General features: G+C 37.9%; 5 protein-coding genes across 16 annotated transcripts in view; 2 read left to right on the forward strand and 3 right to left on the reverse strand.

Moving 5' to 3' along the window:
• Window positions 1-1,603, forward strand: part of LOC148303529 (charged multivesicular body protein 7-like) — an 18,274-nt gene extending 16,671 nt beyond the window's left edge. The window contains exon 9 of the transcript XR_015838473.1: window positions 183-1,603. The gene's annotated coding sequence lies outside the window, so the exon portion shown is untranslated. The remainder of the gene's footprint in view (window positions 1-182) is intronic.
• Window positions 1,604-10,576: 8,973 nt separating this feature from the next.
• Window positions 10,577-99,400, reverse strand: hts (adducin 1-like protein hts). 12 transcript variants are annotated; one of them, XM_088269796.1, is made up of 22 exons: window positions 99,137-99,400; window positions 82,769-82,810; window positions 61,152-61,276; window positions 60,072-60,254; window positions 59,376-59,508; window positions 56,699-56,866; window positions 55,024-55,248; window positions 54,250-54,401; window positions 53,115-53,255; window positions 51,285-51,379; window positions 49,331-49,454; window positions 36,699-36,722; window positions 30,612-30,728; window positions 29,793-29,879; window positions 28,703-28,901; window positions 27,865-27,948; window positions 27,104-27,175; window positions 25,829-25,885; window positions 23,135-23,323; window positions 14,087-14,154; window positions 12,706-12,842; window positions 10,577-10,715 (listed from the first exon to the last, which is right to left on the reverse strand). In XM_088269796.1, exons 3-21 carry the CDS (start codon window positions 61,257-61,259, stop codon window positions 12,708-12,710), a joined length of 2,361 nt encoding a protein of 786 aa, XP_088125922.1. In that variant the 5' UTR covers window positions 61,260-61,276; window positions 82,769-82,810; window positions 99,137-99,400; the 3' UTR covers window positions 10,577-10,715; window positions 12,706-12,707. The 12 variants fall into 12 exon arrangements, with proteins under 12 accessions (XP_088125922.1, XP_088125923.1, XP_088125924.1 ...); XM_088269797.1 differs by lacking the exon at window positions 82,769-82,810; XM_088269798.1 differs by lacking the exon at window positions 36,699-36,722.
• LOC148303531 (uncharacterized) lies at window positions 16,836-21,631 on the reverse strand. The gene has a single exon (XM_088269795.1). The coding sequence runs from the start codon at window positions 21,510-21,512 to the stop codon at window positions 16,965-16,967; it is 4,548 nt and encodes a 1,515-aa protein (XP_088125921.1). The 5' UTR covers window positions 21,513-21,631; the 3' UTR covers window positions 16,836-16,964.
• Window positions 99,401-101,471: 2,071 nt separating the features above from the next.
• On the forward strand, window positions 101,472-109,275 carry LOC148303532 (uncharacterized). Its single transcript, XM_088269787.1, has 2 exons — window positions 101,472-104,918; window positions 109,172-109,275. Exons 1-2 carry the CDS (start codon window positions 101,585-101,587, stop codon window positions 109,246-109,248), a joined length of 3,411 nt encoding a protein of 1,136 aa, XP_088125913.1. The 5' UTR covers window positions 101,472-101,584; the 3' UTR covers window positions 109,249-109,275.
• A 6,081-nt stretch (window positions 109,276-115,356) lies between these two features.
• On the reverse strand, window positions 115,357-121,364 carry LOC148303533 (uncharacterized). The gene is made up of 3 exons (XM_088269793.1): window positions 121,160-121,364; window positions 117,988-118,141; window positions 115,357-116,076 (listed from the first exon to the last, which is right to left on the reverse strand). The coding sequence occupies exons 1-3, from the start codon at window positions 121,248-121,250 to the stop codon at window positions 115,890-115,892; spliced, it is 432 nt and encodes a 143-aa protein (XP_088125919.1). The 5' UTR covers window positions 121,251-121,364; the 3' UTR covers window positions 115,357-115,889.
• Between the last annotated feature and the right edge of the window lie 3,218 nt (window positions 121,365-124,582).

Below are 124,582 nucleotides of genomic sequence, written 5' to 3' on the forward strand. Positions count from 1 at the left end.
TTACTACATCCCAGCAAAAGCGGCATATTTTTAACTTAATATTTACCCGCTACAGGGCAGAAAGTCTTGTGTTTGCATTTTGAAGAAAAGGTATTGTTCAATAATTTTTTTTTAAATAAACTTAATATTTTTCAAATGGAGAAAAAACCTTCAGGTTTTACCTAAAAAGATCTGCTGCACAGTAAAAAGTTCAATAAGTGGCTTGATATTTATTTTTAATACATTGTTTTATATTTTTAAACTTTAAAAACGTTCTCCTGAAAAATCAAGTTTTTTTATTTATGACGTTCTTGAAAGGGGTGAGCGATATTATAAAAAATGGTCATAATTTTTATACTACAGCAAGACTTCTATAATCCGAATGCCGAATATTTACCCTCTGTTCGGACTAGTGGAGCGTTCGGATTACAGTACAGAGCATCTGTAAGGTATTTTTATCAAATATGACAACTATATTGTGAAATTTTAAATGTATTTATTAAACTTTTAACCTTCCCCTCCCGGTGATATGTATTTACTACAACTCCACTTTAAAAATGAGAATATCAATATAAAATATTATTACGGGGCTCGGGTATAGGTAATAATAACTCGTAGTTAGGATGCAATCGGTTTATTCAACAGGTCGCCATGACAGTACAATAACAAGTGTGTGCAGGAGATGCTGCATTCGTCTTATGGTTTCTAGTTGAATACCACTTTAATTTATCAGAAGGGAAGCAAGATGAAAGCGGATTACTTTTAACACAAATTTATTCAGTTCTATCGAATTACAATCAAGAAAATACTTAAGAATAATCGCGTGATTCTAATATGAGAACAGTTGAAGTACGTGTCGATCTGAGGACGGGCGGCGACGAAGTGTAACGGGCTCGCTTCCGTTCGTTGCGGGCCTCGTGTAGGGAGCTCGCTATTTCACTCGATTTGAGTTGCCATAGTCGATGTGTGGGTTGCCACAGTCTCATAAGGGATATAACGTAAACATTCCCCGCGTACGTTGCGCCCCTAGCGGGCGCACAGGGTCATAGTTCATGTTGCTAGAATTATTGCGCAATTTCAGTATTCCTCCGTAATATAATCATGTACTACATGAAAGTATTATAATATAAAGTAATTCATTTGCAGCGACGGAAATAAATACTTTGTGAAAAAATCGGGGATAGAATCACCAATACACAAATGTTTCTCAGTGTGTGCTGTGCTTTGTGTATAGGCACGTTTACTGCGCCAGTAGTGCGCAGATCGTCTTGAGCGGCGGTCGTGTCGCTACGCCAGCTATTGCGGCTACTAGCGAATAATTTTTTCTCATTTTCAGATAGATACTTACCAGAGCTAACATTACAAAATTGTTACATTTAAACTTTGACTATGGTCAATAAAAGCAAAATTTAAAAATATTCACATTTTTCCCGTTTTTAAACCGCATTTTCATATGGTGTACAAAATACATATCACGCGGAAGTTTTTAGCACCGTAAGGGAAGGGTTAATGATATCCTTCTAGTGGCATCTGTGGGCAAAAGCCTAAAGTTATATCGCCCTGATTGTTTATATGTATGTATATATTTTGTGTATAATATTGAAATAAAAAAAAACATATTTTTTATTTATTTGTCTTTTAAACTGTTACCGTTCTGGAGGTCCCGGGTTCGATTCCCAAGGGGGGTAAAATAAATATAAGTGATTTTTTTCACTGTCATATTTATTCAATATTACCCTGGACTGGTACCTGAAGCGGAGGGCTGATCACCTTTCCTTCATGTGTAAACGATCAAGATCAACACTGCGTTTATATGACGCAGTGCCCTATGCACCATTGGGGTGCGGATAAGGGTTTTATTATTATTATTATTTAAACTGTTATCTATCATCTTCTAAAATGATAGATGTGCCTAGAAAGACTTGACACAACCAAATTAGTCAAAACCCAGAATCTGGTCAGGTCAAAAGCCTTCGTAATAGTATGACTACTATTGGTGTAGTCTACAATACCAGGCATGTCTAAATCGCGGCCTGCGAGAATTTTTTTTCCGCCTGCGGGATATTTTTTATTTATTTTAATTTTTCATTGAAATTATTTTTTTTTACGGGAACTACTTGACTATTTGATATCTTACTAGCTTAATATTGCCCTGAAAACATCCCAAAGGATTTTAAACTTGGAAGTATAATATATTGACTTGGTAAAATTGACTAACTGCATTGGTGTTTATTTTGTTGCCAAGCAAAAGTGACTTAAATGGCCCCCCTGGACATTTTACGTTTTGTTAGTTAGTCACTTTCTCCTGTACGACTGCGATATGATATTCTTCTACAAAATGATCAAGTTGGATCTACTGTACCTCATGTGACTGTCTTTGATAGTAAATTATTCACTTAAAGTTGTATAAAAATTAAAATCATTTTTTAGTTTTTTGATGCGGCCCGCCGGCGTGCCCAAAATACCTTATGCGGTGCCTTTTGCGTTTGTCACTTCTGGTCTATACTGTAGTGGAAGTTATGAGTGTATGTTGTGACGATCGTAAGCCCAGACTTCCATATTCTTCTTCATATCGCTCACTCCTTTCAAGAACGTCATAAATCAAAAATCGACAATTTTCACTTGTGTATGTTTTCGGAATGCCCAGAACATGTACTACATCCCAGCAAAAGCGGCATATTTTTAACTTAATATTTACCCGCTACAGGGCAGAAAGTGTTGTTTTTGCATTTCGAAGAAAAGGTATTGTTTAATTTTTTTTTTTTAAATATACTAAATATTTTTCAAATGGAGAAAAAAACCTTCAGGTTTTACCCAAAAATATTTGTTGCACAGTAAAATGTTCAATAAGTGGCTTGATATTTATTTTTAAAACATTGTATTATATATATATTTTTTTTTTTATTTTATTATTAGATTAAAACCAATATTTTTAGCTTTTCCACTTTTTTATTTGACCAGCGACCGGGTTTCGTCGTTACCGACATCATCAGACTGGTCACCAGTCTGATGATGTCGGTAACGACGAAACCCGGTCGCTGGTCAAATAAAAAAGTGGAAAAGCTAAAAATATTGGTTTTAATCTAATAATAAATTAAAAATGCAATTCCATCACGAAGTGTCAGTGGATAATATAAATCTATTGTATTATATTTTTAAACTTTAAAAACATTCTCCTGAAAAATTTAGTTTTTTGATTTATGACGTTCTTGAAAGGAGTGAGCGATGTATGCTTCAATATTTAAAAATAAAAAACATGTATAATATGGTAGGTACAGAGGATAGAAGTGAAACACAGATGTACAGCGTAAAGATTGTATTAAAATAAATACAAAGTAAAATTTGTCATACTTAAAAACATCTCGCAATTGATTAAAAATAATTAAATAATTTTATATAAACATAGTAAAATGGAGAGCACCTTATCTTATAAAATTTTTGATCAAAAACGGCAACACGCAAAACGACCTAGAATCCAAATAGAAGTGCATAGAAGTTTAAAAAATTTATCCGTGGAAATTTAAAACATTAAAAAAATCTATGCAAACATTGTCTGGGCACTATCCGAAGTATATCGTGCGTAGGGCACTAAATACGGCAAATATCTAGTTGATATTCTTTCATTTTTTATTTAAATTTAACTTGGTAGACGGCACTGTTAGTTAGTCAGTAGTTAGTCCGCCTCCGTAGTGTAATGGTCAGCACGCCCGGCTACCGTTCTGGAGGTCCCGGGTTCGATTCCCAGGGGGGGGGTTAAATAAATATAAGTGATTTTTTCACTCTGATATTTATTCAATATTACCCCGGACTGGTGCCCGAAGCGGAGGGCTGATCACCTTTCCTCTGTGTGTTAACGATCAAGATAACACACTGCGTTTATATAATGCAGTGCCCTATGCACCGTTGAGGTGCGGATAAGGGTTTGAATGAAGAAATGAAAAATTTTGGCACGTGTTTCGTCACACCCAGCGTCGTTTTTTACGATATTTCCGTGCTAAACGCGTGGAAACATGTGTTTCGGTAGATTTGAGAAATCCATTCTCTCTGTGGCTAGTTGTTTATTTATATATATCGTATGTAGGTTGAAAAATGTCAAGGAATATCTTCTTCTTCTTCATCTTGTAGGCCTCGTGGCCTGCTTTCAAGAGGGATCAGCCTCCTGCGATGTCGATTCCCAGCTGTCGACCCATCTCCTCGGGCGGTCTGCCCGGGAGTCGTCTGCCATGGGGTTGGCCGTACGGTGCGATGAGGGAATATACGATTCAAAATATTTTTCACATCAGAATGCGAGATCGAAAATCAGACACGCTAGTCACTCAACACATAGATGAAGACGTCGACGGGGCGACCCAGACGAGGGAACGCCAATTTGAATATCCCAGTCATTTTGCGAGATTGCCCGGAAAGAATGCGTACTAGATTATGAAGAAAAAGAATGAAAAAAGCACAAAATACATTTATGTATGTATATAATTTTTTTTCTCTTTTCAATACCCATTATACAAAAGGCCTCACTAACGATTAAAAGCGTTAAATTCTATTAAAAAAATACACTGCGTCAACAACATATGTACGTCAAGGCGAATAACAAAGTTTCTCATTTAAAAAAATATGATAGCAGAACGGTGGCGAACGTCGTCATGACGCAGGCGCGATTTCACCATCCCGACATTGGCACCGACGCACGAAAAATATGAAAAAAAACAGCTGGATTGGCATTTTCGGGCGTCGTCTCTTTTGACCATGATGACCCCTCAAATTTGAGCGTGTAACCTCTCAAATTAAAGCACTGCTGGACTTTAAATGTGATAACCCGTCAAATTTGAGTCTATAACCTCTCAAATTTAGGAGACACATGATTTTGAGCATTATAACCTGTGAAATTTGAGTTTGTAACCTCTCAAATTAAAGCACCGCTCGATTTTAAATGTGATAACCCGTCAAATTTGAGTGCATAACCTCTCAAATTCAAGACACATGATTTTGAGCATTATGACCTCTAAATTTAAGCACCGCTCGATTTTAAATGTGTTTTAAACCTTCAAATTTGAATGCATACCCTCTCAAATATAAACACTGCTCGATATTGAGTATTATATATAACCCCTCAAATTCAGCGCCGCTCAATTTAGAGCATGATAACCTCTCAAATTTAAACACCCCTCAAATTTGAGCATAATAACCCCTCAAATTTCAGCACGCCTTTAAATTTGAGCGCGTAACCTCTCGAGTTGAAGCACCCCTCTGATTTGAGCACGGTAATCACAGTATACGCAGACAGTCCTACGCTTCAAGTGCCTGTTCAGGGTGATATTATATAAAAATTAGTATCGATCTCGACCTCCTTGGGAATCAAACCCAGGACCTCTAGAACGATAGCTAGACACGCTAACCATCGCACTTTAGAGGTGGAGGTTAATGTGGACTATTTCAAATAAGCGTCATTTCCAAAATTAATTTGTCAACAAATATGTTTGTTTTGTTTTTTTAATAATAATAATAAAACCCTTATCCGCACCCCAATGGTGCATAGGGCACTGCGTCATACAAACGCAGTGTTATCTTGATCGTTTACACATGAAGGAAAGGTGATCAGCCCTCCGCTTCAGGTACCAGTCCAGGGTAATATTGAATAAATATGACAGTGAAAAAATCACTTATATTTATTTTACCCCCCTTGGGAATCGAACCCGGGTCCTCCAGGACGGTAGCCGAGCGTGCTGACCATTACACTACGGAGATGGACAAGATGTTTTTTTAATAAACCATATTTTTAACTGCCGGTGCCGTTCCATGCCATCGCTCCCGCGGCCGCCAAGGCGCGCCGGCGGCGGGCGTGAGCGCCAATGTCGCGAAGTGGAAACCCTGCCAATTCTTAAACCTACGAATAAGCTAACTTCTAAGAATGTATAACGTTTATAAAGTATGGCAAAATGGTTGGTACATAAAAATAAAATAAAAAAAAGTTGTATGGCTTTGAAAATGTCGAGATAAAAACAAAAATGCGCTATGAATATTTGAAAACGATGCACAGACGACGTACGGGCGTGACTCACGCGTGAAAAGGTCGTTTTTCATCGCTAACACTGTGAAAAAATCGTCAGAGATGCTTGTCGGAGATCGCAGGTTCGATTCCCAGTGAGGTCAAGTCCCATATAATATAATTTTTAGACGGATATTTATTTAAACTTCGTGTAAAGAGAGAAATATGTACATTGACGGGCTTTTTGCTAAAAAGCAATATCTTCCGACCAACCAAAAACAGACTAGTGATATTGGTCAAAACGTATGATACCATATATCGACGGGCCCTATGTAAAGTGCTCTAACTACATTTTTGTCACTTTTGAGATATTTGGTGTATGTTATCAACTGACCGTTATGTACAATATATAAACATAAAAAAAAAAATATATATATATATATATATATATATATATATATATATATATATATATATATATATATATATATATATAAATAATAAAGCCCTTATCCGCACCCAATGGTGCATAGGGCACTGCGTCATATAAACGCAGTGTTATCTTGATCGTTTACACATGAAGGAAAGGCGATCAGCCTTCCGCTTCAGGTACTAGTCCAGGGTAATATTGAATAAATATTACAGTGAAAAAATCACTTATATTTATTTTACCCCCCTTGGGAATGGAACCCGGGACCTCCAGAACGGTAGCCGAGCGTGCTGACCATTACACTACGGAGGCGGACAAATATATATATATATATAATAAATTAGGCCTAGTTTTCAGGCGTATAAGACACTATATACATGGAATTTTCAAAATGAACTGAACTCCTAAAACACTAACTACTTCATTTTGACAAAGCATAAAGTTTTAATACATTATTTTTCCGTATTATTTTTTGACATCTCATCAAAGATGAAGAAGAATATGGAAGTCTGGGCATTTACGGGACTGACGTTGAAGTGATCACTTTACACACGTGTAACATTCGCCAATCCTACCCATTATTGACAACCACACTACTCAAATTCTTGCAAGTTCTATATATATGTGAACCAATTTAGAAACCTTGTTCTTGAATCACTAGAACTTCACTAGAGACATCTATTGGTGAGATGGAAAGAAGCTTTTTATTGAGCGGGAACTCTTTTATTAGTATGTGAGGTCCGAATCCTGGATTATAATCACACACATGAGAAACGCCAGAAAATACCATTTTAAAATATCGTTTTTTTGAGTGAATAACACTAGTTTAGAATTTCAGATAAAACCTTTAATTAATAAAAAAGAATACTTTGAAAAAATGTTCCAAGCTCTCTCCCGTAAAGTAACAGATTTGCAGATAGAGTACTTTACATAGGGACCGTCGATATAGCTGTTTGCAATCAGAGGGTAGATAGTACTTGAAAATTAAAAAAAAAAAAAACATAAATTACAAATTGCTGATAGTAAGGAAGGCAAAGGAAAAAGGGAGTTTATTGCATAAGGGCTCATGGTTGTCGACTCACGCGTTCTATCCTCTCTATTCACCCCGATTCGGCTGTCCAAACTCAAAACACAGTAAGGGACATTTTTTTTGTAGTATGTTTTTTTTGCATTTTGGACTAAGTAGAATCTACTTAGTCTAAAAATGCAAAAAATGGCCCTTACTGTGTTTTGAGTTTGGACAGCCGGATTGGCTAGCAAGTACTGTTAAAATCGTCTGTGCATTATTTTCAATAATTTTCATATATTTGTATATTTTTAAATGACATTTTTCTGTGGTCTTATTAAATTGGACAAAAGTCATCAATTGACGTTACCAAAAGTCATCAATTGAAGTACCTCTAAATTTTGAGCATGATGACCCCTCAAATTTAAGCTAGATAATCTCTCGAATTTAAGCACCCCTCAATTTTGAGCGTGATGACCCCTCAAATGTAAGCACCCCCTCTAATTTGAGCACGATGTACTCTCAAATCGGACTGGGTGCTTGGAGCGCCGGCCCAATCATATTTTCAATAATTAACGTATTTTAAATGCAAAACTCCGGCGAAAACTATTCAAAACTACGGAGCGGAGACTGTCCTGCCTGCGTCTATGCGATGCAGTGCCCTACGCACCCCTGGGGGCGGCCGAAAGTTTCAAGGGGAAGAAATGTAACTCAAATGCTAGATCGAAATTCAATGGTTCTGAAAAAGGTGTATATAGATGATCGAATTTTACATAACTTTAAAAAGACATATATTAAAATGATTCTCTAACAAATAATTTTAACATATAACATATTTAGAATTAAAAATAAAATAATTAAAAAAAGGTGTTTTTTTTTTTGCTCCTGACATTTTTATAAAATATTTTTTTTATATTAAAAATTATCTTACGATGTTTTTAACTGGCGAAATCGGGTCGTGCACACTGAACTCCCCATTCGCACGGCAGACGCATTCCGCGCGATATCGTTTTAAAAACAGTACTACTATTACCATCACGCGGTTTCACGCGGGGGCAGGCAGAGTGAATGGAACGCCACACTCTTCCACCCTCGCTTCCTTCACATCTGTACATCTTGACATACACGCGTGTATAATTAAATCTGTGGACGTGAATGAGCCTAGGAGTGTGGCGTTCTGACCTCTCTGCCTACCCCTGAAACAGATCGACGATAGTAGCAGTTGAATGATGAAAGGTAACAGTAATGGTTCAAAAAGAGAGTTCATTGTGTTGAATTTTAAAAATCTTATATGTATGGAGAAATAAAGATAGTCTATAATTAGTCATAAAAAAACTATGTGTATATATCGCTCACTCCTTTCAAGAACGTCATAAATCAAAAATCGTAAATTTTCAGTTGTGCATGTTTTCCGAATGCCCAGAAAATGTACTATATCCCGGCAAAAGCGGCATATTTTTAACTTAATATTTACCCGCTACAGGGCAGAAAGTGTTGCTTTTGCATTTTGAAGAAAAGGTATTGTTTAATTATTTTTTTAAATATACTAAATATTTTTCAAATGGAGAAAAAACCTTCAGGTTTTACTAAAAAGATCTGTGGCACAGTAAAATGTTCAATAAGTGGCTTGATATTTATTTTTAATACATTGTGTTATATTTTTAAACTTTAAAAACGTTCTCCTGAAAAATCAAGTTTTTTGATTTATGACGTTCTTGAATATATATATATATAACGGAGACGCTAAAAAGGCTATGTACGTTACATACTATACGGGCGTGTTGGGAAATGCGACGTTTTGCGGGTACGCAACAAAAGCAATGTAACATCCGTAATGACGTTGTATTTAGTCATCGAACAGGCGTTCTTACGAAGCGTTTGTACAAAATACAAGCGGACCGTCGCGTCGTATGATTCCGCCAGCAGTTTATACTAAAATCAGCACACCGTGACATCGAGGGTTGAGTGTTAACCTTCAATCGGACCCCTCTTATATATCATAATATGAACCGCATTGGGGATTGAACCCAGGGCCTTCGGCGTGGTAGCCATTCGAATCAATTCATTGCCAATCGCAAATAATCAAAACGCGTACAATTATTTAAAGAAAAAGGTTTCTTCTTCTTCTTCTTTTGTTGATTGGTTCTGGATTTGAACACAGGGTGAAGCGGCGCTGATGCGGCGATACGGTGCAAAAGACACTCAACGGACGCGGCAACATTGAGCGAACGAGGTGTTTTTTAAAATTATCGCGTGCGTTTCAAATTCGAACGTGCGTTATATTTTACGTAAATACGAGGGCAGTGGTTTTTCGGAAGATTTTCGTCAATTACTCTTCAACGAGAAAATTCTCTTATATATTTTTTTTAAATCGTTTAAAATTATATACAGCGTTAATTTTTTTTTATATCTGTCGAATTTTTTTGATTATTATTTCAAAATGAATCGTATTAAAAAAGGTGATTTTAAGTCCAACAGATGGCGCTGCCATATAGGGCGGAGCCCAGGGAGAGAAAGTTTGTGAATGCGTCATTTTTTGATGATTCGCGGAATTTTACATGGCGCATAGAGTGATCGCTCAAACCAGCCGATGGCGGATTACCAACGTCCAAACTTAAAGCACCGAGAATGCGATTATTGAATGTAGAAACAGACAAATTGGTTGATTTTATACTGCGCATGGAGCGATCGCTCAAACCGGCCTATGGCAGATCACTAAAACTTTTATTTCTCAACAGACTTGAATACAAAATAGTACCGAGAATGTAATCTTCATACATTAATTCAATTCAGAAATGGGCTAACTGGTGAATTTTATGTAACACGTGGAGTGATCGCTCAAATCGGCCGATGGCAGATCACAAAATCCTCTATTTCCCGACAGACTTGGATAAAACTACGATGTCACTATACTGCATTGTATTGATCCAAAGTGACAACGGCCAGACTGGTGAATTTCACGCAACGCGCGGAGCGATCGCCCAAACCGGCCGGCTGCAGATCGCAAACAGACTCGAATGCGGAACCGAGAAACACCGATGCGCTCGTCAAATCTCGTCATCCTTAAAATCACCTTTGATAAGTCTCCGGATGGTTTGGGCGAGCCCCCACCCGCGTGCGGACACGCGTCTATATGGGTATAGGTGTATATAGTAACGTTATGTATATTATATTATATTATATATATAAATTTCTATCAATAATTATTTTTTTTTTGAAATTTATCATTAAGTTCCATGCGATGTTGTTGTAACGTGGACTCTCCCCCCTCCGGAAGTCCGCTTCTTGCGGCCGGAGGCGTCGCCAGCTGCGTGAATCTGTAAGAAGAAGAAGATAATGATGGTACTGGTGTCTCAACATAGACGAAGAAGATTGTGGTGTAGACCAAGTCTGTGTGTCTACGGGGCTTGCGTGAGTCTGTAAGAAGAAGAAGAAGATAATGATGGTACTGGTGTCTCAACATAGACGAAGAAGATTGTGGTGTAGACCAAGTCTGTGTGTCTACGGGGCTTGCGTGAGTCTGTAAGAAGAAGAAGAAGATAATGATGGTACTGGTGTCTCAACATAGACGAAGAAGACTGTGGTGTAGACCAAGTCTGTGTGTCTACGGGGCTTGCGTGAGTCTGTAAGAAGAAGAAGAAGATAATGATGGTACTGGTGTCTCAACATAGACGAAGAAGACTGTGGTGTAGACCAAGTCTGTCTACGGGGCTTGCGTGAGTCTGTAAGAAGGAAATAATGATTGCATTGTATTGATGTCTCAACATAGACGAAGAAGACTATGTATGCAAGTCTGGGTATCTACGGAGCTTACGACCCGTCCATAGGCTGGTATGAGTGATCGATTCATTCCTAAAATAATAATAATGACAGTATTGATGTCTCAACATAGACGAAGAAGACTATGGTGTAGACCAAGTCTGTGTGTCTACGGGGCTTGCGAGAATCTGTAAGAAGGAAATAATGAACGCATTGTATTGAATCTGTACAAAGAAGATAATGACAGTATTAATGTCTCAACATAGACGAAGAAGACTATGTATGCAAGTCTGGGTATCTACGGGGCTTACGACCCGTCCATAGGCTGGTATGAGTGATCGATTCATTCCTAAAATAATAATAATGACAGTATTCGTGTCTCAACATAGACGAGGAAGACTGTGGTGTAGACCAAATCTGTGTGTCTACGGGGTTTGCGTGAGTCTGTAAGAAGAAAAAGAAGATAATGATAGTATTGGTGTCTCAACATAGACGAAGAAGACTATGGTGTAGACCAAGTCTGTGTGTCTACGGGGCTTGCGTGAGTCTGTAAGAAGAAGAAGAAGATAATGATGGTATTGGTGTCTCAACATAGACGAAGAAGACTATGGTGTAGACCAAGTCTGTCTACGGGGCTTGCGTGAGTCTGTAAGAAGGAAATAATGATCGCATTGTATTGATGTCTCAACATAGACGAAGAAGACTATGGTGTAGACCAAGTCTGTGTGTCTACGGGGCTTGCGTGAGTCTGTAAGAAGAAGAAGAAGATAATGATGGTATTGGTGTCTCAACATAGACGAAGAAGACTATGGTGTAGACCAAGTCTGTCTACGGGGCTTGCGTGAGTCTGTAAGAAGGAAATAATGATCGCATTGTATTGATGTCTCAACATAGACGAAGAAGACTATGTATGCAATTCTGGGTATCTACGGAGCTTACGACCCGTCCATAGGCTGGTATGAGTGATCGATTCATTCCTAAAATAATAATAATGACAGTATTGATGTCTCAACATAGACGAAGAAGACTATGGTGTAGACCAAGTCTGTGTATCTACGGGGCTTGCGGGCATCTGTAAGAAGAAGGAAATAATAATAGTAGTATAGATATCTCAACATAGACGAAGAAGACTAAGGTGTAGAATAAGACTGTGTGTTTACAGGGCTCGAGTTATCGCTTCATAAATAAAATTAAAGTGGTAGTATTGATATCTCAACATAGACGAAGAAGACTATGGAGTAGACTAAGTCTATGTGTCTACAACAAAGCTTGCGTGAATCTGTAAGAAGAAGAAGAAGATAATGATAGTATTGATGTCTCAACATAGACGAAGAAGACTTTGGTGTAGACCAAGTCTGTGTATTTACGGGGCTTGCGTGAATCTGTACAAAGAAGAAGATAATGACAGTATTAATGTCTCAACATAGACGAAGAAGACTGTGTATGCAAGTCTGGGTATCTACGGGGCTTGCGTGAATATGCATATGCGAATATGACCGGGAGTTTTAGGGGGGGGGGGGTCTAGAATAAACAGATCCGGTCGGTTACCTCTACGCCGACTCGGGCACGGTCGACCGCTTCTTGTCTTTCTTCTTCTTCAGGAAGGACGGCGTCCGCAGGCCCTTCTTCTTCTTCTTGTCCTTCTTGGGGGACTCTTCCAGCGACATGTCCTTGGACGGGGAGCCCTGCGCCAATCAAAAGACGTCGTTCATTCCATTGTTCATCATCAGGACGGCCGTCCAGGCTCAGAACACAGTAGGGGACATTTTTTTGTAGTACGATTTTTTCGCATTTTTGCAAATAGATTCTACTTGGTCCAAAAATGTCCCTTACTGTGTTTTTGAGTTTGGACAGCCGTAGTAGCAGAGTGAACGCTGTTGAAATGCGATCCCTCAGACGAATGTGTGGAAAATCATTGTATGACAGAATTAAAAACGAAGATATCGCTCACTCCTTTCAAGAACGTCATAAATCAAAAATTGTCAATTTTCAGTTGTGCATGTTTTCGGAATGCCCAGAAAATGTACTATATCCCAGCAAAGGCGGCATATTTTTAACTTAATATTTACCCGCTACAGGGCAGAAAGTGTTGTTTTTGCATTTTTAAGAAAAGGTATTGTTTAATTATTTTTTTTAAATAAACTAAATATTTTTCAAATGGAGAAAAAATCTTCAGATTTTACCTAAAAAGATCTGTTGCACAGTAAAAAGTTCAATAAGTGGCTTGATAGTTATTTTTATTACATTGTATTATATTCTTCAACTTTAAAAACGTTCTCCTGAAAAATCAAGTATTTTGATTTATGACGTTCTTGAAAGGAGTGAGCGATATATACGCTTCTCCCAGCGATGCTCGCATCTCTTCAACCCGTCCTAATAGTAGTTGGCGTCTTTCCCTGCAAAATGGTCATTTTCGAAGGTGATGGTCTCCTTATTCGATGAAAACCTCTGTCCTCCGAGCGTAATTTTTAGCTTAGAGAACAAAGAAAAGTCGTTCGGGGCTAGAAGGGTGAGCAAGGAGGGTGGTCAAGTAGTTCAAACCGTAATTCGTGAATTTTTGCCATGGCAAGCAAGAGAGGTCGGAAACTTTTCAGACTGCCATTTTTTTATACATTTAAATTGAAATACTATCAAGTATTTTCACAGTATTGTCCGCCTCCGTAGTGTAATGGTCAGCACGCTCGGCTACCGTTCTGGAGGTCCCGGGTTCGATTCCCAAGGGGGGTAAAATAAATATAAGTGATTTTTTCACTGTAATATTTATTCAATATTACCATGGTCTGGTACCTAAAGCGGAGGGCTGATCACCTTTCCTTCACGTGTAAACGATCAAGATAACACTGCGTTTATATGACGCAGTGCCCTATGCACCATTGGGGTGCGGATAAGGGTTTTATTATTTTATTATTATTATTTTCACATAACATACCTCTTTACTGCTATGTGAGAATGTACTGGCGTGGGCGTCAGAGTGATCTCCGTTTAAAGTATTTTCACCTGAAAAAAAACGTATATAATATAAAAATTAAATATAAAAACTATGGCGATGGGTACTACAAATTGTATGACATTTTAAAAGAAATATTCAAAACGGTACATAGATTCATATGAAAATTATATTAAAATTAAAAATTATATTATATATATATATATGGAGTTAGCGTACCTTTTAGCCTCGTTGTTAGTACCAAGTTCCTGGAGGTGGCCCACCTGAGAGCTGGCGCATGCGTGCAAAGCAAACACTAACACGTGACACGAGCATGCCGTGCGCCAAGCACGCGTGCCAGCGTGAGCACTCACGCTGGCACGCTGCGGCAATGTTACAGGCTATGTTTGGGGTGTGAAATGCGTTGTGGGTTTGTGTAACAGTCCATGTTTGGAGCGTGGAATGCGTTGTGGCCTAGTTACAGTCTATGTTGAGGTGTGAAATGTGTGTGGCTTTGTTACAGTCCATGTTTGGAGTGTGGAATGCCTTGTGGCCTAGTTACAGTCTATGTTGAGGTGTGAAATGTGTTGTGGGTTTGTGTAACAGTCCATGTTTGAGGTGTGTAATGTGTGTGGCTTTATTACAGTCCATGTATGCAATGTAGTATTTACAGTGCAAAAAACAAATTTGTTTTTATATAATCTATCTATTTTAATGTCCAATATTTAGTCATAGTCAATTTGAAAGTGCAATATTCAGTCATAGTAAATTTGAAAGTCCACAAAGTCAATTTGAAAGTCCAATATTCTATCATAGTCAATTTGAAAGTCTAATATTCAGTCATTGTCAATTTGAAAGTCCAATATTTAGTCATAGTCAGTTTGAAAGTCCAATATTCAATCATAGTCCATTTGAAAATCCAATATTTAGTCATAGTCAATTTGAAAGTCTAATATTAAGTCATCATATATTTGAAAGTCCAGTATTTAGACATTGTCAATTTGAAAGTCCAGTATTTAGATACGGTCCATGTTTTAAGAGTACATTAATTTGTTACAGTCCGTGTGTAAGGTGTATATTAGTCTTGTTAGATGTGTTAACAAAAATCAAACATAAAGAAAAAAAAACTTTCACCAGCCATCACCTTATCAAGAGTATACAAGCAAAGTGCTATAAGTCAAATAGTTTTACATTTAATTTTATTTTTCATATATATATATATTTCTGTATATTTCAGAATCAACAAACAAATAGCTAAAAATGTCTTGAAATACTTTTGTCACACCTTACTTTTTCTTTAACCAAATGGTGCATAGGGCACTGCAACGGCGCAACGCGGCGCCAACTTGATCATGCGACGATCGCACGATGAAGGCGAGATGAAAATTTGCTTGTATAAACTCGATATTTAAATTTCAGCACAAAAAAAACACAAAAAATTATTTAAAAATTGAGGCATTTTATTTTTACACATGCTTAATATAATAGTTTGAAAAACAAATTAAAAATGACAGACAAATAAATTAAATAAAAAAAAAACTACAAAAGCAATGCGTCCCTAGCACGGCTGTCCAAACTTAAAAACACAGTAAGGGACATTTTACAGCAATTTGAGTGTGTCCAAATACTTGTTCACAAAATCTGGATTATCTCCAATTACAGGGGTTATCTTCATATTATTTTTTGACATCTCATCAAAGATGAAGAAGAATATGAAAGTCTGGGCATTTACGGGGCTGACGACCGTCATAGGCTGGTTTAAGCGATAAAAAAAAGCTTCTTTACATCTCACCAATAGATGTCTCTAGTGAAGTTCTATTACCCTGGCCTGGTACCTGAAGCGGAGGGCTGATCACCTTTTCTTCGTGTGTAAATTATCAAGATAACACTGCGGTTATATGAAGCAGTGCCCTATGCACTATTGGGTGCGGATAAGGGTTTTATATTATTATTATTATAGTCCATCTGCAGACAACACTTGCGGACGCATTGCTTTTGCGTCGTACAAAAAAACATGTCATATATACACATTCTCAAGGCCACTACTAATGCCCCCTGAAACCGAGAATCGCAAACCTACCAAACAAAGTTCAAATTACTTTGAATTTTTTTTTTTAATAATTGAGGAAAAAGTCTGCCTCTGTAGTGTAATAGCCAGCACGCTCAACTACCGTAACAGAGGTCCCGGTTAGATTCCCAGGCGGGGGGGTCAAATAAATACAAGTGATTTTTTCACTCTAATATTTATTCAATATTACCCTGGACTGGTACATGAAGCAGAGAGCTGATCGCTTTTAATTCGCGTGTCAACGTTCAAGATGACACTGCGTTTATATGATGCAGTACCCTATGCACTATCGGGTGCAGATAATGGTATGATCCATAGTAAATATTGAATTATTAAATAATTTACTACGGATCATCCCATCAACTCATTATATAACTCTTTCTTCTTCAAACCCTTATCCGCACCTCAATGGTGCATAGGGCACTGCATCGTATAAACGCAGTGTTATCTTACTCGTCGACACGTGAAGGAAAGCTGATCAGCCCTCCCTCCAGGGTAATATTGATTAAATATTGGAGTGAAAAAAATCATTAGTATTTATTTGACCCCCCCGCCTGGGAATCGAACCTGGGACCTCCAGCACGGTTAGCAAGCCTGCTGACTATTACACTTACTGCTGACTATTACCTAGACGGACAAAATCATAATTTTAACCTCCTATAACGTTCCCTCCAATAACGGTGACGTAAATTTAAAATGCAGCAAAACGAAACGTCACATAATACATCGAGAGTTTACGATACTGGATCAGGAGGCTTTCTAAAAAAACGGATAAAAAACTGACCCAGAACACGGGAAATTTCAAATTACATTTCAAAAATTTTCAACGTCCGATTCCCTGAATGCAAAGCTGCGCGACAGGCGAAAACTGCGCGCGTTTTGAAACACGCACGTGTCTTCGTAAGGCGGCCAGGTGAAGTTTTTAACGCGTCGTTGTTTACCGGTCTTGTAAATGAGAGACCGGCATTCCGTGTCGCTTTCCCCGACATCGGTGCAAGACGCGTTCTTCGTAGAATAATACGTGTCGCTTTCCGACAAATTAAGATCGTGCGGGCTTACGAAAGAATCGTTGGGATCTTTGCGTGACTTTGCGAAATCGTCAGGAAACAAGTTCGATGACGCGTTTTGATGGAGGACCGTGGAAGAGATATCTTGGATCATCATTGACGAGTCTGTATCCTTGTAAAAGAATCCCTTTCTATCGCAGATGGACTTTCTGCACCTGGGCGCAAAGAATCGCGACGGCTTGCTAGACGCGTCGTAATCTCCCGTCAGGAAGCTCGGGGTCTTTTCGCCGTCGCTGAAGACCGAAGGCCTGCGGTGACGGGTCCTGTCGGGTGACGAGTCCCGGCACATCTCGTCAAACGTCAGCCAATACTTGACGCCGCCGTTGTGACGGTCCAGCGTCATGGAGCTGACCGACAAATTCGGATCGAAAACATCGGCACTTGATTCCCGTCGTTTTTCCACCGAGCGCCGTAGTTTTCCCAATGAGGAACTTTCATCGTAAATATTACGAACGTCTTCGTTAAGGTTTGAATCGAATTCGATGAACGCGTCGTTGAAATTGTTCCTCTCCGCATAGGACAATGATGGCGGTTCCGACAAAGAGACATTGTTTAGTTTAAAATCTCCGTCGGTCATGTCATCATCGTTACACGATGAAACCGCATCAAGAATATCATCGGAAAAACGATATTTTAAAGTGGATGATTTTGATTCATCGGATGACAAGCGAGTTTCATCAGAATTTCGTTTTTTCATCGTTCTCTTCCCCTTTCCCTTCCCTTTCCACTTCGTACAGCCTGGAACATCTTCATCAAATCTCTCATTCGAAGCGCAAGATTTGCGATCGCTTTCCGCCGCGAATTTTTTATCGTTCAATTTCAAAGTACACCTTTTATTCTTATCTACAGTTCCGGCCGCATCTTCAAAGGCGCCAGTATCCTTAAAACTACAATCATTTCCTATCTGTACCTCGCAAATATCACCATCTAACTCGCGAGTTTCATCTCTCTCTGATCCTTCCGTTATACGAGTGACATCGTCAGTGCGAGGCGGCTCGGAATAAGAATCGGCAATTCGACTCATGGACTCCTGAACTCGGGCCGTTTCGCCGACCAAATCGCAATTTTTCTCTATCAAGGCTTGCGATTTCGCGACAAGATCGACGGTGCTGTCCACGAAGCTCGCCAGCTGGTCCACAAACATGCCGGAATCGTAATGACAACTATCAAAGTGCGGATCAGAGATCGGATCTTGGTTTGGTTGATTTAAATCATGGTTAAGGTCATCGGTTCTTGCTACCATGCCGGCAGTTTCACAGACAAAGTCGCAAATCTCGGAGACCATGCGCCCCGACCGGACGACAAGGTCGCTCGAGTCTTCCACGAGTTCGGTGACGCGGCTGGCGAGGTCGATCCTCTCAGACTCTTCGAAATTGTCGACGACGAAGCGCGACAAATTCTCAATGACTTCCGACATCAGCTCGAGGCATTCGAATTCCACTGTGGTGTCAAACGAATCCAGGATCCTCAGGGCCTCCGAAACCCCCGAGAGCTTGGTTATAGCTGCGGACTTGTCGCTGATGCTGTGGCCGAATACGCTATCCACGATCCGGTTCGCGAGGTTCCCGTCGCTCTTTGCGCCAGAATCTTCAGATCTGGTGGCAAGCTTGTCGCTCACCATGCTCAGCAGCTCGCTACGTAGCTCTTGCGGCAGAAGACACGTGCTACCTCTGGAGGCGGCGGCGTCCACGCTGATTTGGAACGTCCTAAAGGCCCGAGCGAGTATATCGTTGGTGATGTTGATGGCCACGTTACCCGCCGTCACATCGAAGACCTTCATTTCAGTTTTTGAACCGATTTGATTGCATTCGCCTTCGTCCAATACATTTTCAATGTCCAATTTTAGTTCTTGGTGAGCAAGACCTGTCTGGGCATAACAGTCATGGTCTTTATCCCTTTCGTCTTCTTCAGATCCGATACCTACTTTGGCACTGTCTCCTTTGCAACTTTCATCTTTTGCGGCATCGTCCTGGCAACTTGCGCCCAGTTTTTCATAATTTTTGTGAGCGCTGTCCGCCTCAGCCTCAAACTGTTCTTCACCATCATCGTTGCCTTTGTCACCAATATTTCGAATGCCAAATTCAGCCTCATCCCTTACTTTTTCAACATTTCCACTGTAAATTTCAGCATCATCCTTGATTTCAATCACAAATTCATTATCATGCTTTACAGCATCACCATTTCCAGTACCGAATTCGGCACCATCCCTGACTTTATCAACATTTCCAGTACCAAATTCTGCATCATCCCTGTCTTTATAAACATTTCCAGTACCAAATTCTGCATCATCCCTGTCTTTATAAACATTTCCAGTACCAAATTCGGCATCATCCCTGACTTTATCAACATTTCCAGTACCAAATTCGGCATCATCCCTGTCTTTATCAACATTTCCAGTACCAAATTCGGCATCATTCCTGACATTATCAACATTTCCAGTACCAAATTCTGCATCATCCCTGACTTTATCAACATTTCCAGTACCAAATTCTGCTTCATCCCCGACTTTATCAACATTTCCAGTACCAAATTCTGCTTCATCCCCGACTTTATCAACATTTCCAGTACCAAATTCGGCATCATCCCTGGCTTTGTAAACATTTCCAGTACCAAATTCTGCATCATCCCTGTCTTTGTAAACATTTCCAGTACCAAATTCTGCATCATCCCTGTCTTTGTAAACATTTCCAGTACCAAATCCTGCATCATCCTTGACAGCATCAAAATTTCCAATGTCAAACGTGTCTTTATCAACACTTCCATTCACAGCATCACATTCTACATCCGTAGCATTACCAATTTCAGCATCACCTTTGACCTCACCAACACAACCAATACTGCCAGCCTTAACATCATCTCCCAGTTCGCCGACACTCGCAAAGGCAGTGACTTCAACTTGAACATTGTCATATTCGATGCCACCACTTTTGTCAGTCTTCCCCGATCTGTCGGCGCTGCCATTAAGCCTGGAAGAGCACCCGGAGAGATTGGACTCCTCGCCCAGGTTGGACTTGCTCTCCTCCGGGATGGTGTCCAGCGACCCCCGCTTGGAGGGCGGCCTCCTCTTGGCGGGGGAGAGGTGCGCCTCCGCGTCCGGCCCGCTCGCGCCCCCGTCCGCGTACAGCGACATGGGCAGGGAGTAGCTCCAGATGTCCTTGCGCACCAGGTCACGCACGGGGCTGTCGTAGTCCGAGCCGGACGAGTGCTCCGAGTCAATCTCGTCGCTGAAGTTCAGGTACTCGCCGTCGAGTGACATCGCCATCGAATCGCCGTCCGAGCAGCTGTCGTCGAAGTCGAAACACTCCACCGTCTGATTGTCGTAGTCGTAAACCACGACTCTGTCATCGTAAGGGCTCTGTACACTATTGCTGGATAAAAATGTCGCGTCTTTTGATGATGCGTCCAAGAAATGGGGATTTTTTGATGGTTCGTCCAAGAAATGGGGATTTTTTGATGGTTCGTCCAAGAAATGGGGATTTTTTGATGGTTCATCCAAGAAATGACCGTCGTCCGATTCCACATGATCAACTGCGGCGACTTCCGCCTCCGGCAAAGTGGAACGTTCCACTTCGAGATCGTTATCCCCAAGCTTGAACGTAACGTCGAAATTGAATATTTCTTTGATGGCGCATTTCGCGGGCGTGTTGGGCGCAGAGCCGAACTGCGAGGACTTTTCCGTATCGCACGGGGAATACGTCCCGGTCGAGCAGCCGAGTCTAAAGGGGTTCTCGTTGAATGGTCCGTCGAGACTAGAGGCCTTTCCGAGGAACGCAGAGTCGAATCGGAACCGATTGCTGTTCAGGCTGGCCGACCTGCGGAGGGTGAATGCGTAAGGGTTGCGTTTCGGAATGTGAAAATGCAGCGGTTGCGAGTAGCTCAGGAACGCGTTCAAAAACCCGGCGTGCGAATTGCTGCGATAGCATTCAAACAGGCTAGAAGACCTCTTACCATCGCGAGATTTTACTACGTTATAACTATCTTGTCTTAAATTCGAGTCTAGCGTACAAAATTCGCCGGGAAACGGGTTGTTTATGTCGACGTGGGATCGCGTCGTCAGAAATCCCGGGACGCTGAGAGTCCTGCCCACCTTACGGGCTTTCGGCAGCGTGCGGTGCGTAACGGACGAGGCCAAACTCTCAATGGCAATCTCGGCATCCACCTCACCAAAACGCGTGTTAAATTCCTCATACCGCCGCGAGTACAGGTCCACCTTACAACGCGGGTCATTTGCGACTGTTCCGGAGTGTTTTGGGTCAATTTTCGCACCGTATTCGTAGTTGACAGATATACACATGGGGGAATCTTGGTTTCGGACCTCGGCGGGGGTCGGTACGGTGACTTGTTCAGCGTGCGCTTGAGTAAATGTTAGTGGTTTGTTAGCGCCGGCCACCCGGTTAGGATTTTCTGCAAGGACACACACACACAGGACTAGAGCGACAGTAAGGAAGAAATGTGAATGAAAAGCGTGAATGGGTGCGGTCAGGCAGCGATGAAGTGGCGAATAGCGATGAAATATTCACAGATCAGTGATTCACGGGGTTAATGCACAGTAAAAGCTCATTAAAACAAAAACAAAATAACAGCTTAAATTTTGTCATAATTGGACGATAATTCTCATTTTTTAAACCATTTTTTAATATTCATTCTGTCAAAACACTTGTATATTCAATACTTTCCTCATCATTCACTGTTCACTCTGTGTAATAATGTGTTTTAAGTGAATCTCCTTATCATTCATCGCTCACTCTGTGTAATAATGTGTTTTAAGTGAATCTCCTTATCATTCATCGTTCACTCTGTGTAATAGTGTGTTTTAAGTGAATCTCCTCATCATTCATCATTCATCCTTCACTCTGTGTAATAATGTCTTTTAAGTGGTATTTAGATCAATTTTTTAAAATTATTATGAACTTTTACTGTACCATTTGATATGTGGAGAATAGAGAAACATACACATGGAACTGTCTAGGCGATAATTACATCAAAGTACAATGAGTTTGGGCGACGTACGGGGCAGTACAGGTGAAATGACAGATCATAAGGACAGACGCAATAGAATATCTGACGATACGGACAGTCCACGATAGGTACAGACGGAGCGATATACAATATACAATACGAGCAGAGACACACGAGAGTCCACGGAGAGCTATCTGCGAGGGTTTGACGTTATGTAAACAGGTATTTTGGACAGTTGGAGCGATGTCAACATTCCAGTCGAAGCAAGCAGTCTAAGTAGGTGATTTTGAAGACCAATTGAAGCAATTCTTCGGGGTGAGTCGGAGCAATGGTGTTGGACATTTGGAGCGATGGCAGCATGCCAGTTGAAGCAAGGAATCTTAAGCTAATTTTGAAGACTGATGAAGCAATTCTTCATGGTCGAACAATGACGTCACATTTTAATGGACAGTTGGAGCGATGGCAACATGCCAGTCAAAGCAAGGAATATTAAGCTAATTTTGAAGGCTGATGAAGCTGTTTTCGGAGAGGTGTGTCACATTTTTGGACGAATGGAGCGATGGCAACATGCCAGTCCAAGCAAGCAATCTTATTCAAGCTAATTTTGTAAACTGATGAAGCGATTCTTCAGGGTAAATTGGAACAATGACGTCATATCTTTTTGGACAGTTGGAGCAATGGCAACATGCCATTCGAAGCAAGCAATCTTACTCAAGCTGGTTTCGTAGACTGATGAAGTCATTCTTCGAGGCGGGTTGGACATTTGGAGAGACGCCAGTTGAAGCAAGGAATCTTAGGCTAATTTTGAAGACCGATGAAGCAATTCTGTTGGAGCAATGGCGAGTCAATAGACGGTACAAGCAACTGGCCTTTGAGACAGACGGAAGCAAGAGACGGGGAAAGCGATTCGACAAGGACAATCGGAGCCGGGTACGGCGACAGACGGCCAATCAGCACCTTTGACGAAGACGTGCTGCTGGCGCGGCACCGTGTACTGCCGCACGACCAGCGTGGAGTCGGCGTACACGCCCGGCGCGGGCGCCGAGCGCTCCGACAGTGTCACGCCCTCCACGCGGCTGTCAAACACCTCATCGTCGTCCGAGAAGGGCACCGCGTACGTGGCGACTCGCGAGCCCGCGTTCACCACTGGCGGTCAGGGTTAAAGGATCAGAGAGCTAGATCTTCTGGGAGCTAGATCTTCCGGGAGCTAGATCTTCCGAGAGCTAGATCTTCCGGGAGCTAGATCTTCCAAGAACTAGATCTTCTGAGAGCTAGATCTTCCGAGTATTTCGGGAGATGAATGAAATTTGAGACTTTCATACTAATTCCATCGTATTGTACTAGTTTTCTTTCACATCAGTTTATGTTCCCATATTACATGTCGCTCACTCCTTTCAACAACGTCATAAATCAAAAAACTTGATTTATCAGGAGATCGTTTTTAAGGTTTAAGAATATAATAAAATGTATTAAAAATAAATATCAAGCCACTTATTGAACTTTTTACTGCGCAACATATCTTTTGGTAAAACCTGAATGTTTTTTCTCCATTAGAAAAATGTTTAGTATATTTAAAAAATTAATTAAACAATACCTTTTCTTCAAAATGCAAAAACAACACTTTCTGCCCTGTAGCGGGTAAATATTCAGTTAAAAATATGCCGCTTTTGCCGGGATATAGTGCATTTTCTGGGCATTCCGAAAACATGCACAACTGAAAATTGACGATTTTTGATACATGACGTTGTTGAAAGGAGTGAGCGATATACTGTTATTAATATTCCCAAACTACGCTCCAAGAAAATTTTAGAATACAAGATGGAAGAACAAAGAGGAATTTTAATATAGGATAATGAATCGTGCAATTTCCTGCATTTAAATATATGCAAATGCAATAGAATTTCCATTAATTTCATAAATTCAACTGTATGGATGTGCAATAGATTATGCACATGGTATTCAGCTGTATGCGTGTGCAATAGAATATCTGGCATTCAACTGCATACGTGTGCAATAAAATATCTGGCATTCAACTGCATACGTGTGCAATAGAATATCTGGAAATCAGCTGTTTGCATGTGCAATACAGTATCTGGTATTTATTCAGCTGTATGCATGTGCAATAGAGTTTGTAGCATACTATTTGCGTGTGCAATAGAATATCCGGCATTCAACTGCATACGTGTGCAATAAAATATCTGGCATTCAACTGCATACGTGTGCAAAAGAATATCTGGAAATCAGCTGTTTGCATGTGCAATACAGTATCTGGTATTTATTCAGCTGTATGCATGTGCAATAGAGTTTGTAGCATACTATTTGTGTGTGCAATAGAATATCTGGCATTCAACTGTATGTGTGTGCAATAGAATACCCGGCATTCAACTGTATATATGTGCAACCAAATTACCGGTATTTGGCTGTACGCTTATACACTAGAATTTCCGGCATTCAACTGTATGCGTGTGCAATAAATTTCTGGCATTCAACTGTATATATGTGCAACCAAATTACCGGCATTTCACTGTAAACTTGTGCAATGGAATTTCCGGCATTTTAATGTATGTATGTGCAATAGAAGTGACAGATTTCATGCTTTGGGTTTTACGACTCTTATAGTATTAAAATTCCTTATTTATATTAATGATGCTGTTTTCATCACGCCCATTGGAGGTAAAAGTCAGTGACTAACAATCGCTATGGTGCCTTTTCTCAGCATATAGCTAAGGGACCTCTAAATTTATAAACATATATATGTACATCTACCATACATGGTCTTGCCGCACTGAGAGATGGCATCCCGACTGCATCCAGTCTACTCTCATCCTTCCCAAACCATCCCAAGCCGCCTTCCTTAGTTTGCTGGATAGTGCTCATCTCAGCCTTGCACCCTTTCCTTATATCACCATTGGAACATCTACCATACATGGTCTTGCCGCACTGAGAGATGGCATCCCGACTGCATCCAGTCTACTCTCATCCTTCCCAAACCATCCCAAGCCGCCTTCCTTAGTTTGCTGGATAGTGCTCATCTCAGCCTTGCACCCTTTCCTTATATCACCATTGGAACATCTACCGTACATGGTCTTGCCGCACTGAGAGATGGCATCCCGACTGCATCCAGTCTACTCTCATCCTTCCCAAACCATCCCAAGCCGCCTTCCTTAGTTTGCTGGATAGTGCTCATCTCAGCCTTGCACCCTTTCCTTATATCACCATTGGAACATCTACCATACATGGTCTTGCCGCACTGAGAGATGGCATCCCGACTGCATCCAGTCTACTCTCATCCTTCTTTTGCCAACTCCATTATTACATTAACACACTATCTGCGGGAAGGGTAATTTTACCCTTTCACTCGACTCGTCGTAAATTGCTTGTATGTTATTTTTACGCATGACTTTTACGGCATCTTTTGATCCCATATCCACGTATACAGTATGGTTGAATGTTATCACTTCTTTCCAGAGATGTTTATCCCTATTATGAGCGCGAATCCGGCCGCAGATAGTGTGCCAAGGGCCACGAGAAAAAAGACAGTTATAGCAACGTTGGTGAACTATTGACTTTTACCTCCAAGGGGTGACTCAATAGAGTTTAAAAAAAAAGTAAAAAAAGTATTTAAAAAATGGAATAATAAAGTCGGAATACCTCTGAAGGAATGCTCTTCGGCCATGGCGCGCTCCATGTTCATCAAGTCGGTATTGGCTAGAGTGGGCATTACCGAAAAAGTAAAAAAATAAAAACAAAACAAATCAAAAACCACACCAAAATGCAGTAAAAATAAAAAAATAAAAAATAAAGACATCTTTGACGGCGTACAAAAGGATGGCCAATATTTATTTTAGCTTCTTGTACGTAATATGCGTACATTGGCGGGCTCATTGCTAAGAAGCAATAGCTTCCAACCGAAAAATGTTGATATCCTTATGTCTGCCGTTAAAGATGCGATAAAAGAAAACAGAATGCTATCAAAATTACGTCATTCTCATGCATTTTAATACATATGTATATATGTATATATCGCTCACTCCTTTCAACAACGTCATATATAAAAAAAACCTTGATTTTTCAGGAGATCGTTTTTAAAGTATAAAAATATAATAGAATGTGTTAAAAATAAATATCAAGCCACTTATTCAACTTTTTACTGTGCAACAGATCTTTTTAGGTGAAACCTGAAGGTTTTTTCTCCATTTGAAAAATATTTTTAAGTCCGCCTCCGTAGTGTAATGGTCAGCACGCTCGGCTACCGTTCTGGAGGTCCCGGGTTCGAATCCCAGAGGGAGGTCTAATAAATATAAGTGATTTTTTCATTTTAATATTTATTCAACATTTCCCTGGACTAGTACCCAAAGCGGAGGGCTGATCACCTTTCTTTCGTGTGTTAACGATCAAGATAACACTGCGTTTATATGATGCAGTGCCCTATGCACCATTGGGGTGCGGATAAGGGTTCGAACAAAAAAAAAATATTTAGTATACTCAAAAAAATAATTAAACAATACCTTTTCTTCAAAATGTAAAAACAGCACTTTCTGCCCTGTAGCGGGTAAATATTAAGTTAAAAATATGCCGCTTTTGCTGGGATATAGTACATTTTCTGGGCATTCCGAAAACATGCACAACTGAAAATTGACGATTTTTGATGTATGACATTATTGAAAGGAGTGAGCGATATATATATATACATGTATATACACATATATACATTCGAAATACTAATATTTTTACTTTGTAACATATTTTGCCCTCAGAGTCTAAGACGGGGTGCGATAACGCCTTACAAAAAGAAAAGAAAATCCAGGCACAATCTACAGTTACGGCACACTATCAGTGGTCGTCTTCTAACGCTATGGAATGCAGGCAACAAAGAGGAAAAGAGACATCTATCTTTGAAGGAAAGAGACATCCAAGATGGCCTACCGTCACTCAGCACGACTTCCGGTTGGCTCGGCTTCGGAGCGTGTTTCGTCTCTATTCTCAGGACTCGGGCTTCTGAAAATAAAATTTAAATAAGTTCGTTACAGGGAGACTGCGCCGCTTGGACAGTTCGGCACACGGGTTGTGCCGCACGTGTCGCTCACTCCTTTCAAGAACGTCATATATCAAAAATTGTCAATTTTCAGTAGTGCATGTTTTCGGAATGCCAAGAAAATGTACTATATCCCAGCAAAAGCGGCATATTTTTAACTTAATATTTACCCGCTACAGGGCAGAAAGTGTTGTTTTTTGCATTTCGAAGAAAAGGTATCGTTTAATTATTTTTTTAAATATACTAAATATTTTTCAAATGGAGAATAAACCTTCAGGTTTTACCTAAAAAGATCTGTTGCACAGTAAAAAGTTCAATAAGTGACTTGATATTTATTTTTAATACATTGCATTAAATTTTTAAACTTTAAAAAAACATTCTCCGGAAAAATCGAGTTTTTTGATTTATGACGTTCTTGAAAGGAGTGAGCGATGTATATATTTGATTTTTTTTTTTAATTCATACTAATTCTGTTTCCCCTAAAGGATAGGCAGAGATATTATAACGCCATACGGCACGACATTAGTGTCGACTCAGCCTACAGACATATCCTTCTAGATAAATGGGTGGTATCAAAAATACCATTCTTTCTAGCTTTTAAAAGGGAGTCTTCTTCAGGACGGCGGGATGTGCTACTAAGCGGGATATTCACCTGTGCGTGATTCGTCCTCTGCCTCGGACGGGGACATGATCTGCGCCCCGCTGAGGGCCTCCGACTCCGAATAGTCTGTGTCATCTGAAAATAAAAAGTATTGAAGTGAAACTTCTCAGGCAGCGATTCGATAATCGATAATAAGACGAAAGCTTGAAATTTTCGATTAACAGGCACATTTCGTTACGCGAGAGAGAACAAAGATATAACGTAGAGGGAAGGAGAAAGAGAGACATATACACGATACAAGGCGATAGAATAACATAGTATCGCCCGTGTGTGGAATTTTGGTCTTACACACCTCTAAAAAAACAAGGGTTAAATAAAAGCTTTGTCAAACCAACCATAGATGACTCGAGTGAACTCGCACACAAATTTATGATATATATGTAGCAGTTTCAAAAATTTTAGTAGCGTGTGTGTCGACCATATGTAGAATGGTGAATATTGCACATGTGTAAAGTGATTACTTGATCCAGCGTTTGACGAGTCATAGGTCCCGTAGACTTCCATATTCTTTCATTAATTGATTCGACAGTCACTTTGTGGTAAAATCTATCCATTTTTAATTAATGTTTTACTTAGTAAATACAACTAGTTCTTAAAATCCACTGTGACACGTGTTTCGATGCATTCCGCATCATTTTCAAACACTGATTTTAAGAAATAATGGTATTTACTAAGTAAAACATCAATTAAAAATTCCATATTCTTCTTCATCTATATCGAGATGTCAAAATGTGAAAAGGTGATCGCCTAAACGAGCCCTCTAAACACCAGTCAGATTTCTGGATTCTCCTTCACCCATGTCGATGGTGATGAGTGGCCGAATACTCACATTCGCCGCGCGCCTTCCGCTCCACGGTGCGCTTGTACTCGTCGATCTCCGTGTCGGTGACGGCGTCGAAGGGGTTGGTCGCGTACGGCGCCTTGTACACGGCCGCGTTGTGCTGGTGCCCGCGCTGGATGATGCCCTTGCTGGCCGCGCCCATCAGCACCACGTGGTCGCCCGTGCGCGTGGCCGACGCGTCCTGCACCTGCACACGTAAGCACACAAATCACACTCGTGCGCGCGCAAGCGCACAAACCATTACATCCCTGCGCGAGCAGGACGCAAACCATCACACACCCGCGTTTACCCTCACATATGTGCACGAATCTTCACACACCCGCGAAAACCATCACACGTCTGCAAGCGCAAGCGCACAAACCATCACACATCTGCACACGCAAGCGCACAAACCATAACACAACTGCACACGCAAGCGCACAAACCATCACACACCTGCACAAACCATAGGACACACGTGCAAACCATCACACACCCGCGTAAACCTTCACACACCCGCTGCGATAACAGGCTAACCTAGCACACACCTTTAGCGGTAAAGAGAACTATGCAAAAATTAAAGTAGTACAACCTACTTCCATTATCCATAAAGTCATTGAATATCACAAGAAGGCGGACAGAGTGCTTCTTGACAGCTGCGCAAACCATCACACACCCGTTACTACCGTCACACTCTTCTGTCCTAGCGTACACTCCTCGCTTCCTTCACATCCATACATCTAGTCATACGTGCCCTCTGACAACGCAGACTTTTGACACCACCAGATTTTAGCTTCTGATTGATACGATCGTGCCGAGTCTTTGTTGCGGTGGTTTGAGGACGGTTCCTCGTTCTGTTCTCCTGCTCACATTCGCCACATGTAGTCTCTTAGACATTCTCTCGCCATCCATTCGCTCCGCATGTCCTTACCACCTTAAAGACCTCTTATTAATCTTGCTTTCTTTGTTGAAAAATGTTTGGGGCCTCATTGGCTCATCGGATCAACGTACAGGGATGAAATTTAGTATCTGAATAGGCCACATTTCCGCCTTGCGGGGGGCGCTAGATGAGCGGTGCTGCATCAGCCGTAGGTCTCACCTTGCTAGCCTCGTCCCAGGTGATTCCTTCCAGGATGTGGGATTGCGGTCCGGCGCTGAGCTTGTCCGCTCTTCTGTAGTCCTTGATCTGGTGAACAAATCATGTTCTTTAACAAATCAATTTTTTTTAAATGCAGCTCTAATAAACGATTCCCCCAGCGCATAGTCAGCGGTCTATGAATACGTCTTTGAATAAGAACAAGCGGGGAAGAAATGACCAATTAAAAAAAAATTACAATTCGGCAATTTTGTCAATTACGCCAATTATGTCAAATATGCCAAATAATCTAATTTTGAAAATTATATAGATTTTAACAACGATGCCAATAATGTTAATTTTGTCAATTATGCCAATTTTGACAATTACGCCAATTTCGACAAATAAGCTAATTATGCCATTTTCCACATTTATGCCAATTTTGTCAATTTTAACTTTTTTGACAATTATGCCTATATTGTAAAATTTGTCAATTATGACATTTTTGAGAAATATGCCAATTTTGTAAATTTGATCAATTTTGAAGTCAAGCATCATGCCCGCTTAGGGAAAAATTAGCCGCTTAGGCTCACAGAAATAGTATGAAGTATTTTTGTAAATAATAAAAAAAAAATCTGTTTTAAAAAATAAAAAATAATAACAGTATATAAAATAGTGAACTTTGGTATTTATATTGACACGCCGGGAGTCGAACCCATGGTCTTAGCCAAGAGCGAGGCCCCTGTTCAACACAGGACACAAGAAGGCTAGTAGTAAAGTATTTGGTCCGCGCTCGGTCGGGGCGGGTGCGCCCGAGGCGGGCCGAGAAGGGTCGCGACTCACCTGCTGCTGCAGCTGCTTGAACTCCTTGGGGTTGGTGTTCTTGGGCACGAACTGCAGCGCGCTCTCGATCTTCACGGGCGTGCCGGTGAGGTGCGCCGGCGAGCCGTCCGACACCCACTAGCGCAACACATCACACCGTCAGCACAGCACAGCACAACTCTCTCTCTCCCATGTCCGGAGGCGGACGCTCCCGGTACCGGATCGATCGCGTGAATTGTTTGAGGTATCGAGCAATATTTGTGATTTGTTCAAATAATCACACGATTTGTTCAATGCACATGATTTGTTCAATTAATCACATGTTTAGTTCAATTAGTCCCATGATTTGTTCGATTAATTATGCGATTTGTTCAATTAATTAACTGATTTGTTCAATTAACCACGTGACTTGTTTCATTTATTGCATGTCTTGTTCAATCGATTACATAATTTATTGAATTAATTACATTTTTTAAAATTATTTACGTGAATTGTTCAATAAATCACACGATTTGTTTAATTCATCGTATGATTTGTTTGTATGATTAATTTATTACATGATTTGTTCAATAAATAACATTATTTGTTGAATTAATCGTGATTTCAATTAATTATTACATTTGTTTAATTAACTGTGTGATTTGCTCAATTATTCACAATTTGTTCAGATATTATGATTTGTTCTATTCTTTACTTGATTTGTTCAGTTATTCACACGATTTGTTCAGTTATCCACACGATTTGTTCAATTAATCACATGATTTGTTCAATTAATCACATGGTTTGTTCAATTAATCACACGATTTGTTCAATTAATCACATGATTTGTTCAGTTAATCACACGATTTGTTCAATTAATCACATGATTTGTTCATTTAATCACACGATTTGTTCAATTAATCACATGATTTGTCCAATAGATTCCGCAATTCATCCACGACCGGGAGCGCCCGTCTCTTTTGGCGTTGCCATCGCCAGGAAAGTGACCCTCATGTATCCTATTCCCCTCGTCCACCCTCAAACAGTTACTCTATTCCAAATTTGAGGCCCCGATTCCAAATTTGAGCGCCCAATCCCAAATTTTAGGGCCCAATCCAAAATTTGAGGGCCCAATTCCAAATTTCTTGGATCAATTCCAATTTGAGGTCCCAATCCCAAATTTTAGGGCCCAATTCCAAATTTGAGGGATTAATTCCATATTCGAGGACTCAATCCCAAATTTGAGGGATCACTTCCAAATTTGAGGGCTCAATTCCAGATTTGAGGTCTCAAATAAGAAAAATACTTTTTTTGTCGATTCAAAGAGAAAATTTTTAAAATTTGATAATACTTGGTGTGCTTGGAATACCAGAATGAAATTGAGTGTCGTTTTTTGTGTTCTATATGGTAAAGTAGGAACAACTTGACCATTTTTTTACGAGTACAACTCGTATAATTGTATTACTTGTATAACTCGTATATATTTAAAACAAATCCAAAATAAAATTTAAATCCATATTTTTAACAAAGCAAGATCATATCAACCTTATGTATGCTTCAGGATTCTCCACAGCCCTACACAGTGGTGCACAAGGCACTGAGACAAATGAGATAAATCAAGATAAATTAGTATTGAATCCGTTGTATTTAAAATTAAAAACTTATCAGGGTCTTTTTAAATAATGAATCCGAATCCGGTATATTCTAAATGACGCTTTCTGATATCCTTAAAATGTGAATCGAATCCGATGTATTTTTAATTAAAATCCAATCAAGGATTTTTAATATCAAGGTTTAAATCCGGTATACTTTAAATGGCTTTGACCGCCTCCGTGGTGTAATGGTCAGCGTGTTTAGCTACCGTGCTGGAAGTCCCGGGTTCGATTCCCAGGGGGGGGTAAAAATAAATATTAGTGATTTTACACTGTAATATTTATTAAATATTACCCTTGATTGGTTCCTGAAGCGCAAGAGTGATCACCTTGCCTTTGTGTAAGTAATGATCAAGATAACACTGCGTCAATTTGATGCAGTGCCCTATGCACCATTGGGTGCTGATAAAGGTTATAAGTAAGTGAATACTTTAAATGGACGTATTTTACGTATCACCCTGGACTGGTACAAGAAGCGCAGGGCTGATCACCTTGCCTTCATGCAATAAACAATCAAGATAACACTACGTCGCTACGATGCAGTGCCCTATGCACCATTGGGTGCGGATAAGGGTTAAAAGAAAGGATACTTTAAATGATAATCAAACAAGATAACCCATTTTTATCCATAATTCAAATTATCTCTTGATTTGAGTGACCGCTGTCCAAAATTATGTGATTTACCAACAAAAGTCACAGTGCCTTATGCACCACTGAGTGCAGATGAGAGAGGTGTGGAGAAAATTTTAAAATTAAAAATGATTTGAGGAAGAAGCCAGGGATGAATAGGAAACATTGTGCCAGAAAATAAAATAAAATAAAATAAAATACCATGTGCTACAGTAAGAAAAATAAAATAAAAAATAATGATACACGGAAAACAGGGAAATTTCAGTCTTATCGATAAATACGGAAGAGATAGAATGCCACGGTCGTTATATTTAGATTTTTCATATATAATATCACACTAATAAATGTTGATAACTTGAAATTTAACAAAGCGTTAAGAGATAATTTGACGAAAGCTTAAGAGACTTTAAAAAAATGATAAAATAGATTTTTAACAAGTGCTTAAGAGATTTATCAACTCATGCTTGAGAAGTTTTTTAACAAAGGTTTAAGAGATAATTTGACAAAGGCTTAAGAGACTTTAAAAAGAGGATAAAATAGGTTTTTAACAAGTGCTTAAGAGATTTATCAACTCATGCTTGAGGAGTTTTTTTAACAGAGGTTTAAGAGATTTTTAACAAAGGATTAAATAGATTTTTAACAAGTGCTTAAGAGATTTTTTAACTAATGTTTGAGAGAATTTTTAACTAATGATTAAGAGATTTTTTAACAAAGGATTAATTAGATTTTTAACAAATGATTAAGAGATTTTTAACAAAGGATTAAATAGATTTTTAACAAATGCTATAGAGATATTTTAACAAATTATAAAATATATTTTTTAACAAACGGTTAAGAGATTTTTTAACAAATGCGTAAGTGGTTTAATATGCTTTTAATTGAATTATTTTCATGTTTCATGTCATTACATAGAAATATATAATAATTTATGTGTAATACATAAAAAAATAAATGTTTTTATTTCAAGTTTTCATTATACATATTAGTTAAATTTTCATTTATTTATATGGATTTTTTCAACAAATAAAAAAACATTGTTAAAAAATAGCAACAAAATGGTGCAAACATGCAGGAAAGGCGAAATTGCAGGAATTAAAGGTAGGAAATATCTCTTTATCATCTCAACAAAGATGAAGAAGAATATGGAAGTCCGAGTGTGTGCAGGGTTTATATAAAAGTCTGTCCAAGGCTAGTATAAAGTGATCACATTACACGCAATAAAAATAAGAGACAGCTCCTTCCCCCTCTCTCCATCCTTCAACGTCCCAAGGACAACTCCAATTTACAAGTAGTTTTACATACATTGTTTTAAAATGATGCCAAACGCATCGAAACACGTGTTACAATAGATTTTAAGAAATAATTGCATTTAATAAGTAAAATTTTAATAAAAAAAAGTCAATTTGTGTTAAATTGTTTAAAAAAAATTATGTTAATAAAATTCCAAGCACACATATATTTTTGACTATATTTATAAACCCATCGCCGAATTCTTAATTTCTTCTCAACCCGTATAAGCAGTCGTAGCATCATAAAAAACATATCGTAGAATAATGTAAAATTTTATACAAAATGTTAAATTTTAAACATAACATAAAATTTTATATAAAATGATAAATTTTATACAAAATGTAAAATTTTATACAAAATATTAAATTTTATACAAAATGTCAAATTTCATACATAGCCTATAACTTAACAATTCATATAAAAAAAAACACTTTTCCAAATATTTTAACCCTTATCTGCACCCAATTGTGCATAGGGCAGGGCGTCGTTTAGTGAACGACATTCTTTCTCATCCCAGCACTATTTCTTGTTAAATACTTACCATTTTATATATATTTCACATGGTATTTTAAAAGACATGTGATTTTTTAACAGTTGATATAAAAACTTATACAATATATTAAATATGTTAAATTTTTCGTTTTTTTTGGATTGGAATAGGAAAGGAAAAGGAGTGTGACAGGACGGCACCATTTTGTTGAATACTTTTTGGTTTGTTGTATAAAAAAATCTATACATATGTATAACACACTTACTAGTAATATAAGAAATGTTAAAAAAAAAAGTTAAAAACACAAGAAAATGATAAGAGGCGTTGTTTAAATCCACAAAAGCGACTGGCGTATGTTGTTCGTTTTTATATTATGTAAAATGTAAAATATATATATATATTTATTTTTTAAAATATATATAAATTTATATCAGTGTTAAATTTCATACAATGTATAAATTGTATTTTCAAAATGACCCGATAACTTTGCTCTAAAAAACGTATTGAATAAAATATAATAGAAAGTTGATTAGATAAGTATGAAAAAAATATTTTTCAGTCAAGGGTTATAGTCAAAACGTAAAAATAAGAAAAAAGATGAAATAATATGTAGCTAAGAAAAGTAAAAATTAGAAAGTGTATAATTTAAGAATGTGGTATAGCAAAAATGAAAAAAAAATTAAAGAGAGTGGTCGTATGGTCATCAAAATTTAGATAAAGTGAGTTTTTTTTAAAAAATAAATGTACCCTCATTCGAAAATGATAATGAGAAAGAGTACTTTAATCAAAAAGTGATAATGGGAAAGTGTGACATTGAATTAAAGTGTATTGTCATCAAAAAGTGATAATGAGAAAGTGTATTGTAATCAAAAAGTGATAATGGGAAAGTGTGACATTGAATAAAAGTGTATTGTCATCAAAAAGTGATAATGAGAAAGTGTATTGTAATCAAAAAGTGATAATGAGAAAGTGTGACATTGAATAAAAGTGTATCGTCATCAAAAAGTAATAATGAGAAAGTGTAACATGGAAGAAAAGTGTATTGTCATCATAAAGTGATAGTGACATTGAAGTAAAGTGTACTGTCATCAAAAAGTAAAAATGAGAAAGTGTGACATTGATGAAAGTGTAGTCATATAAAAGTTATAAGAGAGTGTAACATTGAAGGAAAGTGTATCATCCAAAGGTGATAACAAGAAAGTGTAACATTGAAGACAAGTGCACTGTCATCAAAAAGTGATGATGAGAAAGTATGACATTGAAGTGAAACTAACATAACAAACGAGAAAGTGTAACATTGAAGGAAAGTGTATCGTCATCAAAATGTGATAATTATAGAGTAAAATGTTGAAAAAAAGTGTACCGTCGTTAAAAAGTGATAATGAGAATGTGTAACATAAAAGAAAAGTGTATTCTTATCAAAAAGTGATAATACTATAGAGTAAAACATTGAAGAAAAGTGTACCGTCGTTAAAAAGTGATAATGAGAATGTGTAACATAAAAGAAAAGTGTATTCTTATCAAAAAGTGATAATACTATAGAGTAAAACATTGAAAAAAAGTGTACCGTCGTTAAAAAGTGATAATGAGAATGTGTAACATAAAAGAAAAGTGTATTCTTATCAAAAAGTGATAATACTATAGAGTAAAACATTGAAGAAAAGTGTACCGTCGTTAAAAAGTGATAATGAGAATGTGTAACATAAAAGAAAAGTGTATTCTTATCAAAAAGTGATAATACTATAGAGTAAAACATTGAAGAAAAGTGTACCGTCGTTAAAAAGTGATAATGAGAATGTGTAACATAAAAGAAAAGTGTAATGTCATCAAAAAGTGATAATGAGAAAGTGTGAAAAGAGTGTGTATATTGTCATTAAAAAGTGACAAGGAGAGTGTAAAACTTGTTTCGATACTAGCAGATAGCGAGGGGTGGGGAGAGAAATTATAGAAAGAGAAAAATAGCCTGTTACGAGAGCGAGGAAAAGAGAGAGATGACATAAAGAGGACAGCAAAAGAAGAAAAAGGGGAGGTGGAATTAGAGAATTATTATTTGCAGGCGTTAATTACCTCTTCGGCGTTCGCACCAACCCACTGAAAAAAGGGAAAAGAAACAAAAATGTAGCCACACTCTTAGTATTGTCATCAAACACGGCATGCTGTGAAAACGGACCTTTTTACAAATTGTCGTTGGTGACGAATCGTGCCAGCTGTGAGTGTCGCGCTTGGGTTCGATTCCCGGCTGGGTCACCATACGGAGCACTTCAACTATTCAACTACAGTCAAATCTCGGTATTACGAAAAACGCAACCAGTACCTACCGTACCTTACTAAGTCTTCTTCTTCTCCAATCCCTTATCCGCAACCCAATGGTGCATAGGGCACTGCATCATATAAACGCAGTTTTACATTGATCGTTAACGCATGAAGGAAAGGTGATCAGCCCTCCGCCTCGGGTAATATTGTATAGATATTAGAGTGAAAAAATCACTAACATTTATTTGACCCCCCCCTCGGAATCGAACCCGGGACCTCCAGAACGGTAGCCGAGCGTGCTGACCATTACACTACGGAGGCGGACTTTACTAAGTAGTACCAGCCTACCTTACTCACTTACTGTCCGCCTCCGTGGTGTAATGGTTAACGTGTCTAGCTACCATTCCAGAGGTCCCGGGTTCGATTCCCAGGGGGGGTGAAAATAAATGTTGGCAATCATTACACTCTAATATTTATTTAATAATACCACGGACTGGTCAGTGAAGCGCAGGAGTGATCACCTCGCCTTCGTGTAAGTAACAATCAACATAGCACTGTGTCAATACGATGCAGTGCCCTATGCACCATCGGGTGCGGATAAGGGTTAGAAGAAGACCTTATCACCTACCTTTACTGCCTATTCTAATAAATTCTCTGTGAACGCCACTGAACTAATGTTACTATAAACTGGCATCTGAAGCGTAAAGCCGGTCACACAAAAAAAAGGGAAAGAAATTTATAATGTATCCGTAAGGAATGCGGGTATGTTGCTGACACAGTGGCGACGTAGCGTAATGGTTAGCACGCTCGGCTACCGTTCTAGAGGTCCCGGGTTCGATTCCCAGAGGGGGGGTCAAATAAATACAAGTGATTTTTCACTGTAATATTTATTCAATATTACCCTGGACTGGTACCTGAAGCGGAGGGCTGATCGCCTTTCCTTCGCTTCATTACGACCAAGAAAACACTGTGTTTATATGACGCAGTGCCCTATGCACCACTGGGGTGCGGATAAGGTTGAGAAGAAGAATTTTTGAGTAGACCCAGCCGGGAATTGTGCCAAGAATTTTGCACACAAAGATACGAGGAACGATTTATCACAACTGCACAGCGGTCAATGTTGATTCAGGAAAATTAAATTAAAAAAACACAAAAGAAAAAAACTGAAAAATAACACAAAATTAAAAATATGTTTTAATGTACAACGTTTTGAGTGTGTCCAAATACTTGTTCACAAAATCTGGATTATCTCCAATTGCAGGAGTTATTTTCATATTATTTTTTACATCTCATCAAAGATGAAGAAGAATGTGGCGACCGTCATAGTGATTCAAGAACAAGGTTTCTAAATTGGTTCATATATATGGAACTTCCAAGAATTTGGAATAATGGGTAGAATTGGTGAATGTCACACGTGTGTAAAGCGATCACTTAAACCAGCCTATGACGGTCGTCAGTCCCGTAAATGCCCAGACTTCCATATTCTTCTTCGTCTTTGATGAGATGTTAAAAATAATATGTCATTATCGATGAGAAATGCGGATTTTTATATTATCCAAAGCGCAACAGCCGTCACCAGTCGAAAATAAGACAGTCTTAATGAGGAGTACCACAAACCAAAAAGTATAAAAATTCGAAAAGTCCAAACGGAAAAGTCACACACAAATCCATCTTATGTCGGCCGAAGACCTAACGATCTGCTCGGATCCGATCTAAATGTGCACACCAATGATCCAGAGGAAGATCTAGCACTTTCGAGTGTCTGTGCTTTTATTTGATCCTACATAACTAAACGTTCGTCCACGGGGCGACGCCCTTATGGGAAAAAGTGAAGTGACTTACTTCTCAGCACCGCCAGGTTCTGTTGACGGAATAGTGATTTAATTATTGTAACTGCAGGCAGTTGGTAGAATTCCATATTGAATGGTCGGGTAATATATCCAAAATTAAAAACTAACTAACTAACTAACCATCACGCAGCTTCCCCGCAGGGGTAGGCAGAGAGAATAGAGCGCCACACCACTCTGTCTTTGCAAACATTCTTTGCCTCTTCCACGTTCATGCATCTCTTCATACATACCCGCCGATTGTTGCGAATCCTAACCCGACCAGTTTCGAGTATCTGGCATACCTGATCGTGCCATGTTTTTCTCGGTCTTCCTCTGCTCTTTTTTCCACTTAAATTCGCCTCGTAAATTTGTTTTACCGTTCTTTCCTCACTCATTCGTTCCACATGTCCAAACCATCTCAACACGCCTTTCTTAATTTTATCGATAGTGCTTATCTCAGCTTTGCATTCCTTCCTTATTTCACTATTTGCGCACCTATCATACATCGTTTTGTCGCACATTCTTCCGAGAGATGGCATTTCGACTGCATTCAGTCTGCTTTCATCCTTCTTTTGCCAACTCCATGTTTCACTTCCATACATTAGAGTCGGAACCGGGACTCCGTTGTGCACTGCCAGTTTAGCTTCCGGTGACAGGTTTTTATTTGCTATAACTGATTTCAGTGCACCATTCACTTTGTTCCCAGCATTCACTCGCCTTTCTATGTCTTTCTATGTCCTTTCTATATCATACATCGTTTTGTCGCACATTCTTCTGAGAGATGGCATTCCGAGAACCAAATAAACATGGTTTTATTTTGGATATATTCCCCAACATAACTGATTTATTGTTGAATGTCTCTCACATTCACTCCTAATGAACCATCTCAAGCGCCATGTAACCAGTTACTACTTCTAAAAAACGCTTCTGATAATTTTCACGTATTTAATTGCATAGCCCGCCTGACAAATGTTTAGTTACCGTAGAACGGGGCCACTTGAACTTTGATGCGTTACGATTTAGATCTGCATTTGTCCGCCTCCACAGCGCGGTGGTTGGCGCGCTAGGCTACCGTGCTGTGGAGGTCCCGGGTTCGATTCCCGAGAGGGTCAAAATAAATATTAGTGATTTTTCAGTGTAATATTTATTTAATATGACCCTGGACCGGTACCCGAAGCGGAGGGCTGATCACCTTTCCTTTGTGTGTCAACGATCGAGATAACACTGTGTTTATATAATGCAGTGCCCTATGCACCATTGGGGTTTAAATTTCAAATGGAGAAAAAACATTCAGGTTTTACCTAAAAAGATCTGTTGCACAGTAAAAAGTTCAATAAGTGGCTTGATATTTATTTTAATACATTTTATTATATTCTTAAACTTTAAAAACGATCTCCTGAAAAATCAAGTTTTTTGATATATGACGTTGTTGAAAAGAGTGAGCGATATGAGTTCACAACAGTCATCTACGTTGGATTGAGAAAACCTTTTATTTAGCAGAGACGCTTTCATTTTAAAAGATAACTTCCAAAGTGTTCCCAGAACTCAGATTTGTGAACAAGTATTTGGACACACTAAAAAAGGTTGTGAGTGAAAAAAAGTATATTTTTAATAATAAATAAATAATAAAACCCTTATCCGCACCCAATGGTGCATAGGGCACTGCATATATAAAGAATACATATAGAATTTTTTTAAATTTCTTTCAACTCTTTTTATTAAAGCCCTTATCTGCATCCCATGGTGCATAGGGCACTGCGTCATATAAACGCAGTGTTATCTCGATCGTTTTACACATGAAGGAAAGGCGATCAGCCGTCCGCTTCAGGTACCAGTCCAGGGTAATATTGAATAAATATTACAGTGAAAAAATCACTTATATTTATTTTACCCCCCTTGGGAATCGAACCCGGGACCTCTAGAACGGCAGCCGAGCGTGCTGACCATTACACTACGGAGGCGGACGAAATATAGATGAAGAAGAGTATGTAAATGTGGGTATTTACAGGGCTAATGACCTGTCATAGGCTGGTTGACTCTCTTGATCGCAACATAGACGAAGATGAATATGGACGTCTGGCCATCTACAGATGTATACATAAACTTCACAAAGGTCTCTGCTAAATTTAAAGAAAACTTACTCAAACTCAACAATAGATGGTGTTCTTGTTCTTCCGAAATTTCGCATTTTCTAAAATTCGTATTTTCCGACAAGTCTCAATATATAGGAGTTCCAAAAATTTGAGTAGTGTGGTTGTCAATAATGGGCAGGATTGGTGAACGTTACACGCGTATAAAGCGAACACATAACCGAGCCTTTCATATTATTCTTCATCTATGTTGAGAGGTGAAAAAAAATATGAAAAAAATATGGCTATGGCGATTTTTCTGGATGGACTTTTCGAATTAGGTGCCACGGTTAAAATATATGTATATATACATATAAAGGAATTAGTTTTTAAGAAGAAGTAGAAATAATTAAAACAGTTCAAGGCGTTATTTAATTTTATTATCGTATATTAAAAGCAAATTTTATCTTAATATGTATGTAAAATAATAAAAAAAAAACAGCTTAAAAAAATGTTAAAATCGTATATATATATAACTCTTCCCTTACGATGTTAAAAATTTCCGCAGACTCCGGTGATATGTATTTAGTACACCATATGATAAGTCATTTAAAAACGGGAAAAATGTGAATATTCCCTAAATGTAGCTCATCTGACCATAGTCAAAGTCGATATGTATCAATTTTGTAACGCTAGCTCTGGTAATTACCTAAGAAATAAATAAAAAATACATCGCAAGTATCCAAGTATCGTAGCGACACGACCATCCCGTACGACGTCTTGCGAGCAACTAAAACGAGATCGTCCGAAATATTATATAAAACTGAGTGCGCGTGTACGCAAAGTGCGGCACACTCTGAGAAACGTCTGTGTATTGGTGATTACATAAAAAATAAAAATAAAATACAACGCAAGTATCCGCCACTGCTAGCGTAGCGATACGACCATCCCGTACGACGTCTTGCGAGCAACTAAAACGAGATCGTCCGAAATATTATATAAAACTGAGTGCGCGTGTACGCAAAGTGCGGCACACTCTGAGAAACGTCTGCGTATTGGTGATTACATAAAAAATAAAAATAAATACATCGCAAGTATCCGCCACTGCTAGCGTAGCGATACGACCATCCCGTACGACGTCTTGCGAGCAACTAAAACGAGATTGTCCGAAATATTATATAAAGCCGCGTGCGCGTGTACGCAAAGTGCGGCACACTCTGAGAAACGTCTGTGTATTGGTGATTCTATCCTCGATTTTTTCACATTGATTTACTTCCGTCGCTGCAAATGAATAACGTTATATTATAATACTTTCATGTAATAATAATAATAATAAAACCCTTATCCGCACCCCAATGGTGCATAGGGCACTGCTTCATGTGAACACAATGTTATCTCGATCGTTTACACACGAAGGAAAGGTGATCAGCCCTCCGCTTCAGGTACCAGTCCAGGGTGATATTCAATAAATATTACAGTGAAAAAATCACTTATATTTATTCGACCCCCCTGGGAATCGAACCCGGGACCTCCAGAACGGTAGCCGAGCGTGCTGACCATTACACTACGGAGGCAGACGAAAATGTAATACATGATTATATTACGGAGGAATACACAAATTTTGAGCCCGTATCTATTATATTTTATATTGATATTCTCATTTTTAAAGTGGAGTTGTAGTAAATACATATCACCGGGAGGGGAAGGTGAAATATATATATCTAGGGATATTTTCGAAACCGCTACTTTGGAATGTACAGTATTATTCAATGTGCTATTTCCGTGCAAGATTCACGCTTTAAAGGCGTAAATTCAGAGCGCCAGCGCGTAAACTTTCGTCTGCGGTTGGCAAATTTCTCGATTCGATTCTGCCGCCAACACCCTCAAATACAAGAGGCAATACTGAAAGCTTCGATCGGATTTTTAAAAAACTATTTTAAAATTCATATTGAAAATATCACGTAAATAATTTTTATAATATTTTTTAATAAAAAAAGTAACTTATCCATACATTTCAAATAACACTCAAATAACAAAATGAATAAAAGATTTTCTTTAAATTGAATTATCTAAGCATAAGTTCACGCGATTACACAATGGGGGACTCCCCTCTTAAACTATGTAGCAGAAATTATTGATAACTCTATATATATATAATTTTCCCTCTATATGAGTGTGTATATCGCTCACTCCTTTCAAGAACGTCATAAATCAAAAAACTTGATTTTTCAGGAGAACGTTTTTAAAGTTTAAAAATATAATACAATGTATTAAAAATAAATATGAAGCCACTTATTGAACTTTTTATTGTGCAACAGATCTTTTTAGGTAAAACCTGAAGGTTTTTTCTCCATATGAAAAATATTTAGTTTATTAAAAAAATTAATTAAACAATACATTTTCTTCAAAATGCAAAAACAACACTTTCTGCCCTGTAGCGGGTAAATATTAAGTTAAAAATATGCCGCTTTTGCTGGGATATAGTACATTTTCTGGGCATTCCGAAAACATGCACAACTGAAAATTGACAATTTTTGATTTATGACGTTCTTGAAAGGAGTGAGCGATATGTGTATATGTATATACGTTTAAACGTATATATGTATGTATGTATATATATTTATGTGTTGAGTATATGTGTGTGTATATGGGTAAATGGATATACCTATAAATGTGTATATGAACATGCATACGTTTATATGTATCTTTCAAACCCTTATCCACACCCCAATGGTGCATAGGGCACTGCATTATAAAAACACAGTGTTGTCTTGATCGTTGACATACAAAGGAAAGGTGATCAGCCCTCCGCTTCGGGTGCCAGTCCGGGGTGATATTGAATAAATATTAGAGTGAAAAAATCACTTATATTTATTTGACCCCCCCCCTGGGAATCGAACCCGGGACCTCCAGAACGGTAGCTGAGCGTGCTGACCATTACACTACGGAGGCGGAGACATATATTAATATTAATATGTTTTTGTGTATATATATTTATGTATTCAGTATATTTGAGTGTGTATGTATATTTGTGTACATGTGTGTATATGTGTATATATGTTTATATGTATATATGTTTGTGTATATGTACATACGTATATGTATATACGTATATATGTAGATACGTATGTATGTATATACGTTTATATGTGTATACGTATCAGTGGCGATACTTCCATAGAAGCCCATAAGCCTGGCTTGCCCAATAACTCCGAATAAAAATTACCAAATCTGCATCAAATGATTAAAAATACATGATTAGTGTATGATTGTTTTTAAATTATCGTTCGTAGTACTGGAATCATCTAACCGTGAATAGCTAAGATAACAATGCATTGTTTTTCTTTATAATGTTTTTTTGGGGGCTTACTGTACTGAGATAGATTGAGAAATGCCAAGATCAGGGAAATATGCGAGATGGAAGATGTGGTTAGGTGGGGAAGGCAACGAAGGAGACAATGGTATGAGGAGAGCGTGTGAGGAGAATGGAACCATCCAGACTCCCCCACATTGCACTGCACGGCCAACCCAAGGTAGACCACCAAAGAGATGGGTCGATAGCTGGGAATCGACGTCGCAGGAGGCTAATCCCTCTTAAAAACAGGCCGTAAGGCCTACAATAAGAAGAAGAAGAAGAAGAAGACTACTGGGAATGGTAAGAAGTGAAGAAATTATAGGTACGTCTTGTATTCACGAAATTGAAAAATAAGGGCTTGCCTTACTGGTAAACCCTAGGCACGCCACTGATACGTATATATGTGTACATGTATTTATATATGTATATATGTGGTTTTGCCCCAAGCTATAAAAATAATATAATTTTAAATAGCACATTTAAAAAAAGGCCTTTCCTACGCTCCGGGAATATCCGGAGTAACTACACGCTCCAGGCAAAACTAGCCCGGAACAGTCCGGAAGAGACGGAGCAAAGATCTCTCGAATGCCGGAGTGGATGATTGCGCCAACCAATCAAAACCGTTTGAAATTTTTTTAATAAAAGTAAAAAAAAATTGAAAGTAAATTTTCGTCAAAGTTTGCGGCGGATCTTCGTAAAAAAAAAAAAACAGCAAACGCGATATCCCTTCGTAACAAAATATATTATTAAAAAAACAATAATATTCAAAATATATATATATATATATGTACTAATTATATAAAAGCATTATTTGAGCTAGTCAGTGTATAACAAAAGCGTCGAAAAAGATTAGCGAAAATTTCCATCAACAAATTGATTTCAAATATATTATATTTTAAACTCTACTTATGACAACAATGGCATTCCATCCTCTCTCTATACTTAGACGTATTATTTGTTATCGAAGACGAAATAAAAGGTTAGTGGTTAGGTTAGTCGTCGTCTTGGGTCGGATGTCATGTACGGGTTCGTAACGAGGTCGATTGTAGTTTACGGGTCTGTTACGTAAGGTCGGTCGTAATATACGGGTGTATAACAAGGTCGGCTGTAACGTCCAGAGATATATATATATATTTTAATAAAAAACCCTTATCCGCACCCCAATGGTGCATAGGGCACTGCTTCGTATGAACACAGTGTTATCTTGATCGTTTACACACGAAGGAAAGGTGATCAGCCCTCCGCTTCGGGTACCAGTCCAGGGTAATATTGAATAAATATGACAGTGAAAAAATCACTTATATTTATTTCACCCCCCTGGGAATCGAACCCGGGACCTCCAGAACGGTAGCCGAGCGTGCTGACCATTACACTACAGAGGCGGACAAATATATATATATATATATATATATATATGTATGTATATATGTATATATATATATATATATATATATATATATATATATATATATATATATATATATATATATATATATATATATATATATAGAACAAGGTTAGCTATAATTTACAAGTGTATTACATAAAGTAAATTGTAATTTACGGGTGTCTCGCTTGAGGTAATCTGTAACATACGGGTGTATTACATAAGGACAGGTGTAATGTGCGGGTATAAACACGGTTAGGTATAATTTATGAGTGTGTTACATAAAGTAAATTGTCATTTACGGGTGTCCCGCTTGAGGTAATCTGTAACATACGGGTATATTATATAAGGACAGATGTAAAGTACGGGTGTATAACAGTCAGGTATAATTTACGAGTGTATTACATAAGGTAAAATGTAATTTGAGGATATACCGTATAGGGAAAGCTGTAACATACGGGTATATTACAAAAGGACATATTTAATGTACGGGTGTATAACACAGTCAAGTATAATTCTCGAGTGTTTTGCATAAGGTAAAATGTAATTTACGGATATATTGCATAAGTAAAGCTGTAACTTACGGGTATATTACATAAGGACATGTGTAATGTACGCGTGTAAAACACGGTAAGATATAATTTACGAGTGTATTACATAAGGTAAAATGTAATTTACAGACGAATTGCAAAAAATAATCTGTAACATACGGGTATACATATTACATAAGGACATGTGTAATGTACGGGTGTATAACACAGTCAAGTATAATTTACGAGTGTATTACATAAGGTAAAATGTAATTTACGGATATACCGCATAAGGAAAGCTGTAACACACATAAAAATATGTGTAATATACGGGTGCATTACACGGTCAAGTATAATTTACGAGCGTATTGCATAAAGTAAATATATTACGGATGCACCGCATAAGGTAAGCCGTAAGATACAGGTATATAACATATGGTCAGGTGTTATGTACGGGTGTATAACTTACATAAAAGTGTGATATCGAATCGATTCATGGAAAGTTATGGAAAAAAATATGTATATAAAAAACAGCTAAAAAAATTGATAAAATATGTATATAGAAAAAAACAGCTTAAAAAATTGATATCCTTAATATTTATGTTTGAAATATTTAATATAGTCAGAAAGGTTAATAAATATAATAAAACCCTTACCGCACCCCAATGGTGCATAGGGCACTGCTTCATATAAACGCAGTGTTATCTCGATCGATTACACATGAAGGAAAGGTGATCAGCCCTCCGCTTCAGGTACCAGTCCAGTGTAATATTGAATAAATATTAGAGTGAAAAAATCACTTATATTTATTAAACCCCCCTGGGAATCGAACCCGGGACCTCCAGAACGGTAGGCGAGCATGCTGACCATTACACTACGGAGGCGGACAGACAGAAAGGTTAGGTAAGTTTATGTTATTTTCTACCATGTGCGTAGTAAAAGGTTAGTTTTCTAAATTCCTGTTTATTCAAGGCTCCCATCCTTAACCGTTTTTTTTTCTACCGAGTGTGTAATGTCATGGCTGCAACAGACGGCGCCGCAATGCATACGGCGGGTGTACATTTCTTCTGCACCGTCTCTGGTCCAACACGTACGAATTTTGGGATGACGAGGACCACTAATTGGTCAATATTACACCGCTCTTTCACATATCGCTCACTCCTTTCGACAATTGTCAATTCTCAGCAGTGCATGTTTTCGAAATGCCCAGAAAATGTACTATATCCCAGCAAAAGCGGCATATTTTTAACTTAATATTTACCCGCTACAGGGCAGAAAGTGTTGTTTTTGCATTTTGAAGAAAAGGTATTGTTTAATTATTTTTTTAAATAAACTTAATATTTTTTAAACGGAGAAAAAACCTTCAGGTTTTACCTAAAATGATATGTTGCACAGTAAAAAGTTCTATAAGTGGCTTCATATTTAATTTTAATAATAATAATAATAATAATAATAAAACCCTTATCCGCACCCCAATGGTGCATAGGGCACTGCGTCATGTAAACGCAGTGTTATCTTGATCGTTTACACACGAAGGCAAGGTGATCAGCTCTCCGCTTCCGATACCAGTCCAGGGCAATATTGAATAAATATTACAGTGAAAAAATCACTCATATTTATTTTACCCCCCCTGGGAATCGAACCCGGGACCTCCAGAACGGTAGCCGAGCGTGCTGACCATTACACTACGGAGGCGGAGGCTAAATTTTAATACATTTCATTATATTTTTAAACATTAAAAACAATCTCCTGAAATATCAAGTTTTTTGATATTTGACGTTGTTGAAAGGAGTGGGCGATTTATGACGTGAACGTCAGCACGAAATCACCCGGCGTGTTATAATTCATATGACTAGAGACAATACAGGAAAAAATTACGGCCGACGTATGCATTCCGGGTCAGATGCTCAGCTGGAGTGTCCCTTAGGGACAAGATAAAGAGTTGACGGATTCGTGGAAGCCTGGCTGTAACAGGCATCAATAGTAAGGTAGGGGAAAGGCAGTTGGAGGTGGTATGGGCACATAGGGAGCAGAGAACCCGATCATATTGTGAACCAGGCGATCGCCATAGAAAGGCATCTAGAGGAAGACCAGAGAATTCAAGGATGCTGCAGAGAGATAACATGATCCCAAGGCATGGCCTAGGTGACGTTGTCCAGGACAGAAGGACCTACAGCCCGAGGACGACGAGAGCTGATCCCAACAGTCTGCAAGGACCACAATCCGGGATATAGCTAGGAAGATGTGCATCCCGGGTCCGTCTGTAGCGGCCATTAGGTTAGTTTGATTCTCATTTATCTACAACGTTTTGAGTGTGTCCAAATACTTGTTCACAAAATCTGGATAATCTCCAATTACAGGAGTTATTTTCATATTATTTTTTGACATCTCATCAAAGATGTAGAAGAATGTGGAAGTCTGGGCATTTACGGGGCTGACGACCTCACATACTAATACAAGAGTTTAGGGACCTCACATACTAATATAAGAGATTCTGCTCAATAAAAAGCTTATTTTCATCTCACAATAGATGTCTCTAGTGAAGTTCTAGTGATTCAGGAATAATGTTTCAAAATTGGTTCTTATAAACAGAACTTCCGAGAATTTGAGTATTTCTCGTGGTTGTCAATAATGGGTAGAATTGGTGAATGTTACACATGTGTAAAGCGATCACTTAAACCAGCCTATGACGGTCGTCAGCACCGTAAATGCCCAGACTTCCACATTCTTCTTCATCTGTGATGAAATGTCAAAAAAATAATACTTGTTTACCTACGCTACCTTCCTTAATACGTACTGTTAGGTTAGAATGATTCATCATCATTCAATCATTTGAATGATGGAAGTTCAGCTTCTGAAACTAGTAGTCTTTAATAAAGCTGAAGTGGTATAAAGACAATTGTTTCCATTAATCATTGTAACGTGTCTTACCACAAAGTTAATGCCGAAACAATTAGTAAAATATCTGTTCGGTTAGGTTAGGTCAAAGGTACAATTTGAACCGTGGGGTTAGGTTAGGTTAGGTCAAAGTTACAAATTGAACCGTGGGGTTAGGTTAGTTTGATTCTTATTTATCCACGCTGCCTTCCTTAATACATACTGTTAGGTTAGGTCAGGTCGAAGGTACATTTGAACTGTGCGGTTAGGTTAGGTCAGGTCAAAGGTACAATTTGAACGTTAGGTTAGGTTGTCATGTCTGTATACGTCGGGTCGTGTTGGGGTCGGGTCGTGTCGGGGTGGGGCCGCTCACTCGGCCTCCAGCTTGAGGTATTCTACCTTGGTGATGCGCTTGGGGTCGGCGGTGCCCGTCTCCAGCACCTCCACCTTCTGGTACACGTTGGGCGAGTTGAGCCAGCGCGTGCGGTCGCCCGACTTGCGTCCGTCCAGCTTCTTCCAGATCCTGCGGTAACAGTGGATTATAGGATAATAATCAAATAATAAAACCCTTATCCGCACCCCAATGATGCATAGGGCTATGGGTTTTAGTTGAACACCTATTTAAATTAACAGAAGGGAAGCAAGATGAAAGCGGATTAATTTTAACACAGATTTATTCAGTTCTAGAAAATGACAGTCAAGAAATATTTAATATAATCGCGTGATTCTAATGTAAGCGCGGCTGGAGAAGGGCGTGTCGATCACTGGACGAGCGGCAACGGAATGTGACGCCCTGGTTTTTGTTCGGACCGGGCTCGGCTTCGTTCTGCATTTCTTGCGTGCGTGTTCGATTATGTTCGTTCGTTCGATTATGTTGTGTGTCGCCACAGGGCACTGTGTCATATAAACGCATCTTGATCGTTTACACATGAAGGAAAGGTGATCAGCCCTCCGCTTCAGGTACCAGTCCATGGTAGTATTGAATAAATATTACAGTGAATAAATCACTTATATTTATTTTACCCCCCTTGGGAATCGAACCCGGGACCTCCACAACGGTAGCCGAGCGTGCTGACCATTACACTACGGAGGCGGACAAGCACATTCACATTATAGGATAAATACATTCAAAAGGTAGACAGAACGAGGACGGCCGAACCCACCAAGCCATCTCGCGTGCCTTGTCGGTGGAGTTCTTTTTTACATACATATTTTAATGTTTTTTAACGATCTTAGCACACTATATCGCTCACTCCTTTCAAGAACGTCATAAATCAAAAATTGTCGTTTTTCAGCTGTGCAAGTTTTCGGAATGCCCAGAAAATGTACTATATCCCAGCAAAAGCGGCATATTTTTAACTTAATATTTACCCGCTACAGGGCAGAAAGTGTTGTTTTTGCATTTTGAAGAAAAGGTATTGTTTAATATATTTTTTAAAATAAACTAAATATTTTTCAAATGGAGACAAAACCTTCAGGTTTTACCTAAAAAGATCTGTGGCACAGTAAACAGTTCAATAAGTGGCTTGATATTTATTTGTAATACATTGTGTTATATTTTTAAACTTTAAAAACGTTCTCCTGAAAAATCAAGTTTTTTGATTTATGACGTTCTTGAAAGGAGTGAGCGATATACGGGAAGGGTAATTTTACCGTTTCACTCGACTCGTCGTAAATTGCGTGTAAGTTATTTTTACGCATGACTTTTGCGGCATCTTTTGATCTCATATCCACGTATACAGTATGGTTAAATGTTATCACTTCTTTTCAGAGATGTTTATCCCTATTATGAGCGCGAATCCGTCCGCAGATAGTGTGTTAACCTAATATACACACAAAAAAAGAGAGAAAAACTAAGAATATTAACATTTTACAATTTTCATTAACTGCCTCGACTAGATTACCGGCTCATGCTTGAACTGCCTCGACTAGTTTACCGGCTCATGTTTGAACTGCCTCGACTAGATTACCGGCTCATGTTTGAACTGCCTCGACTAGATTACCGGCTCATGTTTGAACTGCCTCGACTAGATTACCGGCTCATGTTTGAACTGCCTCGACTAGTTTACCGGCTCATGTTTGAACTGCCTCGACTAGATTACCGGCTCATGTTTGAACTGCCTCGACTAGATTACCAGTTCATGTTTGAACTGCCTCGACTAGATTACCGGCTCATGTTTGAACTGCCTCGACTAGTTTGCCGGCTCGTGTCAGGACCACCTCGACTAGATTACCGGCTCATGTTTGAACTGCCTCGACTAGTTTACCGACTCGTGTTTGAACTGCCTCGACTAGATTACCGGCTCATGTTTGAACTGCCTCGACTAGTTTACCGGCACATGTTGATACTGACCCTTGCTTGTAGAGCTCTTCTTCCTCCAGGAGGTATCCGAGCGCGGACACCGCTGGCGGCACTTCTATATCGTTCCTTGGCTTCGGTACCTCTCCCTGAAATCCCAATCACACACATAAAATAACTTGCAAAAGCGGACAAGTCCATGGCTACATAACTGCGTCATAAAACATGTCATAGTATTATTTGGGAAAAATGGGAAAAGGTAATATTTTAACACGGATCGAGTGGGGTTTTGTTGGAGAGAGCCTTTATCTTTTTCACAGGCTTTGGGCTTTTTTATATAGTGCATTGTTCTATACAGGATGAAAGCAGAGTGAATGCTGTTGAAATGCGCTCCCTCAGACGAATGTGTGGAAAATCATTGTATGACAGAATTAAAAACGATGATATAAGAAAGGAATGTAAGGCTGAACGAGGAATAATTGAAAAGATTAGAAAGAGCTCTTTGCGGTGGTATGGACATGTGGAGCGAATGGATAGCGAGAGAATGACTAAGAAAATATATGTGGCGAATGTGAGAGGGAAAACAGAACGTGGACGACCGAAAAAGACTTGGCACGATCAGATCAATCAGAACCTAAAATCTGGCGGTGTCAAAAGTCTGCGTAATCGGAGGGCATGTATGACTAGATGTATGGATGTGAAGGAGTGTATGTCAGGACAGAAGAGTGTGGCGTTCCATCCTCTCTGCCTACCCCTGCGGGGAAACGGCGTGATGGTAGTAGTAGTAGTAGTAGTTGTTCTTAAAAACAGGCCACAAGGCCTACAAGATGAAGAAGAAGATTGTTCCGCCGCGTGTATGCCGCATATACTGGTGTACCGCGGTGATTAGTTGGTGTGCCGCAGAAAAAACGCCTAGTTTTGTAAAAATAAGACAACTGCTCCAAATTTTTATTGCCTGCGCTCAGTTAAGTGGGCTCACATCTGGCATTAAACATAATATGTTAAATATATTACCATAATATGGTAAATATGCACCTCTGAAATTTCTTAATTTGGTAATTAACCTATTAACCGCGTTAATTTTGTTCCTGAGAGACGCCCGTGCGCGGCGGTATTTTGCCATTTTTTAAATGATTACTTTTATCATGTATTTAGTTAAGAAACCATTTATTTTCCTAAACAAAAACGTTCAGTGGGATTCACTGTGCCTTTTTGGTACTCTATAATACACGTGTGTCACATTATTCTTGAAATATATCGTAATATAAACAAATAAGATCGTAACATAAATAAATCAAAGCACGCATCGTGTGTCACTCTTACCCGCTGGCGATGCGTAGCGTCGAGAGTGAGACAGATATAGGGCATGATTATGGCGCGGACTAATTACCGACCGCGAGAAAAATCGGGGATCTGTTCTTTTATTTATCCTTGTGATGTTACAAATTATTAGTCAGATATTTCAACAGATGTCATAAGGCCGAGGATTGACGTATTATTTTATCCAAAGTTCCACACCATGAAAAAATCCCTCCAAGTTGAACTGAGGTTGGAAACTTGGAGCAAAGTAAAAACACATACGCTTATGTCAGCCGCGTATGGGGCATGTTTTGTTAAAACACATACGGTTATGCGAGCCGCGTGGATCCGGTTAATAACCTTTCCTTTACCGAGATATTCATTATACAAACAGCCGCAAAATTGTATTAATTTAATACATGTGTTGGTAAAAAGCTAACTATAAGCTAAGTTAACTATAAACTCATTTATCTTAAAACTACTGTTTTTAACTTGCGGCTATTTGCCTTTGCACATTAGTGCATTCAGTCTTCTCTCATCCTCTTTTTGCCACCTCCATGCTTCAAAATAATACAGATGCGTTACCTTAACGAGAGGCTGCCTGTAGATGTAGCCGGTGCGGAAGCCGGCGTTGTCCAGCATCCTCATGAGGGCTTCAAACTCCTCGCCGCCGACCCTCCACTTGGGCCCCGCGTCCTTGGGCGGCTTCCTGGCCTCGTCGTAGATCTGAAACCGAGTCGTCTCTCAACGCTTTGCCCGTCGTGAGGGCACAGTGCTAGTTCATAGGGAACTCTCTAAAGAGGTGGTATCATACATGATAAAACTAGCCAAGGACATTGCTGCCATACGCCAAGCTAGGACACAACATGCCCGACCCTCTTCTAGTGGAACGGGAGGCCTGTTGAGGACAGCCAGCAGACTCTGAGCGGCTTCTCCTGAGCAGTTCTACGTGGTTTTCTCCCAGCAATGAGCAAATACTGACAAGTTCCCGATTGGCCCACACTAGATTATCCCTCCTGTTCCCAACACAGATTCAAATAAAAACATATTTAATTAGCTAGAAGAAACAAAAATCCACTTAATGATCTATAAAAACCTTGTACATAATTTTTTAAATTTCAAACCCTTATCCGCACACCAATGGTGCATAGGGCACTGCATCGTATAAACGCAGGGTTATCTTGATCGTTAACGCAAGAAGGAAAGGTGATCGGCCCTCCGCTTCGGGCACCAGTCCAGGGTAATATTGAATATATATTGGAAGGAAAAAATCCCTTGCATTTATTTGACCCCCCCCACCCGCCTGGGAATCGAACCCGGGACCTCTGTTACGGTAGTTGAGCGTGCTGTCCATTACACTACGGAGGCAGACTTTTTCCTCAATTATTGAAAAAAATTCAATGTAATTTGAACATTGATGGGTAGGTTTGTGATTCTCCGTGTCAGGGGGCATTAGTAGTGGCCTTGAGAATGTGTATATATGTCATTATTTGACCCGTCCTGGGAATCGAACCTGCGACCTCTAGAACGGTAGCCGAGCGTGCTTACCATTACACTACGGAGGCGGACATGGAAGATTGTCCACCTTGTACACAATAAGCTAGGTAAATAAAAATGCAGTTCCCATCTAAAGAATTCTATCAGGACACCCAATTTTCGCTATCGCGTCGCTTCAGGACTACGCCGCAGGGTGAGTGGGGTACGAGCGATGACGGCGTACCTGCTTGCGCGTCTCCTCGTCGAGCGTGAGCAGGCGCTCCTCGGGCACGTGCGCCACGCGCGCGTGCGCCTCGCACGCGGCGGCCAGGCAGCGCGCGTGCAGCCACGCCTCCTCGGCCGTCGCCCCGCAGCAGAGAGCGCCGCCGCCGTTACCTGCCGAGACATAAGAAGGACCATTAGAGTGTAGACATTAAAAGGACCACTAAAGTGTGGTCTTAAAAAGGACCACTAAAGTGTGGTCTTAAAAAGGACCACTGGAATATGGCCTTAAAAAGGACCACTAGAGTGTGGACTTAAAAAGGACCATTAAAGTGGGGAAAAAACGGGTGTCGTAAGATGCGCCCCCGACACGGGAATAGCTGGTGAGGACAGATTTAAAATAATCTGGAATCGTAATTATATTTGATGAAAAATAAAGTGAATGACTGAGAGCTAAAACACAGGGATGGCGGTGGAGATCAGTCCACTGTATGAAGTGATCACTGAATGCAGTGATAAGTCCTGTGTATGCCCAAATAACGGATCAGTACACTAGGATGACGGTGGAGTTTGCACAGTTAGACAAGCCCCAAGAAGGGCCGGATGAGGAGGTAGTGCTCTCCCAAGCAGGGGCGGATGAGGAGGTATTGCTCCCCCAAGCAGGGGCGGATGAGGAGGTAGTGCTCCCCCAAGCAGGGGCGGATGAGGAGGTAGTGCTCTCCCAACCAGGGCCGGATGAGGCAGTGCTCTGCCAAGCAGGTGCGGATGAGTAAGTGAGTTAGTGTCCGGGGCCCACCTTGCAGCAGCAGCAGCTTGGAGCTGGGCCCGAGCGCGCGCGCCACGCGGTCGCGCTCCAGCGGGCCCACCAGGCAGGGCACCTCGCCCAGCACGGCCGCCTCGCGGCACAGCGGCACCAGCCCGCCGCGCAGCGCGGCCACGGCCAGCACGGCGGGCGCGCGCGTGTGCACGATGCAGCGCACGTCCGGCCGCGCCGCGTGCACCCACGAGTTCACCATGAAGCCTGCAACGCGCACAAACGCTCATTTTCAAATATTTGATGGGTAATATATCCAAAATTAAACAAGGTTATTGGATTGAATTCTACATTTAATTATGTATATGTTAATACGTGACGCGTTTCGTCTTTTTAAGACATTATCAAACACGCATATTTTTATTATTATTTACTGAATATGGAATTCTACCAACTGTCTGCAGTTACAATAAATATTTTTTTTATATAATGAGGTCAAGGGATCTTGCGTCCCTTATGTCACTGCGACCATATTAGGTCTATTGTGACCTCCCTCTGTATCATAGCTCACTCTTAAGACCTCATAGATCAGGGGTCAGAGATCGCCGACAGGCAACTGTGTACTCCGACAGGGGTCGCGAGGGGACTGAATAAACATTTTATGCTTCTCAACAGATGGTCCTGCCATCTGTCAGTTTTGTTCTTGCACCCATGAAGCCTGCAACACGCTAGCTGTCATAATGGACAACCGTGTGAATGAACAAAGAACGGCATCCCTCATACTAATGAGGGAACCATTTTACTATCAGGAAGAGACTTATTATTTATTAGTTACGTTTATAAATTTTATGCTTCTAAACAGATGGTGCTGCCATCTGTCAGTCCACACATGTCGCAGTGTCACAACAAGATACAAGTAACCATTGTGCCGCTTCTCAACAGGGACGGGCGAGAATAGAATGCCACACCAATCTGTCCGCAGGCGTACAAAAACACCAATCCGAAATGTGTCAACCTTACCAGGAGTACAAGAATTGATGTCCGACTGTCTCTGTAACCATCACGCCGCTTCCCCGCAGGGGTAGGTAGAGAGAATAGAACGCCACACCACTCTGTCTTTGCAAACATTCTTCGCCTCATCCACGTTCATGCATCTCCTCATACATACCCGCCGATTGTTACGACTCCTAACCTGACCACTTTCAAGTATTTGGCATACCTGATCGTCCCATGTTTTTCTCGGTCTTCCTCTGCTCCTTTTCCCAATTACATTCGCCTCATAAATTTGTTTAACCGTTCTTTCCTCACTCGTTCGTTCTACATGTCCAAACCATCTCAACACACCTTTCTTAATTGTATCGATAATGCTTATCTCAGCTTTGCATTCCTTCCTTATTTCACTATTCGTACATCTATCATACATCGTTTTGTCGCACATTCTTCTGAGAGATGGCATTTCGACTGCATTCAGTCTACTTTCATCCTTCGTTTGCCAACTCCATGTTTCACTTCCATACATTAGAGCTGGAACCGGGACTCCGTTGTGCACTGCCAGTTTAGCTTCCGCTGATAGGTTTTTATTTGCTATAACTGATTTCAGTGGACCATTCACTTTGTTCCCAGAGTATGTATAATTTTTCTTTTAATTAGATCCGGAGGGATTCCAGGGTGTTCCGGAACGGGTCTCATCTCTCGATGCAAGGCAAGAGGGGCTTACTGTCCACGTTGATGGGGAAGTTGGTGGTGCCGCTGTCGATGACGGCGCCCTGCATGTCCACCTTGACGAGGGAGGAGGCGGTGACCTCGTGGCACAGCAGGCCCCTCGGGGCGGTCAGGAACACCTCCTCGTCAGCGTTCAGCCGCGCCGTCACCTGGTTATCGTTGCCTGGAAACCAATGACCAATTAGGGGCGCGAATTAGACACATCGCTCACTCCTTTCAACAGCGTCATAAATAAAAAATCGTCAATTTTCAGCTGTGCATGTTTTCCGAATGCCCTGAAAATGTACTATATCCCAGCAAAAGCGGCATATTTTTAGCTTAATATTTACCCGCTACAGGGCAGAAAGTGTAGTTTTTGCATTTTGAAGAAAAGGTATTGTTTGATTATTTTTTTTAAATATTCTAAATATTTTTCAAATGGAGAAAAAACCTTCAGGTTTTACCTAAAAAGGTCTGTTGCACAGAAAAAAGTTCAATAAGTGGCTTGATATTTAATTTCAATAATAATAATAATAATAAAACCCTTATCCGCACCCCAATGGTGCATAGGGCACTGCGTCATATAAACGCAGTGTTATCTTGATCGTTTACTCATGAAGGAAAGGTGATCAGCCCTCCGCTTCAGGTACCAGTCCAGGGTAATAATATTGAATAAATATTACAGTGAAAAATATTTATTTTACCCCCCTTGGGAATCGAACCCGGGACCTCCAGAACGGTAGCCGAGCGTGCTGACCATTACACTACGGAGGCGGACAACAACAAAATACAACTTAGTAGAATAAAAAAATCAGTGTTTAATTCAACATTTAATACATAAATTGCAATTATTTATTCATTTAAACTTTTAATTCTTTTTATCACATAGATAAAATATTTAAAAGGCGATTTTATGATTGAAAATGTCCGCTGGGTCCATAAAAGTGTCTGAAATATTGGTTCAGAGACTCGCTCGCCCGGCGCTGTATGCTCTAGCAGGCACTGCAAAGGCCCATCCGGCATGTAGGCCAGCGGACCCATCGAGGTGCTGCATATAGAAAAGGTCTCTGAGATGATTTGCCAATGTGAAGAGCGTGGTTGGAGCAGTATATATGGGAGAGTAGGCCCGAGAGTCTACGCAGCATGTATGGCTAGAAGCTAGGACTGTATGCCAGGGTCAGGAGTGGAGAAATCAGAAGGTATATATGTGCAGCTGAGGCAGGTATAGTTGCGAAGATCGAGGGTGTATTAGATGGTGTGATCATGTATAGAGAATGGTTAGAGCAGTATATATCGCTCACTCCTTTCAAGAACGTCATAAATCAAAAATCGTCAATTTTCAGTTGTGCATGTTTTCGGAATGCTCAGAAAATGTACTATATCTCAGCAAAAGAGGCATATTTTTAACTTAATATTTACCCGCTACAGGGCAAAAAGTGTTGTTTTTGCATTTTGAAAAAAAATTAAGTGTTTAATTATTTTTTTAAATATACTTAATATTTTTCAAATGGGGAAAAAACCTTCAGGTTTTACCTAAAAAGATCTGTTGCACAGTAAATAGTTCAATATGTGGCTTGATGTTTATTTTTAATACATTGTATTATGTTTTTAAACTTTAAAAACGTTCTCCTGAAAAATCAAGTTTTTTGATTTATGACGTTCTTGAAAGGAGTGAGCGATATGGGAGAGTAGGCCCCGAGAGTCTACATAGCGTGTATGGCTAGAAGCTAGGACTGTATGCCAGGGTCAGGAGTGGAGGAGTCAGAGGGTATATATGTGCAGCTGAGGCAGGTATAGTTGGCAAGATCAAGGGTGTATTAGATGGTGTGATCATGTATAGAGAATGGTTAGAGCAGTATATATGGGAGAGTAGGCCCGAGAGTCTACATAGCATGTATGGCTAGAAGCTAGGACTGTATGCCAGGGTCAGGAGTGGAGGAGTCAGAGGGTATATATGTGCAGCTGAGGCAGGTATAGTTGGGAAGATCGAGGGTGTATTAGATGGTGTGATCATGTATAGAGAATGGTTAGAGCAGTATATATGGGAGAGTAGGCCCGAGAGTCTACATAGCATGTATGGCTAGAAGCTAGGACTGTATGCCAGGGTCAGGAGTGGAGGAATCAGAAGGTATATATGTGCAGCTGAGGCAGGTATAGTTGGGAGGTTCAAGGGTGTATTAGATGGTGTGATCATGTATAGAGAATGGTTAGAGCAGTATATATGGGAGAGTAGGCCCCAGAGTCTACACAGCATGAATTTTTTTGAAGGTTTATAGATCAGTAAGTAGATTTTCATTTCTTCTAGCTAATATCATATTTTTATTTGAATCTGTGTCAGGAACAGGAGGGATAATCTAGTGTGGGCCAATCGGGAACTTGTCAGCATTTGCTCATTGCTGGGAGGAAACCACGTAGAACTGCTCAGGAGAAGCCGCTCACAGAGACTGCTGGCTCTCCCGTTCCACTAGAAGAGGGTTGGGCATTTTGCGTCCTAGCTTGGTACCAATGTATGCATGGCTAGAAGCTAAGAGACAGCATACTAGTATGGTGTATTGCACGCTAGGGTAGGGAAGGTGGCCCGCACGCTAGGGTTGGGAAGGTGGCCTGCGCGCTTGGGAAGATAGCCTGCACGCCAGGGTAGGGAAGGTGGCCTGCACGCCAGGGTTGGGCAGGTGCGGTACGGTTGAGGCTACCTTGGGTCCAGCCGTACAGGTCCATGAGGCGGTACAAGGCGGCGAGCTTGCACCGGAGGATCTTCTCTCCCTTCTCGTAGCCCATGCCTTCCATGCCGCGGATGTCATTGATCGGCAGCACGCAGTTGGAATTCTGGAACAAGACACGACAATTTAAACAAAAAAATAATAAAGGCAGGCTTTATACTTGTGTATTTACTGTAACTGAGTTGGTAGAATTACATATTGAATTGTTGGGTAATATATTTAAAATTGAACACGGTTATTTGGATTGAATTTTAATTTAATTTACATATATCGCACACTCCTTTCAACAACGTCATTTATCAAAAAACTTGATTTTTCAGGAGACCGTTTTTAAAGTTGAAAAATATAATTAAATTTATTAAAAATAAATATCAAGCCACTTATTGAACTTTTTACTGTGCAACAGATCTTTTTAGGTAAAACCTGAAGGTTTTCTCTCCATTTGAAAAATGTTAAGTATATTTAAAAAAAAATTAAACGATACCTTTTCTTCAAAATGCAAAAATAACACTTTCTGCCCTGTAGCGGGTAAATATTAAGTTGAAAATATGCCGCTTTTGCTGGGATATAGTACATTATCGGGGCATTCCGAGAACACGCACAACTGAAAATTGACAATTTTTGATACGTGACGTTGTTGAAAGGAGTGAGAGCTGTGTGGCTGGTTACCTTGAAGGTGCCGGCGTGCACGCGCGACGCGGGTACGCCCATCATGTCGGAGATCTGCTGCAGCAGGCCGGCGCCGCCGCCCTCGCGCAGCTGCGTGTCCAGGATGCGCTCCAGCTCCTCGCGGAAGATCTTGGACGACATGATCAGGTCCACGCGCTTGCGGCGCTCCATCTCCCTCACGTCCTGCGGCACAGTGCGAGAGGTGTGAGAGGAATAATAGTCACATGTCTCTCTCTGCCTTCAGAACTTGGTGACTCTGCGAGGCGAGTGGTGATATTCGATATTCAGTGGAGCGATATTCGAAGGCAACTGGCAACATGGCTAGAGTATGACGCACGTTACTATAAAGTGTGCAGTAACTGCTGTAACATTTCGAGGCAACTGGGAACATGGATAGCAATGTTACTCCATCTCCCTCTAGTCCTGTGAGAGCGAGAGGGATAAGAGTCACATGCATCTCCACCTTCGTTGAGATACAGAACTTGGTTACACTGCAAGGCGACCAACAGTGGAGCAATATTTGAAGGCAACTGGTAACACGGCTAGAGACATGACTCCCATTGCTATAAAAAGTATAGTACTGGGATAATATTTAAAGATAACTGGGAACATGGATAGTAATGTTACTCCTGTTACTATTAAGAGCACAGTAACAATTCTAACATTTAAGGGCAACCGGGAACATGGCTAGCAATGTTACTTCCGGTTCTATAACTGTAACTGGTGTGACATTGGAAGGCAACTGGCGACATGGCTAGGAATGTTACTTCTGTTACTATTAAGTGTACAGTAACTATTGTAACATTTTAAGGCAACTGGCAACATGGCTAGAAATATGACTCCCGTTACTATAAAATGCCTAGGAATGTTACGCTCTTTACTATAATATGACTTCCATTACTATAAAGTGTCAGTAACTGCTGTAACATTGGGAGGCAACTGGCAACATGGCCAGCAATTTTACTCTCATTACTATAACCAGTGTAACATTACAAGGCAACTGGAAACATGACTTTGAATGACATCAATCTCAGAGTAACTGATGCGACACTGGTGTGCTGGCGAGGGCAGGGTACGTACGGCATCGATGTCGGCCGGGCGCTGCCGGAGGCGCTCCTCCTCGTCCTCGTCCCGGTTGGAGGTCCCGTTGGTGATGACCGGCGGCAGCTCCGCCTCCGTGTCCGCCATAGCTGCTCCCCGGGGACCTGCGGGCAGACGGGAACAGTCGTTAGTGACTCCGAACAAGGATACCGCAACGCAGCTTATCTCACTTCAGGGACAGTAGAGCGAGAGGGGGAGAGAGGGAGAGCGAAAGAGACAGGGAGAGAGAGAGTTGAAGTAGAGTCGTTACAAACATTTTTAATTTGTTGCCGACGGAGTTAGAGGTCAAAATAAAATATGGAACAAAGGCAAAATAAAGGAATGGGTAAACAATCAATTGTATAAAAATTGTATGTAAAATTAAAATTATTTTTCTCTTTTTTTTGTGCAGAAGTCAATTACGCAAGCTCTGTAAATACCCAGATCTTCACATTCGCTTCGTATGGAAAGAAACTTCGTCTCTGTCGAGACATTTCACATATCTCGAATGATACACGCATATAAAATGATAACTTAAACCAGGCTGTGACAGGTCGTAAGCCCTGTAAATACCCAGACGTCCATATTCTTGTTCATCTATGTTGAGATATCAGCCATACAAGCTCTGTAAATACCCATACTTCCACATTAGCTTCGTATGAAAAGAAACTTCGTCTCTGTCGAGACATCTTATATAATATCTTAGCATGCCGCTCTCGAGGGACGACTCGAATGTTTTAGCGCAATAAGTACATAACAAATGAAATAAACACATGGATGATGATGACGTGGCCGAATGACACGATAAACAATGACCCGAGGATAACTCGGCACGATCAAGTATTTCAAATACTTGAAAGGAGTTGGAATAATCGGCGGGTATCTATGTATGAGGTTAAGCGTGAATGTGGAAGAGGCGAAGAACGCTTTGCTACGTCAGATTTGGCACGGCGTTCCATTCTCTCCGCCTACCCCTGCGTGGAAGCGGCGTGGCGGTAAGCTAGTTAATTTCATCGACGATCAAGATAACGACGCATCATTGCGGGCTGGAATTATGTAGAGCTCGCAGTGTGTGCAACGGAAAAGTGAAATTACACACAAAACATTATGCAAGAGTTAAATTTCGTATAAAAAGTGTTGCGTGTATAAAAATTGTATTTTCGTCTGTGGTAGTGGCGATGAGTCATCGCCACCAGCGGAGCAGAACGGGCGCTGCTTCTCAAACTGTGTGTCCAAAGTCTTTGTCTACGTAAGGTGCCTGCATTGTGATGTCATCTCTTTATGTCGCGGTCGGGATTTTGATATTATTTTTTGACATCTCGTCAAAGATGAAGAAGAATATGGAAGTCTGGGCATTCACGGGGCTGACGACTGTCATAGGCTGGTTTAAGTGATCACTTAAAAAACGTGTAACATTCACCAATTCTATGTACAAACACACTACTCAAGATCTTGATACTTTTAATTATATTTTTTAATTTCGAAACAAACTGTTTGAATTTACTAGAATTTCACTGTAGATCAATAAAACAAACAATGTCTGTCATAGGCTGGTTTAAGTGATCACTTTACACACGTGTAACATTCATTAACATTCCTTCTTCACACAAGACATATTCTTCTTCATCTTTGATGAGATGTCAAAAAATAATATGAAAATAACTCCTGTAATTGGAGATAATCCAGATTTTGTGAACAAGTATTTGGACACACTCAAAATGTTGTTGGGATTTTGCGCTAGGTTGTGAGTTAGGGTTGTTTTATCTCCACTGTGTAAGGTGTAGTAGCATGATGTTGCAATGTTTTCATGCATCGGTTGGTAACTTTTGCTAGGTTGTGAGTTACGGTTGTTTTTTTGTCCATCGGGATTTTGTGCTAGGTTGTGAGTTAGGGTTGTTTTATCTCCATCGTGTAAGGAGCAGCATTGTGTTGTCATGTCTTTATGCCATGGCTGAGATTTTGCGCCAGGTTGTGTGTTTGGGTTGTTTTTTTTGTCAAACGGGATGTTGTGCTAGGTCGTGAGTCAAGGTTGTTATTCTCCATCTGGATTTTGTGATACGTTATGAATTAGAGTTGTTTTATTTATCGGAATTTGGTGCTTGCGAGTTAGGGTTATTGTTATTTTTCCATCTAGATTTTGTGCTAGGTTGTAGCGAAGGTTGTTTTTTCTATTTCGATATTGTGCTGGTTTGTGAGGCAGTTATTTTTTTTTTCATTTGTATTTTGTTCTAGGTTGTGAGCGAGGGTTGATTCTTTTCATAGGGATTTTTTACTAGGTTGTTAGTAAGGATTGTTGTTTTAATCGAGATTTTGTGCTAGGTTGTGAGATAGGGTTGTTTTTTTCCATCGGAATTTTGAGCTAGGTTGTGAGTTAGGGTTGATGTTTTTATCGTGATTTTATGTTAGGGTTGTTGTATTTCATTATGATTCTGTGCTAAGATGTGAGTTAGTGTTGTTTTCCATCGGGATTTTGTGCTAAGTGGTGAGCTAGGGTTGTTTTTTTGCATTTATTTGTCTTATTTTCTAAATAGGACACCACTAAATCCGATACATCCTTGTGTCCTATTGCATCGTCAATTTTCGTCGACTGCATACCTTCTTTTGCACGTTCTGTTTCCAATTTTAATGTCAAACAGCCCGGTCCACACGCCCCACACTTGCGCAAGCCCCTCGGACCGTTCACAGAGGAAATAATACCGATTATCTTTCGCTTATGGCAATATACGAGTAGCCGCCCAGAGAGGCCTATGTCCAGACCGGGTGATATCCGAATTGTATTTTTAACCGGTTATTCGACTTTTCAACACCGGAACTATTCGATTATTTGAACATCATGTACAGAAAAGAAATAAGTACTCATTGGCTGGCTTATTGATAAAATGTAATATCATCCGACCAACCAAAAACAGACTAGTGATATTGGTCAAAACGTTTGATACCATATAAGTATAGCTGTTTGCAATCAGAGGGTAGATAGTACTTGAACATTTAAAAAAAATATAAATTACATATCGATGATAATAAGGAAGCCAAAGGAAGAAGGGAGTTTAGGGAAGGAAGTAGAGGGAGGAGGTTTGATGGGCAGTTAGGATCCTGATGATAGAAAGTAATGTCTCAGACGTTTCTTGAAAGTTATTAGAGAAGGTGCATGTGTTTACGCGGAGAGGTAATTCATTCCATAGTCTGGCCGCTTGGACAGAGAAGGAGTTACTGAAGAATGATGTGTTATGGCGAGGAATGGAAAGTGTCCTTTCTTGGGAAGAACCAAGTGATAGACCATGTTCTGAGAAGTATATAAAGTTAAATGATAAAAAGATATAATTAAGAGAAAATTAAAATGTGACTTAACGAACACTGGGTCTTACAAGACGTTTTTTTTAATATTTTCACATTAGACAGGGATTTTTCTTCGTTATATCCGAAGTCCGCTAAACAGACATTTGTTATATCGAGGTTTTACTGTATATATTGCATTCGTGAGACGATAACTGGCTCACTCCTTTCAACAACGTCATATATATCAAATATCGTCAATTTTCATGTTGTGCATGTTTTCGGAATGCCCAGAAAATGTACTAGATCCCAGCAAAAGCGGCATATTTTTAACTTAATATTTACCCGCTACAGGGCAGAAAGTGTTGTTTTTGCATTTTGAAGAAAAGGTATTGTTTAATTATTTTTTTTAAATATACTAAATATTTTTCAAATGGAGAAAAAACCTTCAGGTTTTATCTTAAAAGATCTGTTGCACAGTAAAAAGTTTAATACGTGCCATGATATTTATTTTTAATACATTGGTATTATATTTTTAAACTTTAAAAACGTTCTCCAGAAAAATCAAGATTTTTTTTATTTATGACGTTCTTGAAAGGAGTGAGCGATTTGACAGAGATTTTTCGTTCGCTATATCCGAAGTTCGCTAAACAGACATTTGTTATATCGAGGTTTTACTGTATACTTATATGCATTCGTGAGACGATAACTGTTTTCGATTAGGCGAAATTATTGCGGTCATAGATTTTTAAAAAATACTCAGACATTTCGCGAGGCGGCCCGCTCGCCTTGCTCATTGCGCAACACCTCTTGCGCATATGAGTTATTACTCTACATCCAGGCATGGGCAACCTTTCCGAGGTTTGGAGCCAAGTTATCATTCTACCTCCGAGCCAAAAATCGGACCAAATTATTAACCTTTCCCTTCCGGCGTTAAAATAAAACGCGCGTCCCGGTGTTGGGTAGTCACTACACAATAAAAAAATAGCCATTTTAAATTTAAAAAATACGGACATTCATAGCTAATCCCCTTAATTAATTATAAATGAAGTCAAAAATTATAATAATGTAGATTTATTTGCAGAAAACATTGAAAAAACATCTGGCAACGCTCACGGAACAAGCATAGGTCCACTCTTCGCTCACTCTTTCAAGAACGTCATAAATCAAAAATCGTCAATTTTCAGCTGTGCATGTTTTCGGAATGCCCGGAAAATGTACTTTATCTCAGCAAAAGATACATATTTTTAACTTAATATTTACCCGCTACAGGGCAGAAAGTGTCGTTTTTGCATTTTGAAGAAAAGGTATGGTTTAATGATTTTTTTTAAATATACTAAATATTTTTCAAATGGAGAAAAAACCTTCAGGTTTTATCTTAAAAGATCTGTTGCACAGTAAAAAGTTCAATACGTGCCATGATATTTATTTTTAATACATTGGTATTATATTTTTAAACTTTAAAAACGTTCTCCTGAAAAATCAAGTTTTTTTATGACGTTCTTAAAAGGAGTGAGCGATTTGACAGGGATTTTTCGTTCGTTATACCCGAAGTTCGCTAAACAGACATTTGTTATATCGAGGTTTTACTGTGTACATGCATTCGTGAGACGATAACTGTTTTCGATTAGGCGAAATTATTGCGGTCATAGATTTTAAAAAAATACTCAGACATTTCGCGAGGCGGCCCGCTCGCCTTGCTCATTGCGCAACACCTCTTGCGCATATGAGTTATTACTCTACATCCAGGCATGGGCAACCTTTCCGAGGTTTGGAGCCAAGTTATCATTCTACCTCCGAGCCAAAAATCGGACCAATTTATTAACCCTTCCCTTCGTTGCTTCCCGGTGTTGGGTAGTCACTACACAATAAAAAATTAGCCATTTTTAATCGGAAAAATACGGACATTCATAGCTAATCCCCTTAATTAATTATAAATGAAGTCAAAAATTATAATAATTTAGATTTATTTGCTGAAAACATTAAGAAAACATCTGGCAACGCTCACGGAACAAGCATAGGTCCGCTCTTTTCGAGAGCCTGAGAGCAACTGACCGCTAGCATTGAGCTTTGAGCTCCCCACGCTTATACAGTCCGTGTATGCAAGAATGAGATGCGAATATATTGTCGCGGTAACAGTATACATATGGCAGTGTATATATGGCAAATATATTTATGGCTTGACTCTGGCCAATATCTGTACCCGACGGATTCTCCAGTTCTTTGGACACGTTGCGCGTGGCAACGAGGATAGCCTGGAACGACTAGTTGTGATCGGTAGCCTGGAGGGAAAGCGAGGTAGAGGAAGATCCCCACACGATGGACCGAGCAAATTACGGCAGCAGCAGGCACCTCAGTGGTTGGAGCGCTGTGCAAGTGCAAGGGTCACAACCCTCAGCAATGAGGAATAAGACGGAGAAGAATATATATATATATATATATATATATATATATATATATATATATATATATATATATATATATATATATATATATATATATATATATATATATATATATATATATATATATATATATATATATATATATATATATATATATATATATATATAAAGGGTCCGCCAAATAACTTTTTTTTTTTGAAATTTTTTTTGAAAACATCGAGTGTAGCTTCGGCTGTGTGGCACGTAGCGCCGTCCTGTTGAAACCAAATGTTGCCAATATCCTCCTCTTCAATTTTTGTGAACAAAAATCCGTTCAACATGGCCCGATAACGATCGCCATTGACTGTAACGGCCACTCCTTGCTCATTTTCAAAGAAAAATGGCCCAATTATGCCTCTGGACCAAAATCCGCACCAAACAGTGACTCGTTTTGGGTGTACCGGCTTTTCAATGTATGCGTGCGGGTTTTCTGTGCCCCAAATACGACAATTTTGCTTGTTTACATACCCGCCAAGATCAAAATGAGCTTCATCCGAAAAGATGATTTTTTTGGCAAAATCGGCATCTTCTGTAAGTCGATCGCAGGCCCACTCAGCGAAGCGAAAACGCATTGGATGGTCAGTTGGCTTCAACTCCTGAACCAATTGGACTTTGTATGGCGTCATACCAAGGTCTTTATGCAAAATTCGTCTCAATGATGTCTCCGAAATGTTCAATTGTTGAGAACGACGGTGAATTGATGTTGATGGCGCTTCACGCACACTTTCTGCCACAACATCGATATTCTCGGGTGTACGCACTGTTTTTGGCTTTTCACGCTTTGGTTTATCGATGAGGATGCCAGTTTCTTTCACTTTTTTCACAAGATAACGAACATACGGAGCTGACGGTGCTTCTCTTCTTCCAAAAACCGTACGCAATTTTCGCACACATTCTGCAACATTACCATGATTTTCAAAGTAATGTCGCAATATTTCCCAGCGTTGTTCAAGCGTATACACAACCATATTCGCTCAGCGGAAGGATAAAACTAATTATCTGTCAAATCAGACATGAGCTAAGTGTTACCATTCACGAAATAAGCACTAGTTGAAAAAAAAAACTTTAGATGGCGGACCCTATATATATATATATATATATATATATATATATATATATATATATATATATATATATATATATATATATATATATATATATATATATATATATATATATATATATATATATATATATATATATATATATATATATATATATATATATATATATATATATATATATATATATATATATATATATATATATATATATATATATATATATATATATATATATATATATATATATATATATATATATATATATATATATATATATATATATATATATATATATTTATATTTATATAATACCTCCGATGTACCCTAAAACCTTAGCCTTGTATTTATTATACATATAGAGATAATATGGTTATTAGAGCAATGTGTACAAGGCACACAACACCGGGAAGGGAGGGTTAAACATGATTTTTCGACATCTCAACATGGATGAAGACACCCTATACTCGGAGATAATCCAGTTTTGTGAACGGGCATTTGGACACACTCAAACTGTCGAGGGCCGGACAAGGTAGCCCGGTGGGCCGATGGTTGCCCACACATGTATCTATGCCGTCTGGCGAATTGCGAAACATCTCCAGCGCTCGCTTTCCCCTTTACCGCCGCGACAGCTTACCTCATCCGTTCGACTGTACATCGGATGGGTGAAGGTGATTTCCGCTTGCGATTTGACACGTACGCGGGAGAGGCCTATATCCGGCAGTGGACAACAGAAGGCTGAAGAAGAAGAAGATATGCGAGATTTATCCGACGAATAGTCCGGTGTATGACTCAACTAGAAATCTAGATTCATTCAGCTTTCCTCATCCATTCGACTGTTCATCGGATGGATTGGGGAAAAGAAGACGGTGGAAATGATTTAGCAAACAAATCGCTCACTCCTTTCAACAACGTCATATACTTTTTCAGTTGTGAATGTTTTCGGAATGCCCTGAAAATGTACTATATCCCAGCAAAAGCGGCATATTTTTAACTTAATATTTACCCGCTACAGGGCAGAAAGTGTAGTTTTTGCATTTTGAAGAAAAGGTATTGTTTAATTATTTTTTTAAATATCCTAAATATTTTTCAAATGGAGAAAAAACCTTCAGGTTTTACCTAAAAAGATCTGTTGCACAGTAAAAAGTTCAATAAGTGGCTTGATATTTATTTTTAATACATTGTATTATATTTTTAAACTTTAAAAACGATCTCCTGAAAAATCAAGTTTTTTTATACATGACGTTGTTGAAAGGAGTAAGCGGTATGTACGTATAGTACATACAAAAAGAGAAGAATTTTCAATTTGTTCATTTAACATCGGAGACCTGCTCGGGTCACGGGGTCAACTCCCAGGAATGCCAGTCGGATTATATTGGTGGCCGAGGAATGACCGTGTGATATGGGCGAGAGAATAGAACGCCACACCGCTCTGTCTTTGCAGCCAATCATCGCTCTTGTATATTCGTACATTCCTCATAAAAATGTCAGTGAAAACACTTTTTTTGTTTCTGAAGCTATAGATGCTTCCATCTTCGGGACTAAATATAAACTGACACATCGCTCACTCCTTTCAACAACGTCATATATAAAAAAAACTTGATTTTTCAGGCGATCGTTTTTAAAGTTTCAAAAATATAATCAAATGTATTAAAAATAAATATCAAGCCACTTATTGAACTCTTTACTGTGCAACAGATCTTTTTAGGTAAAACCTTAAGGTTTTTTCTCCATTTGAAAAATATATATTTAAAAAAATAATTAAACAATACGTTTTCTTCAAAATGCAAAAACAACACTTTCTGCCCTGTAGCAGGTAAATATTAAGTTAAAAATGTGCCGCTTTTGCTGGGATACTTTTACTGAAATCGTTTGCTAAGACAGAACGGTGTGGCGTTCTATCCTCTCTGCCTACCCCTGCGGGGAAGCGTGCGACGGTTAGTGCCCTAAGACTGTGCGCGGAATATCGACCCGCCAGCTTGTCGCCTGGGCGATATGGTGCCACGGTATATAGCTATGGGGAATTCATGGGAAACACACCCCTTACTGGAATTATCTTCAAATTATACCCTTATTAAGGGGTAACTCGCAAACATCTAAATCTTTTTGGGTAATAAATCCAAAATTAAACAAGGTTATCGGATTGAATTCTACTTTTATTTGCGTACTTATATACGATAATAATAGTACGTAAATAACTTAACGTACTGTAATGGTCAGCACGCTCGGCTACCGTTCTGGAAATCCCGGGTTCGATCGAGATAACACTGCGTTTATATGATGCAGTGCCCTATGCTCCATTGGGGTGCGGATAAGCGTTTGAATAGATGAAAGAATGACATAAATTAAAATGGAGTTCTACAAATTAAACGCCAAATCTATAAATAAATGGAAAATCATGTTTTTGTGATACAGAAATCGTGTATGCAATATAGAAAATCATGTTTCCAATATAGAAAATCATGTTTTGAATATAGATAATCTTGTTTCGAATATAAAAAACCATGTTTCCAATATAGAAAACCATGTTTTCAATATAGAAAATCGTGTATGCAATATAGAAAATCATGTTTCCAATACAGAAAATCATGTTTTCAATACAGAAAATCATGTTTTCAATACAGAAAATCATGTTTTCAATACAGAAAATCATGTTTTCAATACAGAAAATCATGTTTTCAATACAGAAAATAATGTTTTCAATACAGAAAATCATGTTTCCAGTATATAAAATCATGTTTCCAATATATAAAACGATGTTTCCAATATGGAAAATCATGTCTCCAGTATATAAAATTATGTTTCCAATATAGAAAATCATGTTTCCAATATAGAAAATAATCTTTCGAATATAGAAAATCAACATTTTGAGTATGTCCAAATACTTATTCACAAAATCTGGTCTAAAAATAAATTATCTGGTCAAATTATAAGCTTAAATAATAAAAATGAAAATTTATATTATCCACTGACACTTCGTAATGGAATTGCATTTTTAATTTATTATTAGATTAAAACCAATATTTTTAGCTTTTCCACTTTTTTATTTGACCAGCGACCGGGTTTCGTCGTTACCGACATCATCAGACCAGTCTGATGATGTCGGTAACGACGAAACCCGGTCGCTGGTCAAATAAAAAAGTGGAAAAGCTAAAAATATTGGTTTTAATCTAATAATAAATTAAAAATGAAAATGGTATTTCCTAGCGTTTCTCATGTGCGTGATTATAATCCAGGATTCGGACCTCACATACTAATAAAAGAGTTTCTGCTTAGTAAAAAGCTTCCTTACATCTCACCAATAGATGTCTCAAGTGAAATTCTAGTGATTCAAGAGCAAGGTTTCTAAATTGGTTCATATATATATAGAACTTCCAAGAATTCGAGTAGTGTGGTTGTCAATAATGGGTAGAATTGGTGAATGTTACACGTGTGTAAAGTGATCACTTAAACCAGCCTGTGACGGTCGTCAGCCCCGTAAATGCCCAGACTTCCATATTCGTCTTCATCTTTGATGAGATGTCAAAAATAATATGAAGATAACTCCTGTAATTTGAGATAATCCAGATTTTGTGAACAAGTATTTGGACACACTCAAAATTATGAAAAAAACATGTTTTTAATATGGAAAATCATGTTTGCAATATATAAAATGATGTTTCCAATATGGAAAATCATGTCTCCAGTATATAAAATTATGTTTCTAATATGGAAAATCATGTTTCCAATATAGAAAATAATATTTCCAACATAGAAAATCAAGTTTCCACTATAGAAAATAATGTTATCATCTCTTGGAAATCATTACCCACTCATACATAAAAAAAAACTTAGTTACACTTGACTCGAAATACCACCGAACCATGAAAATAAACAACCTATGGTAATATGCCTAAATGTCAGATGACGTCACACTACGGCAGGTTGACAATTTCTACCCAATGCTTATCCAAGTGCCCCCCTCAAAGGTTGATTCGAAATGTGAGCATTCAGTATCCCTAATTTTCTAGACCATGACAACTCAAAAATGTGACATTTTTATCATAGACAGAGCAAAATTTGTCTTTTTTCAATTGTATTTATTTAATAAAGTCACATTTTATTTATATAATATAGTTACATTTTTAGTTTACGCCTCCGTAGTGTAATGGTCAGCACGCTCGGCTACCGTTCTGGAGGTCCCGGGTTCGATTCCCAAGGGGGGTAAAATAAATACAAGTGATTTTTTTCACTGTAATATTTATTCAATATTACCCTGGACTGGTACCTGAAGCGGAGGGCTGATCACACCTTTCCTTCATATGTAAACGATCAAGATAACACTGCGGTTATATGACGCAGTGCCCTATGCACCATTGGGTGCGGATTAGGGTTTTATTTTGTATTATTATTACATTTTTAAGTAATACAATACAATATCTAAACATTTATACATATGGCAAACTTATAGTTTTAGATTCGCTGTGCCTCTCAAAAAAGAGACCGAGCTCTTGTGCTTGGAGAGGGACTTACAATCAAGATTTAATAAATATAATAATAAACCCTTATCCGCACCCCAATGGTGCATAGGGCACTGTGTCATATAAACGCAGTGTTATCTTGATCGTTTATCCATGAAGGAAAGGTGATCAGCCCTCTTGCTTGCTTGAATTCATTAGAATTTCACTAGAGACTAGAGACATCTATGGTGCGATGAAGGAAGCTTTTTATAGAGCAGAAACTCTTTACATTTGCATGTGAGGTCCGAATCCTGGATTATAATCACATACATGTGAAGCCGCGAAGGGAGAGATCAGGGCATAGTTTGCATTATGCACAAATACTGGGAATACAGATTTTTGCCTAGTACCTCTTTGGCGCACGCTAAGCTTTATTTGATTTAGGAGATCAGGGCTGCCCAAAAAAAAAAATTATTGAGGTATATATGAAAGTAAACTAAATGCAGTCGAAATGCGATCTCCCAGAGGAATTTGCGGCAAAACGATGTATGATAGAAGTTCGAATGATGAAATAAGGAAAGAATCCAAGGCTGAGACAAGCATTATCGACAAAATCAAGAAAGGTGTGTTGAGATGGTTTGGACATGTGGAACGTGTGAGTGAGGAAACAGTTTCTGGTCAGTAAAAAGCTTCTTTCATCTCGCCATAGGTATGTATTTTCTCACCAACTGTCGATATGTCCGACCAGCTATGCAATATATTACGAGACCGGACGAGATTGTCGAAACTCCGGTTGATTTTAACCGGAGGATTCGGCAATGTAATCGCGATAGAGTTCATTCCCATTCTGCGGTTAAACGCAAATCGTTGATAAAAAAAAATAACTGCGTCATTAAGTGCGAATGTATGCAAATATCGTTCGTCTAGTGGATGTTATTGACCCGCCCAAATCAGCCTCCCAGTCTTGGGCAGCAGGTTCTCAATTAAATGCGACTCGTTCGTTCACAAACGGATCTCAAACCCGCTCGTTTGCAGCGATCGAGTTAGTTACCAGACCGTTCACGAACTACCCGATCTCAATTTATTTAATAATATTGAACCATATCCGCTAGCTATGTGGAGCATATTGAGTCCACAAACTGTCTCCAGGCTTTTCTGTCGGCTGTCCCTTGCATCCTCCCAAGTCAGATCCACGTCCCGAAGTTCTGACGAGAACTGCCGACGAATTGTCAGCAGTGGTCGGGAACCTGATGCCTTGTAAAGGAGGCGAGCTTATGGCGGCTCTCGGGAGGCACGCGGAGTACATGGCCGAGCCGACTGAATCGCCTTTTCTTGACGACAGTTGTGACCAAGATTTGCTGCGTCCTACGCCTTATCTCTTCATTCCTCGCAAAGTCAAACCACCGCACGCCTAAAATTCTCCGCAGACACCTATTCTCGAAGCTTAGTACACGGCTGTTCTGGGCCCTTGTAAGGTGCCATGTTTCACAGCCGTATAAGAGAACAGGAGCAATGCAGGCATTGTATAGGCGGCATTTTATTTAGTTATATATTATTACATTATATATTTCGACCAGTTATTTATTCACATCATGTTGAACCAGAATAGATCTTTGTCGGGAGGAATATGTAATTTAACACACTCAACCTATAAAGGATTGTATTAGACTCGTGAAGTGTTTATAACAGCCGATATAATCAATATTTTCATTCATCATTTTCTTTTGGAAAATTCGCAATCGAAAAAAACGCTTTTTTCACATGTTGGCAGTGACTGATGTCACAGGATCGATGGAGTTATTTTAATGTTGGTGTCATTGCTAAATTATTGGCGGCTCTATTTGTTAATGTCTATGGTCCCCCCTCCCCTCATATATGTATAACACAAATGGTAGTGTAGTGGTAAACAAACAATCCACACTACTACTATTACAGTTCTATAAATCATAGACAATAAACCATATGACGTCAAAAAACGTTCGATGACGGAAATTTGATGACGTATGCGAACGCACGTTGTTCGATTTATCAAAATATGTAATGTTTAAACCTTCATATCTCCCTTAGTTCCCTACAGATGTCAATAAGAATGCTACCGATAGTCTTGTAATTATTCTTATTAATTTATTAGTCAATAAACCAACATCGTGATAAAAGCTTATTGGATGCGACTCGTTTGTTCACAAACGGATCTCAAACCCGCTCGTTTACAGCGATCGAGTTAGTTACCAGATCGTTCACGAACTACCCGATCTCAATTTATTTAGGTATATATTATTACATTTATATATTAAGGAGTCCTGGTTCCGACCCTAATGTATGGAAGTGAAACATAGAGTTGGCAAAAGAAGGATGAAAGTAGACTGAATGCAGTCGAAATGCGATCTCTCAGAAGAATGTGCGACAAAACGATGTATGATAGATGTACGAATAGTGAAATAAGGAAGGAATGCAAGGCTGAAACAAGCATTATCGATAAAATTAAGAAAGGTGTGTTGAGATGGTTTGGACATGTGGAACGAATGAGTGAGGAAAGAACGGTAAAACAAATTTATAAGGCGAATGTTATTGGAAAAGCGAGCAGAGGAAGACCGAGAAAAACTCTATATAAATATATATAAATATATATATATATATATATATATATATATATATATATATATATATATATATATATATATATATATATATATATATATTATATATACTTATATATACTTATATATATATATATATATATATATATATATATATATATATATATATATATATATATATATATATATATATATATATACATATGTAATATATGTAATACAAATTTATGAGGCGAATGTAAGTGGAAAAAAGAGCAGAGGAAGACCGAGAAAAACTTCAGGCACGATCAGGTATGCCAGATACTCGAAAACGGTCAGGTCAGGAGTGGAAACAATCGGCGGGTATGTATGAGGAGATGCACGAACGTGGAAGAGGCAAGAGATTGTTTGTAAAGACAGATTGGTGCGGCGTTCTATCCTCTCTTTCTACTACCGCGTGATCGTTGGCTATTCGGTTATATCGTAGTAATACAGGAGAAAGTGACCAAGTGCATGTTTTTACAAAAACGTGATCATTGACTCTTTGATATCTTACTAGCTTAATATTGCCCTGAAAAACATCCCAAAGGATTTTAAACTTGGAAGTATAATATATTGACTTGGTAAAAATGACTAACTGCATTGGTGTTTATTTTGTTGCCAAGCAGAAGTTCCTGAACATTTTACCTTTTGTTAGTTGGTCACTTTCTCCTGTATGACTACGATATAAAAAAACTTAGCTGGTGTGTTCGTTATCCAAGGCGAGACGGTTTGCTGGAGAGTGATTCACCCACAGGCCAAATGCGAGGCCAATTATTTTTATTGTTAGCCAATAAGGGGCGCGAGTACCGCGACGGTGATTGACCACAATTATACATAAATACAAATCAAAGTGTGAATATTTTTTGACGTCTCAGCATAGATTTTGTATATATATTTTTTTATTTATTTGATACGGTTACAAGTTTTTTTTTGGAAATAATTTTCATTAATTTTCTAAACATTTCTGCTTTTACAATCTTAAAATTGAAAACGCACTTTTCTCCAAAAAAAAGAAACTGAGCTCTTGTGCTTGGAGAGGGACTTGTTTTAGAAATTATTTTTATATATTTAATATAGATATATACATATTTATATATATGTCCGTATTTTGTCCGCCTCCGTAGTGTAATGGTCAGCAAGCTCGGCTACCGTTCTGGAGGTCCCGGGTTCGATTCCCGAAGGGGGGTAAAATAAATATAAGTGATTTTTTCACTGAAAATTTACTCAATACAGTATTACCATGGACTGGTGGTACCTGAAGCTGAGGGCTGATCACCTTTCCTTCATGTGTAAACGATCAAGCTAACACTGCGTTAATATGACACAGTGCCCTATGCACCATTGGGGTGTGGATAAGGGTTTTATTAATATATATATATATATATATATATATATATATATATATATATATATATATATATATATATATATATATATATATATATATATATATATATATATATATATATATATATATATATATATATATATATATATATATATATATATATATATATATATATTTATATATATATATTTATATATATATAATATAAAATTGTTCTATAAATAAGGAGATGGGAAAGTTAGGGGGAGGGGGTTAGTCAAGGGGCGTTAGTTATTAGTTATTTTTTGTAATATTTCTAAGGGGAATTCAAAGTGTCTACTAGTTTTAAAAAATAAATAAATAAATATTTGCATGTCCAATTACTGGTAGATCCACCCTTCAATAAAATTCTTTTCAAATTCTGAGAACCTGCAAACCTTTCCATGCGTTCGCGTGTCATTAAGACGGTTGTCAAACCGCGACGGAGGTTTGGGCGCTTGTAAAACGCGGGGCTAAACCGTGCCTGAGGTTTAAGCTCGCAGATCAGATGAAATGTAGGCGACAGAGATTAAACCGCAACCGAGGTTTGGCAGTGTATAAATCAAAGGGGATAAACCGCGACGGAGGTTTGAGGTCAAATCTGATTAAAAGTATTTGAAACAATCATTTGTAAGGTATGTAGAACAAAACTGCGGGTAAATATTTCTGTCTAGACTTCTAGACGAAGTGGGGCGCCGACTGAACATCACGCCGCTTCCCGCAGGGGTAGGCAGAGAGAATAGAACGCCACACCGCTCGGTCTTTGCAGACAATCTTCGCCTCTTTCACATTAAAGCATCCGATTATTCTTATCTTTTGACTGTTATTCCAGCTTTGGTGTAATGTTATTGAAAAACGAACATTGAACATTGAAAAGATATATATATAATCGTCGGGTATGTATGAGGAGATGCACGAATGTGGAAGAGGCGAAGAATTTTTGCAAAGACAGAGTGGTGTGGCGCTCTATTCTCTCTGCCTACCCCTGCGGGAAAGCGGCGTGATGGTTAGTTAGTTAGTTAGTTAAATAAATGAATAAAAATGAGAAACGTTAATACGGTATTTGGAAATGATTCTGAATGCACCAAAACATGTGTTAAAATACATTTTATGAAATGGTGATATTTACCAAGTAAAACTTAAATTCAAAATGAAAAGATATCACATTATTTTTTGACATCTCATCAAAGATGAAGAAGAATATGGAAGTTTGGGCATTTACGGGGCTTACGACCGTCATAGGCTGGTTTAAGTGATCACTTTACACACGTGTAACATTCACCAATTCTACCCATTATTGACAACCACACTACTCAAATTCTTGGAAGTTCTATATATATGAACCAATTTAGAAACTTTGTTCTTGAATCACTAGAACTTCACTAGAGACATCTATTGGTGAGATGTAAAGAAGCTTTTTTATTAAGCAGAAACTCTTATATTAGTATGTGAGGTCCGAATCCTGGATTATAATCACACACATGAGAAACGCCAGAAAATACCATTTTCATTTTTATTATTAAGCTTATAATTTGACCAGATAATTTATTTACAACATTTTGAGAAAATGTTGTAAAATGTTGTAAAAGATTACCGAATCAATTAATTAAATTATAGAATATTTTTTTAAGTTGTACAATGCGAATATGGACCTGACGAGACCTTTGAGGATTATTTTTTGTCATTTTTAAAAATATGATATTTTTTTCTTATATATTTTTTCTGCAGTTGTGAGTTAGATATGTGTGGCTTCGATACAGACATGTTTTAAACATGATTTATTGCGCGCAAAACCGCCATAGTGGCGCTATGGTATCACAAAGAACTGAATGCAATCAAATTTAAAATCCATTTCCATTTTTAAATTAAAATTTTGAATAAAAAAAATATGTATTCAAACCCTTATTCGCACCCAATGGTGCATAGGGCACTGCATCATAGAATATGTAATTTCTTTGCATATATATATATATATATATATATATATATATATATATATATATATATATATATATATATATATATATATATATATATATATATATATATATATATATATATATATATATATATATATATATATATATATATATATATATATATATATATATATATATATATATATATATATATATATATATATATATATATATATATATATATATATATATATATATATATATATATATATATATATATATATATATATATATATATATATATATATATATATATATATATATATATATATATATATATATATATATATATATATATATATATATATATATATATATATATATATATATATATATATATATATATATATATATATATATATATATATATATATATATATATATATATATATATATATATATATATATATATATATATATATATATATATATATATATATATATATATATATATATATATATATATATATATATATATATATATATATATATATATATATATATATATATATATATATATATATATATATATATATATATATATATATATATATATATATATATATATATATATATATATATATATATATATATATATATATATATATATATATATATATATATATATATATATATATATATATATATATATATATATATATATATATATAAACGTGCCGTAGATGATGCGATTGATTACGTCACCGCTCACCCCATCGGGTTCAACGTCCCTAAACTAAATCCAAGGGTTGTTTTACAAATAAGGAAATAAGGCGTACCTACATGTCATTGTATCGACACAAAGCGATGTGCGCACTTGCCGTTTCGGGGGGTTCCTTTGTGCGATAAACGCTGATTACGCTGAGGATCGAACGCCACACCATTCTGTGTTTGCGGTGCTGGTACCTGAAGCGGAGGGCTGATCACCTCTCCTTCATGTGTTAACGACCAAGATAACACTGCGCTTATATGATGCAGTGTCCTATGCACCATTGGGTGCATAGGGCACTGTAATATATATTAAACAATAATAATTTTGAAACATAGTTCTTGAATTACTAGAACTTCACCGGTGACATCTTTTGGTTAGATGTCAAAAAATAATATGAAAATAACTCCTGTAATTGGAGATAATCCAGATTTTGTGAACAAGTATTTGGACACACTCAAAATGTTGTGTTGTAAAGGCTTTTTTGTGCTATATTGGAAATGCAACTCTCTGGCGAGGACATCCACAACTGTGTTGATATATTACACGCATGACGTCATCGATGGCTTGCCGGGCTCGGCACTGAACACAGACAATGGCCCTCCACAGGAGCGAGCCTGCACAATAGCCAAACAGGAAATTGCACCGGTACGTGGTCTAACGTCTGACTACCGTCAGTACGCGCGGCCCATATGGGTTCGTAATCACAATTTATAATTTAATTCAATTCAATTTTCAATTAAATTCAATTTATTCAATAATTAATATATACATTACAAACTAACATTTAAGGCGAATACATTAAAAAAAAAAACAAATTAAAAAGTAAGCAAGAAGACTCTTGTTATATGTGTAGAAGAATCCCGCTTCGGAAGACTCCTTCGGACACATGGAACAGATCAATATCCAATGTGATATTGTTCAACATAGCGGTAGCTCTTCCTACAGGCATAACCATCGGCAGGTTGGTCCTGTGTATAGGAATGTGAAACAATCTATGCCGACGCTGTCTTAGGTAACTATCGGGAACATACAGACCAATGCTCCGGATAATTTCAGGATTATCGAAATAATTAAATAATTAAATAAAATGATTATAATAAATAATAAAACCCTTATCCGCACCCCAATGGTGCATAGGGCACTGCGTCACATAAACGCAGTGTCATCTTGATCGTTTACGCATGAAGGAAAGGTGATCAGCCCTCCGCTTCAGGTACCAGTCCAGGGTAATATAGAATAAATATCACGGTGAAATAATCACTTATATTTATTTTACCCCACTTGGGAATCAAACCGTTTAATTATTTTTTTTAAATATACTAAATATTTTTCAAATGGAGAAAAAACCTTCAGGTTTTACCTAAAAAGATCTGTTGCGCAGTAAAAAGTTCAATAAGTGGCTTGATATTTATTTTTATTACATTGTATTATATTTTTAAACTTTAAAAACGTTCTCCGGAAAAATCAAGTTTTTTTTATTTATGACGTTCCTGAAAGGAGTGAGCGATCTGTGTTGTCGTATGTCTGATTACAACCAAAGTCGCGGCCGCCTCTAGACTGACAGCACTGCGCGCAATTAACCGCAATTTCGCGCGATGGACTCGGAAGTGAGGGGACCACGGGACCGGAAGTGGACAGACACAGCGTGACGTCACGATTACATCACCGCCGCCGTGCACCGGCCGGCCGAAATGGTACCATACTCATAATATTCATATAAAACCGAAGTACTAATAATTTTCATATTATTTTTTGACATCTCATCAAAGATGAAGAAGAATATGGAAGTCTGGGCATTTACGGGGCTGACGACCGTCATAGGCTATGTTCTTCTTCATCTTTGATGAGATGTCAAAAATAATATGAAAATAACTCCTGTAATTGGAGATAATCCAGATTTGATTGAATATACTAATAGAGAAACAAAAAGTCTTAAACATAAAATAATAATAAAATAACAAATAGTAAGCACTGGTCAATACACGTCTCCTTCACACACCATCAGCGAGCAGCGAGAGAGAGTGAAACACAACGTTTACATTTATCCATTATAACATGGAGAAGAAATGCTGAGAAAGTACACACTTCAAGGTGGATAACAATATATTAAATAAATCTATACTATCAAAAGCATCGGCTAACGTGTGAAGCCGCGGAATGGGAGAGAACATGGCATAGTTTGCGTTATGTACAAATACTGGGAAGACAGATTTTTGCCTAGTACCTCTTGGACGCACGCTAAGCTTTATTTGATTTAGGAGATCAGGGCTGTTAAGAATTTTATATAACAGGACCAAATCAGTAATTACCCTTCTATCACTAAGATTTATAAATTGCAGCGTTTGTATTCTCAAGACTTAGTGTTCCTCGAGACTAATAAATACTAAAAATACAATAATTCGCCGAAACCGATTTCCACGCTAATCGCTTCGTACTAAGCGGTTTCTCCCCTTACAAACGCCACAACAAAGCAACAATCCGCGCCCGTCTAGGGGCTGGCGTTTCGAAATCAGGTCAGAGGTCACGAAGGAAGGGTCGTGTACCCGGTATCGATCCGTCCGTAACAGGTACTGCGTCGAACCCGCTCATTCCGGTATCCGATTCAAAGAATCCGATCTCTACAACCGGATCAAATAAACAAGGGTAGATTTATTTTGAAATAATTTATACTGGACCGATGTCTTACGGATAATTAAATAAACGATTGATAAAGAATTATTAGTTTTCACATTATTTTTTGACATCTCAACATAGATGAAGAAGAATATGAAAGGATGGGCATTTTCATATTCCTCTTCATCTTTGTTGAGGTGTCGAAAAATAGATCCTATAATTGGAGATAATCCAGATTTGTGAACAAGTATTTGGACACACTCAAAATGTTGTTAATAAATAGACTGGTCAAATTATAAGCTAAAATAATAAAATGAAAAAAAATATTTTCTAGCGTTTCTCATATCGCTTACTCTTTCAAGAAAGTCATAAATCAAAAAACTTGATTTTTCAGGAGAACGTTTTTAAAGTTTAAAATATAATACAATGTATTAAAAATAAATATCAAGCCACTTACTGCACATTTTAATGCGCAACAGATCTTTTTAGGTAAAACCTGAAGGTTTTTTCTCCATTTAAAAAAATATGAAGTATATTTTTTAAAAAATAATTAAACAGTGCCTTTTCTTCAAAATGCAAAAACAACACTTTCCGCCCTGTAGCGGGTAAATATTAAGTTAAAAATATGCCGCTTTTGCTGGGATATAGTACATTTTCTGGGCATTCAGAAATCATGCACAACTGAAAATTGACGATTTTCGATACATGACGTTCTTGAAAAAAGTGAGCGATAAAGATCCAAGAATTTGAGTAGTGTGGTTGTCAATAATGGGTAGAATTGGTGAATGTTTCACGCGTGTAAAGCGTTCAATAAAACCACCCTATAACGGTCGTAAACCCCGTAAATGCCCAGACTTATATATATATATATATACATATTCTTCTTCATCTTAGTTGAGACGTCTCACAAAAATATGAATTCATAAGATCGGGTCCAGAAGATCTGTTCGTTCTCGAACGGCTCGCCGTTCGCAGGCACTGGGACTTCCGTACAGAGGGATCCGTGTGATTGCGCAATACGGAAACAGGACGTCCGCACGTGGATATCGATCTGTGGAGGCCTTTGTTGCAATAGTGGATAACAGGGTGAATGAAAAGTAGATTAAACTCACCAGGATGTTTCACCAATGTAACGCTGCCCTCTCAATCTGTCTCTGTGGACAAAAAAAAATAGGAATGCATAAATATCACGATGTGTGATTATTGGCAAAAAAATTTATATGAAAAATTACGAGACTATCTGTAGCATTCTTGGAAGTTCTATACGTATGAACCAATTTTGATAAATTGTTCTTGAATCGCTAGAACTTCACTAGGGACATCTATTGGGTAAGATTTGAAGAAGCTTTTTATTAAGCAGAAACTCTTATATTAGTATGTGAGGTCCGAATCCTGGATTATAATCACACACATGAGAAACGCCAGAAAATACCATTTTCATTTTTATTATTAAGCTTTTAATATGACCAGATAATTTATTTACAACATTTTGAGTGTGTCCAAATACTTGTTCACAAAATCTGGATTATCTCCAATTACAGGAGTTATTTTCATATTATTTTTTGACATTTCATCAAAGATGAAGAATGCCCAGACTTCCATATTTTTCTTAATCTTTGATGAGATGTCAAAAAATAATATGAAAATAACTCCTGTAATTGGAGATAATCCAGATTTTGTGAACAAGTATTTGGACTCACTCAAAATGTTGTAAGAGTTAATTCTATGAAAATTGTAAATTTCTAAATCCGCCTTCGAAAAAATGTTGTTTTCGTAAGTTGGCAATGAATGACGTCACAGAAACGATGGAATTATTTTTATGTTGGTGTCATTGCTAAATTATTGTGCGGCTTTATTTGTTGATGTCTATGGTCCCCCCTCCCCTCATATAAGTATAACACAAATGGTAGTGTAGTGGTAAACAAACAGTCCACACTACTACTATAACAGCCCTATAAACCATAGACAATAAACCATATGACGTCATAAAACGTCCGATGACGGAAATTTGATGACGTATGCGAACGCACGTTTTTCGTTACATAAAAATATGTAAATAGATTTATATTATTCGCTGACACTTGGTGATGGAATTGCATTTTTAATATATTATTAGATTAAAACCAATATTTTTAGCTTTTCCACTTTATTTTTTATCTGACCAGTCTGATGATGTCGGTAACGACGAAACCCGGTCGCTGGTCAAATAAAAATAAAGTGGAAAAGCTAAAAATATTGGTTTTATTAATTGATTCGGCAGTCACTTTGTGGTAAAATCTATCCATTTTTAACTAATGTTTTACTTACTAAATACCACTATTTCTCAAAATCTACTGTGACACGTGTTTTTGAAAATGATGCGGAATGCATCGAAACACGTGTCACAGTAGATTTTAAGAAATAGTGGTATTTACTAAGTAAAACATTAATTTAAAATATTGGTTTTAATCTAATAATATATTAAAATATGTAAAGTTTAAACCTTCATATCTCCCTTAGTTCCCTACAGATGTCAATAAGAATGCTACCGATAGTCTTGTGATTTTTCATATTAATTTATTAGCCAATAATTACACATCGTGATATTTATAAACTATGCTCGTTTTGAGTGATTCCACTGAACCTGTTATATAGCGATCGTCTTATAAAAAAATGTATTGTAGTCGGATGGATATATGGAGCGTTCGAATCGAAGATGTTTTGCGGTGGAATGCTACTGGAAGACTGCCAAGCGGGCTCCAGAGCACATGGGCAAGAGCGCCCTAAGGACACGGTATAAAAATAACTTACAAGTAATACATTTTTTCCAAACAATCCGGACGGATTACGCGGCCACTGAATACCGCCGAATTTCGCCAATGGACCATTATCAGACGGGAGGAATACCTAATTTGACATACTCAACCTATAAACGATTGTTTTAGACCAGTCATGGGAAACCTCTCTATTTCAAAAGGCCGCAGTAAAGAAAACCTTGACACCCCTCCTGTAAACTAAATATTTTAACTATATCACAATACAAATTGTAACTAACTAACTAACTAGCCATCACGCCGCTTCCCCGCAGGGGTAGGCAGAGAGAATAGAGCGCCACACCACTCTGTCTTTGCAAACATTCTTCGCCTCTTCCGCGTTCATGCACCTCCTCATACATACCCGCCGATTGTTACGACTCCTAACCTGACCACTTTCAAGTATTTGGCATACCTGATCGTGCCATGTTTTTCTCGGTCTTCCTCTGCTCCTTTTCCCACTAACATTCGTCTCATAAATTTGTTTTACCGTTCTTTCCTCACTCATTCGCTCCACATGTCCAAACCATCTCAACACACCTTTCTTAATTTTATCGATAATGCTTATCTCAGCTTTGCATTCCTTCCTTATTTCACTATTCGCACATCTAGCATACATCGTTTTTAAATTTGACATACTCATCCTATAAAGGATTGTTTTAGACTAACATTGGCCTTACACCCCTTAAAAGTAGTATGTTGGATTATGGGACACCCTGTATATATAAACTAGACGCATGTGTACTTTTTTTATCAATAGATCTTTGTCAGACGGGAGGAATATCTAATTTAACATACTCAGGATTGTATTAGACTCGTGAAGTGTTTATAACAGCCGATATAATCAATATTTTCATTCATCACTTTCTTTTGCAAAATTCGCCTTCGTAAAAACGTTGCTTTCGTAAGTTGGTAATGAATGACGTCACAGAAACGATGGATTTATTTTGATATTGGTAACATTGCTAAATTATTGGCGGCTCTATTTGTCGATGTCTATGGTCCCCCCTCCCCTCATATTAGTATAACACAAATGGTAGTGTAGTGGTAAACAAACAATCCACACTACTACTATTACAGCTCTATAAACCATAGACAATAAACCATATGACGTCATAAAATGTTCGATGACGGAAATTTGATGACGTATGCGAACGCACGTTTTTGGTTTTATTAAAATATGTAAAGTTTAAACCTTCATATCTCGCTTAAAATTCGCCTTCGTAAATACGTTGCTTTCGTAAGTTGGTAATGAATGACGTCACAGAAACGATGGATTTATTTTGATATTGGTAACATTGCTAAATCATTGGCGGCTCTATTTGTTGACGTGTATTTTTTTTTAAATCTTATAAAATAATCACTTTCATTTTTAATAAAAAATGTAGCGCTAGTATAATTGTTGACGTTAAGTATAAAAGAGAAATTTGCGACAATGTAAACTGTTCTATTGTCTCAAGTACTAAGAATAATGGTGCTTTTCTCAAAGCGTGTTACGGTTACGAAAATTCCAAATGTGATTGTCACCATTGGCATTGTATTTTTCACTTATGACAATATATACAGTTTTACAGCATTTTGAGTGTGTCCAAATACTTGTTCACAAAATCTGGATTATCTCCAATTACAGGAGTCATTTTCATATTATTTTTTGACATCTCATCAAAGATGAAGAAGAATATGGAAATCGGGGCATTAACGGGGCTGACGACCGTCATAGGCTGGTTTAAGAGATCACTTTACACGCGTGTAACATTCACCAATTCTACCTATTATTGACAACCACACTACTCAAATTCTTAGAAGTTCTATATATATGAACCAATTTAGAAACCTTGTTCTTGAATCACTAGAACTTCACTAAAACATACTAATATAAGAGTTTCTGCTTAATAAAAAAGCTTCTTTACATCTCACCAACAGATGTCTCTAGTGAAGTTCTAGTGATTCAAGAACAACGTTTCGAAATTGGTTCATACATTTAGAACTTCCAAAAAAATCGAGTAGTGTGGTTGTCAATAATGGGTAGAATTGCTGAATGTTACACGTGTGTAAAGTGATCACTTAAACCAGCCTATGACGGTCGTCAGCCCCGTAAATGCCCAGACATCCATATTCTTCTTCATCTTTGATGAGATGTCAAAAAATAATTTGAAAATAACTCCAGATAATCCAGATTTTGTGAACAAGTATTTGGACACACTCAAAATGATGTAAAATACAACTTTGTAGACTCGAAAAAATCTGTATTTGATTTAAAAATTAATACATAAAATAAAAATAAATTGCTAGCGGCAGATGTAAAATGTTGCTTGACCCATTTATCTAATTCGCTCGGATTATAGTCGGTCTGTAGTTACCCCCTTTGCGCCTAGTACTGCAGTGTAAACTAGTATTAATATTCTAGCCACGTTTGTTCCTTGCAGTAGACCAAGGTCGCCTCTGATCATCTCCAATATAAGTAAACCGGTGTTAGTTATTTGTGCACATATATACAGTATCTACTCAATGAATTAGGGCCACCCATTATTTTTTTGAATACTCTGAAATCTTTTGGATTATTATATTTATTTTACATAAATACTTTAAGTTTTCTATTGACATCTAATATCATGTATATTACCTTCAATAATATGTCAAATATACCTGGATTATTTAAGCCTTTACAAAATTTCAAACCCTTTTTCTGAGAAAGGTCCCTAATTAGCACAGGTAGAAAGATAGTTGAAAGTTCAAAAAATAGTCCTATCTCATTTATTAGTGAAGTTTCTTGAGTTCTGGTTGTTGTTTTGTTCAGAGAGGTTATATAGTTATCGTGTCTTGTGAAAAAAACTTAATTTTTTATTTTAGTTCATTAAGTATAATTTTTTTTTGTAAACACAAGTGTTTTTTTTGAAAAGGACAAAATGGGAAAAAGTAAAGACATTTCTGAGGAAAAAAAGTCTAGTGTTATAGTGCTACTGAAATTAGGAATACTATCTAATAGAGAAATTTCAAAAAAAGAAAACATTTCTCGTCAAACAGTGGACAGAATTTCAAAATCAATAAAAAATCAGTCACCCGCCACCAGCAATCGGCGAAAGAACTGTCATAGGATTAGAAAAACAACACCGAGGACTGATTGAAAAATCGTTCAAAGTGCCTTAGAAAACCGTTGTGCATCAGCAAAAACATTCAAAATAAAATTGGAAGAAGAGGGTATAAATATATCGGTATCAACACTGAGGCGACGTCTTTACGAAGTAAATCTGAAATGCAGGCGCCCTGTAAAAGTACCAAAATTGACACCACGAATGTAAGCGGATCGATTAAAATGGGCCAGGCTACATCGAAATTACTCGGTAGATGATTGGAAAAAGGTATTTATTTAAATTGAATTTTCAACATATCATTTTAGTAAATAAACTTATATATTTGAATTAAGCTTAAATTTTCATTATTTTTCAGGTCATCTTTAGTGATGAGTGCCGGTTAGAAGCCGTGACAGAGAGCCATCGATTCGTCAGGAGAACACCAATGGAACGTTACAATGAGGCCTGTGTGGTAAATAAAAGTTATCAAACACCCCCCTGCAACAATGATATGGTCATGTATTATTAACAATTTACCTGGGCCGTTGTTTTTCGTGGAAGGAACAGTGAACCAAAATTCCTATAAGCAGGTCCTTGAACGTATTTTATTGCCCTTCTATCATACACTCGACCCAACAGAAGGTCCATACACCTTCATGCAGGATGGGGCACCTTGCCACCGGGCTAAATCAATAATAAAATTTTTGTCTAACAAAAATCTGCCTTTGCTCCCCTGGCCTGGAAGTTCTCCGGACCTTAATCCTATAGAAAACGTATGAAGCATGTTAAAAAATAAGGTATACTCATTTCCAAATCCGACAGTAGACTGTCTAAAAAAAAATAATCAAAAAATTTGGTCAGAAGACGAAGAAATGAAAAACATGATAAAACAGTGCATTTTAAGTATGCCAAAAAGAATTGAGGCAGTTATTTCTGCCAAAGGTGGAAATACTAAATACTAACTATATTTATATGAAAATATACGCATAATTTAAGCGTAATAAAGTGTTCATGTGTAAATAAAATTCAATGTTGTTTTATTCAAGGTTTTCTCTGAGTTATTCCTGTTTGAATTGAGAAATTGCGCGAAATTCTGCGTGGCCCTAATTCATTGAGTAGATACTGTAGGTACTTATATCGATCACTCCTTTCAACAACGTCATATACCATAAAACGTCAAGTTTCATTTGTGCATGTTTTCGGAATGCCCAGAAAATGTACTATATCCCAGCAAAAGAGGCATATTTTTAACTTAATATTTACCCGCTACAGGGCAGAAAGTGTTGTATTTGCATTTTGAAGAAAAGGTATTGTTTAATTATTTATTTAAATATACTTAATATTTTTCAAATGGAGAAAAAACCTTCAGGTTTTACCTAGAAAGATCTGTTGCACAGTAAAAAGTTCAATAAGTGGCTTGATATATATTTTTTATACATTGTATTATATTCTTAAACGTTAAAAACGTTCTCCTGAAAAATCAAGTATTTTGATTTATGACGTTCTTGAAAGGAGTGAGCGATATGTGTATATATACACATATATGTATATACATATCGTAGTCATACAGGAGAAAGTGACCAAGTGCATTTTTTCACAAAAGCGTGATCATTGACTATTTGATATCTTACTAGCTTAATATTGCCCTGAAAACATCCCAAAGGATTAAACTTGTAAGTATAATATATTGACTTGGTGAAAATGACTAACTGCATTGATGTTTATTTTGTTGCCAAGCAAAAGTGACGTAAATGGCCCTCCTGAACATTTTACCTTTTGTTAGTTGGTCACTTTCTCCTGTACGACTACGATATATGTATATATAATAGTATGTTTTGAAAGAGAGAGTGGTGTTCTATTCCCTTTGCCTACCCCTGTGGGGAAGAGGGGTGGTGGTTAGTTATTATATATATATATATATATATATATATATATATATATATATATATATATATATATATATATATATATACATATATAGTTGTGGTCCCGTGGTTAGTGTCGCAGACCCTCGAGTTAGAGTTTCTCCGTTGGAACCCACTCTACCACAGTTTGATACCTATTTCGAATAACGGGCCGCTTAGGCTCACAGAAATAGCATAAAATTGAAGAATTTTTGCATACAATAAGATCGAAAACGTTTCTCTATATTTGAAATTTAAAAATATATATATTTTTATATATTTGTGGATGATTCCGATTCTGACTCCAGTACTTGGTCACGTTACGATTTTATTACTCGCGTAGATCCAGTGTGTATACGTTCGCAGATTAATATAGGTCGCGAGACGCGCAATACATCAAGCCATATTAATAACTCCAAGTACATACATGTATACATATGTATATATATATATATATATATATATATATATATATATATATATATATATATATATATATATATATATATATATATATATATATATATATATATATATATATATATATATATATATATATATATATATATATATATATATATATATATATATATATATATATATATATATATATATATATATATATATATATATATATATATATATATATATATATATATATATATATATATATATATATATATATATATATATATATATATATATATATATATATATATATATATATATATATATATATATATATATATATATATATATATATATATATATATATATATATATATATATATATATATATATATATATATATATATATATATATATATATATATATATATATATATATATATATATATATATATATATATATATATATATATATATATATATATATATATATATATATATATATATATATATATATATATATATATATATATATATATATATATATATATATATATATATATATATATATATATATATATATATCACAGCAGGACATTTTGCAAACCAACAATTCTTTCCGCTCTGTGTAAACACGGAACTAAAACACAGAAAGACACATCTGTTCTTGCAAACTAGATCACAATGACTGCGGATGCTGCGCTTCCCTTGAAATTTCAGTTCATACAAAGATACCAATGGACCATTGTCAGACGGGAACAATATCTAATTTAACATATTCAACCTATAAAGGATTGTATTAGACTCGTGAAGTGTTTATAACACCCGATATAATCATTTTTTTCATTCATCATTTTCTTTTGCAAAATTCGCCTTCGATAAAACGTTATTTTCGTAAGTTGGCAACGAATGACGTCACAGAAACGATGGAGTTATTTTAATGTTGGTGTCATTTTCAGTTGTGCATGTTTTCGGAATGCCCAGAAAATGTACTATACCCCAGCAAAAGCGGCATATTTTTTAACTTAGTATTTACCCGCTACAGGGCAGAAAGTGTTGTTTTTTGCATTTTGAATAAGAAGCAGAGGAAGACCGAGAAAAACATGGCACGATCAGGTATGCCAAATACTTGAAAGTGGTCAGGTCAAGAATGTTTGCAAGGACAGAGTGGTGTGGCGCTCTATTCTCTCTGCCTAAATATACTCAATATTTTTCAAATGCAGAAAAAACCTTCAGGTTTTACCTAAAAAGATCTGTTGCACAGTAAAAAGTTCAATAAGTGGCTTGATATTTATTTTTAATACATTTCATTATATTCTTAAACTTTAAAAAAGATCTCCTGAAAAAATCAAGTTTTCTGATATATCGCTCACTCCTTTCAAGAACGTCATAAATCAAAAAACTTGATTTTTCAGGAGAACGTTTTTAAAGTTTAAAAATATAATACAATTGATTAAAAATTAATACAAAGCCACTTATTGAACTTTTTACTGTGCAACAGATCTTTTTAAGTGAAACCTGAAGGTTTTTTCTGCATTTGAAAAGTATTTAGTATATTTAAAAAAACTAATTAAACAATACCTTTTTTCAAAATGCAAAAACAACACTTTCTACCCTGTAGCGGGTAAATATTAAGTTAAAAATATGCCTCTTTTGCTGGGATATAGTACGTTTTATGGGCATTCCGAAAACATGCACAACTGAAAATTGATGATTTTTTATTTATGACCTTCTTGAAAGGAGTGAGCGATATGACGTTGTCGAAAGGAGTGAGCGACATATCGCCGGGAGGGCAAGGAGGTGCAGGGTGTGCCAGTGTGCCCGATGTGTTTATAGTAGACCTAACGAGGTCAAATTTTGTAGGCGTTTGTGAATGAATTATTTTTTGAATTACCTAACGTCCAAGTGACTCTGAAATCTAGCTACGGCTTATGCAACGCCGTTTATCATGTCCCTACTCAGGCTTCAACTTTAAAAGTTTCATAGCCTATGCCTACTCGTGAGTGGATTTACTCTTTATGTTTAAAGTTACTATAATTTCATGTAATTCATGAGTGAACAATTCTAGGCAAAAACACTCGCTGGGCGTTTGTGAATACGCGCGCCGTGGTGTTTCATTTTAACGGGCGTGACTCAGATAACGCCGATATATCTTCCAGCAGAGTCGATAAGTGCATTGTGTACCTACACCTTATCTAATGAGTCGAGCAGTGGCTTATCAACACTTGCCAGATACAATCACTCACTCGACTTATCTAACATCTGAATCAGAAAATTCACTAAAGTCGTCATGTCGCTCACTCCTTTCAAGAACGTCATAAATAAAAAAAACTTGATTTTTCAGGAGAACGTTTTTAAAGATTAAAAATATAACACAATGTATGAAAAATAAATATCAAGCCAATTATTGAACTTTATTCTGTGCAACAGATCTTTTTAGATAAAACCTGAAGGTTTTTTCTCCATTTGAAAAATATTTAGTTTATTTTAAAAAATAATTAAACAATACCTTTTCTTCAAAATGCAAATACAACAATTTCTGCCCTGTAGCGGGTAAATATAAAGTAAAAAATATGCCTCTTTTGCTGGGATATAGTACATTTTCTGGGCATTCCGAAAACATGCACAACTGAAAATTGACGATTTTTGATTTATGACGTTCTTGAAAGGAGTGAGCGATGTCTTTTACTTGCCATTAATTCATTATCAACACATTAGGCATTTAATCTGTAGAACTTCATTTTTAATATATTATTAGATTAAAACCGATATTTTTAGCTTTTCCACTTTATTTTTATCTGACCAGCGACCGGATTTCGTCGTTACCGACATCGTCAGACTGTCGGGAGGCTATACAAATTGTTATGTTATATATAAAACAAGGCAGGAGTTGATAACCACGTTTTATATATCGCTCATTCCTTTCAAGAACGTTATAAATCAAAAAACTTGATTTTTCAGGAGAACGTTTTTAAAGTTTAAAAATATAACACAATGCATTAAAAATAAATATCAAGCTACTTATTGAACTTTTTAACTGTGCAACAGATCTTTTTAGGTAAAACCTGAAGGTTTTTTCTGCATTTGAAAAATATTTAGTACGTTAAAAAAAATAATTAAACAATACCCTTTCTTCAAAATGCAAAAACAGCACTTTCTGCCCTGTAGCGGGTAAATATTAAGTTAAAAATATGCCACTTTTGTAGGATTTAGTAAATTTTCTTGACATTCCGAAAACATGCACAACTGAATAATGACGATTTTTGATTTATGACGTTCTTGAAAGGAGTGAGCGATATCTGATACAATCTGAAAACTCACTCAAGTCGTAATGTCCATTACTCGGTATTAATTCATCATAACTGAGTAAATATCTAACCATCACGCCGCTCCCCGCAGGCAGAGAGGATAGAACGCCACACAACTCTGTCTTTGCAAACAATATACGCTTATTCCAGATACGTCATTTATTTATCATTTACGGCCTTACTGCCTTTTACAATAAATAATAAAGAATGTATTTTTAACATATCGCTCACTCCTTTTCAACAACGTCATATTTCAAAAATCGACAATTTCCATTTCCTTTTGGAAAATTCGCCTTCGATAAAACGTTATTTTCGTTAGTTGGCGATGAATGACGTCACAGAAACGATGGAGTTATTTTAATGTTTGGTTTCGTTGCTGAATTATTAGCGGCTCTATATGTTGATGTCTATGGTCCCCCCTCCCCTCATATTTGTATAACACAAATGGTAGTGTAGTGGTTAACAAACAGTCCACACTACTACTATTACAGCTCTATACACCATAGACAATAAACCATATGACGTCATAGAACGTTCGATGACGGAAATTTGATGACGTATGCGAACGCACGTTTTTGGTTTTATTAAAATATGTAAAGTTTAAACCTTCATATCTCCCTTAGTTCCCTACAGATGTCAATAAGAATGCTACCGATAGTCTTGTGATTTTTCATATTAATTTATTAGCCAATTATGCATTCTTGTTCCTTAACCGTTTGACTGCCGAGAAACAATATATCGACTCTTGTTTACATTGAAAAACGTCGACATACCGTCGTTTTTCGACGTCGAAATACCGACGAAAAGTAAAAAATGCATTTTTTACTTTTCGACGTCGAAATACCGACGAAAAGTAAAAAATGCATTTTTTACTTTTCGACGTCGAAATACCGACGAAAAGTAAAAAATGCATTTTTTACTTTTCGACGTCGAAATACCGACGAAAAGTAAAAAATGCATTTTTTACTTTTCGACGTCGAAATACCGACGAAAAGTAAAAAATGCATTTTTTTTTGTAAAAATCCTTTTTTATCCCACTTAATTTGATATGAAGCATTATTGCAAACAAGTTTAAAAAAAAAAATAGGTATGGGGTATATATTGTATTTTCACACTGCATTATCGTGACGCAACGCGCGTCTGGCTTTACTTGACGGACATATACTCAAATGGTCGCACAAAGTGGCCTATTGTGTATGGGGCATGTGACTGCACATCAATTTGCAGCCGCTGCCTGAGTACCTATTTCAAACAGTGATCTCATCTGCGGCCAGATCCGATAGCGATCCTCTGGTCACGCTACGACAATTTCGGCAAATACTGGTACATCTACCATAGTCTGTGCTCCCTTACACTCTGCACCCATTCCGACTGCAGGTACATCTACCGTACACTGTTCTACCATTCAGGGAGTAGTCTGACCTCCATTCTGCGGGCAGTGCTCCCTTACACTCTGCACCCATTCCGACTGCGGGTACATCTACCGTACACTGTTCTACCATTCAGGGAGTAGTAGTCTGACCTCCATTCTGCGGGCAGTGCTCCCTTACACTCTGCACCCATTCCGACTGCAGGTACATCTACCGTACACTGTTCTACCATTCAGGGAGTAGTCTGACCTCCATTCTGCGGGCAGTGCTCCCTTACACTCTGCACCCATTCCGACTGCGGGTACATCTACCGTACACTGTTCTACCATTCAGGGAGTAGTCTGACCTCCATTCTGCGGGCAGTGCTCCCTTACACTCTGCACCCATTCCGACTGCAGGTACATCTACCGTACACTGTTCTACCATTCAGGGAGTAGTCTGACCTCCATTCTGCGGGCAGTGCTCCCTTACACTCTGCACCCATTCCGACTGCGGGTACATCTACCGTACACTGTTCTACCATTCAGGGAGTAGTCTGACCTCCATTCTGCGGGCAGTGCTCCCTTACACTCTGCACCCATTCCGACTGCAGGTACATCTACCGTACACTGTTCTACCATTCAGGGAGTAGTCTGACCTCCATTCTGCGGGCAGTGCTCCCTTACACTCTGCACCCATTCCGACTGCGGGTACATCTACCGTACACTGTTCTACCATTCAGGGAGTAGTCTGACCTCCATTCTGCGGGCAGTGCTCCCTTACACTCTGCACCCATTCCGACTGCAGGTACATCTACCGTACACTGTTCTACCATTCAGGGAGTAGTCTGACCTCCATTCTGCGGGCAGTGCTCCCTTACACTCTGCACCCATTCCGACTGCGGGTACATCTACCGTACACTGTTCTACCATTCAGGGAGTAGTCTGACCTCCATTCTGCGGGCAGTGCTCCCTTACACTCTGCACCCATTCCGACTGCAGGTACATCTACCGTACACTGTTCTACCATTCAGGGAGTAGTCTGACCTCCATTCTGCGGGCAGTGCTCCCTTACACTCTGCACCCATTCCGACTGCGGGTACATCTACCGTACACTGTTCTACCATTCAGGGAGTAGTCTGACCTCCATTCTGCGGGCAGTGCTCCCTTACACTCTGCACCCATTCCGACTGCAGGTACATCTACCGTACACTGTTCTACCATTCAGGGAGTAGTCTGACCTCCATTCTGCGGGCAGTGCTCCCTTACACTCTGCACCCATTCCGACTGCAGGTACATCTACCGTACACTGTTCTACCATTCAGGGAGTAGTCTGACCTCCATTCTGCGGGGAGTGCTCCCTTACTCTCTGCACCCATTCCGACTGCAGCTACATCTACCGTACACTGTTCTACCATTCAGGGAGTAGTCTGACCTCCACTCTGCACTCCAAACTATATTCCAGGAATATGTTAATGATGATCTGTCAGTATATTTGTCTTATAGCGATAAGGAAGACACCCTCAACATTTTCGCAACGTATGTATATTGCAATGCAGTCATCCATTGCGTTATCAGTTTTTTAAAATACCATCTGCAGTCCGACTGGACTGTCGATGTGATGACGCGTTTAAGACAGAGTACATTTATATATTGTACGACATTTTTAAGTCACATATCGCTCACTCCTTTCAGGAACGTCATAAATCAAAAAACTTGATTTTTCAGGAGAACGTTTTTAAAGTTTAAAAATAAAATACAATGTATTAAAAATAAATATCAAGCCACATATTGAACTTTTTACTGTGCAACAGATCTTTTTACGTAAAACCTGAAGGTTTTTTCTCCATTTGAAAAATATTTTGTATATTTAAAAAAATAATTAAACAATGCCTTTTCTTCAAAATGCAAAAACAACACTTTCTGCCCTGTAGCGGGTAAATATTAAGTTAAAAATATGGCGCTTTTGCTGGGATATAGTACAATTTCTGGGCATTCCGAAAATATGCACAACTGAAAATTGATGATTTTTGATTTATGACGTTCTTAAAAGGAGCGAGCGACATGCTTACAGTTTCGAAGGGAGTTTTTTTTTAAAACTAACTAACTAACCATCACGCCGCTTCTCCGCAGGGGTAGGCAGAGAGAATAGAACGCCACACCACTCTATATTATATCGATATAAACACTCACTCGACATATCTCATATCTGATACAATCTGAAAATTCACTCAAGTCGTTATCTCCATTACTCGGTATTAATTCATTATAACTGAGTAAATATCTAACCATCACGCCGCTCCCCGCAGGCAGAGGATAGAACGCCACACCACTCTGTCTTCGCAAACATTCTTCGCCTCTGTCACATTCACGCATCTCCTCATACATACCCGCCGATTGTTGCGACTCCTAACCTGACTACTTTCAAGTATTTGGCATACCTGATTGTGCCATGTTTTTCTCGGTCTTCCTCTGCTCCTTTTTCCTATCACATTCGCCTCATAAATTTGTTTCACCGTTCTTTCCCCACTCATTCGTTCTACATGTCCAAACCATCTCAACACACCTTTCTTAATTTTATCGAAAATGCTTATCTCAGCCTTGCATTCTATCCTTATTTCATCATTCGAACATCTATCAAACGTTGTTTTTTCCACACATTCGTCTGATGGATCGCATGTCCAAATACTCGTTCACAAATCTGGATTATCTCCAATTATAGGACTTATTTTTCATATTATTTTTTGACATCTCATCAAAGATGGTGAAGAATATGGAAATGCTTCTTCATCTCACCAACAGATGTCTCTAGTGAAAATACTAGTGATTCAAGTACAATGAGGCACGATCAGGTATGCCAAATACTTGAAAGCGGTCAGGTTAGGAGTCGAAACAATCGGCGGCTGTGTATGATAATGTTTGCGAAGATAGAGTGATGTGGCATTCTATACTCTCTGCCTACCCCTGCGGGAAGCGGCGTGATGGTTAGTTAATTGCTTAGTTTTTTAAATCATACAATAACCTCATTCCGAACATAGAACCATTGAATATATCAACTCGTGTCTATATAGAGACAACGAGTTGTTGGCCTACAATTTTCCACTCACATAGTATACGAAACCATAACGATATATCGCTCACTCCTTTCAACAACGTCATACATCAAAAATACTTGATTTTTCAGGAGATCGTTTTTAAAGTTTAAAAATATAATAAAAATGTATGCTCCCTCAGACGAATGTGTGGAAAATCATTGTATGACAGAATTAAAAACGACGATATAAGAAAGGAATGTAAGGCTGAACGAGGAATAATTGAAAAGATTAGGAAGAACTCTTTGCGGCGGTATGGACATGTGGAGCGAATGGATAGCGAGAGAATGACTAAGAAAATATATGTGGCGAATGTGAGAGGGAAAACAGAACGAGGACGACCGAAAGAGACTTGGCACGATCAGATCAATCAGAACCTAAAATCTGGCGGTGAGTCTGCGTAATCGGAGGGCATGTATGACTAGATGTATGGATGTGAAGGAGGCGAGGAGTGTATGTCAGGACAGAAGAGTGTGGCGTTCCATCCTCTCTGCCTACCCCTGCGGAGAAACGGCGTGATGGTAGTAGTATTAGTAGTAAAATGTATTAAAAATCAAGCCACTTATTGAACTATTCACTGTGCAACAGACCTTTTTAGGTAAAACCTGAAGGTTTTTTCTCCATTTGAAAAATATTTAGTATATTTAAAAAAAATAATTAAACGATACGTTTTATTCAAAATGCAAAAACAACACTTTCTGCCCTGTAACGGGTAAATATTAAGTTAAAAATATGCCGCTTTTGCTGGGATATAGTACGTTTTCTGGGCATTACGAAAACATGCACAACTGAAAATTGACGATTTTTGATATATTATGACGTTGAAAGGAGTGAGCGATATATCTGAAGAGACCGAGAAACTAGATGTACCAACAAAGTACTATGTACCTACGAAAAAAGCGAAAAAAACTTTTAATTTTCAAGTTGCATAACACTGTAGCGATAAACAATCATTAAAAAACGTGAATTATTCATTATTCTTAAGTGTAACGCCTGAAATTGAGAGTGGTCGGTTGCTCAAGCGATTACAACGCGCCAGCAAGTGTTCCGTTCACGATACAAAGGCGAAAACAATGTTTTCAGGCACATTTTACTTTTGAAACCAAAATTGTGATCAAGTCAAGGGTCAAAGTTGATAAGGCGATACTCGGAATGTATTTTTAGTGAGCTCGGATCTTCGCTACGCCCAATTTTATTATCGCCGACCAATGTCTGCGGACAATTTACGATTATAACTGCCGGCCGTCACGAATTAAGAAACGTAAATTGATCACTTCCGACGACCCCGGCGATGTAAAACCGGCAATGAGAGAAATATTCTTAAATATTTCCGATATAACGCGGTAATTTTGCGGCTACACAGTTTGAAAACACCGATTCTGTCATCGTCTAAAATGGGATAAAAAAAATTGGCGCTCTGCGTTTGACACACCCCTGCCGTAACGAGGACCGCTTAAAAACGGATTTAAACCGTTACATACCGTTCAAAATTGCGTTTTTGTATTCTTTTGTCGTGATCGAAGCGTCGGGGCGTCATTTTAACTAAAAAAGACTCACCTTAATTGGGTAAATCCCGATGATATGCACTAAGAAAGATGGCACTAGGAAGTATTGACACACACTTTGCACTGGTTTGTTTGGTTATTTCTGACGTATTTCGGCGGGGTTTTTAGTCGTTTTCGGGTCGAATATGGAGCACAGGGTCACAGTTCGCGCCGGCACTATTTAGAGTATTACAGCACTCGCGTTGGAGGTCTCGGAGCTGGTTACTGTAGCGACCACTCGACAATCGATGTGCGGCTGTCTCTTCTCCAAGCGTCTAAAGTGGGTTCTTCCATTTCCGCTGCCGTGTGCGTGCGCAGCTTTGGGTGACCACACACGCGCGACGAGCGCCCGACGCATCAGACAAATCTTACATTTTATTGTAACTAACTAACCATCGTCCCGCTCGCAAAGATAGCCGGAGAGGATATATCGTTTTACACCCTGACTTTAAATATACGTTTTGTTTCTACCGCATTCATGCATATACTTAATACGTGCCAACCTATAATTATGAAAAACCGTTTTGAATGGTTGAAAACTTGATAACACATTTATAATGTTTCTGTTTTTTCTTGTCAATCTTTTAACCACCAAATAATGTATAAAGCAAGGTTTGATATATCACATTAAATAAAAATACTAATGTATGACGTTTTTATCAACTGTTATATCTTTTGTTGACCATTTGGGGCGGTGGTGTAATGGTTTGCTCTGTATCTCAACATTTTTTGAGTTGCATGTTTTGGGTTTAACCGTTTTTAATCACCAAAATTGGTCAAAAACTGATTTTTGTTGATGGTTTTTACCAACTGATTAAAAACATTTTACTTTTTCGACTTGATTAAATGAGCAAGTCATTTCAATTGAATATCTTGATCGTTGTAAATTGGTGTCTGACAATATTTTTACCCATTGGAAAATAATAGGACGTTGCTTTTTATAAATAAAACTAATTTGAACAATCCACTGCGAATCGATGACAGTATAAGCGAACATCTGAGGCATAATTCGCATCTAGTTGACATTATATGTATATGATGAATGACAGATTAGAGCCTTTTTCACGGTGAAATATCTGCGAATTTTTTTTTCAAAAAAACTCTTTTTTCATATTGTGGTTCTTGTCGAAGATCTGTGAACTTCTGATCCTGAGATCCAAGGAGTAAGCATTCGCTCACAACTCCCTACCCCCAAAACAATTATAACTTTATTTCTAATATATTTAATTACCATATTTATTGCGCATTTAAGGTCTCCATTGTTTCCTGAAAGGAAAGGGGTTCAAAATAAGTTTGTATTTTTTCCCCTTCTAATATTTGTTCAATTATAAGTCTGATTATCGTGCATTCTTGTAGTCAACGATCAAGTCGACACTGCAAAAGTCCGATGAAGTTTCTTATACACCATTAAGTGCGGATTAATATCGGAAGAACTTGAAAATTTAAAGGAATACGTCGACTTTTTTTGTTTAGAAAAGAAATTTAAAAAAAAAACGTAACATACGAAAAAACCGTACGTGTAAAATACCCTTCATGTATGCTCCAAAATAATACAAAATGCCTCCAATGTCTTCATTCAAATTCCGTAATCATCTACTTTTTGTTCGGAGAATAACATCCTTTTTAATATGAAAGGAAACCATTTATTTGCTTTGAAAAAATACATTGGATTAGAAATAATTTTATGCAGTATTTTGTAAACCGTTTAACATACTTAAAATATTATATTTATGTTTTTAAAAAGGAAGAAAAAAAGTTCTTTATTATTATATTCCCTTCTAGCGGTAGAAAAATGAAGCATTTTGAAGGTATCTGCAATACCGACTGAACATTATACATTCCTCTCTCGCATAGAAAGAGACAACATAACGTCAATTTCTCTACTTATCGACCAGGGAAAATATATCTATCCTTGTTTTTTCCATATTAACAAATAAAGGTTGAAAGAGACGAATAGAACACTCCCGCTAACGCGATAAACAAAAAGCGGAAGCAAGTGTGAAGGAACCGAATCTTTAATTTAGCGACCCGTTCCAACTATTGTGAATCTTATCTCTAGTTTAAAAGTAAGAAATACGTCCAAGATATTTACTTCTGATATTTTAAAATCCTAATAAAAAATATGTTACATCTGATTTTGATTTTACAAATCGCTGCCAATAATACTTATCACTTTTACAAATTAAGATCCGGTTCTAATAATTGAACAACTTCATTCAATTGATCACTTCAATGAGCCGGTTGTTCAAACGACTCGTACAATTTGACAGTAGGGCAAGCTCAATTTTTGTTGCCCGTTGTTTTTGTTTATATACAAAACTAACTAGGTACATAAAAGTTTCGTTTTGCTTAACATGAATTTTAATAACGTATTTCATAGACGGTGTAGCTTGTTTATACCGTTTCAACTATGTTGAACGTTCTTTTTGCGAATTTGTAGGTTAGGTTGGAAGAATTTCCGATGTCTTATAAATCCAGAGTATTCTACGGGCGCAAGTACGCCAGTTATGCCCCCTATGATAGAATTTATGAGAGAAGATCGGGCAGAGATTATTACGACGGAGATCGGAGCAGAAACATAGGGTTCCGAGACAAGGACAGAGGATATCGAGATGAAAGCAAAGATCGGGATGATAAAACGTCATACCAGTACGGTGGTTACAGGGACCGGGACGGCGGTTACAGAGATAGGGACTATGGTAACAAAGATAGGGACGGTGGGTACAGACACCGTGGTAACAATGTCCGGGACAGTGGTAACAGAGACCGGTACGATGGTTACAGAGACCGGGACACTGGTAACAGAGACCGGGACAGTGGTAACAGAGACCGGTACGCTGGTTACAAAGACCGGGACATAGGTAACAGAGACCGGTACGATGGTTACAAAGACCGGGACGGTGGTAACAAAGACCGGGGCGGTAGAGACAGGGACCGGGACTATGGTAATCGAGACAAGGACTGTGAAGACAGTGACAGTGGTGGAAGCATAGACCGGGACAGTGTTAATAGAACCCGGGACGATGGTTACAAAGTCAGGGACGGTGGAAACAGAGATCGGGACGATGGTATTAGAGTCCGGGACGGTAGTAACCGAGACAGAGAGATTGAGGACAATTGGAGGCTCGGTGGTGACAGAGACCGGCGCTGTGGTAGTAAAGATCGGGATAACAGTCATGTAAACCGGGACTGTGTTAGCAAAGACCGGGACGCTGGTTTCAGAAACCGGGATGATTGTTTTATAAACCGAAACTATGGTAGCAAAGACCGGGATGATGGTTTCAGAAACCGGGTCTATAGTACCAAAGACCGGGACGATGGCTATAGAAACCGGGACTGTGGTAGCAAAGACCGGGACTATAGCTGGAGAAACCCAGACTGTGATAGCAAAGACATGTATGATGGTTATAGAAACCGGGACTGTGGTAGCAAAGACCGGGACTATAGCTGGAGAAACCCAGACTGTGATAGCAAAGACCTGTATGATGGTTATAGAAACAGAAACTGTGGTAGCAAAGACCGGGAAGACGGTTACAGAAACCGGGACCGCGGAAGCATAGATCGGGACACTAGAATTAGAAACCGGAACTGTGGTAGTAAAGACCGGAACGATAGCTACATAAACAGGGACTGTGGTAGCAAAGACCGGGAAGATGGTTACATAAACCGGGACTGTGTTAGCAAAGACCGGGATGATGTTTTTAGAAACCGGGACTATAGTACCAAAGACCGGGACGATGGCTATAGAAACCGGGACTGTGGTAGCAAAGACCGGGACTATGGCTGGAGAAACCCAGACTATGATAGCAAAGACCTGTATGATGGTAATAGAAACCGGAACTGTAGTAGCAAAGACCGAGACGATGGCTACAGTAACCGGGACTATGGTAGCAAAGACTGGGATGATGGCTATATAAACCGGAACTGTGGTAGCAAAGACCGGGACGATGGTTATAGAAACCAGAACAATAGTAGCAAAGACCGAGACGATGGCTACAGAAACCGGGACTGTGGTAGCAAAGACCGGGATGATGGTTTTAGAAACCGGGACTATGGTTACAGAAACCCTGATTATGGTACCAACGATCTGGATTATGGTTATAGAAACCGAAACAATAGTAGCAAAGACCGGAACGAAGGTTACAGAAACCGTGACAGTGGTGGTAGCAAAGACCGGGATGATGGCTACAGAAACCCGGACTGTGATAGCAAATACCTAGATGATTTGTATAGAAGCCGGAACTGTAGTAGCAAATACCGAGACGAAGGTTACAGAAACCGGGACTATGGTAGCAAAGACCGGAACTATAGCAGCAAATACCCGGCTGATGGTTACAGAAACCAGGACTGTAGTAATAAAGACCGGGACGATGGTTACAGAAACCGGGTCTGTGTCAGCAAGGAACGGGACGATAGTTACAGAAACCGAGACTGCGTTAGTAAAGACCGGGATGATAGTTACATAGATCGGGAATGTGCTAACAGAGACAAAGAGAGAGGAACTAGGAACTGGGACGTTGGAAACATTGGAGTCCAAGGTGGTGGTAACCAGGACCGGTACTATGATAACGTTGACTTGGTTGGTGGAAATAGAGACGGTGATTACGGAGACCGGAAGAGTGTCACCAAAGATCGTTACGATGGTAACAAAGACCGGGACGGTAGAAATAAAGATCGGGACATCGGTAACAAAGACCGGGATGGTTGTAACAAAGACGGGGACGGTGGTAACAAAAACCAGGACGGTGGTAACAAAGACCGGGACGGTTGTAACAAAGACGGGGACGGTGGTAACAAAACCCAGGACTGTGGTAACAAAGACCGGGACGGTAGTAACAAAGATCGGGACGGTTGTAACAAAGACAGGGGCGGTGTTAACAAAAACCAGGACGGTGGGAACATAAACTGGGACGAAGATAACATAAACCGGGATGGTGTTATCAAAGATCGGGACGGAGTTACTAAGCATCGGGACGGAGGTAACAAAGACCGAGACGATGGTATCAAAGACCGGGAAGGTAGTAACAAAGATCGGAACAGTGGTAACAAAGACCGGCACAGTAATAACAAAGACCGGGACGGTGGTAACAAAGACAGGGACAGTAGTAACAAAGACCATGACGGTGGTAGCAAAGACAGGGACGGTGGTAACAAAAATCAGAACGGTGGTAACAAAAACCAGGACGGTGGTAACAAAAACCGGGACGGGGATAACAAAAACCGGGATGGTGCTATCAAAGTTCGGGATGGAGTAACTAAGCATCGGGACGGTGGTAACAAAAACCAAAACGGTGGTTATAAAGACAAGAGCATTGATGTCCCAGACCGGGACACTAGTGTTGTAGACCGGGACAGTGGTAACACAGGCCGGGATGAAGGTTACAGACACCGGACCGGTGGCAACAAAAACTTAGACAGTGGTGACAGAAATCGCGGCGGTGGCTACAGAAGCCGCGGCGGTGGCTACAGAAACCGCGGCGGTGGTTACAGAGACCGGGATGCCGGGTACATAGTCAGAGAAGGCGGTTACAGAGTCCGGGAAAGAGGCTCCACACCGTGGGACCGGGATAACGGAGGAAGAGGCGTCAGGGGAAGAGGATCCTTCCGGAGAAGAGACAGCTACACAACACGATCACCAAACAAAGACAAAAGTGTGGAAAAACCGGGGCAAATGAAGCTCATAAAGGATGTCCACGAAAGGCCAAAGATCACGGAAACAGACTTGAAAGATAAATCGGAAGAGGAAATTGAGATGATCAAGCTGATGGGCATAACTGGCTTCAGAAGCACAAAGGGTAATAATTATATAATTTATATATGTATTACTGTCCGCCTCCGTAGTGTAATGGTCAGCATGCTCGGCTACCGTTCTGGAGGTCCCGGGTTCGATTCCCAGGGGGGGGTCAAATAAATATAAGTGATTTTTTCACTGTAATATTTATTCAATATCACCCTGGACTGGTACCTGAAGCGGAGGGCTGATCACCTTTCCTTCATTTGTAAACGATCAAGATATAAACTGCGTTTATATGAAGCAGTGCCCTATGCACCATTGGGGTGCGGATAAAGGTTTTATTATTATATTTGAAGCACTAACTTTGTGATTTTCCATTTGAAAATTAAAATGTAACTTTGTTTTAAAATCACTTTAAATATTTTATTATAAGTTAATTATAATGTCTACCAGTTTCCAAGCTAACAGCTTCTTTATCAAGACTGATTGATACTAACATTAGACATTATAATTCAGGTTATAATAAAATATTTATAGTGATTTTAGAATAAAATTACATTTTAATTATAATAAAATAATAAAACCCTTATCCGCACCCCAATGGTGCATAGGGCACTGCGTCATATAAACGCAGTGTTATCTTAATCGTCTACACATGAAGGAAAGGTGATCAGCCCTCCGCTTCAGGTACCAGTCCAGGGTAATATTGAATAAATATGACAGTGAAAAAATCACTAATATTTATTTTACCCCCCTTGGGAATCGAACCCGGGACCTCCAGAACGGTAGCCGAGCGTGCTGACCATTACACTACGGAGGCGGACAAAACATTTTAATTATATATAAGGTTTTTTGGATTGAATTCTACTTTTATATACATGTATCGGTAGTGTAAAGGCAAAGGGGTATATCTGTCTCAGATCAAATTTTACAGGAGAGCGAAAACAAACTTGTAAAATTAAATAACTCCGCCTCCGTAATGTAATGGTCAGCACGCTCGGCTACCGTTCTGGAGGTCCCGGGTTCGATTCCCACGGGGGGTCAAATAAATATAAGTGATTTTTTCACTGTCGTATTTATTCAATATTACCCTGGACTGGTACCTGAAGCGGAGGGCTGATCACCTTTCCTTCATTTGTAAACGATCAAGATAACACTGCGTTTATATGACGCAGTGCCCTATGCACCATTGGGGTGCGGATAAGGGTTTTATTTTTTATGATGTGTTTTATGCATATTTATATGAACTTATCTTAATAAAAGTAAATAAGTATTGCAACCACAGCAACACACTATTTTAGACATTTTGCGGAACAAACTTAGAAAAAGAAAAATTAGACAGATGTACCCCTTTGTCATTACGCTACCTCACATATCGCTAACTCTTTTCAAGAACGTCATAAATCAAAAAACTTGATTTTTCAGGAGACCGTTTTTAAAGTTTAAAAATATAATACAATGTATTAAAAATAAATATCAAGCCACTTATTGAACTTTTTACTGTGCGACAGATCTTTTAAAGTAAAACCTGAAAGTTTTTTCCCCATTTGAAAAATATTTAGTATTTTTTTTTAATATAATTAAATACCTTTTCTTCAAAATGCAAAAATAACACTTTCTGTCCTGTAGCGGGTAAATATCAAGTTAAAAATATGCCGCTTTTGCTGGGATATAGTACATTTTCTGGGCATTCCGAAAACATGCACAGCTGGAAATTGACGATTTTCGATATATGACATTGTTGAAAGGAGTGAGCGGTATATATTTTATTTAAAATCTTAAAGCTCTGCTTAATCGTGGACCATTGTTGAATTTGTCAAAGACTGAAACAAATAAATGTCAAATAAAGATGGGCAAACAACTTGACACTATGGAGTGACTCACAATCAACATTGTGCGTTATGGTTGGACCACACTTCATCTTCTTTTTCTCTTTGTAGACCCTAGGGATCTGTTATGGTTCAAATAGTATCAAATAGGATCTTTTATGGTTCAAATGGTATGATCCAAAATTATGGCTTTTGAAAGAGAAGAATGCAGATCTGAATGTGAAATATTGGTAAACGGAGAGATTTTGGAACAGGTAGATGATTTCGTGTATTTGGGTAGTATGTTTTCTAGAGATGGAAAGATTGATAAAGACATAGAAAGGAGAGTGAATGCTGGGAACAAAGTGAATGGTGCACTGAAATCAGTTATAGCAAATAAAAACCTATAAGCTAAACTGGCAGTGCACAACGGAGTCCTGGTTCCAACTCTAATGTATGGAAGTGAAACAAGGAGTTGGCAAAAGAAGGATGAAAGTAGACTGAATGCAGTCGAAATGCGATCTCTCAGAAGAATGTGCGACAAAACGATGTATGATAGATGTGCAAATAGTGAAATAAGGAAGGAATGCAAAGCTGAGATAAGCATTATCGATAAAATTAAGAAAGGTGTGTTGAGATGGTTTGGACATGTAGAACGAATGAGTGAGGAAAGAACGGTAAAACAAATTTATGAGGCGAACGTTAGTGCGAAAAGAAGCAGAGGAAGACCGAGAAAAACATGGCGCGATCAGGTATGCCAAATACTTGAAAGTGGTCAGGTTAGGAGTCGTAACAATCGGCGGGTATGTATGAGGAGATGCATGAACGTGGAAGAGGCGAAGGATGTTTGCAAGGACAGAGTGGTGTGGCACTCTATTATCTCTGCCTACCCCTGCGGGGAAGCGGCGTGATGGTTAGTTAGTTAGTTAGGGATCTGTTTGTGCCCCCGCATGTCGCTCTTGGGATGTCGACTCCCAGCTGGCTTTCCACCTTTCGGAGGTCTGCCTGGGGGTCTGCGTCCTTCAGGGTTGCCTTGGAGGGCGATACGTGGAAGTCTGTCTTCTGACATTCTGTTAACTTAATGATCATTCAATTTTACAATTCTTACTTGTCAGCCCCTTCATCGAATCTTAACATCATGTTTCATAACAAAAATTGTAACCTCGACATATGTAATAACTGTGTAAAAATGAAATCTGAAAAGTCGACAAAATATTTGGGTCTAACAATAGATTGTCAACTCAAATGGAACCAGCACATAGAAAAAATTGTGATCAAACTTAGGTATCTGACATATATTTTTAAACGTTTGTCTAGTTATGTCCGCCTCCGTAGTGTAATGGTCAGCACGCTCGGCTACCGTTCTGGAGGTCCCAGGTTCAATTCCCAAGGGGGGTAAAATAAATATAAGTGATTTTTTCACTGTCATATTTATTCAATATTACCCTGGACTGGTACCTGAAGCGCAGGGCTGATCACCTTTCCTTCATGTGTAAACGATCAAGATAACACTGCGTTTATGACGCAGTGCCCTATGCACCATTGGGGTGCGGATAAGGGTTTAAACCAAAAAAAAACTAGTTATGTCCATCCTAACACCAACAAAATGGTCTATCATGCACTTGTACAGTCTTCTCTTTGTTATGGAATAATTGGATGGGGGGGAGCATTCAATATACATTTAAAGCCTTTAGAAACAGTCCAAAAACTTATTATTAAAATCATGCTTAAAAAAAAATCTACTTTTCCTTCCAACCAATTATTTCAGGAAGCCGAACTTTTGGAGCTGCGAGAAATCTATTGCCAACAGTGTCTAAAATATGTTTATTTGCGCCAACATTTATTTCCTAAAAATAATAATAGATCTAGCCAACGAATTAATAATTTATTAGAAATCCCTTTTTGTAAATCCAGACTTGCGCAAAGACACTCATTTTTCATAGCTCCAAAACTGTTCAACTTATTCCACAAAGACTATTTGTTCCCTAAGTTCGTGTAAATTTAAACATTTGCTTAGATTATTTATAAAAGAGACAGATTTAAGTTCCTTTTTCATTTAGCACATGATCGCTAGCTTTTTACTTTTTTACTTTGTCATCTTTTATATGTTTAAGTTTTAATTAAAAAAAAATAAAATAAAAACTTGCTCACAATTTGAGTCAAGTATTTTTTTTTTTTTTTTTTTGTATTTAATTTAAATTTTTTGTATTTTGTACTAACTAATTATACTTAGAAACCTATACCCTTATACCCTGTACTATGACTATTTATTTTGTGTACCCACACACAGGCCATGCCTTTGTGGGATCTTTTTTTGTATTTATTTTTATTTTTTATAAATATTTTTTGTTTTTGAATTTATGTAATGCAAAAGAATTTTAAATAAAGAAAAGAAAAAAAATATATAATAATTCCAGTATCGCCTTCGTTGTCGTCCCCACCTAACGATATCCTCTGTCTTACACACTTCATAATAAATACTAATAAAACCTGTTTTTTTTTTCAGGGCGATATATCCGGCTGAACTATGAAGTAATTAACGAATCTCAGTATGACAAGGAAAGATTTGAAATAAATTTTTAATCATAAATTTCAAAGTTGATATGTGTATACAGAGGTATTTATTGATTGAACGGCTAATGCCTTTAACATCATACATATATACAATTCAAACCCTTATCCGCACCCCGATGGTGCATAGGGCACTGCATTATTATTTAACACAGTGTTATCTTGATCGTCAACACGAAGGAAAGGTGATCAGCCCTCCGCTTCAGGTACCAGTCCAGGGTAATACTGAATAAATATTAATAATAATAATGAAACCCTAATCCGCACCCCAATGGTGCATAGGGCACTGCGTCATATAATAATAATAATAAAACCCTTATCCGCACCCCAATGGTGCATAGGGCACTGCGTCATATAAACGCAGTGTTATCTTGTTCGTTTACACATGCAGGAAAGGTGATCAGCCCTCCGCTTCAGGTACCACCAGTCCAGGGTAATACTGAATAAATATTAGAGTGAAAAAATCACTTATATTTATTTAACTCCCCTGCAAATCGAACCCGGAACCTCCAGAACGGTAGCCTAGCATGCTGACCATGTACAAATACTGGGAATACAGATTTTTTGCGTAGTACCTCTTTGACACACGCTAAGCTGTATTTGATTTAGAAGATCAGGGCTGTCCAAAAAATTTAAAAATTGAGGTACATATGTAAGTAGACTGAATGCAGTCGAAATGCGATCTCCCAGACGAATGTGCGACAAAACGATGTATGATAGATGTTCAAATAGTAAAATAAGGAAGGAATGCAAATCTGAGACAAGCATTATCGATTAAATTAAGAAAGGTGTGTTGAGATGGTTTGGACATGTGGAACGTATGAGTGAGGAAAGAACGGTAATGCAAATTTATGAGGCGAATATAATTGGAAAAAGGAGCAGAGGAAGACCGAGAAATACTTGCCACAATCAGGTATGCCAAGTACTTGAAAGCGGTCGGGGTAGGAGTCGTAATATTCAGCAGGTATGTATGAGTCTGTCTGTTTTGTCTGCCTCCGTAGTGTAATGGTCAGCACGCTCGGCTACCATTCTGGAGGTCCCGGGTTCGATTCCCAGGGGGGTTCAAATAAATATTTGTGATTTTTCACTGTAATATTTATTCAATATTACCCTGAACTGGTTCCAGAAGCGGAGGGCTGATCACCTTTCCTTCATGTGTAAACGATCAAGATAACACTGCGTTATATGTCGCAGTGCCCTATGCACCATTGGGGTGCGGATAAGGGTTTTATTTTATTTTATTTTATATGTATGCGGAGATGCATGAACTTGGAAGGGACGAAGATTTTGCAAAGACAGAGTGGTGTGGAGTTCTATTCTCTCTGCCTACCCCTGTGGGAAACGGCATTCTAGTCAGTTAGTATTATTTATTAGTAACATATGTATATTGTAAAATTAATAAAAATATATATACGTAGAAAATAAATTTATTTTAGACCAGTCTATCCTTACTAGGTAATATATGTAAATAAATGTTTACTGTGATTAGCTGTAGTATGTACATCAATCTATATATTTTATTATTTATTTAACCTTTCCCTTATTTTTTTATGGTGCCAAAAACCTTCTCGAGCAACGGTGATATCGCTCACTCCTGTCAAGAGCGTCATAAATCAAAAATCGTGTAAGTCCTTCTCCAAGCACAAGAGCTCAGTCTCTTTATTGGAGACGAAGACTGGAACTAGTATAAGATATCGCTCACTCCTTTCAACAACGTCATATATCATTTTTAAAGTTTAAGAATATAATAAAATGTATTAAAAATAAATATCAAGCCACTTACTGAACTTTTTACTGTGCATCAGAACTTATTAGGTAAAACCTGAAGGTTTTTTTTCCATTTGAAAAATATTTAGTACATTTAAAAAAATAATTATACAATACCTTTTCTTCAAAATGCAAAAACAACACTTTCTGCCCTGTAGCGGGTAAATATTAAGTTAAAAATATGCCTCATTCGCTGGAATATAGCACATTTTCTGGGCATTCCGAAAACACGCACACCTAAAAATTGACATTTTTTGATTTATGACGTTCTTGAAAGGACTGAGCGAAATCTGGATTATCTCCAGTTAGGAGTTATTTTTCATATTATTTTTTAACATCTCATCAAAGATGAAGAAGAATATGGAATATGGAGATAATCCAGATTAAGACACACTCAAAATGTTGTAAATAAATGAACTGGTCAAATATAGGCTAAAATAATAAAAATGAAAATGATATTTTCTGGCGTTTCTCATGTGTGTGATTATAATCCAGGATTCGGACCTCACATACTAATATAAGAGTTTCTGCTCAGTAAATAGCTCAACCATTAGATGTCTCTAGTGAAGTTCTAGTCATTCAAGAACAATGTTTCTAAATTGGTTCATATATAATAGAACTCCAAGAATTTGAGTAGTGTGGTTGTCAATAATGGGTACAATTGGTGAACGAACCAGCCTATGACGATCGTCAGACCCGTAAATGCCCAGACTTCCATACTCTTCTTCATCTTTGATGAGATGTTAAAAAATAATATGAATTTTAACATCTTCTAAAGATACATTTTTTGTGAATTATTTATTGATTTATTTATTGCTTTGTGGATTCAAATACAAATGGGTGTGATGCTGTCAATATAATAATAAAATACTTATATAAGACTACTTTTGTTTTAATAAGGCCTTAACCCTTTCTGGTCCCCCAAAATCAAAAAATAATCTAGGTAGACAGTTACATTCAAATTGGAAAAAAATCATTTGTCCTCTGCTCCACATACTATTGTAAAAGTACTTTTTGATATCTCATCAAAGATGAAGAAGAATATGGAAGTCTGGGCATTTACGGGGCTTACGACCGTCATAGGCTGGTTTAAGTGATCACTTTACACACGTGTAACATTCACCAATTCTATCCATTATTGACAACCACACTACTCAAATTCTTGGAAGTTCTATATATATGAACCAATTTAGAAACCTTGTTCTTAAATCACTAGAACTTCACTAGAGACATCTATTGGTGAGATGTAAAGAAGCTTTTTATTAAGCAGAAACTCTCATATTATCTGTTGTAATAGATACGAGTGACAAAAATGTAAGCTTGGAATTTAAATAAATAATACTAATGATGAAAATGTGGAATAACATCCGACATGGGACCTTAGAGGAAAAATCCATATCGAATGAGATTCTATATTAGACCAGTATGGGTTAAAATACCATTTTTGTATTGAAAATTTTAGTTTTCCTTCTAAATAATTACAGAAGAACCTCTCGCAAGGAGCATAATTCATTTTAGAATCTTATTCGTTAAGAGGAACATCTTTTTATTACTGCCGCGAAGCCCAGCCCACAAGTCAATGTCGTGAATAGGGGACTAGCCCTTTTTCTGTAACTCATAATGCGAAATGTCAATCGTTAAAGGAGCAACTTCATCACTTTTTTTGGTCGTTATGCGAATTATTTGTCATGGGAGTTTGCACTGTATGTGGTTTTGAAACGACGTTAAAAGGTAAGGAGTAAAAAAAAAATTTTTTCTAAATATATCACTCACTCTTTTCAAGAACATAAATCAAAAATCGTCAATTTTCAGTTGTGCATGTTTTCGGAATGCCCAGAAAATGTACTATATCCCAGCAAAAGCGGCATATTTTTAACTTAATATTTACCCGCTACAGGGCAGAAAGTGTTGTTTTTGCATTTTGAAGAAAAGGTATTGTTTAATTATTTAATTATTTTTTTAAAATACTAAATATTTTTGAAATGGAGAAAAAACCTTCAGGTTTTACCTAAAAAGATCTGTTGCACAGTAAAAAGTTCAATAAGTGGCTTGATATTTATTTTTTATACATTGTATTATATTTAGAAACATTAAAAACGTTCTCCTGAAAAATCAAGTATTTTGATTTATGACGTTCTTGAAAGGAGTGAGCGATATGTGATCTAAAAGACAAAATATATCCAATATACATTCTTTAAAAAATCAGGCGTGAACAGACATGTGACCTCTCCGATGGAATGAATTCTGTGTTTGCAAATATTCTCTTAATAAAAACACAACTAGCTTCCAGAACGACACATGTTCCCATACTCTTCTTCTTGGCTCCATCCCAACTTATCGTCTTTGCAGACTGTTGGGGTCAGCTCTCCTCGTCCTCAGGCTGTAGGTCCTTCTGTCATATACAACGTCACCTAGGTCTTAGCAACGGATTTATAATATATCGCTCACTCCAATATTCTAGTGGAGAAACCCAGATTTGTGAACTAGTATTTGGACACACTCAAAACGTTGTATTTCTTTTCTGTCTAACCAGACTGAGCCACGGCGATCTGTGGCCAGAAACAGCTAATAATAAAACAAAAAACATAATTTAAAAAAAATATTTTATTACAATACAAATAATCTACATATTTACATAGACCTTAACACATTTTCATTAATTAAACACTAAAATACATATTTTAAACTTCAACAAAAACTCAGTGTGGAGGAACAAACACATGAGAATAGAAAGTAAAATGAAAATATGCAACACATCAGCGTTTGATAATGTCTTAACCTTTTAACCGCGTCAACTTTGTTCCTGAGAGACGCCCGTACGCGGCGGTATTTCGCCGTTTTTAAAATGATTACTTTTATCATGTATTTAGTTAAGAAACAATTTATTTTCCTAAACAAAAACGTTCAATGGGATTCATCGTGCCTTTTTGGTACTCCATAATACACTTGTGTCACATTATTCTTGAAATATATCGTAATATAAACAAATTAGATCGTAACATAAATAAATCAAAGCACGCATCGTGTGTCACTCTTACCCACTGGCGATGCGTAGCGTCGAGAGTGAGACAGATATAGGGCATGATTATGGTGCGGACTAATTACCGACCGCAGAAAAATCAGGGATCTGTTCTTTTATTTATCCTTGTGATTTTACAAATTATTAGTCAGATATTTCAACAGATGTCATAAGGCCGAGGATTGACGTATTATTTTATCCAATGTTCCACACCATGAAAAAATCCCTCCAAGTTGAACTGAGGTTGGAAACTTGGAGCAAAGTAAAAACACATACGGTTATGTCAGCCGCGTACGGGGCATGTTTTATTAAAACACATACGGTTATGCGAGCCGCGTGGATCCGGTTAATAAGAGGAAACGCATCACGTAATAACATATACATAAATAAATGTAGAATTCAAATCCAATAAGCCTAGTTTAATTTTGGATATATTTTATTTATTGTTTCGGCATTAACTTTGTGGTAAGACATGTTACAATGATTAAAGAAAACACTTGTTTTTTACCACTTGAGTTTTATTATAGACTACATGTTTCAGAAGTTAAACTTCCATCATTCAGGTCTGTATAGCAACTAAAATCTAAAATATAAAATTGTTCTATAAATAAGGAGAGGGGAAAGTAAGGGGAAGGCGTTAGTCAAGGGACGGAGTTTGAAAACAAAGGAAAAATGGAAAGCAATGGTGAAAATTTTTGAAACAATATATAATAATAATAATAATAAAACCCTTATCCGCACCCCAATGGTGCATAGGGCACTGTGTCATATAAACGCACTGTTATCTTGATCGTTTACACATGAAGGAAGGGTGATCAGCCCTCCGCTTCAGGTACCAGTCCATGGTAATATTGAATAAATATTACAGTGAAAAAATCACTTATATTTATTTTACCACCCTTGGGAATCGAACCCGGGACCTCCAGAACGGTAGCCGAGCGTGCTGACCATTCCACTACGGAGGTAGACAAAATATATAGTCTATAATAAAACAATATATAGTCTATAATAAAACTCAAGTGGTAAAAAACGAAGTGTTTTCTTTAATCATTGGATATATTACTCAACAATAATATTATACATACAGGATCTTTCATTAAGTGCTTTCTATCTTTAAATTTTAATAAAGCACAGTGTGAGTCAGAGATGTAGCATCAACAATACGGTCGCTATTAACTGTGAAAGTTTGAAAATCTTCATTGAAAGACCATATATATATATTAAGTCACTATATCTATTCTAAAAAGCTTACTAATGGAGGGCGCCGTGACAAAATACTAAACTTGTAAGTGCGCCGCGGGCTGAAAAGGTTTGGGAGCCCCTGCACTATGGGATTTTTTGTTGTTCTTGCTATATACAGAGTTTGCTAACACTGTGACTGGTAGAATAAGGAGATATTTGAAAATGTGATTTAAAAAGTGTTGTTTTTATTGACCATAGTCCAAGGGCAGACACCGCTGCCACAAAAAACGCGCTTAGAGTGTCAGAAATGAAGACTCTGAGAAGCATAACAGGCAAGTCTTCGAGATAGAATCAGAAATGACAGGATCAGGGAAATATGCGAGACAGAAGATGTCGTTAGGTGGGGAAGGCAACGAAGGAGACAATGGTATGCGCGTGTGACGAGAATGGACCATCCAGACTCCCCCACATCACACTGCACGGCCAACCCAAGGCAGACCACCAAAGAGATGGGTCGTTAGCTGTGAATCGACGTCGCAGGAGGCTAATCCCTTTTAAAAACAGGCCACAAGGCCTATAATATGAAGAAGAAGTCCAAGGGATTTTTGTTTGTTGTAGCTATATACAGGGTTTGCGAACGTTGTGACTGGCAGAAGAAGGGGGTATTTTGTGAATGAATCCGCCACTACTTCTTGGAGTTGATGTCAGAGTATTTGGGGTACGAGTACATCCCCTTGTCGTCCTTCTTCAGCACCTCCCCGCGCTCCAGTCTCTGGGCCGAGGCGTTGGCCTCCAGCACCGCGGAGTTCCTCTGCTTCATGTCAATGATGGCTCTATTCTTATCAATCTCTTCGGCGGCGGGCGGCTCCGATCTAGTAGGCATTGAAATTTCTTTTTTAAATTGTCCGCCTCCTGAATTCCTTCGAAATTAAACCATATATATATATATATATATATATATAAATATATAAATCACAAGATCTCGGGGGCCAACTGTGATCACCTCTTCGAGAAATAACACGGCCAGGAAATTTTTGTTGCAAAATTGCGATTGTTTCGCTGCTTGTGTGGCACGTAGCGCCGTCTTGTTGAAAATAAACGTCATCCACATCAATATCTCTCAATTCCGGCCATGAAAAATCATTAATCATAACTCGATAGCGCAATCCATTCACCGTAACAGTTGCACCAGCCTCATTTTCGAATAGTAAGGTCCAATCACACCAATATATATATATATATATATATATATATATATATATATATATATATATATATATATATATATATATATATATATATATATATATATATATATATATATATATATATATATATATATATATATATATATATATATATATATATATATATATATATATATATATATATATATATATATATATATATATATATATATATATATATATATATATATATATATATATATATATATATATATATATATATATATATATATATATATATATATATATATATATATATATATATATATATATATATATATATATATATATATATATATATATATATATATATATATATATATATATATATATATATATATATATATATATATATATATATATATATATATATATATATATATATATATATATATATATATATATATATATATATATATATATATATATATATATATATATATATATATATATATATATATATATATATATATATATATATATATATATATATATATATATATATATATATATATATATATATATATATATATATATATATATATATATATATATATATATATATATATATATATATATATATATATATATATATATATATATGTATATATATATATATATATATTTATAGGATTTTCCAATAAGAGGTTTCATTTTGAATAGCCCACTATCTGGGCAGCTGTCACTTTTGAAGCTGTCATCTTTTGACATTTGACAAGTAAAAACTACGCGATTAATAAAAATGCAACGATACACGCTTCAACAACGCATTGAAATTGTTAAAATTCACTACAGAAATGGTGAAAATTTTGCAATCACATTTCGCGAAACTAAAGCACTTTTTGGTTGTCGTAAAGCGCCTTCTCGGCCAGCAATAGTGAAACTTGCTAAAAAATTTGAGCTGTTGGGACAACTTGGTGATGTGAAGAATCGAAACCCTCAACGTGTCACTGTTTGGTGCGGTTTTTGGGCTGGCGGTGTGATTGGATCTTACTTATCCGAAAATGAGGCTGGCGCAACTGTTACGGTGAATGGATTGCGCTATCGAGCTATGATTAATGATTTTTCATAGCCGGAATCGGAAGATATTGATGTGGATGACGTTTATTTTCAACAAGACGGCGCTACGTCCCACACAAGCAACGAAACAATCGCAATTTTGCAACAAAAATCTCCTGGCCGTGTTATTTCTCGAAGAGGTGATCACAGTTGGCCCCCGAGATCTTGTGATTTAACACCTTGAGACTTTTTTCTTTGGGGCCACGTGAAAGATGAGGTCTATGCCAATGTTCTACAATCGATTGAAGACCTTAAAGATGGAATTCGTGAAGTTATCGAGGACATACAGCTGCAAATGTGCGAATTGGTCATGGAAAATTTCATGAAAAGGATATGGTGCTACAGCCTATATACAGAGTTTGCGAACGTTGTGACTGGTAGAAGAAGCAGTTATTTTGTGAATGAATCCGCCATTACTTTTTGTAGTTCTATGTATTATGAGATGCACAAATTTAAATGTATTTGATATGAAGTAACCTTCTGAGTCGGAGCCAGGCCTCCCACTCGGCCGGCATCTCCTGGTCGAACCCGGCCTCTCCGGACACCGGCTTGAACCAGCGCGCCGGCTTCCTCTTCCCGACGGACGGATCCGCCGGGATCTCAAAGTACTTGTTCCCCAAGTAGTCCTCACCTGGGGGAAATATACATCGACATTTAGATGGTCAATTCGCTCACTCCTTTCAACAACGTCATAAATCAAAATACTTGATTTTCAGGAAAATGTTTTTAAAGTTTAAAAATATAACACAATGTATTAAAAATAAATATCAAGCCGCTTATTGAACTCTTTACTGTGCAACAGATCTTTTTAGGTAAAACCTGAAGGTTTTTTCTCCATTTCAAAAATATTTAGCATATTTAAAAAAAATAATTAAACAATACCTTTTCTTCAAAATGCGAAAACAACACTTTCTGCCCTGTTGCGGGTGAATATTAAAATAAAAATATGCCGCTTTTGCTGGGATATAGTACATTTTCTGGGCATTCCGAAAACATGCACAACTGAAAATTGACGATTTTTGATTTATGACGTTCTTGAAAGCAGTGAGTGAATTGTAGATTTACTTATTTTTTTATTAAGGTACATACTAAAAAATTAGCTAGGCATTACACTACTTCTCCGAAGGTGTAGGCAGAGAGCATAGAACTCCACACCACTCTGTTTTAACTTTCCACATTCATGCATCTCTTCATACATGCAAAGTATTTTCAATACTTGATCATGCCAAGTTGCCCTCATCTTCACCTGCTTCTATCATTTACCACATTCACCTCATAGATTTGTTTTACCATTCTTTCCTCACTCATTGGTTCCACACGGCCAAACCATCCCAAGCCGCCTTCCTTAGTTTGCTGGATAGTGCTCATCTCAGCCTTGCACCCTTTCCTTATATCACCATTGGAACATCTACCATACATGGTCTTGCCGCACTGAGAGATGGCATCCCGACTGCATCCAGTCTACTCTCATCCTTCCCAAACCATCCCAAGCCGCCTTCCTTAGTTTGCTGGATAGTGCTCATCTCAGCCTTGCACCCTTTCCTTATATCACCATTGGAACATCTACCATACATGGTCTTGCCGCACTGAGAGATGGCATCCCGACTGCATCCAGTCTACTCTCATCCTTCCCAAACCATCCCAAGCCGCCTTCTTTAGTTTGCTGGATAGTGCTCATCTCAGCCTTGCACCCTTTCCTTATATCACCATTGGAACATCTACCATACATGGTCTTGCCGTACTGAGAGATGGCATCCCGACTGCATCCAGTCTACTCTCATCCTTCCCAAACCATCCCAAGCCGCCTTCCTTAGTTTGCTGGATAGTGCTCATCTCAGCCTTGCACCCTTTCCTTATATCACCATTGGAACATCTACCATACATGGTCTTGCCGCACTGAGAGATGGCATCCCGACTGCATCCAGTCTACTCTCATCCTTCCCAAACCATCCCAAGCCGCCTTCCTTAGTTTGCTGGATAGTGCTCATCTCAGCCTTGCACCCTTTCCTTATATCACCATTGGAACATCTACCATACATGGTCTTGCCGCACTGAGAGATGGCATCCCGACTGCATCCAGTCTACTCTCATCCTTCCCAAACCATCCCAAGCCGCCTTCCTTAGTTTGCTGGATAGTGCTCATCTCAGCCTTGCACCCTTTCCTTATATCACCATTGGAACATCTACCATACATGGTCTTGCCGCACTGAGAGATGGCATCCCGACTGCATCCAGTCTACTCTCATCCTTCCCAAACCATCCCAAGCCGCCTTCTTTAGTTTGCTGGATAGTGCTCATCTCAGCCTTGCACCCTTTCCTTATATCACCATTGGAACATCTACCATACATGGTCTTGCCGTACTGAGAGATGGCATCCCGACTGCATCCAGTCTACTCTCATCCTTCCCAAACCATCCCAAGCCGCCTTCCTTAGTTTGCTGGATAGTGCTCATCTCAGCCTTGCACCCTTTCCTTATATCACCATTGGAACATCTACCATACATGGTCTTGCCGCACTGAGAGATGGCATCCCGACTGCATCCAGTCTACTCTCATCCTTCCCAAACCATCCCAAGCCGCCTTCCTTAGTTTGCTGGATAGTGCTCATCTCAGCCTTGCACCCTTTCCTTATATCACCATTGGAACATCTACCATACATGGTCTTGCCGCACTGAGAGATGGCATCCCGACTGCATCCAGTCTACTCTCATCCTTCCCAAACCATCCCAAGCCGCCTTCCTTAGTTTGCTGGATAGTGCTCATCTCAGCCTTGCACCCTTTCCTTATATCACCATTGGAACATCTACCATACATGGTCTTGCCGCACTGAGAGATGGCATCCCGACTGCATCCAGTCTACTCTCATCCTTCCCAAACCATCCCAAGCCGCCTTCCTTAGTTTGCTGGATAGTGCTCATCTCAGCCTTGCACCCTTTCCTTATATCACCATTGGAACATCTACCATACATGGTCTTGCCGCACTGAGAGATGGCATCCCGACTGCATCCAGTCTACTCTCATCCTTCCCAAACCATCCCAAGCCGCCTTCCTTAGTTTGCTGGATAGTGCTCATCTCAGCCTTGCACCCTTTCCTTATATCACCATTGGAACATCTACCATACATGGTCTTGCCGCACTGAGAGATGGCATCCCGACTGCATCCAGTCTACTCTCATCCTTCCCAAACCATCCCAAGCCGCCTTCCTTAGTTTGCTGGATAGTGCTCATCTCAGCCTTGCACCCTTTCCTTATATCACCATTGGAACATCTACCATACATGGTCTTGCCGCACTGAGAGATGGCATCCCGACTGCATCCAGTCTACTCTCATCCTTCCCAAACCATCCCAAGCCGCCTTCCTTAGTTTGCTGGATAGTGCTCATCTCAGCCTTGCACCCTTTCCTTATATCACCATTGGAACATATATCATACATCGTTTTACTAGAGTCATCTGTATCTAGTATTTTACGAAAATGTCGTTATATAAATTACACAAAATTATTATTAGATAAAAAAAATCTATAGCACAGTACCGATCACCCTATCTTCATATAATTACCGATCAAGTCAACATGGTGTAATGGTATGGGGTCCAAAAGAATTGTATTACCGGCCAAATAATTAATATTGAAAAAGATAAATACCTAACCTATTAAATTTCCTTTTTTCGTTACGCTTTTAAATGAATTAATGAAATTTGTCCAAACGTTTTTCAATAAGTGTGGCGTTCTCTTCGCCATTCTTGGCTAAATATTTCACTTTTTAGCTTCCAAATTGAATTCAAATATTTTTTCGTAACTTCTTCCACAATCTGTCAAATTTCTGTTTTTAACCCCCAAACCACAGATTATTGTATTAAACTAAATGTCAAATGCAGTGCTTCCTAGATTTGTAAAATATCCTTACTTCCTTGAAGTACCTACCTAAAACTAACTAACTAACTAACAAACCATCACGCCGCTTCCCCGCAGGGGTTGGCAGAGAGAATAGAACGCCACACAACTCTGTCTTTGCAAACATTCTTCGCCTCTTCTACGTTCATGCATCTCCTCATACATACCCACCGATTTTTACGACTCCTAACGTGACCACTTTCAAGTATTTGGCATCGTGCCATGTTTTTCTTGGTCCTCGTCTGCTCCTTTTTCCAATTACATTCGCCTCATAAATTTGTTTTACCATCCTTTCCTCACTCATACGTTCCACATGTCCAAACCATCTCAACACACCTTTCTTAATTTTATTGATAATGCTTATCTCAGCTTTGCATTCCTTCCTTATTTCACTATTCGAACATCTATCATACATCGTTTTGTCGTATATTCTTCTGAGAGATCGCATTTCGACTGCATTCAGTCTACTTTCACCCTTCTTTTGCCAATTCCATGTTTCACTTCCATACATTAGAGTTTCAAGTACCTACTAAGGGGGGGAAAATTAGGTACCCACCTACCTAAAGATTTTTTTTGGTATGTTTTGATTTTAAAAAATTACAAACCGCTTACATGTTTTATTTTAACGAATTTTTTAATATTATTTTTATTAATTAATTAATTAAAAACATTTTGAGTGTGTCCAAATAACGAATAGTAAATAAACTGGTCACATAATAAGCTACTTAAAAAAAATGTTTTGAGACGTTTCTCAGTAAGTAAATATAATCCGGGGTTCGGATTTTGCATAAAGAAAATAGGGTCTCTGCTTAATACAAGCTTTCCTCAGTCCAACATAGATGGCTATTGTGAACTCATACGTATTGTGTCGAGGGAATGATCAATATATCTAGTGGTTCCAAAATTTTTAGAAGCGTGGTTGTCAATTACAGGTAGGATCGGTGAATGTTGCACGTGTGTAAAGTGATCAATTTAACCAGCCTATACTCTATGACAGGACATAACCCTTGTAAATACCCAGACTTCAATATTCTTCTTCATCTTTGTTGAGATGTCAAAATGTAAAAAGAACTCCCAAGTGGAGGAAATCCAGATTTGTGAATTGGTTTGTGAAGTATTTGGACACACTCAAAATGCTGTGAATAAAAATGCATTGGGTGCAGGACCTTGCCTTCATGAAATAATTTATCACGAGGCATCACTGCATCCATAAGACGCAGTGCCTTATGCACCATTGAGTGCGGGTAAGAGTGAGAAGGCACACGATAAAACTAGTGAAAGACATTGGCACCATAAACCAAGCTAGGACAAAAAATGACGAACTCTATTCTAGTGGAACGGGAGGCCTGTTGAGGACAGTCAGCAGTCTCTGTTTCGGCTTCTCCTGAGCAGCTCTACGTGGTTTCTACCCAGCAATGAGCAAATGCTGACAAGTTCCCGATTGGCCCACACTAGATTATCCCTCCTGTTCACAACACAGATTCAAATAAAAACATATTCATTTAGCTAGAAGAAACTAAAATTTACTTAATGATTTATAAACCTTGTACATAATAGGCAAGGCAAATTAATGTCCGCCTTCGTGGTGTAATGGTCAGCACGCTCGGCTACCGTTCTGGAGGTATCGGGTTCGATTCCCAGGGGGGATAAAATAAATATAAGTGATTTCTTCACTGTTTTAGTATTCAATATTACCCAGGACAGGTACCTGAAGCTGGTCACCTGAGGGCTGATTTTCTGCCTTTGCACCTTTCCTTCATGTGTAAACGTTGATCGTTTACGCATGAAGGAAAGGTGTGACACTGCGTTTATATGACGCAGTGCCCTATGCACCATTGGGGGGTGGATTAGGGTTTTAAACACCTTAAAAGATTAATAAATGCAATTCCTATTTTAAAAAAGGAGAGATAAGGAAAATTAGTCAGCAGAGGACAATTATATTACTTTCATATATATTTTTATCATTGTGAATTCTTCCGTGAATCCCGTAGTCCTGATAATATTATTACAAGGAAGTCACTAATTTCCGTCGGTAAATACCAAACCCGCCTAGGTCCGCTTCGAAACCAAATTTAATTTTTAATCTTCTACATATTTAAATATATATATATATATATATATATATATATATATATATATATATATATATATATATATATATATATATATATATATATATATATATATATATATATATATATATATATATATATATATATATATATATATATATGTAAATATATATATAAATACATATATATATATATATATATATATATATATATATATATATATATATATATATATATATATATAAATATATATATTTATATATATTTATATATATATATATATATATATATATATATATATATATATATATATATATATATATATATATATATATATATATGTAATAAAATAACTAGGTACCTACCTATACATTTTATTAAGTACTTACAAAAAGTACCTACGTAAAACAGTTCTACCACCAGATGCCGCATGCGTCGCTCAGAATAAAACAAAAGACTTCCGATAATATTTTTAACTGTCAGAATCACATAGATAGATAGATAGATATAAAAATTATTATAAAGATAAATTAAGAATAAACTTTAATTACAAAGCAACACATTGTTTATTTTATTATTATACACCCACTTTACATATTATTTACACTTAATTTTCAAAAGGAAAATATTACCACGTTATAAAACGACAATAAAAGTTTATTGAAAAATATTACCACGTTATAAAACGACAATTTTGTTAATTGGAAATGGATTATGAAACATTAGATGTATTAAAACAATTACTACAATATGTTCGGAGTGAGAGAGAAAAATTAGAAGATGATCAAAGAAAACGATTAGAAGATAAACAAAGAAGACGTGGAAATCTAAGAACTAGTGATAAAATTAAAGATAAAAGTCCATGTAAGATTTGTGAAAATTTAAATAAGGGAACTCGATATCACTCTGAAGCAACGTGCTGGTTTAAAACAAAGGAGGATGATAAGATTAATAATAAAAATGAAGATTTACAAATTACACAGAAACAGTGCTTGAAGAATGAAAATAAAAATAATGTGGAAAAAATTTCTACAAAATATAAATTAAAATATACTCCAGAAAAGAAGAATTTCGAAGCAGATTGTATGAGCAGGAATCCAGTAATAG

Source organism: Brachycentrus maculatus, unplaced genomic scaffold (genome assembly GCF_059751285.1).
Source record: "Brachycentrus maculatus isolate JH-2025_06_01 unplaced genomic scaffold, ASM5975128v1 h1tg000363l, whole genome shotgun sequence".
NCBI classification, from domain to species: Eukaryota; Metazoa; Arthropoda; class Insecta; order Trichoptera; family Brachycentridae; genus Brachycentrus; species Brachycentrus maculatus.

What these genes read in the sequence shown, in the direction of transcription:
- LOC148303531 (XM_088269795.1), bottom strand. Translation starts at nt 21,512, where the DNA reads ATGTGTATATCTGTCAACTACGAATACGGTGCGAAAATTGACCCAAAA.
- hts (XM_088269797.1), bottom strand. Translation starts at nt 61,259, where the DNA reads ATGGCGGACACGGAGGCGGAGCTGCCGCCGGTCATCACCAACGGGACC. An exon ending in TGCACGCCGGCACCTTCAAG is followed by an intron (nt 59,509 to 60,071) that starts GTAACCAGCCAC and finishes GTCTTGTTCCAG; the next exon opens with AATTCCAACTGCGTGCTGCC. An exon ending in AGAGGACGAATCACGCACAG is followed by an intron (nt 27,176 to 27,864) that starts GTGAATATCCCG and finishes TTTTATTTTCAG; the next exon opens with AAGCCCGAGTCCTGAGAATA.
- LOC148303532 (XM_088269787.1), top strand. Translation starts at nt 101,585, where the DNA reads ATGTCTTATAAATCCAGAGTATTCTACGGGCGCAAGTACGCCAGTTAT. An exon ending in TGGCTTCAGAAGCACAAAGG is followed by an intron (nt 104,919 to 109,171) that starts GTAATAATTATA and finishes TTTTTTTTTCAG; the next exon opens with GGCGATATATCCGGCTGAAC.
- LOC148303533 (XM_088269793.1), bottom strand. Translation starts at nt 121,250, where the DNA reads ATGGCGAAGAGAACGCCACACTTATTGAAAAACGTTTGGACAAATTTC. An exon ending in GAAAAAAGGAAATTTAATAG is followed by an intron (nt 118,142 to 121,159) that starts GTTAGGTATTTA and finishes TATTTCCCCCAG; the next exon opens with GTGAGGACTACTTGGGGAAC. An exon ending in GCCTGGCTCCGACTCAGAAG is followed by an intron (nt 116,077 to 117,987) that starts GTTACTTCATAT and finishes AATGCCTACTAG; the next exon opens with ATCGGAGCCGCCCGCCGCCG.